We start from the raw sequence: 121,896 nt of genomic DNA, 5'->3' as shown, positions 1-121,896 counted from the left end.
TCTCCCCTGTACTACTGTAAAAGCTTCCTAATCATCCACTCTAATCTGCTCTTAGCCTCCTCCAATCCTTTTTTCTCATAATAGCCAAAATAATCTTATAAAATGCATACCTGATCATATAAGCTCTCTGTTTAAAACCCTTCAGTGACTCTTAGCTAAAGACTAAAATCCTTCACATGGCCAGGACCCTGCAGAATCTAGCAGCTATTTAATTGCATCTCATCTGATATCATGTTCCCTATCCCATCTGTGCTTCAGCACAACAGCCTTCTTCTAGCTTTCTCCTCCCACAGAGCCTTTGCATGTGCTGTTACCTTTGCTTGGAGCACCCCCACCCAATCAGCCACTTGGCTTCATTCACACTTACCATTCCTTCAGATCATAGCTCTCCCTAATGTGTCAGGTAGGATTTTCCCATTTTAATCTCTCACCATCACCATCATCATAATAGCTAATACTCAGACATGTTTACTGCAAATCAGGCACTGATCTAAGGGGCTCCACCAATAAGAATTCATTTATCACAAACTCCATTTAATGTATGTGGAGACTGAGTTATCAAACACTTTTATGTACCACAACTGTTATTTTCCTCATGTGCAAAATAGGATAATAATACTTTCTTCATAGGGTGGTTGAGAATATTAAATGAGTTAATAGCTGTGAAGAACTTGGAACAGAGCCAAGTGCTCAATAAATGTTAGCAATTGTTAGTATTGTTGTAATCTTCTATTTACTGCATGATTGTTTGATTAAAGTTTGCCTCTGTCCTACAAGTACTATGAACATTGGTCAGAGTCTTCTTTTTTGCTTACTATTATATCCCTTGTGTCTACCTAGGGCAATGGCGCATAGTAGGTACTCAATAAACATCTTTTTTTTTTTTTTGAGGAAGATTAACCGGGAGCTAACTTCTGCTGCCAATCCTCCTCTTTTTGCTGAGGAATACTGGCTCTGAGCTCACATCCATGCCCATCTTCTTCTACTTTATACGTGGGATGCCTACCACAGCATGGCTTTTGCCAAGTGGTGCCATGTCTGCACCTGGGATCCGGACCGGCAAAGCCTGGACTGCCAAAGCGGAACATGCGCACTTAACTGCTGTACCACCGGGCCAGCCCAATCAATAAACATTTCTTGAATGAATGAACAATTCATGTCCAACCGCACAGGACTGTTATAAAGCTAAAAAAAAATATATGTAAAGTACTTTTAGAAACTACACAGGGATATAGAAATGTTAAACATTTAAATGGTAAACTGCGATACTAACTGTAAGCATGGCAGGAATCCTAAGGAAAGGAAAATTAATGTTGCCTAGATTTATTGGAAAGGAGGTTCATGAAAGAAATGGACCTCAAAGTATGTATAGGATTTGGATGGATTAGGTGGAGCTCAAAGTATGTATAGGATTTGAGAGAGTAGTGTGAGCACAGAGGTATGTAGGGAAGAATGGGCCACCACCCTATTTGGTGGGTGTGTGGAGCTACAGGAAATCTACTTATAGATAAGGGGGAGACAAATCATGGAGGAACTTGACAGGCACATAAAGGAGTCTGGACCTGAAACAACAGAGAAAAGGGAGAGTTTTGAGCAAGGGCATTTCAGGAAGATTCTTTCACCCAATAACTCATGAGCCAGGAACTGTTCTTGATGCTATAGATTCAATGGTGATCAAAATAAACCATGACCAGGTGATTTCTGAGATCTCACAGGCTTTACCATTTTGTGATTTGAGCAATGATTATCTGCCGGCGAGCTCATAGATAGCTAGGTACGTCACCAGCTCCAACTTAAGTAGGATCTATAGTCAAGAATGCTGATTCTATTTACATTATGAGTTCATGTAGTTTGCTCAGAAGGAAGGAGGAACAAGTTTATAAACACATGCTGTGGTCAGTTCATTTTCCAGGAGGCTGTCCTCAATGACCACTGAAGCCATAAAAACAATTTAAATTTGACCTCTGTACCAAAGAATCTTTTTGTTTCTCCTTGGGCATATTTTACTTTGGGGAAGGGGCACTGCCCAATTTTATTTTGTAAATGATGTTGAGCACACTGAAGATGCTCAATAAACATTATATATTCATGGGACCATCTCTGGAAAAGAAATCTTGGCTATATGACTACATACCCAGTGCAATAAACAACAACTATTTTTAACAGTTTCTCATGCCACTCACCAGGAATTATCATGTGGAAGCCTAAAATTAAAAATAAGTAAAAACAGCTGGCTTATGATGATTTTGTCAAGGAAACTTCAAATATTCAAAACCCAGGTGATTGGCATAGACTAGTACAAAAAATATCACTGAGTAAATATTAAATGAATAATCCTGGCCACTGACAATTTCTGTCCAATTTGACTCCATAAAGTTTATTTCAAACTAGATTTCTTCATTTGTCATGAAGAATTATGCATGGCAAACTTGAACCAAATGTCTGGAAAGTAAGTTAGAACAGGATTTGAAACTTGTAGTAACAAATAATATTCCAACTTTAATTACTGAGTCAATTACTTTGCAGCCTGGGAATTTACTTCAAAACCTGTGGAAAACGCCACCTTTAAAAAAGGAATTAAAAATCAATTACAGAAGGAAATTTAGGAAATTCACAAATATGTGGAAATTAAACAATACACATTTAAATAACCAATTGGTCATGAAAGAAATCACAAGGGAAATTAGAAAAAAGCTTGAGATGAATGAAAACATACAACATACAAAAACGTATAGGAAGCACCTAAAACAGTGTTGAGAGAGAAATTAATAGCTGTAAACATCTATAACAAAAAGAAAGAAAGACCTCAAATCAGTAACCTAACCTTCCAGTTTAAGAAATTAGAAAAAATTCTTGGCAGGGAACATGATGTAGTCTATAAAGAAGGAGAAATATAATGATGTATACCTGAAATTTATATAACGTTATAAATCAGTTAACTTAGTTAAAAAAAAAAAAAAAGAAATTAGAAGAAGAGTAAACCCAAAGCAAACGGAAGGAAGTAATAAAGACTAGAGCAGAAATAAATGAAATAGAGAAGCAAAAAACAATAGAGAAAATAAACAAAACCAGAAGTTGGTTCTTTGAATATATCAACAATATCGACAAATCTTTAGCTAGACTGACCAAAAAAAGAGAAGACTCAAATTACTAAAATCAGGAATGAAAGAGGTGATATTACAGAAATACAAAGAATTATAAGGAAATACTATCAACAGGCTGATGAATTAGATAGCCTAGATGAATTCCTAGAAATACACAAACTACCAAAACTGAATCAAGAAGAAATAGAAAATCTGAATAGAATTATAACAAGAGATGGAATCAGTAATCAAAACCCTCCCACAAAGAAAAGTCCAGGCCAGATGACTTCTCTAGTGAATTCTACCAAATGTTTTAAAAAGAATTTACACTAATCCTTCACAAACTCTTCCAAAAAATACAGGATGGACTTCTCAACTCATTTTATGAGGCCAATGTTACCCTGATATCAAAATCAGACAAAGATATCACAAGAAAAGAAAACTAAAGACCAACATCTCTATGAATATAGTTATAGAAATCCTCAACAAAACACCAGCAAAGTGACTCCAGCAACATTTAAAAAGGATTAAACACCGTGACCAAGTAGGATTTATCTCAGGAATGTAAGATTGATTTAACATATGAAAATCAATCAACATAGTACAGCATTTTAATAGAATTAAGGACAAAAACTCTATTATCATTTCAATAGATAAAGAAAATCATCTGACAAAATCCAACACTCTTTCTAATAAAAACATTCTACAACCAGAAATCAAAAGGGACTTCTGCACCTGATAAGGGAATCACAAAAAACCCACAGCTAACATAATATTTAATGGCGACTAAAAGACTAAAAATTTTCCCTCTAATATCAGGAACAAGACAAGATGTTTGCTCCTACAAGTTCTATTTGACATTGTACTAGAGGTTCTAGCTAAGGCAATTAGGTAAGAAAAAGAAATAGAAAGCATCCAGATTGCAAAAGAAGAAGTAAAACTATTTCTATTAGGCTCTGAGAGGATCTTCTGTTAAAGATTGGCACCTGAGCTAACAACTGTTGTCAATCTTCTGTTTTTTTTCTGCTTTTTCTCCCCAAATCCCCCCATCACATAGTTGTATATTTTAGTTGTGGGTCCTTCTAGCTGTGGCACGTGGGGCACCGCCTCAACATGGCCTGATGAGCTGTGCCATGTCCATGCCCAGGATCTGAACCTGCAAAACCCTGGGCCAGCGAAGCGGAGCATGCGAACTTAACCAATCAGCCATGAGGCCGGCCTGAGAGGATCTTGTATATAGAAAACTTAAGAAACTCACAAAAAACTATTAGAGCTAATAAATAGATTAAGCAGGTTTGTAGGATTCAAGGCCAATATTAAAAAATCTATTGTATTTCTATATGCTAGCAATTCAATGGAGGAAAGAAGGGTCTTTTAAAAAAATGGTGCTGGGAAAATCAATAAAAAAAATGGCGCAGGGATGACTGGATGTACATATGCAAAAGAATAAAAAGCTGCACCCCTACACCTCACACTATGTACAAAAATTAACTCAAAATGGATCACGGACCTAAATGTAAGAGCTAAAATATAAAACTCTTAGAAGAATTAAAGGAGTAAATCTTTGTAACCTTGTTTCTCAGATATGACACCAAAAGCACAAATAACAAAAGAAAAAAAATGATAATTGGACCTTAACAGAATTTAAAACTTTTGTGCTTCAAAGGATACAACCAAGAAATGAAAAGACCCACAGAATGGGAAAAAATATTTGCAAATCATATATTTGATAAGGGACTTGTGTTAGAATATGTAAAGAATTCCTACAACTCAGCAATAAAAACACAAATAATTAAAAAATGGGCAAAGGATCTGAATACGCATTTCTCCAAAGAAGATATACAAATGGCCAATAAGCACATGAAAAGATGCTCAACATCAACAGCCATCAGGGAATTGCAAATCCAAACCATAATGAGAAACCACTTCACCCACTTGTATGGCTATAATAAAAAAGACAGACAATAACAGAGACTGGCAAGGAAACGGAAAAATTAGAACCCTCATACATTGCTGGTGGGAATGTAAAATGGTCAGCTGCTTTGGAAAACAATTTGGAAGTTCCTCACAAAGTACAACAGAGAGTTATCATATAATCTAACAATTCCACTACTAGGTGTATGTACAGTTCCCAAGAGAAATGAGAACATGTCCACACAAAAACTTGTACACAAATGTTAACAACAGCATTATAAATAATAGCCAAAAAATGGAAACAGCCCAAATGCCCATTAACTGATGAATAGATAAACAAAATGTTGTATATCCATACAAGGGAATATAATTTGGTCTAAAAAAAAGAATGGAGTTCTGATATAGGACACAACAAAGATGAACTTTGAAAACATTATGCTAAATGAAAGAAGACAGACACAAAGACCACATATTGTATGATTCCACTCATATGAAATATCCAGAATAGGCAAATCCATAGAGACAGTATATAGATTAGTGGTTGCCAGGGGCTAAGGGTAGCGAGGAATGGGGAGTGACTGCTAATGTGAATGGGGTTTCTCTTTGGGGTGATAAAATCTTCTGGAATTAGATAGCGATGATGGTTGTACCACTTTGAGAATATACTACAAGCCACTAAATTGTCAACTTTAAAAGCATGAATTTTATGGTATGTCAACTATGTCTGATAAAATTATTATTAAAAAAATGAAATGACGTGTCCTATAGATCTTGGCAGAAGAGTTTCTATTTAAATAGACGTTTCCTTTTTTTCCCCCAAAATTAAAATTGCTGTCATTTGAAATGGCCAATAAATAACTTATCCCTTAAAAGACATTACAGTTTAATTATACGTATATAATATGTATTATTTTTCTGAATTAATATCTCTTATCTATGAGTAACAGTTTATTTTAAAGTTGAAAATATTTTTAAGTGAAAGATTTCTGAGCATGTTAGTATTTGTATGTAGCTCTTAATATGCTAAAATTTAACGTAATTAGTAAATGTTTGAGAAGGGGCTTAGTAGTACCTTAGTTTTCTTTTTAAACAAACAATTCTAAATTTGAACATTTCGTTAGCATCTAGTCAGTTTTTAAAGAGTCCTTACTCTTTCTCCAACGATACTGGGGTCAAAGAGTAAATGAATTTCTGGGAACTCTACATTTGATCAGTATTCAACCCACAGTGGAGCAATTATGTAAGGGTACCCATAGTAGTTCAAGGGTTCCTAAATGAACGGTAATATACAGAAGTTTCTGGGCCTAGGAAAAAAAGGAATTTTTTTTACCCTTCTCCCTCTTCCTCTACACATTCTATGCAGAGGAAAGATTACTCAGGAGTCCAATTTTATTCACTATTTTTAAGCTAAGTACACTGGCCTTTTCACGATAAATACCTATTATTGGAAAGGCCATGGTCACTGAAGTTGATTAAAGATTTGTATTACATAGTTATGTACAATATTATTAGTTTGCAATAAAAGACACAAGGGACTATGTTAAATTCTTAACAAAAGCAAATAGATACCATAAAGCTTGATCTTCTGAAGTTGGGTTATACTACAGGTAGGGTCACCAGATTTAGCAAATAATAATACAGAATGCCCAATTCAATTTGAATTTCAGATAAACGAATAATTATTTTAGTATAAGTAAACCCAAAATATTACATGGGACATACTTATGCTAAAAAATTATTCATTGTTTATCTGATTCATATTGAACTGGGTGTCCTGCATTTTATCTGGCAACCCTAATGATGGAAATAAGAAGAGAGAGATTGTATCCACTGTCCTTACAAAGAGTAGCAGTAGGATATAAACAGTCTGAGTGGTCCTACATTTCTGTCCTGGCTGGTTACTGAACAGTTACAGAAGTTTCCAACAAAGTCCTAGAGTTGAGCTGGCTTGTGACCAGATCCTGGTCTATTTTTAGGTTGAGGTAAATGGGACAGTCATTCCAGGGATTGGGGAAAAGCCAGTCACATTTAAAGTTGTGGAGAAGAGGTATGTGCTTAAGACGGAGAAGAGGGTGTGTCTCTCCAGTCCCTAAATTCATTCAAGTATTCAACAAATGTTCCAGTGGCCACTAAGTGCCAGCATGTGCTGGCTCTGGACATATACCCATGAGCAGAAGAGACGTGGTCCTTCCTCTCAGAAAGCTTATAGCAGAGTGGGGGACTCTGATATAATCACAAAAATATGTTTAATTACACATTGTGATATTGCTATGAAGAAGAGATGTTGGGTGCTAAAAATCGTTAATCAAGCTGGTATACTACTACTGATCTTTACGGGGCTATTATAATGAATAAACACTATGAAGCATCCTGAGAATGAAACTTTTTAAAAGAAAGCACTACACATTTTCCTGTTTAGGGAAATATCCCATTGAAACCATAATTTCTGGAATTTGGGGGATTTCTGTTAAGTTCAGCAATATTTGCTATAATGTTGATTTTTAAATTAAACATTTACTTGCATATTTGTTATTAGTATGATTAATCTTGTCATTGTACAAAAAGTAGAAGTAGGTGATTGTGCTTGATGGATGTTCTCCACCTCCAGCCCACCTTTCATGGGGCTCTCCTCGACTGCCCACGTGCTATCTCTGATACAGAGGATGTAATTCCTGGTAAACTGAAAGGGCAAAAGTGACACCTGCCTATTGTAGCAGCTTATTACCATTTAATGACAGAGAATAGCTTCTAGGGAAAGCACTACAATACACTGACAAGGGGACTTTTTCCTGTATGTATCTGGTAGCATTCCAAAGCACTTAACATCCAGTCTCCTCGCTGGGGTCAACGCGGAGGCTCACAGCCCACCGCAGGGCGGCTACTTCTGGCCTGGAACACAGCTGCTGGTTAACAGCTGTACGGCCTCAGAGCTCCACACTCAAGACCTTGAAGAGGAGCTCACCGCACCCGATTAAATCACACGTATTGCTATTTTCGCACAACGCTTCTTGTGTCTTGCAAATGTGCCTGGAACTAATGGACAGAACTCAAGTCGGTTTTGGCAATTTTCTTCTCACTTCTTAACAATTCCTTTCTCCCTTTTTCCCCACATACCACTCTACTATCCACCAAGCGGAACAATTTAGACGTTTTTACGGAATGGCTGGAGGAAGGGCGAATTAGCTGAATGTGGGGGGAAGGGGAGTGTCAACAATTTATTTTGTGGGGAAGGACGGGTGCGCTAACACAATCCCCAAGCGACCTTACCCCACGTGTCCAGTCCTAACTCCCGGTTCCCTTCTCTTGGACAGGGCTCGGCGGCCCCAGGGTGAGGCGGACAGAGGGAGACCGGAGCCTCGGCCTCAGTCCTCCTTCCACCTCTCTGCCACCTCGGGCTGCATTTTCCCGGCCGACAGAAAGAGCGCGGAGCCGCCTTCGTCCGGGCGCCGGGCCTCCAGGCGGCGATGGGCCGCGGTCGCTCGGACTGTTACGCGCCCTCAACTTCACAGAGGGCGGCGCTCAGGGCGGGCAGCGCGGCCTCCGCCGGCGCCACCCGGGGCCTCGCGCGGGGAGGAGCTGCGGTGGGCACGCCGAGCCGCCGCCCGCGGTCTCCAGGCCAGCCGCCCGCGTTCTTCCGGCCCGCGTCCGCGGGGGAAGGGCCGCCGGCGCCCGCGTTCTCCCGGCGCCCGCGGCCGGCGGAAGGGCCGCGCAGCGCGGAAGCGCGGCCGCAGCTGAGGCTCAGCTGCTGGAGGCGGCGGCGAGGGCGAGGGAGGAGCCTTGGGGGAGGGGGGCCACCAGGAAGCCGCGGACGCCGCCGCGCGTCTGCACACCTCGCTCCGTCTGCCATGGCTGGTTAAAGAACCAGCCGGCTCGCAGCGCGGGGGGAGGGCCGGGGAGTGCGGCGGCCGCGCGGGAGGCCGAGGGAGGGGCGGCGGCGCGAGCGGCGGCGGCGGCGGTTCCAGCATGAAGAGGAGAGCTGGCCTGGGGGGCAGCATGAGGTCAGTGGTGGGCTTCTTGTCCCAGCGGGGCTTGCATGGGGACCCCCTGCTCACTCAGGACTTTCAGAGGAGACGCCTGCGGGGCTGCAGAAACCTCTACAAGAAGGACCTCCTCGGCCACTTCGGCTGTGTCAATGCCATTGAATTCTCCAACAATGGAGGCCAGTGGCTGGTCTCAGGTAAATCAACCCCCGTCCCCTCCCCGCGCCTCCCGGCCCCCTTCCCACCTCCCCTGTCGCCCTCCTCGCCCCCTCCTCCCGCCCTCAGTCCCCACCCCCTCCCTCCTCCACCCCCCCCTGCTGCGGGGGGAAGGTTTGGTGTCAAATTAAAACCATTGCAGGGGGAGGGAGGGGAGGGAGAGGATGTCTTCTATAAAAAAGACCTAAAATGGTTGACAGGTCCTTAATTCGCTTCATCCCAAGAGGAGAGTGACCTCTCCGGAGGACCGCCCTGGAAGTATGGGTTGGGGAGGGGGGCGAGGTTACCACTTGACAAAGTTTGATGGGAAACTCTTGCTCTGAGTACTTGAAAAGGTGCGGGGGGCATTTGGGGATTTTGAGAGGGAGGAGGCCGAGGCGCGCCGGGGGCAGGGGGGAGCCCGAGCCCCTGTCGCCGGCATCCTGGCGGAGGGGCCTGGGCGCCGGGCGGTGACAGGGCGGCCGCCGCAGGGCTCGGGGCTGCGACTCGGGGCCCGGCTGGGTCCGCCGAGGGGAGGTGACGGGCGGGCGGTCGAGGTTGGGCCTCCTGGGCGCGCTGGGGGCCCAGCTCCATCTCCTCCGTCCTGCGGGGGCCTCTTCCGCGTCTTGTTTTTCTCCTGGTTTCCAGAGTGCCCAGGGCCCGGGAGGCCAGGGGGCACCGGCCTGAACTTGAATGCGCAACTTGTGAGGCCGGGGGCGGCGGATGGGCGACCCCGGAGACTTGTTGGCCGGAGCCCCGCGCCCGCACGCCCTTTCCCCGCGGCTGCCGTTGCAGGTGGTCCCCGCTCCTCTTCCCCCCCGCCCAGCTGGGCTTGGTTGCCCCCGGCTCCCCCTCCGGTGTGGGGAAAGTGGCGAAATCGAGGCCGGGGCTCCGGCCGGGCGGTGTAGGCCTCGCTCTCCCGGGGCTCCTAGCGACAGGCAGCTGAATCGATAGCCTATTGCTCCCGGGGAGGCCCGGGCCCGGCGCGCCGCGGCGACAGCTGCCCGGGGGGGGGGGGGGGCGGCCGCGGGGGGCGCTCGCCGCCGCCGCCCTCCTCTCGGGGTCGCAGGCCCGAGGCAGGCGAGCGGGGATTGGGGTACGCTGGGGGCGGCTCCCCGAAACCCGGCCAAGGGGAGGAGGGCGACGACGGTGATCTGGCGTTCCCGCTCGCCTTCTGCCCTACCCGGTCCCTTTTCCTACATTGAGAGGAAGGGGGAGCCCAGCGCTGGACGTGGCGCCTCGCTTCACCCAGGCCGGTCCCCGAATGGGTTTCTAATTTACGTCAGTGGGCAGTTCTCCAGAAACTTCTGGGATCATGGCAAAGCATCCGTCTTCTTCGCGAGTAACAGTCGGAAGTGACACGGGGCGTGCAGTCCAATTTGGGGGTAGCAGAGATAAGACCTGTGTGATCATTCCGCGATAAACCTTCTGGGGTTTCTCCAGAACTGACTTGACTTTTCCACCCCAGATCGTTTTCTCTTTGACGAGGTAGATTTGGGCCCTAGATCATCCCCTGAAGAAACCTGATATTCCACTTCAAAGGCATACCCCAAACAAAAGCTTCCTTCCCCCACGATGCCCAAAATTCCTGAGGGCAAAAATGGGGGAAGATCTCTTTAAAGAACTCCCACCTTTTTCCCCTACTGCTGCTTCTGTTTTCGCAATACTTCTCCTTCCCAGAGTGATGTATTCCAACAGAGATGTTCCCAGACAAAAGTAAACCCACCCTACTGGGTGAGGGGATTTGGAGAGGACTCTTGTAGACTGAACTAATCATGTTAATTAAATCATAAGGGCAGTCATACATTGCTCAGTTTAACACACTTTTTTAAAATAACAGATTTATTAAGATATAATTCACATGCCATACAGTTCACCCATTTAAAGCTAGCACTTCTTTTAAAAGGTGCCTCCATTCTGTACCTATTATCCTTGTGCAGGGCCTTCCCCTGTGTCTTAAGTGAACCCTATTTTCTCTAGCCTTGGCCAGTTCGTTTCCCTTGGCTTAATTTTAGTCTCTAGAAGAGGGAGGCCTTTTCCACAGGGGAGGTTCTGGCAGGCTTCTGGTTCCCAGGCGTTCATTGCCTTCCTTTTCCAGGCCAGAGTCGCCCATCTCCATCAGTGCTTTCAGGGTTCCCACCTTAGTCCTTCTCCTTCTCCTCCTACTTCCTCTAGCTCAGTTCTTCCTGTTTCCCTTTTTATCTACTCTTGCCCTTGTTCCTCGTCCTTCCTGCAAGCTTTTCCACCCGCCTCTCCAGTTTAGCTCAGATAGACTTACCTTTGCTTATTTGTTCCCTAAACATCAAGTTTTGGTTAACAGCCTTTTTAGTTATTCACCTTCCACTGTGAGTACAATTTATGCTAACAGAAGTCCCCCCCCCCCCCCCCGCCCCCTTAGCCTCAGATACGGAAGCCCCTTCTGGGAGTCATAAATACATCTTAACTTGTTAAAGCTAATTAAATTTTGTTCTAGGAGGTCCTTCAATAATCTTCCCAAGTTTAAAACTATTTAAGGTGTCAGTGTTTACATTTTCGCTTATCTGTCGTTGTTCTTTAGCAGTTAACACCAGAGGGGAGAGGCACACAGTATTTTGAGGCTAATGTTATCTATCCCTCATGTTTCACAATAATGTGGTGGGAGGCCAGACTCTGGCTTGGTAATGAGATTACTTTTAAGGGTTTTGTTGTTCTTGTATCTTGTCTGGATTGGTTAAAGCCCTCAGAAAGTGGTGATTAAAATGATAGATTGTTCAGAGTTTGTTCACTGTTTTCATTTCCTAATTGTTTGGGCAGGCTCACATTTCTTGGACCTGACACATACTGTTTGAGAGAATTAACTTAGACCTAGGGCAAAATTATATTTGCATGATTCCTATGGCCTTTTAAATGCTATTTGTTAAGGATACATCATTGCTTTCTTTTTTTTTTTGGAGGAAGATTAGCCATGAGCTGACATCGGCAGCCAATCCTCCCTTTTTTGCTGAGGAAGATTGGCCCTGAGCTAACATCTGTGCCCATCTTCCTCTACTTTATATGTAGGATGCCTGTCACAGCATAGCTTGATGAGCCATGTCTTATGTCCCTGCCCAGGATCCAAACCTGTGAACCCCAGGCAGCCAGAGCAGAGTGCAGGAACTTAACCACTGTGCCACTGGACTGGCCCATATCATCATTGCTTTTTTGTTCTAACAGCTAGCCCCGAGGCCAGCCCGGTGGCGCAGCGGTTGAGTTTCCTCATTCCACTTAGGCAGCCCTGGGTTCGCGGGCCGGATCCTGGGCGCAGACCTACCCATTGCTTATCAAGCCATGCAGTGGCAGGCATCCCACATATAAAGTGGAGGAAGATGGGCACAGATGTTAGCTCAGGCACAGTCTTCCTCAGCAAAAAGAGGAGGATTGGCGGCAGATGTTAGCTCAGGACTAGTTTTCCTCAAAGAAGAAAAATAACAGCTAGCCCCTTTTCCAGGGCACAGTGAGGCCAGCAGGTATTGAGTAAACCAGAAAAAATCAGGAAGGAGAAAGGTGTTCTCTTGGTAACTGAGATCGTGACAGCAATGAGTGGGGGGGATGGTTTTTTGACATTTTAAAATATTAAGTATTTTAATCTAGAAAGTATTTTTCTTTGTTGTTGATCAGGGCATTACTGTGATATCATGTAAGGTGGTGTGATATAGCATACATTTTACCAAATCACTGCTGTGTGTGTGACCTTAGTCAAGTTGCTAAGCCTCTCTGAGTCTGTTTACTGATGTATTCACTGGGAGGACCAGCACCTATCTGAAGAGCTGTTGTGAGAACTACATTTGGCAAAGTTTAGGTTGGGAGCCAGAGTGCCAGGCCTCTCAAAGGAAGTACTGAGTTTGTTTTCTTTCCTCTTTGTACTTCTAACTCAACGTGTCATTATTAGCCGGTGTTTGTTCTTACAGTATAGGTAATAGACCTGTGCAAAGGGGACGGACAGGATAGTTTTGTGACATTTTGATGTGGTATGAGGAGGTATGAGGTGGTGTGGAAAGAGCCTGGGATAGGAGTTGGAGGCTCTACCAGTCACAAATTGTATAAATTTAGGTAAGTCTCTACATTCCTCATATGTAAAGTGGGGATAACAAATTGCCTTTACTAACTACCTAACAGGAGTGTAGTATTCAATAATAGGTTATGTGTGAAGGTACTTTGTAAACTGTGTGGGTTTGAATGAACATTACTTTTTCTATTTTATTCTATGTGAGGAAGATTGACCCTGTGCTAACATCTGTTGCCAATCTTCCTCTTTTTGCTTGAGGAGGATTGTTGCTGAGCTAACATCTGTGCCAGTCTTCCTCTATTTTGTGTGGGATGCCACCACAGTGTGGCTTGATGAGTGGCACTAGGTCCATGGCTGGGATCTGAACCTGTGAACCCCAGGCTACCGAAGCAGAGTGCACGAACTTAACTACCAGGCCACTGGACCAGCCCCAAACATTATATTTATAAAGAACTCCTTATGCTTGATGCTTGCAGTCTCTTAGAATCTTCCTGTGTGTTAGTTCTTAGAGGGGTTAGGAACAACACTGTATGTTGAAGTGCTACTTACAAGAGATCCTAACAACAGCAAGGAGGTTATGCTGGTACATGTATTTAGGGGATATCCTGGATTTACCTTTTAAATCTTTGGTGGCACCTAGTGTTTTAAATTGCCTCCATTGCCTCCTTTTGTGCTCCTTTCCCATGGAATGGAGTCCTTTATATGTTTGCTTGAAAGTCTTTTTCTTTTTGTCTTTGGGATGTTCATCTTCTGGGGCTCTGATTGGGAGACCATTCAGAATGTAGGTCTGTGTATATCTAACTTGGATTGTAACTCTGCCTTCTTATAGTTTGTAAACTGTTTGTGTAAACACAATCTTAGCAGTAAACAGAAATATCCAGATCTTGAGGGGTGAGAGTTGCTAAAAATATTATTTCCCCTGAATTGATATTTAAGGCATTGGAACCTGTAGAACTAGCAGATTAATAGCCCATAAGTATGAAGGTTTGAGTTGCAGGGAGAGATTATGATCTCTTTTTAATGCTTATGACTAAATGTAGGAAAAGCACCTTCAGAAGCTTTTCAAATAGCATCAGCAACTATACTGTTTCAGAGCGTTAATAAAGTAGGAGTTGTGAATAGGGAGAGGCCTTAATTACTTGGTCATAATGTTTATAACTGGGATAACTATTTAGTCCTATTTCTATTTCACATGGGTCTCTGACTTTACTGATCATTATAAGTATCCACAGTTACATAAGAGGGATTAAGAGCATGAACCCTGGAGTCAGGCTGCCTGGGGTGAATATCAACTCAACTACTTGCTAATTGGATTACCTTTGACAAGTCACTTACCTCTGTTTCCTTGTCCATATAATAAGGACAGTAATACCTCACAGGGTTGTGGTGAGGATTAAATGAAATAACACTTGAAAGTCCTTAGCACCAGGGCCTAGCCCATGCTGTTGCTCTGGTTGCTACTGCTGCTGCAACTGTTGTTGTTTAACTTGAGCCTCAAAAAAGCTTTTAGGGGATTGACACCTTCAACATCTAATATTGTTGTACATGGCACAGTACAAAGTGAAAAATTGAGAAATCGCTCAGTGAGGTGAACTGTTAAAAATGCTTTGTGAATACACTTGACCCCAGTTTTGTCATCAAAGCATATTTTTAAGCATCAACCAAAAGGCTATGATAATAACCATATGCTTAATTTGAACCCATTAATTAATGATCATCTCCTGTTGTCCAGTCACTGGTTATCTCACATTTTATGGAATCAGGTTTTTTGTAAATAAATTCATCTGAGAGCATATTATCTGCATGTGAAGTGTTTGGCTTTAGCCAGTTAAATAAAGTCTGACTTTATTAAAGCTTCTCATGTGTTGAATTAGGGTGAACTTCTTGGTCCAGTGTATCAGGAGTGTATCAGGTGAAGTATGGCCAGTGGTGGGGCAGATTTCTGTCTTTAAAATCTTTCATAGTGCATACATTTTGACAAGGTGATTAGGGAATTAGATTTTCCTGTGAGCTTTTCTATTCACTGATAATCCATTGCTGTGATGATAGGAAATTTTATCCTTAGATCTATTTATTAGTTCAACAAATAGTTTTTGAATGCATAGTATTCATAAGACAGGAGCTATGAGAATAACAGAGGTGATGAATCAGGTATAAATCATACTCTTGAGAAGCTTGCATTTTAGGAGCATTTACTTCTCATTTGTAACAGTGCATGACCCTTAATTTTTCCCCTCTGCTTTATGATATTTTAATAGATATTTGATTTTTCTCTCGTTTGCAGTACTTAATATAGCAAAAATCGTCTTGCCTATGAGCTTTAGTGGGAAAAAAAGAAGGCTCATAGAGATGGCCTTGGAGTACATTGCTATGATAAATTATAGAGGTCAGGTCATGAGGATAAGGTAACGTGGATATTTATAGATGCATGTTATTTTTCCCACTTCTTGGTCAGTTAGCTAATTGATATCTATCAAAGACGGGCAAAATTAGAATTACGCCAGCGTTTGTCACTTCTTTAAAATAACCTAAGGAGGTTCAACTGATGACCACTAGTCTCATTAGATATTATTAGCACATCAGAAAGTTGTCTTTGTGTTCAGTGTTGTTCAAAGAATCATCACTGGCTTGACTTAGCCAATGTGTGTTTTTTTTCTCCCCAAATCCCCCCCGGTAGATAGTTGTATACTTTTAGTTGTGGATCCTTCTAGTTGTGGCATGTGGGACACCACCTCAACATGGCCTGATGAGTGGTGCCATGTCCGCGCCCAGGATCCGAACTGGCGACACCCTGGGCCACTGAAGCGGAGTGCGCGAACTTGACCACTTGGCCACAGGGCTGGCCCCCTAAGCCAATATGTTTTTGATTACTAAGAGTTCTTAGAAGAGCCGTAGCCCTCAGTTATGTATCTTGGCTACCACACTGTAAGGTGTCAGCCCAGGTCCAAGTGTGTGCTCATTAGCTGATTATTGATAGATTTGCCTGTAAAGTACAGTTGAAATCATTTAGATCAAGGAAACTCTACTGACGAGTAAAACTTGAAACACAAATGGATATGCTTTCTGAATCCCGAGTTAAGAAATGGATGTATTTATTTTCTCATGCATTGAGTGTGGAGAAGAGCACTTCCATTGCTAATATACGGCCCTTAATTTTAATCTTTTTTTCTTTTTCATGGTTTCAGGAAAAAAGTAATTGCTTTTCCTGTTTTAGTCTGAATTTAGATACTCAAGGGTGGTACTAAAGCCTTTTAAGTTTAAAGGAACTAAAATCCTAATTCAAATCAAGATTATATAGGCTAAGAAGGAAACAATTCTATTTTCAATTTTTGGTGCCCTACATTATATTAAAAATATTTTCTCTTGGGGCCGGCCCCGTGGCCGAGTAGTTAAATTCCCACCCTCCGCTTCAGCCAGGGTTTCGCTGGTTGGGATCCTGGGCGCAGACATGACACCACCCGTCAGGCCATGCTGAGGCAGCATCCCACATGCCACAGCTAGAAGGACCCACAACCAAAATATACAGCTATGTACTGGGGGGATTTGAGGAGAAAAAAAAAGATTGGCAACAGTTGTTAGCTCAGGTGCCAATCTTTAAATTAAAAAAATATTCTCTTACAGTTAAAGAACTGAATACTAATCTGTTAGGAGTAACCCTTAGATTATCGTGAGAATGTGAAATTACATTTCTTTTCTACTTAATTCTCTGTCCTTTAAAGTTTTTGATTTTTGGTGATGAGGGTTAGGTAACCATTTGCCAAAGTGTGGGTATGTAAGCTAATTTTAGGTGATCTTTGAATGAATTTTTAAATTTTAATGGTTTGTACATTTATTTTTTTACATGTTAGAAAAGTCAAGCAGCATATATAAAATATTGTTTTTAAGGGATTTATTGCTTAAGGTGCAATAAATTTTAAAGAGTCAGTTTAAAGAAAAATAATGGCGAATGTGTTATGTGGATACGGAAAAAATCAAGAGGTGATCAAGATTGACTGAAGTTTGGGCAATATTGCATTAGGTAACCTTGTTTATATCTTCCTTCTCCCTCATCGAGTCAGAGAGTTGGAAAGATCTTTATTTTATGGAAAAGGAAGTGGAGAAGTAAAAAGGTGACTTCCAGAGCTGCCCCGTTAGTCTTTGGCAGCCGGGACTCTAAGGAGGGCTCATTGCTCCCCGGCAGGTGCTGTTTCTATGTAGCCTTTTTATATTTTTCTTTCCCTTTTCTTCTTATAGGATAGGCCACCTTTTCTGGCTCTCTTCTAAAGAATTGAAAGGTGATGTTAGCAATTTCTGAGCAAATGTACAACTCTAATTGCTCCTTTTAGATGATAAATTGTTATTCTGTGTTTTGTTGTAAATAAAGTTAACTTCTTCCACACAGGTATCTTATGTTTGTTTATTCGTTAAAAATATGTAATGAGAACACAGTATGTGTGCCTCTTTAATCTTAATAATAACTATAAGAATTATTTTTTAAACATTTATTAGCATGTAATGTGTGTCAAGCCCTCTGCTAAGCACTTAGTCTTATTTGTCAACTCGGAAAATAGCCAGTGTTACCTATAGTCTAGAAACACAAGGGGATTTAAAGGTTTTGTATTAATTGTCAAAACTGAGTGCTAAAGAATCAAGGAAGGACATTGATAAATGACTGCTGTGGGTTCTGTAATGCAGAGAACAGTTAGGGCATTAGTGGAAGAATAAATGTTAGAATTCATTGTTTCTGGTTAAAATCAAGTGAAATATAATTCTAAGGACGAAAAAAGATTTTTATTACCTTGGTCTTTGTAGAAAATTTCGTTCCAGTAGCTGCTTCCCAAGTTTTTGTTCTTTCAGCTTTAATATATATTTCTTACCACTGCCAACGTGTGTCCTAAAACTTAACTCTCATGATCTCACATCTCCTGCTGACCCTTCAGAAATCTACAGTGCTCCCCAGTGTCTACCAAATTAAGTAGGAATGCCTCACCTGACTTTCAACTGAGACACTGCTGTTTATAAAAACAAATATTTGACAGTAAAAATAGCTAATATTTGAGCATGTCATTCATTTATCAAATATTATTCGGGGGGGCATTTCATTGTGTGTCATATATGATCACATCTGATACTTAAAAGAATCGTTCCTAAGGTGTGGATGGTACTATTATCCTTATTTTATTTTTTTAAGATTTTATTTTTCCTTTTTCTCCCAAAGCCCCCCGATACATAGTTGTGTATTTTTAGTTGTGGGTCCTTCTAGTTGTGGCATGTGGGATGTCACCTCAGCATGGCCTCATGAGTGGTGCCATGTCTGCAACCAGGATCCGAACTGGTGAAACCCTGGGCTGCCGAAGCGGAGCGTGCGAACTTAACCACTTGGCCACAGGGCCGGCCCCTATTATCCTTATTTTAGATGTGAGGAAAGCGAGGCTTAGAGAAATTAAGTAACTTGTGAAAGCTCCCATAGTTTGTGGTGGAGCTGGATTTCCAGCCTGGGTCTGCATGAGACATGCTGCCAACTGCTCTGAAGTTTTTAGACTGTTACGTACGTTTTAAGAGGTTCTGACCTTTTTCCTACGTTCTCATTTCTTTTTTGTTTTTTTTTTAAAGATTTTATTTTTTTTCCTTTTTCTCCCCAAAGCCCCCCAGTACATAGTTGTATGTTCCTTGTTGTGGGTCCTTCTAGTTGTGGCATGTGGGATGCTGCCTCAGCGTGGTGTGATGAGCAGTGCCATGTCCGCGCCCAGGATTCGAACCAACGAAACACCGGGCCGCCTGCAGCAGAGCGCGCGAACTTAACCACTCGGCCACGGGGCCAGCCCCCCTACGTTCTCATTTCTTGATGCTATCACTCTGATAACTTTGCTAACTGCTTTTTTCCCCTTTGTGTATAAACAGAAGAAGTGGGGCTGAAGGGATGGGTCGTTGGGCTTGGAACCTCAAAGCACAGTTCTGGTCACAGCTATGGTACTCACCCCTCAAGCAGATTTAGCACCTTGGTGCTAGAAATCACTTCACTTGGGTTTTGGTCTTGGCAGTCATCTAAAGTCTTCTTCCCTACACTTTGGATGTGGATGTTCCTCGCTTGCTTACATAAACCGTGTGACTAACTTCACACTGGGCTAAACTCACCTACTTTAGTCTAATTAGGAGTAGGCATACTCTGGTTACAAAGTTGGTTCCGCTTCTCCATTAGCCCAAGTAAAAGTCAAGCAATATATACATATGTATTTACTGAGCCTGCAATTTGAGTTTGATATCTACCAAAAGCACGCTGATTGAGTACATTTGGCTGAATTTCAGACAACAGATATTCATAATAACACATGGGGAGAAAATATCTATGCCTGGAGCATAGACAAATAATGTGCTTCAGAATAAAGTGCTTTTTGGACAAAGGTTTAAACAATCTAAATGGGATTATTTGCCTGGAGAGCACTGGTAAGTCATTTGGAAGCACTTTTCCACAGATGCAGTATCATATAGGGAGGTATGCCTCCTAGGCCAGATGATAAGCCTGTTTAATCCTTAATGAATCTGAAGTATAGTGTTCTTGCAAATAAAATTTACATCTGTCACCAGCAGCTTCGCTCTGCTTCTGTGAAAAGGAAGGCATTTCATTTCCAAGGTTATTCACTGATTGGGTGAACAAGGAGGGCTGCTCTGTAGGTTCTGGTCTTGGATTCCACTGGTACTTCACATCAATTTTCCTAAGGGATTTGGGGAAAGACTTGACAACCATCATTTGTCACTTTAGTTGTCTGCTCTTCCCGTGCCTTCATGTTCACACTTTCTGGCCACCTTACTCACTCCTTGCACTTTGCAGTGTTGAATACCCGAAACTGTATCATGTACCTCTCAGGATATAGAGTTGATATGCATTTGAGATCAAGTCCATGTGCTCTGAGTACTATTTTCTTATTAGGGCCAATTTTAAAATGGAAGTTATATTCCAGAGAGCTGGGACATGTAGGAATCAAAGAGAAAGTGACATCTGAGGAAATTGACAGGTTTATAACAGATCCACATAGCGGAGAAGATGTTGGCAGAAAGGCTGATTCCCATCTTCCCTTTTGCCCCTCTTGGGGCTTTTGCCGGTTGATAAGGTAAGATAAGATTACCTTATATGGTTGATAAGGTAACTCTGTAGGTCCCTTGCCTGCCTTGCTTTCTGCTGGGGTCCTTTGTAACCAAGGTGAGTATATATCCTGGGTTTACTTAGGATTGTCTCAGTTTCCACATTGTCCCAGTACAATTATTAGCGATCCTTTCTTTCTTATAAAGGCCCTAGTTTGGATGATAAGTTATATGGCCATCTAGTCATAATCATCTGAGCTGTCTGGTTCTCAGGTAAAACCAAAGCCCCAGTCTCTTAACTCCTCCCCTTCGCCACTGAATGCCTTTGGTGGAAAAGCCTCCAAGCCCCATTCTCTCCATGTTGGGTCTCAGCTGCTGCTTTTAGGGTACTGGATTGAGCATGAGGGGCAGGGTGGTTGCTTAGTCATTTGTCCCCTCATCTTATTAGAAAGCAAAAAACAGGCCAAAACCATTAAGAAAGTGCTGGGGCCAGAGGTTAGTAAGTTACTCTTTCCTTTCTGTATACCTCTTCTTATAATTCTTGTTCTACTATTCACTTGTACATTCTTTTTTGTTTTTTTTTTTTTAAAGTCTTCTTACAGGTGGTTGTTTTTTGCCAAGTTGATTTTGGGGAGAGGCATTTTGGGGAGTGATTCTCCACTGAGTTGGGATCGTTTTCCTGAGGTATTTTAAACTAAAAGTGGATATGATATTGGTATTAAAACCATGCTATAGGCTTCGTTTTGTGGGATATCTGTCCAGCACCAGAGGACATCTGGAGTAAAAGTTGATCCCCTCAAGTGTGTAAATTGGCTCTGAGAAGGGTTTTCAGGAATTGTAGTTTTTCTGGTCGATAGCCAGTTGGCTCTAGATTGTCTTTCATGTTGTGGCATGTCATGAATAAAGAAGTTTAAGAGATCTGGGTTAGAGTCCTGATTTCATCCTTCTTACCTGTGATCTTATGCTACTGATGTTCTGTCTCTATAGAATCATAGAATTTTACTGCTGGAAAGGACTAATGATCATCTAATTGAAGCCTTTAATTTTATATATAAGGACACAAAGGAGCGAAGAGGTAAAGTGATTTGCCCAGTGGCTCACAAGTAGTAAGTGGTACAATCAGGATTAAAATCTGAGTCTTCTGACCTGGTCCCTCAGTAGGGAAAGTCAGGAAGTTCTGCATTTATAAAGGACTTACTCAAAGTGTTAAACTCTTTTAAGTGACTTACTCTGCCAGTACATTGTGACAGTTTCTTTGTCCCTGAACATGATTGTTCTGATTAAGTTGGTGGTCCCCTATTATTTTACAGATAAGTAAATAGAGATTTTCCAGGTTGGAGGCAGTGTCACTTGGGCTGTCTCCAGTTTTAATTCTTAGCCTACCTATCCTTCCTTACTTTGGAAAGTGTGTTTCCTTCTAAGAACATTACTCAGGAGGAGAAATTTTTTGCAATCCAGATGCCTGTTAAAATCTTGTTACACAACTTCCCTCATTCAGAATTTCCGTTCAAGTCTTGTATCTAAATTCCAGTTGTATCTCGTGTGTTACAGCTTAAGGCCAAGTAACTAATTGGAGCCTCTGAGGGTTGTTATGTTTCTTTTCTTAATAGATGTCTTAACTGTGTTTGATGGCCTGGTGCAGATGTCTTATCTTATCACTTGCTGCCATAGATGGCTGAAGCATGTGTTTTGCCTGAGACATACTGGCAAGAAGCAAGTGAAATTTGCATGGTTGGCACCCAGCTTCAAGCAGCCCTTGATTTAGCCTCAGAGTTGATATCTCTGTTTGTATCTGCTCATGGGTGGGTGTTGTATGCCTTCCTAGAAGAACTGAAAAAGCGTTGGGGCCTGCATTGGTTTAATCTTTTTAGAATTGCCCAAGAAGAGAAAAGAAAGCTTAATTATATTGTTAATGTTGCTTATGCAGGGAATTTTGCGAAAAAACTAAAAAAATAAGAAACTGCTCAGAGTGACTGAAGATCATCTGTAATATAAGCAGGAGAGCATGTTGTCCAGGTTAGTTCTCTATGGTAGAAGAAGTAGGACTGGGGCCGGCCTGCTGGCTGAGTGGTTAACTTTGTGTGTTCCGCTTTGGCAGCCCAGGGTTTCACTGGTTTGGATCCTGGGTGCAGACGTGGCACTGCTGATCAGGCCATGCTGAGGTGGCATCCCACACAGCATAACCAGAGGCACTCACAACTAAAATATACAACTGTGTACTGGGGGCTTTGAGGGGGTGGAGGGGGAAAGAAGATTGGCAAGATTGGCAACAGATGTTAGCTCAGGTGTCAATCTTAAAAGAAAAAGAAGAAGAAGTGGGACTGGACATGAAGACAATGTGTGGTCTAGGAGTACCTCACGATGCATCATCTACTATCTTAATAACTTCCCTGTAAATCCTTACTGTTGTTGATGCCCCGAGAATCTGTTTTTAGTGTTCCCCTAGTTCTGTTTTAGGAGCTTTTGTTCTTTCACGTTTCACTCATTCCACACTTTACTGTTGAGAATTTCCTATTGAATCATATAAGTCATCAGAATATGGCACTAAGACAGGCTTCCTACTTATTCATAAGTTTAAAAAATATCATGTGTTAATTATAGGAAATTTGGCAAGAAAGAAGTATCCTACCTACTCAGGATAACCATTTTTGACACATGGTGTCATAGTTTAGCCTTTTTTGTATGCATATGTACATTTTTAAAAATAAAATTGGAATTAGGCCATCTCTGCTGTTTTGTAACCTTTTTTCTTTATGTTAACATTTTTTCATATGTCATTGAATATTCTTCAAAGCAGGGTTTCTCAACCTCAACAGTTATTGACATTTTGGGATGGATATTTCTGTTATGGGCGCCTGTCCTATGCACTGAGCAGCATCCCTGGCCTCTAACCAGTTTATGTCAGTAGCATCTCCCCAATTGTGACAACCGAAAATATCTCCAGACATTGCCAGATGCTCCCTGGGGGGCAAAATCACCCTGGTTGAGAACCACTGTTCTGATGCAAAAATTCTCAAACTCTTCGGTCTCAAGACCTCTTTACATTCTTAAATATCATTGAAAATCTTACAGACCTTCAGTTTATGTGGGTCATATTCATTGATTATTTTTTGTATTAGAATTTAAAACAGAGAGAGTTTAAAAATTCATTTATTTAAGAATAGCAATAATAAACTTTATATTAACATAATATTTTAATGAAAAATAACCATATTTTCCAAAATAAAAAAAATAGAAGAGTAGCATTGTTAAAAATTTTTCCAAATCTCTTTAATGTCATAATAGATATTATGAACACATTTACATTTAATCTGTTGTGGAATATTGCTTTAGCTGACATATATGAAGAAAATTCAGAATTACACAGATATGTAATTAGAAAAGGAAAAGAGTATTTTAATGCCTTATCAGATAATTGTGTATATTCTTCTTTGATACTATATCAAAACTTGACAAGTGGAAGTTTCTTAAAGATTAGTTGCAATGTAGAATCCGAAAAAATATCAGAATTTTTCATAGTCTGTTACATTAAAATCCATTAGTCTCTGTTTAAAGCCTCCCCCGCCACGTTGCTGGTTTCTCTTGAAAAACTGGAATCAGGCAACTTGAGCCTGCATTCCCCAATGGCAGTAACTGGCTGGAGCTGAGTATACAATGGCTTGTCCTTTCAAAAGGGTTGTATATTCTCCAGTCTGCCATTTAATCTGGCAGGTTTTACTCTTTTGCTTTGCTGCCTGGCCCCGGTTGTATTTGAGGAGCTAGATTGTATTGTGGTAAGGAGCATAGTTTCTGGAGACAGATTACCTGGGTTCAGATCCCAACTCCTACTCTTGGTCACTGTGTACCTTCAGGTTACTTAGCTTTTCTGTAGTTTCATCTGGATAATAAGGATAGCAACAATATCTACTTCGTAGGATTATTAAAAGGATTAGAAGAGCCCCAAGCATTGTCTCATAACATCATACATTGATCATTTGGAAGATATTTGTTCACTGAGTTAGACATATTTTCTAAGTCTTGACACATTTCATTATGTAATATATTTCAAGAAATCATTTTTGTTAGTACCACCTCCAATCTCATCAGTAAAGTCTTTATTGGGAAGTGGTGGAGTTCACTGTGGTGAATGGTACAAGTTTTACAAAATTCTTGTTTTCTCTTGAGAGCTTAAATTTTATCATTGAGTACAAATAATGCCAGTTGTTTTCCTTGAAGTGACAGGCTCATCTTGTTCATTTTGGAGAAAATATCTGCCAAATACCCAACTCTGAATAACCATAGTTTGTCAATCATTTCAAGTAAAAATAAAATTCCATAAAAAAAGCAGCCACTTCAGCTCACAAAACAAACCATCGCACATGTGCTTTTCCAGAAAATAACCATTGTTCTTTGGTGTGCAGTGAAAGTGTTCTTCCCATTTCATCATACAGAAGATTACAGTGTGTTCTCTGGTTGAAATTTGATAGAATTATTTTTACTGCTTCATCAAGGACATTCCTAAGTGAAACTGACATTTGTTTTTTATTGTTAGTGGGTGACAGTTAAGGATATACTGATGACCTAGTAATAGTGTGGTATACTGCCTTGGTGAGTGCTGAGACACCAGTAGTCTTACAAACCACCATTGCTTTTACACCATCACTACAATGCCAACACAGTGAAAAAGCAAATAACACTGTAGTGTTGTTGTGAAAATAATTTTGACTTTGCAGACCTCCTGGGGTTCAGGGAACACACTTTGAGAACAACTTTTTTTTTTTTTTTTGAGGAAGATTAGTCCCGAGCTAACATCTGCTGGCAATCCTCCTCTTTTTGCTGAGGAAGACTGGCCCTGAGCTAACATCCATGCCCATCATCCTCTACTTTATATGTGAGACGCCTACCACAGCATGGCTTGTCAAACAGTGCCGTATCTGTACTCAGGATGGAACCAGCAAACCCTGGGCCGCCAAAGCGGAACATGCAAACTTAACTGCTGCCCCACTGGGCCAGCCCCGAGAACAACTGTTCTAAAGCACGATATTATGGCAGTATTGTATCCTGTCAAGCACCTATGTCAGAAATTTTTTTTTTTTTTTAATATTGGCAACTGAGCTAACATCTGTTGCCAATCTTCTTTTTTCTTCTTCTTCTTCTTCCCAAAGCCCCCCAGTACATAGTTGTATATTCTGGTTGTAGGTCCTTCTGGTTGTGCTATGTGGGATGCTGCCTCAGCATGGCCTGATGAGTGGTGCCATGTCTGTGCCCATGATCTGAACCAGCGAAAACCTGGGCCACCGCAGGTGCGCAAACCCACTCGGCCATAGGGCTGGCCCTGTATATCAGAATTTAAACCAGTTCCCTCCTTCTGTTTATTTTCTTCTTTTATGACAATTCTTGTAGCTAAACCTTTGTGAAAATTTATTTTTTTCCCCTAGAATGAAATCTTAGAAATGGGGCTCTGGGTCAAAGGGTATGAATTTTTTTTATATTTACAAAATACATTTGATATATATTTGCCCTCCAGCATGGGGCGGTTGAAGTGATTTATGCTTGTGCCAGTTCATTATGAGACTGCATCTTAGCTACTGTTCTCTATCCTGTCGTCTTTGCCAGTCAGTGTGTGAAAAATGGTATCATTTAAAAAACTTATTACTTCAATTCTCACATAATTGACTTTGATTATTAGGGAGGTTGAATATTTTATCTTAAGTTTTGGCCATTTTGTAGTCTTCCTTTAGGCCACTTACAATGCAACTGATTAGTTTGCAGCTTTCTTTGTTAAAATAGTCACATTCTCCTAATACCTTTCAAGATTAATCCCTAGGTGCTCTGCATTTGAGTATCAAACCTCAGTGTCAAATTTAGAGGTCCTCTGTTAAGGAGGCAGGTAGTAAAAGTGCTTGGTAAACTACTCTACATTTCAGAAGTTTGAGCCCCACCTTTTTGACTTTTGTCATATTGAAGGTTATCATCTGTGCTATTACTTAATATTTTTTCCTAAATTGACTCCTCGTAAAACAATACTTGAAAGGAAACTATATTACTGTCATGTCTGTCATGGGTTTTATGTCCTAGTTTTTTTTCCTAATACACATTAAAATACGTCATTGTTAAAATTATTACTCTTTGAAGTCACCCAGTGACCTCTGCTTACCACACTGTAGGAAGAGCCGTCTTGGATTTGAGTGCCGCTCTGCCACTAGCTGGTAGTGTCGGTGCTCTGGGATAGGTGAGTTTACCTCTCTGTGCCTCAGGTTCTTCACTGGCAAAGTAGGGGTGTTGGAGTGTCTTCCAGCTCTGTTCTGTGATTCTGGTATAAGATGTTTGTGGATTCCTGTCTCTATTTCTGCTCAGGAATTAGAGACATTGCCTAGGGATTGGTGTACTGGTTTAGGATTTAAAAACGCTGGCTCTGTTCAGCTGCACTGCTGCTAGTCATCTGATTTTAGAGGAACCATTTTATTTCCTGGGGTTCTAGCTGTCTGGTTCAGGGGTTGCTGCTACTTTACTTCCTCCTTCAAGTTAGGAGTCAAGGCTTCTATCATTGAGGCTAGCAACTGCCTCACTTTTCACATCTTCAAAATGGGGATAATGTTTCTGCCCTACCTACATAATTGGAGATGTGGAAAAATGAGTTAATAGGCAGATAAGTGGACTTAACTTTCAGAACAAGAGTGTGGGGTAAGGGCAGGGTATTAGCAGGAGTTAATGCCTGTCGATGTTATCCCTCCTGTGGCTACTTCTGTAGTGAAGAGTAAAATTCATAGGACACCACTTCTCCTTCTCTCTCCATACCTGCTTGCACTTGCCGTTTGATTTTTTTCTCTCTGATTTAGAAAGTGCCATTGGACTCCAGTTTTGTGACCTTGGGCAAATCATCCAACCTTAACTTATCCATGGGCCAAATGCAGCCTCCACCGAGGCCTGCATTCAGCATGCAAAAATCAAGTTGCTGACTTCTCTTGAAAAATTGGAAGGTCTAGCAACCTTGAGCCTGCATTCCTCTATGGCAGTAACTGGCTGGAGCTGAGTAGTGGCTTGTCTTTTAAAAAGGGTTGTATATTCTCCAGTCTGCCATATAATCTGGCAGGTTTCACTCATTTGCTTTGCTGCCTGGCCCCTGCTGTAATTGAGAGGCTGGACTGTATTGTGGTAAGGAACACAGTTTCTAGAGCCAGATTACCTGGATTCAGATCCCAACTCCCACTCTTGGTCACTGTGTACCTTCAGGTTATTTAGCTTTTCTGTAGTTTCTTCTGGATAATAAAGATAACAATACCTACTTCATAGGATTATTAAGAGGATTAGAAGAGCCACTACACATAAAACCCTTAGGCTGGTCCCTGGCCCAGAATAAATTTAGCTGATGTTAGCTATTGTTGTTGGAGTTCAAATACCATAATAATTAGCTAACGTTTATCTGGCTCGTGCTATGCATCAGGCATTGGGCCAAGTCCTTCACACAGATCTGTCTCATTAATCCAAACATAACACTATTAAATAGGTAGAATTATTTTCTCAATTTTGCAGATGAGGATACAATTTGAGAGATTAAGTAACCTGCCTAAGGCACACAGCTAGTAAGTGGTAGCGACGTGGAGAGTTGAACCCTGTGCACCTGTATCCTAAGCCTGTGGTTTTAATGCTGTGCTGTGCTGCCTTATGTTACATCCACCTCTGAAATAAGTGTCATTGCAGAAGTGGCAGGCTTAAGTAAATAGAGATTAGTGCTCTTAATTATTTTTATAAGTGATTTGAAGAAAGAATACATATAAATATCCCAAATTTATATAGGACATTAGTTCCTTCAGGTAATGAAATGCCAAACCCATGGGGATAAACTGCAAGCAACTCTTTTTGTGTGGGTGAAGTGAGCAGAAAAGTGGTAACTGAATTTCATAGTAGGTAAGCATAAAATAATACATAAAGAAAAATCATACACTATTTGTAGAGTCATGTGCTTCAAGATATTCAATAAGGACTTGAGAGTCATTTGGGACTATTATTTGAAAGTTAAAAAGGCTGGCAAACATTTCACACCTACTAGGATAACTTTTTTTTTTTGGTGAGGAAGATTGGCCCTGAGCGAACATCTGTTGCCAGTCTTCCTCTTTTTCCTTGAGGAAGATTGTCGCTGAGCTAACATCTGTGCCAGTCTTCCTCTGTGTTGCATGTGGGATGCTGCGACAGCATGGCTTGATGAGTGGTGTGCAAGTCCGTGCCCAGGATCTGAACCCATGACCCCTGGGCCGCTGAAGTGGAGTGCACAAACCCAACCACTATGCCACCAGGCCAGCCCCTAGGATAGCTTTTATTAAAAAAACCCAAACAAACAGAAAATAACAAGTGTTGGTAAGAATGTAGAGATATTGGAACCCTTGTGCCTTGTTGGTGAGAAATGTAGAATGGTACAGCCCCTGTGGAAAACAGTATGGCAGTTCCTCAGAAAATTAAACATAGAATTACCATAAGGTCCAGGAATTTTATTTCTGGGTGTATACCCAAAAGAATTGAAAGCAGAGATTCGAACAGATATTTGTATACCATATTCATAACAGCATTATTCACAATAGCCAAAAAAGTGAGAGAAACCGAAGTGTCCATCAACAGATGAATGGATAAACAAAGTGTGATACACACATGCAATAGAATATTATTCAGTCTTAAAAATGGAGATTCTGACGCATGCTACAACATGGATGAGCCTTGAAGACATTATGCTAAATGAAATAAATCAGTCCTAAAGGGACAAATATTGTATGAGTCTGTTTACATGAGGTACGTAGAGTAGTCAAATACGTAGCGACAGAAGTGTTGTGAACGATGGTTGCCAGGGGTGGAGAGGAGGCAAGAATGGAAAGGAGTTATTTAATGGGTACAGAATTTCATTTGGGGAAGATGAAAAGTTCTGGAGATGGATGGTGGTAATGGTTGCACAGCAGTGTGAAAATGTGAATGTACTTAATGCCACAAAACTCCTCACTTAAAAATGATTTTAAAAAAAGAAACAGCAAAATGCTAGGCATCTCTAGGGAAGAAAAGCTGGAGACAAATTGGAAAATGCTTTTCTGTCCTGTGGTATAATCCTTACCTCACAAGTAAAGATGTACGTAAATGAACTTCTATACAATTGTTGATTATTTTCAACTTTGAAAAAATAACAAAACAGACTTATTTTCCATTCACTGATGTAGCTCAGCTGTGTGGCCCACAGGCTCTGCCTCTGTCTCTCGGTGCTGCCTCTTAGAGCTCAGCAGAGGTGTGGTTGACACGAAAGGAGGTTTGGCTTCAGAGTGGCGATTATACACACTGAAAAGAAGGAATAAATAGGCTGAGAATGATTTTCCTTTAGTCTTTGCAAGTTAAAAAAACCAACAACAAAACTCCAGCAATATGAGTGTTAAATAAAATTACTATCCCCAAGAGGTAACCTCCATTAACCATTTTGCATCTGCTCTTCCATGTACAAATTTGTATATATTTTTGTTTTATTAAAATGTATCATGCTATTCATATTCCAAAACAAGAGTTTGAAAGATTAGGACAAATTCATGGAGGATACTTAGGAGAAACTAGGACACTTTGAGTGGTGTGTATACCTAACACATGACGCACCGGACTAAGTAATTTTATATATATTATCTCAGGACACAGAAATAGTGGTGTTTTCTTCATTTTACAGTCATAAAATTGAGGCTAGAGAAGTAGAACAGCTTCTCCAAGGACACATGGATGGTGAAACCGGGATTTGAATCCAGACCCTTTTATTCCAGCGCTGGCACTTCCTGTCCCTTCTGTAGCACCACCTTCACTGCCTATCAAAGAGGAAACCCGAAGCTCAGGATCTAATCCCATTGAGCCATTTTTTAAAAGAAAATAATCTTTTGAATAGTTAATACTGTCACTGACACTTCAGACACTTTCTGTCTTAGTGATTAGTGCATGTCAGTACATGTAGAGCTGCCTCATGCCCTTTTTTTTGGCTGCATAATACATGGTACATATATGAACAATAAACTTGTTTTGCATTTTTTCTTTGTGGTAAAATATACATAACACAGAATATACCTTTTTTTAATTGTTTTTAAGATTGGCACCTGAGCTAACAACTGTTGCCAATCTTTTTTTTCCTGCTTTTTCTCCCCAAAGCCCCCCAGGACATAGTTGTATATTTTAGTTGTGGGTCTTTCTGGTTGTGATATGTGGGATGCCGCTTCAGCATGGCCTGACGAGCAGTGCCATGTTCGCGCCCAGGATCCGAACCAGCGAAACCCTGGGCTGCCGAAGCAAAGTATGCGAACTTAACCACTCGGCCACGGGCCTGGCCCCAGAATTTACCATTTTAACCATTTTTAAGTGTATTGTTCAATAGCATTCACATTGTTGTGCAACCATTGCCACCACCCATCTCCAGAACTTTTTCATCTTGCAAAAATGAAACTCTGTCCCCATTAAACAACAACTCCTTGTGGCCTCCCCTCAGCCCCTGGCAGCCCCCATTCAACTTTCTGTCTCTATGAACCGGACCACTCCAGGTACCTCACATGAGTGGAATCATACAGTATTTGCCCTTTTGTGTTTGGTTTATTTCACTGAACAATAATTTTAACGACCTCTATTGATAGACATTTGAATGATTTAGTCTCTTTCTCTTCAAATAGTGTTGTGCTGCAGGAGCATTTGATCCTGAGTGCCAGAGTGTTGTCTCAGTCCTGTCCTGTGCTTGGCTGACTTTCTGAGGAAGCCTAAAACAAGTTCTTTCCTTCTGTGCCTCAGCTATTCCGGGCTATAAAATAAGAAGAATGTTAAATAATTACCTTTGTTATAGTATGGTGTGAAGTCCTACATAGTTTCTGCCTATAGCTCAGGACCCATTGGGAAAGAGTACTCTTTAAATATAACTTTTACAGAGCCACTGCCACAATGTAATTATAGTGCATTTTAGGATGAGTGAGTTTAGTGCAGAATTAAATCAACCGAAAATGACCAGCATCAGAGTAGCTATGTTCTTTTGGGGTTCTCACATGAATTGAAGCTAAGCAATTGTTTGTGAAGAAACCAAGCTTGGAAGGCCTGGCCTCTGCTTGTCCCTTGCCTGGCAGTGGTGCAGAGCAGAGAGGCCTCCCCTTTGTACGAGGTCCCTGAGGTGCCCCAGAGAGGCTGGGGCCAACATCCAATTGCCAGGCTCACAGAGCTGGATTACTTGCAGGTTGGACTGTCTTTCTGTGTGGAACTGTACAATAAATCTCTGCTTTTTTGAATTGACTAGAGAGCTTTTTTCACATTCTAAGTTGATTCATCCTGCTTCACCCACCCTCCTTTGCTTTTAGGGGTCAGAGATTTGGGCACAGCTGTTCTGCTCCCTCTACTGGCTTAAAAGCAGCCCAACAATTTCAGATTGTGCCTCAGTTTGCATTGTGTTTTTGCCAACACATGGTTGAAAAGTGTTGTCTTCGCACAAGGCTCTTAATACTTTGCTTAAGGAAATGTGTGTGGGGGTGCACCTTACATCTTCTGACACTAACCTTGAGGGCAAAGGAGAAGAAGCAAGTCATGCCATAGCGATAATTTGCCTCAGTGATTCCAGTCTCCCGTGTACTTGGGCTATCATCGTTATGTTAGGTACTAAGAACATGTCGTTTTAAGTGACCCCAAGGCACTCTACAAATAATCATGCGTTTCAAATTACTAAGTATTTATTTGGCAAAATTAAATCATCCCATAAATGCCTAGAATGAACATTAAAGATAATGTCATCTAGGTGGTGGGGGAAGACCCTTGGCTGAGAATGGTTATGACTTTGAATGCGTAGATATAGATATACTGTCTTTGTTTTTATTGAAACTTTTTTTTTAAGCTGCCCCTATTCAAGAGATATTGTGCTGCCTGGCGTAGGTCTTAGTGAATAAATATAGAGGTGCCCTCACTTGTTCTATTTCTTGGCTATGAGTATCCCAGCCCATCCTGGAGGGTCTGTTTTCTTTTTTCTTTTTCTATTGTGAACATTTAGAAAAATCCAAAATATTTTATTTTATGGAATTGTTCAAGCATACGCAAAAGTATGGTGTACACATCTACCACAGTTCTCAACATTTTATCAATCACCTATCGCCCCTACCTTTTCTTTTCCTGGAATAAGTTATTTTATTTCTTTATTTTTTATTGAGGTAAGTTGGGTTTATAACATTATATAAATTTCAAGTGTACATCGTTATATTTCGACTTCTGTATAGACTGTATTACGTTTACCACCAAAAGTCTAGTTGCTGTCTGTCAGCATACACATGTGCCCCTTTACCCCTTTCGCCCTCTCCCCCCTGGCCTTTCCCTCTGGTAACACCAATCTATTCTCTGTATCTGTGTTTGTTTTGTTTATTATCTTCCACATATGAGTGAAGTCATATGGTTTTTGTCTGTCTCCATCTGACTTATTTCGCTTAGCATAATACCCTCAAGTTCCATCCATGTTGTCGCAAATGGCAAGATTTAATCTTTTTATGGCTGAGTAGTATTCCATTATATATATCTGTGTGTGTGTGTGTATGTATATACATACACCACATCTTCTTTATCCATTCATCTGTTGATGGGCGCTTAGGTTGCTTCCACATCTTGGCTTTTGTGAATAATGCTGCACTGAACATGAGGGGTGCATATATCATTTCGAATTAGTGTTTTCATGTTCTTTGGGTAAATACCCAGATGTGGAATAGCTGGACCATATGGTAGTTCTATTTTCAATTTTTTGAGGAATCTCCATACTGTTTTCCACAGTGGCTATACCAATTTACTTTCCTACCAACAGTGTATGAGGGTTCCCTTTTCTCCACATACTCTTCCTGGAATATTTTAAAGGAAATTCGAGACATATACCATTTCACCTACTTCAGTATGCATCCCTAACTGATAAGGACTTTTTTCTTTTTTAACATGACCATAATGCCGTTAATATACCTAACAGATGTAACAATACTCCCTCAGTATCATGAAATATTTAAACATGAAGAAAAGTAGAGAAACATCACTTGGATTTGACAAAATGTTGACAGTTTGTTAAATTTGTTTCCCATCTATTTTTTAAAAAGAAACAAAATTTTACAGATACAATTGAAGTCTCCTTTTACTATATGTGCATTTATCCATAAATAATATATGGTATTGTTTTGTATATTTAAAAATGCATATTTAATGATATCCTTTACCTATCCTTCTGAAACTTGCTTTTATTACTTACTATTAGGTTTTCAAGATTTAGTTATGTTGGTACATGTATCTGTAGTTCATTTTAACTGCTGTATGATGTTCCATTGGGTTTAGATTTCATTTGTATTTGTATTCCAAGGGAATTTATCAATTTATACATTGATGGATATTTATATTGCCTACATTTTTTTCCTATTATGAACAGTGATGCGGTGAACATCTTGTACATTCCCTTGTGCCACTTTGTAAGAACATATCTAAATTATAATTTACATTTTCCTTGTTACTACCAAGGCTGAGATGATCTGTAATATCTGTTGGTTGTTTTGGTTTCCTCTTCTGTAAGTTGTCATATTTGCCTCTTTTCCTAGTGGTTTAAAAAATTCATTTGTAACAACTCTTTATATAGTCTAGAAATTAAACCATTATCAGTTTTGTGCACTGCTAGAATCTTTATAATTTCAGGCGATCCTTTCCTGGTTCCTGCCCCTGATCCCTCAGTTTACTCCAGTTAAGTCAGCTTCTCTTTTCATTCCTGTGCTCTCTTGTTTTATTCTTTTTTTTTTACAGATTTTATTTTTTTCCTTTTTCTCCCCAAAGCCCCCTGATACGTAGTTGTATATTCTTCGTTGTGGGTCCTTCTAGTTGTGGCATGTGGGACGCTGCCTCAGCGTGGTTTGATGAGCAGTGCCATGTCCGTGCCCAGGATTTGAACCAACGAAACACTGGGCCGCTTGCAGCGGAGCACGCGAACTTAACTGCTTGGCCACAGGGCCAGCCCCTCTTGTTTTATTCTTACCTGCACATTTTTTGAGTTAGGTTACCAAGGCGGAGAATCCCTTTAATAGTCCACTAGATGAATTTGCTTTGTCAGTTATGGTTCATTTTTTGTTCTTTAAGGCTAGCAATCTAGAGTAGTGGTTAAGAGTAGGGGCTATGGAATCTTAACTGCTTGCTTTTGAATCTTAGCTTAACCACTTTACTTACTGTGTGACCTTGGAAAGTTACTTAACTCTCTTATACTTGCCTTTATAATCTATAAAACCCGTGAGAGTAGAGCTATTATGATCCCCATTTTATGTTTGATGAATCTCAGGCACAGGGAGCTTAGATTAGAAGCATGAGTAAGTAGAAGAAAGATGTGGGCCTCTGTATCTTTTCTTTGTCTTTTTTCTTGGAAGATTTGCCCTGAGTTAACATCTGTTCCCAGTCTTCCTTTGCTTTTTTTTTTTCCTCACCAAAGCCCCAGTACATAGTTGTATATCCTAGTTCTTCTATGTGGGATGCCACCACAGCATGGCTTAATGAGCGATGTGTAGGTCTGCACCCAGGATCCGAACCTGTGAACCCTGGGCCGCCGAAACAGAGCATGGGAACTTACCTACTTGGCCACAGGGCTGGCCCCAGGGCCTCTCTATCTTTTAATTTTCCACTTTTGATAGAGACTTGGGTACAGAGAAATATTTCTCTAATATAAGAGACAAAGTAGCAAAAGCAGTGACAGGTCTCTGACCTGTGGCCTCAGTGCTGGGGAAAACAATAAGAGTAGAGACTATGGAGAACTAAAGTGCCCACAACCTGTCTAAATCTATTTTAGATGAAAAATCCCTTTGTGTCATTTTCATTAAAATCAACAAAAACACAAACCCTTGTTTTCATTGACCTTAACTTGATGTTTAACAAAGTGGTAAATTTGAAAGATATATAGAATTTAGATAACCATCCCAGGCCAGGGAACTCATAGTTGAAATAAGCAAATCATAAACACAGAACACTGAGGGACACACTTAAGGGATCAATCCAGTGGACAATGAAATACTTCAGAGGAACCTGATTTTGACCAACAATGGAAGAAAGAACGAACTCAGGAAACAAAGGAACTCAAGGAGCAAAGGCAACTTCTTTCTAGGGGAGGGAGAATAAGTATGTTTGGCTACTATATCTTCTATTAATTTTTTTTTTAATAAACAGATATATGTTTATGGCAAAAAAGTCAAGTAATACAGAAAGATACAAAGTAAAAATTGCAATGTAAAAGTTTCCCAACAAAAGAATTGAAAGCAGGAACTTGAACAGATACTTGTACAATTGTTCTTAGCAACATTATTCACAATAGCCAAAAGGTGGACACAACCCAAATGTCCATCATTGATGGGTGAATGGATAAACAAAATGTGGTGTGTGTGAGTGAGAATATGGTACACACACACACACACACAGAGTGAAATATTATTTAGCCTTAAAAAGGAATGAAATTCTAATACATGCTATAATATGGATGAACCTTGAAGACATTATTTTAAGTGAATAAGCCAGATACAAAGGGGCAAATATTATATGTTTCCACTTATATGAGGTACCTAGAGTAGTCAAATTCATAGAGGCAGAAAGGAGAATGGTGGTTACTAGGGGCTAGGGGAAGTTCTTGTTTGTTGGGTACAGAGTTTCAGTTTGGGATGATGGAAAAGTTCTGGAGATGGATAATGCTGATGGTTGCACAACAATGTGAATATACTTAATGCCACTGAATCGTACACTCAAAAATGGTTAAAATGGGGATCTGGCCCTGTGGCCTAGTGGTTGAGTTCTGCACGCTCCACTTTGGCAGCCTGGGTTTGGTTGCTGGGCACAGATCTACACCATTCATTGGCAGACATGCTGTGCTGGTGACCCACATACAAAATAGAGGAAGAGTGGCACAGGTGTTAGCTTGGGGCAAATCTTCCTCAGCAAAAAAAAAAAGAAAAAAAGTTTAAAATGGTAAATTTCATTTTATATATATTTTACCACACACACAGAAAAAATCTCCCAACAACCTTAGCCTAGAGATGGTGTCCACTATAAACAACTTATTTTATAGCCCCTGGATATTCAAATGCAAGTAAACATAGGTAAGTATAAACATATTCATTCAATGTCCATACTTTGGGTCTGGGAGCTCCACAGTGAACAAAATTGACAAGATTCCTGTTGTCATGGAGCTTTTAAAAAATTTGTTTTACACAAATGGTTGTTGGTACACATCTGTTTCACACCTTATTTTTCCCCTTAATAAAGACCTTTGGTCATCTTTCCGAGTTAGTTCTTATAGATTTATTAATTTTTTTTTTTTTCGTGAGAAAGATTCACTCTGAGCTAACATCTGTTGTCAATCTTCCTCTTTTTTTTTTGCTTGAGGAAGATTAGCCCTCAGCTAACATCTGTGCCTGTCTTCCTCTATTTTGTATGTGGGTTGCTGCCACAGCATGGCTTGACAAGTGGTCTAGCTCTGCACTCAGGGTCTGGGCTCACCAACCCCGGGCTGCCAAAGCAGAGTATGCCGGACTTAACTGCTACACCATGGGGCCAGCCCCATAGATTTATTGATTTAATGGCTGCATAGGATTCCCTAATATGGATGTACTATAATTTTTGGCTATTGTATTGAATGGAGGAGGGTTGGTAGAGATATAGAGCTTGCTATGGTTTGCTGCCCATGTTTGCTGCTGTTCTAACTTAAATTTTTATTAGGAAAGGAATGTATTTTAGGCTATTACAAAGCCAAAGAGTGCCAAATATATAAAGTAAAAGTAAAAACCCTCCAATTTATCCTTTACCTCTCTTTGAATCCGATTCCCTGGATGTAGTAACCACTATTAACAGTCTCTTTTCCATCCTTCCAGACATTTTTAAGGCATCTGCAAATATAAAGAATATGTAGAACAGATATGTTGTCATGCCCCAGGAGCTGGCTTATGCAGTGTAATATTACTCATTTAATTCAGACTATTGAGAATTATGCATAAGAAAGAGCTAGACTGAGCTTCATGAGAGCTGGGTTCTATCTAGATTCTGCTACTGTGACAGACAGTTCCTTAGATGTCATTTGTACAGTGTTCCATAGTTAATGAGATCACATCAAGGACAGTGCTTTGAAAACTAGTATGCTAGAAATATTCCTTTAGAGTTTTTTGGTTGCAAGCACTCGAAACCAACTCAAGTTCTGTTAGACAAAGTAGGGGGACATTAGTGGAAAGATTTTAGATAGCAAATGAAGAAATATTTAAACTGGGTCTCTGGAAAGACAGAACAAGGTGGCTTTGGGGGTGTCAGTGTTAGTGCTTATCCCTTTCCATTTCTGTATGTTTGTTCAAGATTTAATTCCTTGGCATAAGTGAATGGCTCAGAGGCCGTGTGTCTACTGATGGTTAAGGCAGTAGAATTCTGGGTTTATGTGCTCCACCAGAATCTCACAGAGTTGAGGAGATGCAGTTTGGGAAAGGATGGGATTCAATGCTGGCGAAACCAAGTGTCAGCCTTGAAATGTCAGCTGTTTTAACCCTAGATTCTTATGCCCCTCTCAAGGAGGAGATGATCGCCGGGTTCTGCTATGGCACATGGAACAAGCTATCCACTCCAGAGTCAAGCCCATACAGCTGAAAGGAGAGCATCATTCCAACATTTTTTGCCTGGCTTTCAACAGTGGGAACACCAAAGTATTCTCTGGAGGTGAGAAGAAGGGAGATTTCCACTTTGTGAAATTCACTGTGGCTGGGATTTTGGAGAAAGGAGTGCTAAATAACTCCTTATTTTTCTTAATTTCATTGAACTGTGGAATTACTGGTTTCCCATAGCTTGTCTTCTCTGCATTATTGTGGTTTAGACACATGTATTAGACTGATTTCTTTTTACCTTCCTTCCTCCTTTCCTTCCTTCCTCTCTCTCTTCCCTCCCTCCCTTCCTCCCTTTCTTTGTTTCTTTCCCTCTCTCTTTCTTTCTCACACTTTTCCTCTCTCTTTTGGTAGAAAACTTTTCACATTGCAATGTGGTACACAGAAACACACATACATATCTGAAATAGTGCTGAACCTTACTATATGTGGTACACTCTGATTTTTTTGTTTATTCTATTCGATTTCATTTTTAAAGATTCTGGTTGTGACTCAAATTGATCTTATGACCCATGGATGGCTCCTGTTTGAAAGCATTGTGTTAGGGTGCAATTGGAATGGCTTGTGCTCAAACCAACCTCTTAGTGATGGCTTTCATCAACTACACTCCTTTCTGACCACCAAATTTCTAGCCCTGATCTCTTCTGTGTTGTGGATTTCCCCACTGAATATCTACCTGTGTGTTCCTAAAGCAATTTAAATGCAGTAGGTCTAAAACCAATATTATTAGTCCTTCTCTTCTGCACAAAAATTTCCTCTTGTTCCCTGGATTCCCTGTCTCAGTCATTATCACCATTCATCCAATTATTTAAGTTATTAGGTTTAACTTTAAGAAACTACTGACACTGAAGCATTTTCAACTTACGAAAATGACAAGTTTTACTTGGTTCAGCCTAATAGAAATCTTGGTCATCCTCAAACCTGCCTTTCTTTCATTTACACATCTTGTTAGTCACCAACTAGACTTGAAAGCCTCTCATACTCATCCTTTAGTTTCTGTTCTCTTTCTACACCCCCTGCCCTGATTCAGGTCCACATCTTTGGCCTGGCTACTGCAGTGTCCTTCTGTGATTTCTGCTACCAGTCTCTAACCCTCCTTATAATTCATTGCTTATACAAGTTTTCTTTTAAAAATAAAGGTCCAACCATGTGAACCTTTGGCCCTGCAGTGTCCGCAGCATGAAGTCTAACCCTCAGTGTGTCAGTCTGGCCTCACCTCCCTCTCCTTACGTCTTGTGCCCTAGCCCTCTAATCCTCTTGCCATCTTAAGTGCCCTCGTGCCTTTTGTGCACGCTCTTCCTCGTGGGTCATGACTAATTGTCCAGTCCCCACCAGTTCCCCTAAGTCTTCCATTGGTAAAAGTTTTGAGTTTCTGTTCAAATGTCTCCTTCCCCGTAAAAACGTTCTCTCCTTCTGCCATGTACTTTCACCCTGTTCATGAAGGAAATAATTGCCCCTTTATCTATGTTCCCATTGTAGAGCACATCGCTACAAGATAACCTGTCTTGTCGTGATTAGTTGTTTGTGCGGTTGGATTGTGAGTTCCTCAGGGACCAAGCAGAACCTTTTTCTTCTCACATCCCCAGCACCCTGCACTGTGCCTGTTATCAAGAAGGCGTTAGTATGGGTTTGAGTTACTTGGTAGGCACCCACAATACAGTTACAGCCAGGGCTTTAAGATGACCTGGGCCACATCTTTACTGCTGTTGCTTTCTATTTAAGTGACTATTGGTTGCGCTTTCAGCATAGAGTGGGAAATTTTTTACTTTCTGTCTTTTCATAGTCAGCTTTTTAATTTTTGGCCATATAAACCATTTGAAGGCAGGACTACACATATCATAGACGTAATATTTTTAGATTCCTTGATGGAATAAAGAGAAATTCAAGAGAAAAAAGTTGTGGATAAAAACTTTCCTATCATTTAGAATTGCACAATCATCAAATTTTAACACTATAAGAGATCATAAGGCTAGGGATAGGGGCTGGCCCAGTGGTGTAGCAGTTAACTTGGCACACTCTGCTTCAGCGGCCCAGGGTTTGCCAGTTCCTATCCCGGGCGTGGACCTATGCACTGCTTGTCAAGCCATGCTGTGGCAGGTGTCTCACACAGAAAATAGAGGAAGATGTGCACAGATGTTAGCTCAGGGCCAATCTTCCTCAGCAAAAAGAGGAGGATTGGCACTGGATGCTCAGGGCTAATATTCCTAAAAAAAAAAAGGATGTGGTTAGTAGCAAACCTTTACTGAGAGCTTGTTAAGTGCTCAGCCCTATTCTGAATGCTTTTACAAATGTGTTGTTAGCTTCACAGTAACTCTATGCAGGAGGCACAATTATTATCCCTATTTTACAGATAAGGATATCTGTAAAACTGAGACACAGAAAAGTTACAGATTTTATTTCAGGTCTCACAGTTAATGAATCTTTTGCTTTAAAAAAAAAAAAAAAGCAAGTACTAGCTTGGCTGAATGAATTGATTTCCCATGATCATTTACTCTTTTCCTTAACAGCCACAGTTTTTTTTTACATCATCCACTGGATAATACATTTTAGAAATTGTACTGTGTTATACCTAGTTACTATTATGCTTTTTAAATTTCTCTATAAGAGTGACCTATCCTTCTTAAATTACTTTTATAAACTTTTTCGTATTAACACTCTTGATTTATATTAACATTGACTTTGTTCATATTTTCCCCGGAAACTTTAAAATACTAAATTTTATTGTGGACAGGGACCACTTTGCAGGAATTATCAAATATCTGCTTTTTCCTCTTACAGGAAATGATGAGCAAGTTATCCTCCATGATGTTGAAAGGTAAATAGATTGTTGGCATGTGAAAGTGACTGAGTCTGTTTTTCATATGAAGAGAAGCAAATATCTCTTTAGACCAAAATAGTTTTTTTTTTGAAGAAAATAAGATGAAACCAGCTGTTCCTTTTGAAAAAGATTCCTATAATATTTTTGAAATAAAATTTTGACTAAAAAAATGATTTGCAAAGTTGGTCTGAAGGTAAAGTTTTTTGTGAAAATTTAAAAGGAGAGGTTGGAAGAAAAGGAAATGTAATACTTAATGATAGCAATGAAAATAAATAGCTAATATTGTTGAGTTCTCACTATGTGCTAGGTACTGTTCCAAGTGCTTTGTGTGTATTAATTCATGTAACCTTCACAATAATTTTCTGAGGAGATACTCTTATCTCAATGACAGATGAGGAAATGGAGGCACAGAGATTTTAGGTAACTTAAGGTCAGGAGGTGCTACGATCTGAACTTAGGCAGCCTGCCCCCGGAACCATGCTCTTATTCACCATGCCAGACTGCCAGGAAATCCCTCTTCTACTACTGGCATCAGACCTGGCTGCTTTAAAGCTTTCCCTTGCTTTTTGGAAATCAAGCACCACCCCCCAATCTGTACACAAGCGGATGCGTTCGGTAGTAGGTGAAAACACAAAAACTCATCTGTTGAGTCACTTTTAAATAGTGCAAAAAGCAAACTTACCATGAAATCTATAAAAAGTCTCTTTAATAGTCCTTTGTTTTTTTTACCTAAAAGTTGAATATCTACATTTTTAGGAAATATAATATCCTTTGGGTTTAGCTAGTTGACATTCTCCTGGAAATGAAAGAGAACCCCACTCTAGGAAGCAGAGGGCTAGGACTCTGCCCTCCGTTTGCATGTATGTGTGTGCCTGTGTGCCTCTCTCTGCTCTCTGTCTCTCAGCAGCGAGACCTTGGATGTGTTTGCTCACGAAGATGCAGTATATGGCTTGTCGGTGAGCCCAGTGAATGACAATATTTTTGCCAGCTCCTCAGATGATGGCCGAGTTCTCATCTGGGACATCCGGGAGTCTCCGCATGGAGGTAGGGTCCCTGTACAAAAGGCTGTGGGATTGTGTTGAAGAGTTTGATGTCATGTTCTTGCTGATCCAATATATGACCTGAGTAAGCTGGGTGGGAGGGATGTAAAGGGAGAAGAAACTCTCACATGGGGACATAGATATGTGTCTCTGGATGTCCTGTCCTACCCCAAAGTAGTCAGAAGTGAAGCACCTTTGCCAGTCCTTCTCTAGACCCCTGTGAATCTCCACAAACCCTTGTACCTGTAGTAAACACCACAGTATCTTGGTGTTTAGTGGCCCCAAGGAATGGAAGATGTGCTGCCTCACTGTGGAGGGTAGCCACTGTGGGCCAGCTCTGTGTGTAGTGCTGACATGCACATATTCTTGGTTATTTACAGAGAATGGAGGTGTGTGTTAGGCACTTTCTTGCATCCTAGTTTCAGGCTTGTTTTCTGAAAGAACCACAGAACCTCATCTTAACTGTGTATAGAAACTTAAAATGATGGCAAATACACTTTGTTTAAGGGATGTTACTGGGTGAGGTCCCCCTCCAGATATGCTCTTTAAGTCTCTGAAGTGTAAAATGAAGAACTTGTTTTGTTGAATTTCTCTGAAGTTCTTCAGGAAATGCATCTTTTCAGCTCATTTCCTGCAAAGAGATTTCTCTCCGTCACTCTGCCTGTCTTCAAAGGCTCTTTCCTCCAGCATACCCTCAGTGCTACCCCCACCCCAACACTTGGTACAGCTTTGTCATGGTCATACCTGTGTTCATAGAGTTACTATCCTGCCTGGCTTGTCTGGTAGGATCTGGGTCTTTTTATTATTCTATATTCCAAGCATTTAATATGTGGGCTATGCTCATTACTGTGGTTCAAGCTGTAAGAGAAGCTTGTTCTTAAGGTCAGGCAGATAAGGTAGCTGCAAGCAGTGGCAGTGGGTGAGTCACCAGGTGCTTGGCAGGTGAAATTCTCCTTTGTCTGAACTGCCTGCTGGCTTAGACGACTAAGCGCCCCCTCTGCCCAGAGGCCTGTGAAGTGTCTGGGGAGCGCTTTCTGTCTGTTGCTTCTAAACAGCTTCCACAGGAGTTGGTCCTCCCAGGTAGCAAAGTGATTCCTTCCTCACCTGGAGCCAGCTAATATATGCAAAGGGCTGGAGGGTTTCTGGGTGAGGTTGATTAGGAGCTGGCTAGATGCAAGAGAAATTCAAGTATTAGATGGTTTTTGTTTGTTTGTTTTTTAGTATTCTAATACTGGAAGTGAAATCATAAAATTCTAGACTGAGGCCATTTTCTTTTCAGTTAGGGAGAATATGATCAGAAGGGAAAACTGCACTATTGTCTTGCCTTGTCTTCATTTTTTCCATTGTTTTGCTGTGTCTTTGTTAAGTCTTTATGTAGTTTTAAAACTTTTAATTTCTAAAACTAATACATTTGGATTAAGGTATAATAATCCTACCAGTAACTGGTTGTGAATTTTTTCACTTCATGTGAAATTCAGTTTTTCTTACTGTAAAACGACTTATCTTCCCATTTACAGTGACAATTTCTGTTTCCTCATGGGATCTGAATAGGTGCTATATAAATTTCTGAGTATTATTATAGCTTAAAGTTTGTTTAAATGTGTTCCAGTTGCTGTTTTCAGACTTTCTATGAGCAAAAAGTGTGTGCTAGGACTTGTGGGGACCTCGGGAGTAAGGGTGACTGCTGGGATGACATACTACCTTGGGGTTCCAGCCCATTGGGGTGGTTATTAAAAGGGGGCACTTCTACTTGCGTTTATACTTCTGCATGTCTCCCTGCCACTGGCCCAAAGGTTCCCAAGATGAACTGATCATAATTTCTCTCTTCACAGAGCCCTTCTGCCTGGCAAACTATCCATCAGCCTTTCACAGTGTCATGTTTAACCCTGTGGAGCCCCGGTTATTGGCCACAGCTAATTCAAAGGAAGGAGTGGGACTCTGGGATATTCGAAAACCTCAGAGGTGAGCCCCCCTTATTCATAAGGAGTTAAAACTTTTCTTTGCCTCAACTGTCAGGTAATATGATGAGCCAGCAAGGATTGTAAGAACCTGGTTAGCAGTTGATCTCAGTTGGACATCTCCTGGCATCTTCAGGTGCCTCTGAAGCCAGGGGGAGCCCTGTTCCCAAGGAACAGGCAGTGTGAGAAATCCATACTCCTTGTTGAGGAGGAGTCATAAATTGTAATCTGGACTCTAGATAGGGTCAGTTCTAGGAAACATGAAGCAGTGAGAGCCTCCCTCCAGTACCGCCTTGTGTCTTTAGGCCCAGCGTTCCCCAGATGCACGGGAGCTCCTGTGGGGGGATGGAGGGGGTGGGGGAGATTTGACAAACTCATGGCCTCTGAACCAGGGATTTTAACCCCAGGGGGGAAGGGGTCTCTAGATAGGCTTCAGGATAACTGTGAACCCCAAATTTGTATGGAAATTATATTGTGTATTCATCTAACTGCATTTTTCTGAGAACAGAGTTTGTTTGCTTTCTTTGGTTTCTCAGAAGGACCAGTGACTAAACAATAAAGATTAAGAGCCACTGAGTACACTAAGGACAGTCCTGAACCGATGGTATGAATCACTGGTGGGGCCATTGTAGGCATCATTAAGGGAAATGTGTGGATGGGGGCAGCTAGGGGACTCTTTCATGTCCCTTAAATCCTATGGGGGAGGGATGACCTTTTGTGGCACCTGTACATAAAGCTAGCGTTGCTTTATGAAAGACTTACATACATTGACAACTCCTCTGCAGATTCTACATGGAGGTAACTTCCCACTTTGTATGGCAATATTGCAGAAGAACATCATGAAGAGTAAGCGAGGTTATGATTTATTTCATGGGCCTCAGATGAAAGGGCAATAAAGTAGAGAGGATTATCTTCCTTGGTGGTTTCTAGTCCTAGCTGATTCTCTCCATGGGGCAGTCAGAGGGGTTGGAACCGTTGCAGCAGATCTGCACAGCCCAGAGGAGTGTCCCTGGTGTTGAGCAGGGCTCCTTCTGTAGGGCCGCGGAGATTTCTCCTACCCTCTCTATTGTTTCTGTACCTGGCTCTTGCTTTTCCATGCTGCTGAAACGCGTGTAGTGGCAGGACCCCTGTGGTGCCTTTGCACTGTGTGCTTAAGAAGGCTTGTTTGCTGCCAGGAAGACAGTCTGCTGTGTTCAGCTTTAGCATTCTCTGCCACTTCGGGCTCTTTAAGAACAACTGTTCTGCCTCATCCATATCACAAAAGGCAGGATTTGGACTAACTACGCCAGCTTTCTCCCAAACTTCTATCTCCCATACTTACAATTGTAATGAATAGCTGGCAACTGGAGTGGGGCTCTGAGCTATTCATCCCCAGAGGAAAGCTTGAGTAGTTCATGGTGTCAGCAGTGTCTTGAAAGAAGAGGGGGTTGAGTGTTTTAATTCTCTCACCGATTTCCCCTCAACCTCCTCCACCAGTTTCCTACTGTGCGTTGTGGACCCTCCTCCCCTTTTCACTTGTTTTATCACTAAACATGACTTCTTTCTTTTTAGAAAATTCAAAGTGAGATTATTGTTTTGTTTTTATAGTAACATTTGTTAGATTTAAGGTTACTATTCAGAGAAATATAATGAAAACAAAACAAAAAACCCATCGCTAGATTATCTGTCTACTTGTGATTTTTTGGTGTGGAAGAGTGGCCCTGAGCTAACATCTGTTGCCAATCCTCCTCTTTTTGCTTGAGGAAGATTGGCCCTGAGCTAACATTTGTGCCAATCTTCCTCTATTTTGTATATGGGACGCCGCCACAGTATGACTTGATGAGCGGTGTGTAGGTCCACGCCTGGGATCCAAACCTGCAAACCCTGGGCCACTGAAGTGGAGTGCAAGAACTTAACCACTATGCCACCAGGCTGGCCCCTACTTGTATGTTTTTAAAATATTTGTACATCAGTATAGATCTTCTCCTTCTCGTCTCTAGTCACTCTCTCTAAAGGTAACTACAGTGAACAGTTTCTCATATGTCTTTCCAGAAGATAATTTAGTGCATATACCAGCATGTATATGTATGCTTTATGAATTTTAGATTAAAGGAACAATAATACCCACTGTTCTTCACTTCTTTTTTCAATTAATAATATGTCTTGGAGCTTTTTTCATGTCAGCACTTACAGATCTAGCACAATCTTTTAATGGCTACAAGATATTCCATTTATTTGGTTTACTCAACAACCAGGACTTCTTATTTCCAGCATGGGCCATTGTAAACAATGCTGTGTTAAACGTGGTTACATGTCTGTCTTGGCTTACCTTTGCAGAAATATCTGTAGGGAGTTGCTGCATCAAAGGGTTTATGTTTTTACATTTTTGATAAAAATTGTCAGAATATCCTGCCACAACCAAAGCCTGTACTGATTTACAAACCTGCCAGCTAAACAGGAGACTCTGTGTTCCTCCAGACCCTCAGCAACACTTAGACTGTTACTAGTCTCTTGGGGGAAAATATTATGTTCTGTTTTGATTACTTCTTCAGTTGTGGGTGAGGTTATCTGGTTTCTTTGGTAACCTACAGTTTTCAAAAGCCCATATGGGAGAAAGTCATCTAATAAGGCTAATGGGCAATCTTGACTGATTTCCTTTCTTGGAATAAAAGGAGGAGCACAGTGCCCTGGGGACTAGGATGTTTTTACCTGTTTTTTCCAACTCTTCTAAGGCTCTGTGTGGTTTTATGGGTGTGAGGTAGAAAAGGGGCATGAAGTATTTTTGGGGTCTTGCTTTTCACGTCCACTGATGTTTTGGGATTAAATTACAGATCTTTTCTGTTTGGATTCTCTTGTGACAAGTTGGTGTGGGGGAGTATGACGGGGCCCTTTGTCTTTCCTATGCAGGGTTAATTATGCTGAGTTGCAATAGATGATTTGTCTCCTGAACACAGCTGCCTAGAAACTCTAGCCCAGATCTTGGGGCAGTTCTGAATCCTGAGACAACAAGCCTGGCACAGGATAGATCTATTTCAGGAATACTTAAAGTCTAGGGAAAGATTTTAGGGAATTTGTGAATCCCTTGTGATTGCAGGTAAAATTGTGGGTGTTTGCATGTCTAAGTGAGCACATGTGGTGATTTTTTTCTAGGGATGGGTGGAGAGCTTTTACTAGGTTCTCATAGAGACCCTTAACCCCCAAGAGGGTAAGACTCACATGGTGTTCTAAAGATTCTAGATTTAGAGCTTATTTTGGTTCCTTAGCAGGCTTATAAGTGACTTCCAGCTTATTATAGCTTAAGCATGTGAGTGAATTCTGGGCCTAGTGGGGAGACTTACTGGCCTCCTAGAAACAAATATAACTCCATGGAATAATAAGGGGGCCTCACAGTGAACCCATTCCTGGCTTAACCTATGGATTATTCCATGTGGGAATGGTTTCTCTGACCTATCCCAAGCCTAGGCTGTACTTCTCTACTTTAGCCTGGTAGCCCATAGGAGTGTGAGCAAAGTTGTTTGTCCCACTGCTGCCCTGAAAGAAGCTCATTAGGCTGGTAGAATAAAATGTCAGCTCTAGAAGGTACTTTAGGTATTGTCTGATCTGACTTCATCATTGTAGATTAAGAAACTATCCCAGCAAGGTAAGGGGAGGCAGAAGGACTTGATGATTTAGAGTGTAGGATCTGAAGCCATACATCCTGGGTACAAATCTAGACAGTACACTTTACTAGCCATATGATCTTGAGCAAATTACTTAACCTGTTAGTGCCTTATAATAATAAATAATAGCTAACATTTAATAAGCATTACTTGCCAGGCATAATGACGATTATATGAATAATTCGTTATTTAATCCTTATGACAGTCCTATGAAGTAGATTCTTATTTTGTTTGTAGGTGTGAGAACCAGGTTTCTTTCTTTCTTTTTTTTATATTTTATTTTTTTTGTTGTGGCAACATTGGTTTGTAACATTATATAAATTTCAGGTGTACATCATTATATTTTGATTCCTGTGTAGATTACATCATGTTTGCCACCCAAAGACTAATTACAGTCTATCACCCCATACGCATGTGCCTAATCACCCCTTTGGCCCTCCTCCCTCCCTCTTTCAAGACCCTCTGGTAACCACCAATCCAATCTCTGTCTCCATGTGGTTGTTTGCTGTTTTAATCTTCTATTTATGAATGAGATCACACGGTATTTGACTTTCTCCCTCTGACTTATTTCGCTTAGCATAATACCCTCAGGGTCCATCCATGTTATCACAAATGGCCAGCTCTCATCCTTTCTTATGACTGAGTAGTATTCCGTTGTATATATATACACATCATCTTTATCCATTCATCCCTTGATGGGCACCTAGGTTGCTTCCAAGTCTTGGCCATTGTGAATAATGCTGCAATGAACATAGGGGTGCATATGTCTTTAAGCATTCGTGTTTTCATGTTCTTTGGATAAATACCCAGCAGTGGAATACCTGGATCATATGGTAGTTCTAGTCTTTATTTTTTGAGGAATCTCCATACTGTTTTCTATAGTGGCTGCACTAGTTTGCACTCCCACCAGCAGTGTATGAAAGTTGCCTTTTTTCCATATCCTCTCTAACACTTATTATTTCCTGTCTTGTTAATTATAGCCCTTCTGACGGGCATGAGGTGATACTTCATTGTAGTTTTGATTTGCATTTCCCTGATAATTAGTGATGTTGAATATCTTTTCATGTGCCTGTTGGCTATCTGTACATCTTCTTTGGAGAAATGTCTGTTCAGATCTTTTGCCCATTTTTTAATTGGATAGTTAGTTTTTTTGTTGTTGAGATGTATGAGTTCTTTATACATTTTGGATATTAACTCCTTATCAGATGTATGGTTTGCAAATATCTTCTCCCGATTGTTAGGTTATCGTTTTGTTTGGTTGATGGTTTCCTTTGCTGTGCAGAAGCTTTTCTGTTTGATGGAGGCCCATTTGCTTATTTTTTCTGTTGTTTCCCTTGCCCCATCAGACATGGTACTTGAAAATATGCTGCTAAGATTTGATGTTGAAGAGCATACTGCCTCTGTTTTCTTCTAGAAGTTTCATGGTTTTGGGTCTTACATGCAAGTCATTAATCCATTTTGAGTTAATTTTTGTGTCTGGTGAACATAATGGTCTACTTTCTTTCTTTCGCATGTGGCTGTCCAGTTTTCCCAATGCCATTTATTGAAGAGTCTTTCCTTTCTCCATTGTATGTTCTTGGTTCCCTTGTCGAAAATTACCCTGTCCGTAGATGTGTGGGTTTATTTCTGGGCTCTCAGTTCTGTTCCATTGATCTGTGTGTCTGTTTTTGTGCCGGTACCATGCTGTTTTGATTACTAGGGCTTTGTTTATTTTGAAGTCAGGGAGTGTGATTCCTCCAGGTTTTTTCTTTTTTCTCAGGATTCCTTTGGCTATTTGGGGTCATTTGTTGTTCCCTATAAATTTTAGGATTCTTTGTTCTATTTCTGTGAAAAATGTCGTTTGAACTTTGATAGGGCTTGCATTGAATCTGTAGATTGCTTTAGGAAGTATGGACTTTTTAACTATGTTAATTTTTCCAATCCAAGAGCACAGAGTATCATCCATTTCTTTGTGTCTTCTAAAACACTGAAAACAATGTTTTGTAGTTTTCCGTGTACAGGTCTTTTACCTCTTTGGTTAAGTTTATTACTAGTTATTTTATTCTTTTTGTTGCAGTTGTAAATGGGACTGTATTCTTAATTTCTCATTCTGCAACTTCATTGTTAGTGTATAGAAATGCAACTGATTTTTGTATGTTGATTTTGTATCCTGCAGATTTACTGTATTCATTTATTATTTCTAAAAGTTTTTTCGTGGATTCTTTAGGGTTTTCTGTATATAAAATCATGTCATCTACAAATAGTGACAGTTTCCTTTCCAATCTGGATCCCTTTTATTTCTTTTTCTTGCCTGATTGCTCTGGCTAGGGCTTCCAATACCGTGTTAAACAAGAATGGTGAAAGTGGGCATCCTTGTCTGGTTTCTGTTCTTAGAGGGATAGTTTTCAGTATTCTCCACTGAGAATGATATTAGCTGTGGGTTTGTCATATATGGCCTTTATATGTTGAGGTACTTTCCTTCTATAGCCATTTTATTTGGGGTTTTTATCATAAATGGATGCTGTATCTTGTCATATGCTTTCTCTGTATCTTTTGAGACGATCATGTGATTTTTATTCTTCATTTTGTTAATGTGGTGTATCATGTTGATTGATTTGCACATGTAGAACCATCCCTACATCCCTGGAGTAAATCCTACTTGATCATGGTGTATGATCTTTTAAATGTATTATTATATTTGATTTGCTAGTATTTTGTTGAGGATTTTTGCATTGATGTTCATCAGTGATATTGGCCTGTAATTTCTTTTTCTGTGTGTTGTCCTTGTCTGATTTTGGTATCAGGGTAATGTTGGTTTTGTAGAATGAGTTAAAAAGCTTCTCCACCTCTTAAATTTTTTAAAATAGTTTGAGAAGGATAGATATTAAGTCTTCTTTGAATGTTTGGTAGAATTCACCAGGGAAGCTGTCTGGTCCTGGACTTTTATTTTTGGGGAGGTTTTTGATTACCGTTTTGCTCTCCTTACTGGTGATTGGTCTATTCAAATTGTCTATTTCTTCTTGATTCTGTTTGGAAGATTATATAATTCTAAGAATTTATCCATTTCTTCTAGGTTATCAAATTTGTTGGCATATAGCTGTTCATAGTATTCTCTTATAATCTTTTGTGTTTCTGAGGTGTCATAATTTCTCCTCATTTATTTCTGATTTTATTCATTTCAGTCTTCTCTCTCTTTTTCTTGGTGAGTCTAGCCAAAGGCTTGTCAGTTTTGTTTATCTTTTCAACAAACCAGCTCTTAGTTTCGTTGATTTTTTCTCTATTGTTTTTTTAGTCTCTATTTCATTTATTTCTGCTCTCATTTTTATTATTTCCTTCCTTCTACTGATTTTGGGCTTTATTTGTTGTTTTTCCAGTTGCTTTAGGTACACTGTTAGATTGTTTACTTGAGATTTTTCTTATTTGTTGAGGTAGGCATGTATTGCTATAAACTTCCCTTTTAAAACCACTTTTACTGTATCCCATAAATTTTGGCATGATGTATTTTCATTTGCATTTGTCTCCAGATATTTTTTGACTTGTCGTTTGATTCTTCATTGACCCAATTGTTCAGCAGCATGTTGTCTAATCTCCACATATTTGTGGCTTTTCCGATTTTCTTCCTGTAGTTGATTTCTAGTTTCATACCATTGTGGTCAGAAAAGATGCTTGGTATTATTTCAGTCTTCTTAAATTTATTGAGACTTGTTTTGTGGCCTAATATGTGATCTATCTTGGATAATGTTCCATGTACATTTGAAAATAATGTGTGGGGGCTGGCCCCATGGCCGAGTGGTTAAGTTCTCATGCTCCGCTTCGCCAGCCCAGGGTTTCGCTGGTTCAGATCCTGGGTGCGGACATGGCACCGCTCATCAGGCCATGCTGAGGTGGCGTCCCACATGCCACAACTAGAAGGACCCATAACTAAAATATAAACTATGTACTGGAGGGATTCGGGGAGAAAAAAAAGAAAAGAATGTATGTATTCTGCAGTTTTTAGCTGGAATATTCTGTATATATCTCCTAAGTCCAACTGGTCTAATGTGCCATTTAAGGCCAATGTTTCCTTATTGACCTTCTGTTTGGGTGATCTAGCCATTGGTGTAAGTGGAGTGTTAAAGTTCCCTACTATTATTGTGTTGCTGTCTATTTCTCCTTTTATGTCTGTTTATAATTGCTTTGTATATTTAAGTGCTCCTATGTTGGGTGCATAGATATTTACAAGTGTTATGTCCTCTTGTTGGATTGTTCCCTTTATCATTATGTAGTGCCCTTCTTTGTCTCTTGTTACAGTTTTTGTTTTAAAGTCTATTTTGTCTGATATGAGTATTGCTACCCCAGCTTTCTTTTCATTGCCATTTGCATGGCGTATCTTTTTCCATCCCTTCATTTTCAGTTTGTGAGTGTCTTTAGGTCTAAAGTGTGTCTCTTGTATGCAGCATATATATAGGTCTTGATTTTTTATTCCATTGGCCACTCTATGCCTTTTGATTGGAGCATTTAGTCCATTGATATTTAAAGTAGCTATTGATAAGAATGTACTTAATTGCCATTTTGTTACTTTTTTTCTGGGTGTTTTAGTACTTCTTCTCTGCTCCTTCTTCTCTTGCACTCTTCCCTTATAGTTTGATGACTTTCTTTAGTATTATGTCTGGGTTCCTTTCTCTTAATTTTTTGTGTGTTTATTATAGGTTTCTGGCTTGTGATTACCATGAGGTTCTTATATAATACCTTATGTATATAGCAATCTATATTAAGTTGATGGACTCTTTAGTTTGACCTCTTGCTAAAAACTCTACCCTTTTAATCTCTTCCTCCCAACATTTTATGTTTTTTATATCATATTGAACCTCTTTTTTCATGCAGGTATATCTGTTACCTTCTTATCATAGTAATAGATAATTTTAGTACTTTTGTCTTTTGACCTTCATATTAGCTTCATAGGTGGTTGATCAGCTACCTTTATTGTATATTTGCCTTTGCCAGTGATTTTATTGCTTTTTTTTCCCAATGATTTTCTTATTCCTATTTATGGTCTTCTCTTTTCCACTTAAATAAGTCCATTTAGCATTTCTTGTAAAGCTGATTTCTTGGTGATAAACTCCTTTAGTTTTTGCTTGTCTTGGAAACTCCTTGTCTTTCCGTCCATTCTGAATGATAACCTTGCTAGGTAGAGTATTCTTGGCTGTAGGTGTTTTCCTTTCAGGCCTTTAAATGTATTGTTCCACTCCCTTCTAACCTGTAAGGATTCCCCTGAGAAGTCAGCTGATAGCCTTATGGAGTTTCCTTTGTATGTAATCTGTTGCTCTTTTCATGTGGCTTTTAGAATTTCTCTTTATATTTAATTCTTGACATTTTATTTATAATGTGTCTTAATGTGGGCCCCTTTGGGTTTATCTTGTTTGGTGCTCTCTGTGCTTGCTGTACCTGCATGTCTATTTCCTTCCTTAGGTTAGGAAAGTTTTCAGCTGTTATTTCTTCAGATAGACTCTCTGTCCCTTGTTGTCAAGGTTCTTTTTATCCAGTTTTCAGTTTTCTTTTAGGGGTTATTGTTCCAAGAGTAGTTGTAAATTCATTGTGTCCACAGGAGGAGGTGAGTTCAGAGTCTTCCTATGCCACCATCTTGACACTGCAAAGCAGGTTCTATTATTCCTATTTTAATGATGAGAAAATCAAGGTACAGAGAAGTGAAATAACTTGTGTGTATGTGTGTATCATATTCCCCCACTCTGTTTTCTTAATCACTTAGGGTCCCTGTACATTCTAGTTTTCTTTCATCTATGCTTCCTTTATTTTATTGAGCTATTTGCTTAGAATTAGTGCACTTTACTGTATTATGTTACATCTTAAAGTACATTTCAAAAAAAATCCAAGGTCACTATTGTCTTCAAATGAGTACTTACCTTCTTTCCAGTGATTCCAATGATTATAACAATATCAACCAGCTCTTTAGGGAGCAGCTTGAAGGGGCAAAAGAGGGAGAAAGGAGAGTCAGGAGGACTCAGCAGTTTAGAAGGCTTTATAGAAAACTGCAAGAGAAAAACTGGGGATCGTTGGAATTTAGTTGTCAGAATGAATAGCTCTAATCGGGACATGCCATCTGGTTCGCCACTCCTTTCTCTCTCTCTTCTCCCATTCACTTGTCCTTACCATACATATACAATACCCAGGTGAGTGTTCCATCCACTAAAACCTGTAATAAAAGTTTTTTCTCCCTGAAACTGTATTCCTTTCTTAACTTGTTTTTATTAATGTCACCATCACCCTTATAATCAACCTCACTGATATCCTAGAGTCCCATTTGACTCTTCTGTCTTTCCATCCCTCTGCCATAACCAGCCTTGTTCTATGTTAGTGCCTGGCCTCTATTTTCAGTCTTACAGTCCCTGCCCCATTTCAGGCCTATACCACTCTTTCCATAAAGTATTGACAACCCTAGCTTCTTAACTAGCCTCTTGCTTCTGGCATATAGCACATATCCTTAAACATCGCTTTTGCCATTGTCCTACCCAGGAGCTTTATAGTGACTTCTCATTATCTTTGTTCATGGGCCCAGAACCTATGATGTGGGATGCTCCAAGAAAATGTTTTTTGGAATGAATGTATGACCTACTTTACTGGATAAAATAAAAATTCCGTAAGCAGGCAGTCTGCCTCTTCACTGGTGCCAGTGTCCCTTCTCCTCTTGTTTCCTCCTCCACATACAAACACACATAGAGGAAAATTTCTCCTTTTTTCTTTGTCTATTCCAGTCCTAGTTACCCTTCAAGGTCCAAGATCAAATTGTAGCTGATCAGGGAAAATGTCCCTGCTAGATCTCCCTGTTACATACTCTTATAGCTTCCTTTAGTTTGCTCAGTGTCCCCAGCGCCTAGCACAGTTTTGCACAGAGTATGTGTTGAACAGATGAAGTTGTCCCTTACTTCTGGAGTAAGGGATTGCTCTATTCGGAGCCTCTGTAAAGTCCTTATGGTCTGTGGCATTCATGTTGCCTGTCTCAGTCGCTGCTTTTGCCATATTTGCTTATCTTTTAATATGACTATGTCTTATCTTCAGCTAAACCAATATTATGTCTTTGATTTCCTTCCCAGTGCCCAGGAACTCCTTCTCAGAAAGGAGGCACTTGTCCTAATCTATACTATTACTTGTCGTGTTTTTCTGTGGATTTTTAGGGACAAAGCAATGTTTTATTTGTCTTTAATCTCTAGGGCCTAGCACAGTACTTAGAATAGTATGGAACCTCGGTAAATATTGAATGAATGCACAGTGTAATACTTATTCTAAAATAGTCTGTATTTTCAAAGCTAGCTTTCTATAATATTTTGTGGACCTCTTAATTCTCTGAGTGGAATGACATGGATCAAAATGCTGTCTCTGAGGAATAAACTTTTAGAAGAGGTTGTAAGGGTTCTTGCTGGGCTTTGAATGCTGGTCACAGTTATGTGGGGGAAGCAGGGATTCTGGTGAAGTTGTTTTCTAGCTTTTAGGCCACAAGGTGGAGCTCTAGAATCAGCCTTTTGTCCACTGGAAGATAGGGACCCTGGTATCCTAATCCAGTGATTCGCAAACTTCAGAGGGCGTCGCAATCACCTGGGGAGGTTGTTAAAGTCCTCCTTCCTGGAGCCCAGACCTGGAGATTGAATTGTGGATCTGGGGCGGGACCTGTGAATCTGCCATTTTTTAACAGGTATCTCAGGTGATTTAGCAACTTTGGTTATCCTGCAAGATGGAATCTGTGGTTATTCAGAGGTCCAAGTTGAATTTGATAGAGTGTTCATTCAGACCCAGGAACTTTGGGCATGGGCCAGAGCTTCCCTGGGTCCATTCCTTCTCACCAAGCAAAAATGCGCCTTTTATAACCAGAGACTCAGCTTCAGACCAGAGCATCTGGGGAATGTCTGGGAGTTCTGGAAACGTGTACCAGTTCGTAGCCTTCCTTTAATACTCCCAAGTCTTATTTTTCAGGAGGAGGTGATATCAAGTCCTTAAATCAAGTGGACTTTCTTTATTAAAATCAAATCTTGACTTTTTTCTTTTTAAAAGGCTTTTTATGGTAAAAAAAAATTTCACATATATATATATATGTGTGTGTGTGTGGGTATATATATATATATATATATATATAAGTAGAATAGTAAAATGAGCTTCATTATACCTGTCACACAGCTTCAATAATTAACCCATGGATAATCTTATTTTGTTGATTCCTTATCTGTGACTTCCCTTCCCAATTATTTTTAATCTTTTTTTTTCTTTTTTTTGAGGAAGATTAGCCCTGAGCTAACATCTGCTGCCAATCCTCCTCTTTTTTTTTGCTGAGGAAGACTGGCCCTGAGCTAACATCCGTGCTCATCTTCCTCTACTTTATATGTGGGACTCCTACCACAGCATGGCTTGACAAACAGTGCATATGTCCGCACCTGTGATTCGAACCGGTGAACCCCCAGCTGCCCAAGAGGAACGTGCAAACCTAACCACTGTGCCACTGGGCAGGACCCAAAATTAAACATGTCTTTCTTTCTTTTTTTCTTTTTAGAAAGATTAGCCCTGAGCTAAAATCTGCTGCCAATCCTCCTCTTTTTGCTGAGGAAGACTGGCCCTAAGCTAACATCCATGCCCATCTTCTTCTACTTTATATGTGGGACGCCTGCCACAGCATGGGTTGCCAAGCGGTGCCATGTCCGCACCCATGATCTGAGCCAGCAAACCTCAGGCCGCTGAATCGGAACATGAAAACTTAACGACTGTGTGCCCAGGCAGGCCCCTTATTTTTAATCAATTTTAATATAAAATTTTATCATTTCCTCTGTAAATACTTTAATATGTATCTCTGAAAGATAATTCTTTTTTTATAATTGAGGTAAAATTCACGTCACATAAAATTAACCATTTTAGGGAGCCTGGTCTGGTGGCATAGCAGTTAAGTTCACCTGCTCACCTGCTCCTCTTTGGCAGCCTGGGGTTCCCTGGTTTGGATCCCGGTGTGGACCCACACGCTGTTTATTAAGCCATGCTGTGGCAGGCATCCCACATATAAAGTAGAGGAAGATGGGCATGGATGTTAGCTCAGGGCCAATCTTTCTCAGCAAAAAGGAGGAAGATTGGTGGCGCGTGTTAGCTCAGGGCTAATCTTCCTCAAAAAAAAAATTTAACCTTTTTAAAGTGAAAGGTTCAGTGACATTTGGTACATTCCCAATGTTGTGCGATTACCACCCCTATCTAGTTCTAAAATATTTTCATCATCCCAATATAAAACCCATACACATTAAGCAGCTACTCCCCAAAATACTTCTCCCCTCCCCTAGCTCCTGGCTACCACCCATCTGCTTTCTGTCTCTATGGATTTACCTGTTCTGGATATTTCATGCTTCGTGTGACTTTTTGTCTGACTTTAGCATAATGTTTTCAAGATTCATCCACATTGTAGCATGTATCAGGACTTCCTTTCTTTCTATGGCTGAATAATATTCTATTGTATGCATAAACCACATTTTGTTTACTCAGCCATTGATGGACATTTGATTTGTTTCCACCCTTTAGCTATTATGAATAGTGCTTCTATTCACATTTTCGTGAATAAGTATTTGTTTGAGTACCTGTTTTCTGTTCTGTTCTTTCTTATACCTAGGAATGGAATTGCTGGGTCTTATGGTAATCATACGTTAAACTTTTTGAGGAACTGCCAAATTACTTTCCATGAAAAGATAATTCTTTTAAAAAATATAACTACAATATTATTATCACACCTAAAAAGTTAACAATAATTTTTAGTATCATTGTGCATTTAAATATTGTTTACATTTCCTTCATTGCCTCATGAATGGTACAGTTGGTTTTTATGAATCAGGATTTAAATAAAGTCCACAGAGAGTAATTGGTTGATATGGCTTCTAAGTTTCTTTTAATCTGTACTTGTGCCTCTCACTTTTTTTCCTTGCAATTTATTTGTTAAAGTAATTGGATTATTTATCTTATGGAATTTCTCACATTTTAGATTATACTGACTGCATTCTTATACTGTCATTTAGCATCTTCCCTCTGATCCCAGTTTTCCTCATAAATTAGTATTACATCTAGCTGCTTTTAACAGATTGAGGTTTGTTTATTTTTTGGTTACCAAAATATTTCATAGATGGTGTTATGTACATCCATAAGCTAAAATGTCAAGTTTTGTCTCTCCTTTTGTTTTAAAATGCATTGACCAACTTCTTAGTTTAGCTTTTTTTTTTTTTGAGGAAGATTAGCCCTGAGCTAACTGCTGCCAATCCTCCTCTTTTTGCTGAGGAAGACTGGCCCTGAGCTAACATCCGTGGCCATCTTCCTCTACTTTATATGTGGGACACCTGCCACAGCATGGCTTGCCAAGTGGGGCCGTGTCCACACCCGGGATCCGAACCGGCAAATCCCGGGCTGCCGAGGCAGAATGTGCGCACTTAAACACTGTGCCACCAGGCCAGCCCCAGTTTAGCTTTTTAAAGTACAAGTAATGCTGGCGAAGATGTGGAGAGACTGGATCACTCATACATTGCTGGGGAATATACAGTAGTATAGCCACTCTGGAAAATAGTTTGATAGTTCCTTTATAAATTAAAAATAAACTTACCATATGACCCAGCAATTGCACTCTTAGGCATTGATCCAAGAGAGATGAAAACTATTTTCGCACAGAAACTTGTACTTGAATGTTCATAGCAGCTTTATTGATGGTAGCCAACAGCTGGAAACTCCTGATATGTCTTTCAATGGGTGAATAGTTTTTAAAAAACTCTACATTTATACCATAGAATATTACTCAGTGATAAAAAGCAGTGAACTATTGATATGTGCAACAATTTGGACGAAGCTTAAGGGAATTATGCTCCTTGAAAAAGCCAATCTCAAAAGGATACATACTGCATGGTTCCTTTTACGTAACATTCACGAAATAATATAATTATAGAGATGGAAAACAGGTTAGTTGTTGCCAGATAGAGTAGAGGGAGCGGTTGTTGCTATAAAGGGTAGCATAAAGGAGTCTTGTGGTGATGGTAGAGATAAGTACCTTAATTGTTGTGGCCATTATACACATGATACAGTTGCATAGAACTACATACATACACACACACACAAATGAGTGCACATATAACTGACAAAATCTGAATAAGCTCTGTAGATTGTACCAATGTAAATTTCCTGGTTTTGATATTATACTATAGTTATACAAGATAGTAACATTGGGAGAGGCTGGGTAAGCGTGCAAAGGACTTTCCTGTGCATTTCTTTGCAACTTCTCTAAATCTATAATTATTTCAAAATAAAAAGTTGAAAAATACAAATAATTCCTGATAATGTTCTCCTTTTAAAATTCTCAATAAGGCTGAAGTCCCTTCTGACTACCTCTTCGAGTCCTGGTCTCCTGCCCCCTCCCCTGGGAGTAATGAGTGTTAGGAGTTTGTAGTATATGCTTCCAGAACCTTTTCTTTGCTTTTATATACTAATACATGTACCCATAGAAAATATATGGTGGTGTTTCTATATTCACGTGTGTTTTTCACACAAATGATGTACTACAACTTGACTTTTTCACTCATCAGTATGTGTTGAGAATTTATCCACATATTAACACATCCAGATTTATCTCATTTCTTTGCCAGTTACCACCCCCAGGTTACAGCAGGAGAAGCAGGCCAAGGAGCTCTCTCTTTCTGTGAAGGAGGCCCATTAACTGATCATTATGACTGTGGCCTGAGGGGCAGGCTTCTGATTAGTCACTCATCTTGGGCCTGACTGTTATCCTTTCCAGACATCTTGGAGGGTGGGTGCTCGTCTTCGTGCTCACTCTCTGCTGTGCTCCAGAGCATCAGTGTCTCCTGGCGAGGAGCTTTACATGTGCCTGGTGCCCTGGCTTCTGTGAGTAGAGCCCCAGTTTTTGCAGCTGCTGCCTAAGGGATCCCCTTGATTGCCTAGCTCTGGCGGCCCAGGGAGCTTGCATTCCTGGGTCCCGTGGGATGGTGGCAATCAAAGAGATAGTTCTTAGCAGGCTACCATCCCCAGTGCACTGTATAGACTGGACTGTGGCACACTCACCAGTCTTTCTGTGAAGGAGGCCTCTTTGCTTATCCTGGAGCTTTGGCCTGAGGGGCAAGCTTCAGATTTAGCAACCATTTAATGGCCTACGGAGCTTCTAGGATCATAGGCAGTGGATGCCATCTTGGCACTCCCCTGTGCCCTGTACTCCCCTGTGCCCTGCTCCAGCTCACCACTATCACCCAGAAAAGAGCTTAAACATTTGTCTGAAGCCCCAATTTCTGTGACTGCCACTCAGGAGACACCTCCAGATAGCCTGGCTCTGGTGGCCAACAGGGAATACACTTGCAGTCCCACAGGACTGTATATATTTGCATTCTTTTAAAAGCTGATGTCCAAGGGTCTCATTTCCAGACAGCCTGAATCTAGGTGCTGAGATCCTCCACTTTGGGATACTGACAGGTCTTGGCACATCCTCGACTACTGGGAGCTATTTAAAATATAATAGGCTGCTTAGATAAGCACAAAGCTTTGACAGATAACCGGGAGCTGAGGCAGGGTTGAACGACAAGGTTCATTTCTTAAATGAGGCCACTCCTTCAAGACTGGGAGAGGTGGTTGTTTCATCTACTGTATGGAAGCCAACACAGAGAGTCAAGCAAAATGAAAAAACAGAAATATGTTCCAAATAAAGGAGGAAGAAGAACCTCAGGAAAAAACCTTAATGAAACAGAGATAGGTAATCTACCTGATAAAGAATTCAAAGTAATGGTCATAAAGATGCTCGCTGAACTGGGGAGAAAAATGTATGAACACAGTAAGAACTTCAATAAAGACATGAAAAATATAAGAAAGTAACAAATAGAAGTCACAGAGCTGAAGAATATAATAACTAAACTGAAAAATACACTAGAGGAGTTCAACAGCAAACTAGATGAAGCAGAAGAAACAGTCAACTCAAAGACAAGGCAGTGGAACTCAGCCAATCAGAGAAGCAAAGAGAAAAGAATCAAACAAAATGAAGATAACCTAAAGGACTTATGGGACAACATCAAATGGACTAACATTCACATCATAGGGTTCCCAGAAAGGTAAGAGAAAAAGAAATCTTATTGGAAGAAATAATGGCTGTAAACTTCCCTAATCTGAGGAAGGAAACAGACATTCAGATCCAGGAAGCCCAAAGAGTTCCAAATAAGAGGAACCCAAAGAGACCCACATTAAGATACATTATAATTAAAATGTCAAAAGTTAGACTAGGAAGGAAACCATGAACAAAACGAAAAGACAACCCACCAACTTGGAGAAAATATTTGCAAATCCTATATCCGACAAGTGGTTAATTTCCAAAATGTATAAAGAACTCATACAACTCAACAAGAAAAAGACAAACAACCCAATCAGAAAATGGGCAAAAGATATGAACTGACAGTTTTCCAAAGAAGATATACAAAAGGCCAACAGGCATGTGAAAAGATGTTCAATGTCCCTAATTATTAGGGAACTGCAAATCAAAACTACAGTGAGATATTACCTCATACCTGTCAGAATGGCTATAATTAACAAGATGAGAAATAGTAAGTATTGGAGAGAATGTGGAGAAAAAGGAACCCTCATACACTGCTGGTGGGGTTGCAAACTGGTGTAGCCATAATGGAAAACAGTATGGAGATTTCTCAAAAGATTAAAAATAGAAATACCATATGATCCAGCTATTCCACTACTGGGTGTTTATCCAAAGAACATGAAATCAACAATATGAAGAGATGTATGCACCATTATGTTCACTGCAGCATTATTCACAATAGCCAAGATGTGGAAGCAACCCAAGTGCCCATCAACCGATGAATGGATAAAGAAAATGTGATATATATCTATGTGTGTATACACAGACACACACAATGGAATACTATTCAGTCATAAAAAAAGACAAAATTGTCCCATTTGCAACAAGATGGATGGACCTTGAGGGTATTATGTTAAGCGAAATAAGACAGAGAAAGACAACACTATATGATTTCACTCATATGTGGAAGATAAACAAACACATGAATAAGGAGAACAGCTTAGTGGTTACCAGAGGGGAAGGGGAAGGCAGGGTGGGCGAAAGGGGTAAGGGGGTGCATATGTATGGTGACAGATAAAAACTAGACTCTTGATGGTGAGCACTCTACAGTCTGCACAGAAACTGATATGTAGTAATGTACACCGGAAATCACATGATGTTATAAGCCAATATGACATGAATAAAATATAAAAAATTTTTCTTAAAACTTAAAGCTAAGGAGATGGGGCCGGCCCCATGGCCAAGTGGTTAAGTTCACATGCTCCGCTTCAGTGGCCCAGGGTTTTGCCAGTTCGGATCCTGGGTGGGGACATGGCGCCACTCATCAAGCCATGCTGAGGCGGCATCCCACATGCCACAATTAGAAGGACGCACAACTAAAAATATACAACTATGTAAAGGGGGGCTTTGGGGAGAAAAATGAAAAATAAAATCTTTTAAAAAACAAAATAAGGAAAGAATATTAAAAGCAGCAAGAGAAAAACAAGTTGTTATGTACAAAGGAACCGTCAAAAGACTAGGAGCAGATTTTTCAGCAGAAACTTTGCCAGCCAGAAGGAGTGGCATGATATATTTAAAGTGCTGAAAGAAGAAGGCTTCCAACCAAGAATACTTTACCTGGCAAAGTTATCACTCAGAAGATAAAGAGAGATAAAGAGTTTTCCAGATAAGCAAAAGCTAAAGGAGTTCATCACTACTAAACCAGCCTTACAAGAAATGTTAAAGGGACTTCTTTAAGCTGAAAAGAAAGAGGTTCTGATTAGTACAAGAACACATAGGAAAGTGTAAATCTCATTGGAAAGATAAATATATAGTAAAGGTAGTGGATTAATCTCTTATAAAGCTAGTATGAAGGTTAAAAGACAGAAGTAGGGAGCCAGCCTCATGGCCAAGTGGTTAAGTTGGCACACTCCGCTTCAGCGGCCCAGGGTTTTGCTGGTTCGTATCCTGGGCACCCAAATGGCACCGCTCATCAAGCCATGCTGAGGCAGCATCCCACGTACCACAACTAGAAGGACCCACAACTGAAAATACACAACTATGTTCCAGGGGGCTTTGGGGAGAAAAAGGGAAAATAAAATCTTAAAAAAAAAAGTAGTAAAAATAACTGATTGCAGCAATTAGTTAAGGGATACACAAGATAAAAAGATGTAGAATGTTACATCAAAAACGTATGACATGGGGAGAGAGTAATGTTGAGCTTTACAATGGGATCAAACTTAAGTTGCTATCAACTTAAAATAGACTATTATAGATATAAGTTATTAATGGATAGACCTCATGGTAATCTCAAAGCAAAAATTTATAGTAAATACAGGAAAGATAAAGAAAAGGGAATATAAGCTTACCACTAAAGAAAGTCGTTAAGCCACAAAGGAAGAGAGCAAGAGAAGAAGGAAGGAACAGAGAGGAACTACAGAAACATCCAGAAAACAATTAACAAAATGGCAATAAGTGCATACTTATCAATAATTAACTTAAATGTAAATGGACTAAATTCTCCAGTCAAAAGACATAGAGTGGCTGAATGGATGAAAAAACAAGACCTGTCTGTATGCTGCCTAGAAGAGACTTCAGATGTGAGAACATGTACAGACTGAGAGTTAAGGAATAGAAAAATATAGTCCATGAAAATGGAAACCAAATGAAAACTGCACTAGCTATACTTGTATCAAACAAAATAGGACATCTGAGAGATCCACACAGCCACACATTTGAAGGAGGGGGTACTGGATCCCTTGGGAAGCAGTGGAAGGAGGTGAGCAGATCTCCTTCCCATCCCCAGCAGCAGTGATCTAGGGCATGGAACCTCACACAATGGCTGATGTGCAACTCTGAGAGGAGACGTAGGAATAGGCAGCCCTCTGTGGGAGTGCTCTTGCTCTCAGAGTTGCTTACCAGCCTGCAAGAACACTCCACACCAAGGTGCTCAGACACTGCGTAGGTGCCCCCACCAAGCTGAGTAGCCCAGGCAAGCCACCAGTGAGGGTAGAGTAAAAGCATGCACGGGAAAGAAAGCACCCCTCCCCCCGCCACCTAGCACACCAACTCAGGCAGTTGGCTGGGGCAGGGGATCTGCACCAGATCACCTGCGGTTGCATGTGTGAAGCAGTGGCAGCCAGCGGGCAAACACAGAGAGCCATACTGGGACAACTTCCAACAGATGGGCAGAACTGCCAGTGGACACAGTGGGCTTTGAAAACACAGCTCCTGTCCCACTCAGTGGAGGCAGGTGGAAACTGCAACCAGATGCTACCACTGTGCACTGCCAAAGGTCCACTCCATCAAATACCATGAAGAAATATATTAATACTCCAGACCAGAAGAAAAATGCCAACTGTCCAGAAACCAGTCCTGAAGTCACAGAAATTTGCAATCTAAATGACAGAGAATTCAGAATAGTTATTATAAAGAAACTCAATGAGTTACAAGAAAACTCAAAAAGACAGTTCAATGAACTCAAGAATAAAATTAATGAGCAGAGAGAATTCTTCACAAAAGAGATTGGAACTCAAATATTGGATTATAGATATTTCAGAGGGAGAAGGGGGGAAGAAATGAGTAGAGAACTTATTTAAACAAATAATAGCTGAGAACATCCCAAACCTGGGGAAGGAACTGGAATTACATGTAAATGAAGCCGATAGAACTCCTAATTACATCAGTGTAAAAAGACCTTCTCCAAGGCATATATTAGTAAAACTGGCAAGAGTAAATTATAAAGAAAAAATATTAAGGGCAGCAAGGCAGAAGAAAATAACCTACAAAGGAACCCCTGTTAGTCTGTCAGTGGACTTCTCAGCAGGAACCTTATAGGCTAGGAGAGAGTGGAATGATATTTTCATAAGACTGAAAGACAAAAACTTTCACCCAAGAATGCTCAATCCAGCAAAACTATCCTTCAGATTTGGTGGAGAAATAAAAACTCCAAAACCAAAGCTGAGGGAATTCATCACCACAAGACCTCCTACACAAGAAATGATCAAGAAGGACCTCATACCTGAAAAGAAAAGGTTGCGGCCAACCCCATGGCTTAGTGATTAAGGTCGGTGCACTCTACTTCCGTGGCCTGGGTTCGATTCCCAGGCACAGACCTACACTACTTGTAGGTGGGCATGCTGTTGTGGTGACCCACATACAAAACAGAGGAAGGTTGGCACAGATGTTAGCTCAGGGCAAATCTTCCTCAAGCAAAAAAAGGAAGATTTGCAACAGATGTTAGCTCAGGGTGAAGCTTCCTCAGAAAGAAAAAGAAAAAGAAAAGGCTTATAAAGCCTTGAGCAAGGAGATAAATAAGCAGAGAAAATCAGGAAATTACTGCTCTCTATAAGAACAGGTTAGCAAACAATTATAATATTTAAGACAAGGGGAAGGAAAGCATCAAAAATAACCATAATCACTTCATTTTAATCACAAACTCACAACACAAAACAGAATAAATTGTGACAATAATAACTTAGATGGGGAAGAGGAAAGGGACGGAAACTGCTTAGGCTAAAGAGAAAAGAAGCTATCAGAAGATGGACTATCTCATCTATGAGATCTTTTATACAAACCTCACAGTAACCACTAAATAAGTCAGAACAGAGACATAAATGATAAAGAGAAAACCGTCATAGAAAATCACCAAACTGAAATGGCAGTCAGAAATACAAGGGACAGGAAACAAGGGAAATATAGAACAACTGGAAAACAAGAGATAAAATGTCAGTATTAAGCCCTCATATATCAGTAACCACTCTAAATGCAAATGGATTGAATTCTCCAATCAAAAGACACAGAGTGGTGTGATGGATTAAAAAACAAGACCCAACAACATGCTGCCTCCAGGAAACACATCTCATCTCTAAAGACAAAAACAGGCTCAGAGTGAAGGGGTAGAAAATAATACTCCAAGCTAATGGCAAACAGAAGAAAGCAGATGTTGCCATACTTGTATCAGACAAAGTGGACTTCAAGATAAAACAGGTAAAGAGAGACAAAGAGGAGCAGTATGTAGTGATAAAAGGGACATTCCACCAAGAGGACATAACACTTAGGAATATATATGTACCTAACCCAGGAGCGCCAAAGTATATAAAGCAATTGCTAACAGACATCAAGAGAGAAATTGACAGCAACACAGAGGGGACCTCAATACCATACTTACATCAATGGATAGATCGTCCAGACAGAAAGTCAACAAGGAAACAGTGGCCTTAAATGAAATGCCAGACCAGATGGACCTTATAGATGTATCTATAAGATTCCATTCAAAAACAGCAGAATACACATTCTTCTCAAGTGAACATGGAACATTCTCAAAGACAGACCATATGTTGGGAAACAAAGCAAGCCTCAATGAATTGAAGAAGATTGAAATCATATCAACCATCTTTTCAAACCACAAATGCTATGAAACTAGAAATCAACTATAAGAAAAAAGCTGGGAAAGTCACAAATATGTGGAGACTAAACCAACATGCTACTAAACAATGTATCAATGAAGAAATCAAAGGAGAATTAAAAAAATATCTGGAGACAAATGAAAATAAAAATACATCATACCCACTCTTATGGGATGCAGCGAAAGCAGTTAGTTGTAAGAGGGAAATTCATAGCAATACAGGCCCACCTTAACAAATAGGAAAAATTTCAAATAAGTGATCTTAAACTACTCCTAACAGAACTAGAAAGAGAAGAACAAGTGAGACCCAAAGTTAGAAGAAGGAAGGAAATAATAAAAATTAGAGCAGAAATAAATGAAATTGACACCAAAAAGCAGTAGAAAGGATCAATGAAACTAAGAGCTGTTTTTTTTAATAAGATAAAGTTGACAAACCCTTAGCAAGGCTAACTAAGAAAAAGAGAAGACTCAAATAAATGAAATTGGAAATGAAAGGCGAGAAATTACAACGGATACCACAGAAATATGAAGCATTATAAGAGAATACTATGACAAACTATATGCCAACAGATCAGACAACCTGGAAGAAATGGATAAATTCTTCGACTCATACGACCTCCCAAAAGTGAATCAAGAAGAAACAGCAAATATGAATAGACCAATCACAAGTAAAGAGATTGAAACAGTAATCAAAATCTTCCCACGAATCAAAGGTCTGGCACCAGATGTCTGCTCAGGAGAATTCTACCAAACATTCAAAGAAGATTTAATACCCATCCTTCTCAAACTATTTGAAAAAATTGAAGATTGACCACTTCTTAATTCATTCTATGAGGCGACTATCACCCTGATCCCAAAGCCAGACAAGGACAGCACAAGGAAGGAAAATTACAGGCCAAGATCACTGATGAACATAGGTGCAAAAATCCTCAACAAAAGACTAGCAAAGCAGATACAGCAAGACCTTTAAAGTATCATGCATCATCAAGCGAGATTTATATCACAGACGCAGGCATGGTTCAACATCCATAAATCAATCAATGTGATATACCACATTAACAAAATGAGGAATAAAAATCACATGAACATCTCAAATAGATGCAGAGAAAGCATTTGACAGGATCCAACATCCATTTATGATAAAAACTCTCAATAAAATGGATATAGAAGGAAAGTAGCTCAATATAATAAAGGCCGTATATGACAGACCCACAAGCCAACATCACATATAATGGTGAAAAACTGAAAGCCATCCTTTTGAGAACAGGAACAAGACAAGGGTGCCCACTCTTGCCACTATTATTCAACATATTACTGGAGCTATTGGCCAGAGCAATTAGGCAATGAAAAGAAATAAAATGTATCCAAATTGGTAAGGAAGAAGTGAAATTCTCCCTGTTTGTGGACAACATGATCTTATATATAGAAAACCCTAGGGGGCGGCCCTGAGACCGAGTGGTTAAGTTTGTGCCTTCCACTTCGGTGGCCCAGGGTTTTGCCAGTTCAGATCCTGGGTGTGGACATGGCACCACTCATCAAGCCATGCTGAGGTGGCGTCCCACGTGCCGCAACTAGGAGGACCCACAGCTAAAAATATAGAACTATGTACTGGGGGGCTTTGGGGAGAAAAAGAAAAAGTAAAATCTTTAAAAAGAAAACCCTAAAGAATCCATCAGAAGACTATTAGAAATAATCAACAACTACAGCAGAGTTACAGGGTACAAAATCAACTTACAAAAATCAGTTGCATTTCTGTACACTAATAACAAACTAACAGAAAGACAACTCAGGAATACAATCCCATTTACAATCACAACAAAAAGAATAAAGTATCCAGAAATAAATTTAACCAAGGAGGTGAAAGACCTATACAATGACTACTGTAACACAATATTGAAAGAAATCGATGATGACATAAAGAAATGGAAAGATATTCCATGTACATGGATTGGAAGAGTAAACATATTTAAAATGTCCATATTACCTAAAGCAATCAACAGATTGAATGCAGTCCCACTCGGAATCCCAATGATATTCTTTATGAAAATAGAACCAAGAATCCTAAAATTTATGTGGAACAACAAAAGACCCTGAATGGCTAAAGCAGTCCTGAGAAAAAAGAACAAAGCTGGAGACATCACAATCCCTGACTTCAACATATACTGCAAAACTATAGTAATCAAAACAGCATGGTACTGGCACAAAAACAGATACATAGATCAATGCAACAGAATTGGAAGCCCAGAAATAAAACTACATATCTATGGACAGCTAATCTTTGACAAAGGAGACAAGAGCATACAACGGAGAAAGGAAAGTCTCTTCAATAAATGGTGTTGGGAAAACTGGACAGCCACATGCAAAAGAATGAAAGGGGACCATTATGTTATACCATACACAAAAATTAATTCAAAATAGATTAAAGACTTGAAGGTAAGACTTGAAACCATGAATCTCTTAGAAGAAAATATGAACAGAACACTCTTTGACATTGGTCTTAGCAGCATCTTTTCAAATACTATGTCTACTCAGGCAAGGAAAACAAAAGAAAAAATAAACAAATGGGACTATATCACGCTAAAGAGCTTCTGCAAGACAAAGGAAACCAGGAAGAAAACAAAAAGACAACCCACCAACTGGGAGAAAATATTTGCAAATCATATATCCGACAAGGGGTTAATCTCCAAAATATATAAAGAACTCACACAACTCAACAACAACAACAACAACAAAACAACCTGATCAAAAAATGGACAGAGGATATGAACAGACATGTTTCCAAAGTAGATATACAGATGGCCAAGAGGCACATGAAAAGATGTTCAACATCACTAATCATTAGGGAAATGCAAATCAAAACTACAATGAGATATCACCTTACACCCATTGGAATGGCTATAATCATCAAGACAAAAAGTAATAAATGTTGGAGAAGATGTGGAGAAAATGGAACCCTCATACATTGCTGGTGGGAATACAAACTGGTGCAGCCACTATGGAAAACAGCATGGAGATTTCTCAAATAATTAAAAGTAGAAATACCATACAACCCAGCTATCTCACTACTGGGTATTTATCCAAAGAACTTGAAATCAACAATGCAAAGAGACTTATGCACCCCTATGTTCATTGTAGCATTAGTCACAATAGCCAGACAGGAAGCAACCCAAGTGCCCATGAACTGATGATTGGGTAAAGATGTGGTATATATACAATGGAATAGTGCTCAGCCTTCAAAAAAGACAAAATTTTCCCATTTGCAGCAACATGAATGGACCTTGAGGGTATTATGTTAAGTGAAATAAGCCAGACAGAGAAAGGCAAACACCCCATGATTTCACTCACATGAGGAGGATAAACATGTGGACAAAAAGAACAGATTAGTGGTTACCAGAGGGGAAGAGATTTAGGGGCTGGGCAAAAGAGGTAAATGGTCACATATGTATGGTGACTCATAAATAATGTAGACCTGAAATTTCACAATGTTATAAACCATTATGACCTCAATAAAGTAAAATAAATTCCAATGGCATTTTTCACAGAAATAGAACAAATAATCTTAAAATTTTATGGAACCTTAAAAGACCCTGGATAGCCAAAGAAATCTTGAGAAAGAAGAACGAAGCTGGAGTCATCATGCTCCCAGATTTCAAATTACATTACAACGCTATGTTAATTAAAACAGTGTGGTATTAGCATAAAAACAGATACGTAGTTCAATGGAACAGAATGGAGAGCCTAAAATTAAACCCACACATATATGGTCAGTTAATTTACCACAGAGGAGCCAAGAATATACAATGGGCTAAGCACAGTCTTTTCTACACATGGTGTTGGGAAATTGGTTAGCCACATGCAAAGCAATGGAACTGGACCACTATCTTACACCATACACAAAAAATAACTCAGAATGGATTAGAGACTTGAACGTAAGATCTGAAATCATAAAACTCCTAGAAGAAAGCAAAGATAATAAGCTTCTTGACATAGGTCTTGGCAATGATTTTTTTAATCTGACACCAAAAGCATCAAAAGCAAAATCAACAAGTGGGAGTATATCAAACTGAAAAGCTTCTGTACAGCAGCACAATGAAAAGGCAACCTTCTGAATGGGAGAAAATATTCGCAAGTCATATATCCGATAAGGGGGTAATATCCAAAACATATGAAGAACTCGTAAGACTCAGTAGCAAAAAAAAATCCAATTAGAAAATGAGCAGAAGATCTGAATAGACATTTTTCTAAAGAAGACTCAGAGATGGCCAATAGGTACATGAATAGGTGCTCTACCTCATTAATGATCGGGAAATGCAAATCCAAACCACAATAAGATATCACCTCACACCTGTTAGAATGGCTATTATCAAAAAGACTAGAAATAAGTTTTGGCGAGAATGTGGAGAAAAGGGAACCTTTATGCACTGTTGATGGGAATGTAAATTGGTGCAGCCACAATGGAAAACAGTATGGAGTTTCCTCTAAAAACTGAACTACCATATGATCCAGTTATTCCGCTTCTGGGTATTTAGATAAAGAAAACAAAAACACTAATTTGAAAAGATATATACCCCCATGTTCGTTACAGCATTATATGCAATAGCTAAGATATGGAAACAATGTTAAGTGTCCGTCAGTGGATGAATACATGAAGAATTATAGACAATGGAGTATTAATCAAATTCAAAAAATTCAAAGAAGAATGAAATTTTGCCATTTATGACAACGTGAATGGACCTCAAGGGCATTATGCTAAGTGAAATAAGTCAGACAGGGGCCGGCCCAGTGGCACAGCGGTTAAGTTCGCATGTTCCGCTTTGGTGGTCCAGCGTTCACCGGTTCGGATCCCGGGTGCGGATGTGGCACTGCTTGGCAAGCCATGCTGTGGTAGGTGTCCCACATATAAAGTAGAGGAAGATGGGCACAGATGTTAGCTCAGGGCTAATCTTTCTCTGCAAAAGAAGAGGATTGGCAGCAGATGTTCGCTAAGGGCTAATCTTCCTCTAAAAAACAAAAATGTCAGAGAAAAACAAATACCATGTGATCTCTCTTATATGTTGCATCTAAAAACAAGCAAAATCCACAAAAACTAAGCTCATAGATACAGAGAACAGATTGGTGATTGTCAGAAGCTGTGGGACAGCCTGGGGGATGGGGTGAGGGGAGGTAGGAGAAATGGCTAAGCTGTACTTGTTTTTTGTTTTAGTTTAAATAAATTGAATTTTTTTAAAAAAGAAAATTTCCAAGACTTTTGCCCTTTTTAGTTCTCCTTAAAGCAAGATTCTTGAAAATGTCACTCAAAAAAAAAATTTGAGTCAACTCTGACTCCCTCTGTTAAGAATCAGCTTAGATTTTTCTTCTAGGAAGTCTTTTGTGACCACACCCACTCTTGTCTCCCCAGTGGAGTGTAGATATTATTCCTGTGTCTCTGACAGCTTATGTTCCCCTTACTACAACACCTGTCCCTCTTTAATCCTTGAGGGTGTCTTCATCTTATTTCATCTTTGAATTCATGTGACTAACACAGTGCCTAGGATAGTTAGCAGATACACAATAAATGTTTATTCAATAAATGCATGCATGAACAAATGAGTTACTGAACTACAGGGAAGGGTGTGAAGTGAATGACTTAGACAAGTCCTTTTAGCCCTAATGCATTGTCATCTGATACTGTTGTTTTTTGCTGAGTGGAATAATCCATCTCTATCCACAGTGTATTCTGTGAAATCTTGTTGAACTAAGAAGCAGAAAAAAACTTGCTGCTCCTATTTCTGCTGCTTATCTATTGTGCCCTCAGGGCCTTGGTCTCCTCCAGTATAAAATAAGAACAATATACCCCCACTGTCTACCTTACAGGATTATTATAAGGATTAGATGATACAACATACACGCAAACATTTTAGAAATTAAATTTAGTGAAGAACTTGTCAATTCTTCAGGGGCATCTATTGTGATATAATTCCTTCAGTGAATTCTTCATGGTTTGAACTTTTTGTTTTGTGATCACAGCTTTGACTTCTTTATTTGTTGTGAGTCACATATTTTAGATAGTGACTTCTTAGTACACTCTCAGTAATCTTGGCTTCATTTACCTTTGAATTTACCAATGTATGGAAGACTTTCTAAGAACATTGCTATTGTGTCTGGATTCTACATAAAATACTTTGTGTTTTGAATCTGTTTTTTATTCCAGTAATACAACTTTGCCATTTATTTATGGATGCTTTGGAAGTGGGACAGTGGATCTACAGAAAGAAATGAAATTGAGTGTAGTTTCAGACCTAACTTGGTGACTGTCCAATGCTAACCAAGGGTGGCCTGTTCAGTACTTAGAAACTTACCAAAGGAAGGACATTATTTGCCCTCTCAAGAAGGATGGTGAGAGACACTGAAATTTTCAGAGTTCTTTGAAAATTTTTGTCTGATTCTCATTATATGAATTTAAAGTAATGATTTAATTTCAGATTTAGCGTCTGCGCCAGAATCCTGTGGGGCCAGCGTATTATTTGAAATTTCCATTACAAAGCTCTTTAAATTCTTTATTCTCATACTTTTCTCAAAGCTATCTTCTGTGATCTCCTAGTTAAAGAGGGAGTATGTGTGAGATGGCATTTTACAATAATGTATTTTCTTCTGATTACAGGAGAAGTTCATGTTCATTGTAGAAAAACTTGGAAAATGAAAGAAAGGTATAAAAAAATAAGAATTACCTAAATTCTGTAGTCTAATATATCTTCTTGTTTGTCTCAGTACATCCATCAGTCCAAGTGTTTATCACTCTCTGTTTTTAAATATAATTGGGTAGGGCATGTATTCAAAACCTGTGGAATTCACTGGTCACTTTCTGAAACCTGATAGGTGAGTTTTCTTTTTTTTAACTTACAATTGACTTTTAAAATTTAATTATTAATTTTCCTTTTGAACTTTTATTCTACAAATATCAGAAACTTGCCTTAAAGTATAAGATATAATTAAGAACCTGTTTATCTGATAAACTCTTCCTTCTTGTTGGCTGCTTATTATCAGGTAGATGAATTTAATGCACCTGAAGGATGTGTGGTGGTGTCACATGAAGAGGGGGAGATCTGTGTGGTCATTGGCCAATCATTTTACTTTCTGGGCCATGATTCTTTGTCTGTGAAAGAGAACTTTGACTCAGATGATCTCCAAGCCCCCTGCTATTTCTAATTTTATGCTGCTCTGGCGCTTTCCACTCAAGATTAGGTTTTGTGGGCATACAACTGTCAGGAGTCATGTGAACCTTGGTGGAGCCTGTTTTTTTTATGGTCTAAGTCAGGGTTTTTCAAACTGCTGCTCATGATTCATTAGATCATTCATTCATTCAACAGCTTTTTATTGAATGCCTATTATGTGTCTGGCAGTATTTAAACACTTGGGATACACAAGGTAAAGATATAAAAGCTAATAGTGTAGAGGGAAGGAACAAATAAGAAACAAAATAAATATGTGAAAATATATGGTCTGTAAGATGGTGATTCATTTACTAGTGAAAAATAAAGCAGACAAAGCAGACAGGGAGAATTGGGGAAGTTGCGTTTTTGCATAGGGTGTCAGGAAAGGCCTAACTGAGGAGGATATCTGAATGAAGAGGTAAGTGCGTGAACCATGTTCATATCTGGGCAGGAGCATTCTGGGTGCAGGACTGCAAATGCAAAGGCCTGAAGCGGAAGTGTAACTGGTGTGTTGTAGGAACAGTAAGAGGGCACCATGTGGTTGAACTAGTAGGGTAAGAAGAGTGCTAGGAGGGGAGTCAGGATCATAAGGGATGAGAGGAGCGAGGGGTTGTCTAGGGCATTGTTGGCATTGTAAGGAATTTGGGTTTTACTCTGGTTAAAGTGGGGAGCCACTGGAGGATTTTCAGCAAAGGAGTGATGTGAGCATCCCTCCAGCTGTTTTGTTCAGGATGAACTGAAGCATGGGCCAAGAGTGGAAGAAGGAGACAAGGTAGGAAGCTCTTTCAGTAATCCAGTGGGTTGTGAAATCAATTGAGCTGGTTACAAGTACTTATTAAATAAAAAATATAGAACAGACGAGCCAGCCCGGTGGCATAGTGGTTAAGTTGGCACACTCCGCTTCGGTGGCCTGTGGTTTGCAGGTTCAGGTCCTGGATGTGGACCTGTCCCTCATCAATCCATGCTGTGGCGATGTCCCACATACAAAACAGAGGAAGACTGGCAAGGTATTAGCTCAGTGACAATATTCCTCCATCAAAAAGAGGAAGATTAGGGGCTGTTCCGGTGGCACAGCAGTTAATAACACACATTCCACTTTGACGGCCCATAGTTCACTGGTTCAGATCCTGGGTGCGGACATGGCACCACTTGGCAAGCCATGCTGTGGTAGGTGTCCCGCATATAAAAAAGTAGAGGAAGATGGGTACGGATGTTAGCTCAGGGCCAGTCTTCCTGAGCAAAAAGAGGATTCCAGCACTTAGCTCAGGGCTAATCTTCCTCAAAAAAAGAAAAAAAAGAGGAAGATTGGCAACAGATGTTAGCTCAGGGCCAATCTTCCTTATGACGAGAAAAAAGAAAAACATATAGAATAGAAAACCCTGTGTTGCATATAGTAGGCGGTAAGTATTGTTTAATGAATTTATGCTAAATAAATGTGGGTGTACTGGGATGCAGTATAAAATTACTTATTACTATTAAAAAGTTTGAAGGCCATTATTCTAAGATATTTATATTACTGGAACTAGAGGTGACTTTGGGTTTTGGACACATTCTCAGGGAGTGGCTCCGGCATGAAACAGGCTGTCTTCCTATAACCGTGTTTCATCAGTCAGCAGTTTGGCCTTCTTTCCCTTTCCTTTATGTTCCTCTCTTCTCTTATTTCCAACTGTTTGCGAAGAGTTCTTAACAGGAGGTACTAAATTGTGATTTTTGTTTTCAGACCCTCTTCTGCTTAGGTTTTTTTTCCTAAAGATCCTTTGTCTTTTTCCTCTTTAACATTCCTCTGGCTTTGTGGCCTTGTGCCCTGTCAGTCAGTGCGCCCACCCCGGGTTCTTCTCCTGCCATCAGGGACTGCCCGTTTACCTGCATATATTCCCACCTACTCCTGCACTGTTACTGTTGCTGTAGCAACTGTCATCTCGATCTCCCTCCTTCCTCTTGCTTTTTTCTTCCTCCTGCCAACCACTATTCATTAAACTCTCCCTTCTCAGTTTTACACACTGTGAGGTCAAGGCTGATCCTTGTAATCACAACTGTCAGAAGGTAGGACCAGGAATAGTGTTAAGATGAAGATTAAATGGCTGCTTACGAAACCCTTCTCTATTTTCCGCAGCTTGGGGTGACGGGGGATTTGAATAAGCCAGGCCGTTTGATGAACTGACATGACTAAATGTTGAGTCCCTAATTCTGTGGAAGAGTCATGAGTATCCTAGAACAAATCTGTTATGGCATTGCCGCCTCATTCATTTTGAGACCTGGGTTGGTTCTCTGTGACTCTGGGAATGGCTGGGCCAAAGGCAGAAACGTGGGCTCTGGATCATTTCAGCTCTGGGCCTGTCCCTGTTCTGGAAAGTGATGATTAGAAGCACTTTAAAGCCTACCATCCATGTTTGCCATTTGATTGTCTAGAGATCTCTTTATCCTAAATTTAGTCAAGCCCTTCTGCCGACTTCAGTCAATCTTAAATTTCTGGATATTCAAAAAGGGAAGGAAATTTTACTACATACACTGAACCTGCATCTATATTTCAAGCCAGAGAGGCTTGGTGGTGAATAATGTTCTGAGGCAAATAAGTTTGTTTAGTCACAGAGCACAGTGTGTCTTTCTCAAGCTGTTGTCCAACAGTTTTGGTTTACTCTAGAGAAGTCTCAATCTTGGAACTGAGGATTGTAGTAGAAAAAAACAAAAGAGAAAGCCCAGGTTCTTCCCCTTCCAACTCACATAAACGAAATGGTTAAGGGATTATTGGGACCCTGAACACACTTGAATGGAACTGGTATGGGCTATTACTCCCTGAACTTGTTCACTTTTTAACTAATTCTAGTGTCCTCTAGGATTTGTCATATTCTGTGGATTGAGTTATAGGAAGTACAAAATGTCCCATATTTCTTATGGATCATCCTGTGCTAAAGCAGAAACTGGAGGGGAAAGATTTTCCCCTACCTAAAGGACTTTGGTTTGCCTCTCTGGTTGTACGATACCAGCTCTGATGTCTGTGATTTGGAATAGCAGTGCCTTGACTCCAGGCATTTCACAGGTTTTAGGAAACTTTCACGTAGAAACTATGAGTAAATTCATGCCAGTGGGCTTTGGAAAACCTTGTTGGTACCATCAGAGGAATTACTTAATCATGGATTTGTGGAAATCTAGGTTCATAGAGCCTGATCTTGGAATCTTTATCAATGCTGTGTCTCATGCTAGACGTGATACTGCTACTTTCCCTGGAAACAGCCTCAGCTTATTTCTCTTCTGTTTCGAGGCCTTAGCCTTGGCCAAATACTTGTAAAAATATTCTGTTTACCTCACCAGAGCAATGAAGAAGTCCAGTTGCGTATTTTTCAAGGGGCCCAAAAAAAACCAAAAAACCAGGAGACCACACTAGTGAGCAATATTTTCCTAATGTTCTGAGGTTCTCTTGCTTTTCTTCCTGGATCTTTTACATGCTGACCCTTGGATCACCTCCTGCCCCATTCTTGTTGCATTTTATGACAGATTCTTGGTTGAAGATAGGTTGGGAATAGATTTATTGTTTTTTTTTAAATAGGAATATTTTGATTTGAAGTCATTTTAACTTGTTGCTAGTCATTTCAAGATATTGCTCAGGTCATTTGGGTGTGTAATGGTAGTCTCTTTTCTCTAGAGGAGTGGAGATAGTGGCATCTCTGTTATCAAGATCAGAGTCCAGAAAGTAAGTCAAGATTGGGGCATTCTTGTGTACGGGTACCCTCAGTTCTCCAAAAGGAAACGAGAAACTTCTCCTTCAGGGAATGTGTTGAAAACAGGAAAAAACACTTCAGGCATTGTTGGTGGAGTGGAACTCTGACCTCAAAAGGAATTGGAGTCCTTTCTGCTAATAGAAATGGGGCTGTCAAAAGTGCCATATTGCGTGGTTGACTTTTCATTGAATCTCTGGCAATTTACTTTCTCTCTACCTTGTTTCTACCCCCTACCTACCATCCATCTCTTCTCCCAAAATTCCAAAATGAAACTATGATTCTCAAAGTGTAGTTTGAAATTCAGATTCCTGGGCCCTCTTCCGAAGTTGAATTAGAATATCTAGGGGTAGATCCTGAGAATCTACATTTTTTAAAAGTCCCAGATAATTTCTCATGCACATTACACCAGGAATCATAAACTACAGGATCTTTGTCATTATCTTTATAAATTGACTGTGAGCGCAAACTGCTTCTAAGCCTTTTCTTCCTGATGAACCAGTTATCTTTACCATTCTCATCAGGAGGAGCCTGCTGCAGAACCCCCGCTGAGAAATTACTGTTAACATAGCTCACTTTCTGGATTTCAGGTGTCTTTCCATCCCCCTGTTAGGAATTGAATGTTGCACCCAAACATGAAGTATTCAGTTTTAGTAGCTGCTGCTCTTTAGATGGCACCCCTAAACACTCTAGGAGCCGAATTCCTATGTATCTACCCTCTCTGTGTGAGAGATAGGAGTTCCCAGCGTGGAAGCATAGGTGAGAGAGAAGTTAGAAACAGACTCCTGTAGAGGGGCCAGATTGCAAACATAGATCAAGGAGCTTGGGGTGGGAATGGGATGGGCCTGGATGCCTGTCCTGGGCAGTCTTCTACAGGCCTGACTAGAATGGGCAGAGGAGGTTCCTGTTAACAGATAGAAAGGGTATTTGCCAGAGGCCCCAGCTTTCCTGTCAGGGATGCCTGAGCTGATGCAAACCCCTGCTGCTATGGCTGGTGGGGCTGGCCAAGTTTCTTTTTGCTGAGTCTTGTTTGCACCCCCAACTCCTCTTCAGTCCTACAGATGCTGGTTTATTTGCTCACTCCATGCTGGTCTTGGATTGAAAGCCTCTCATTGTTTTTGAGCTCAGTGTTTAGATAACACCACATGCCTGTGGCAGCTAGGGCACCCTGTAAAGGAAATGCCTGGGCTCTAACAGCCCCGGCATTCATTCTCTGTATGTGAGTGGATGTGGCCTGTGTTTAGGACCATTATAAGAACATTTCTCTGCAGGGATTATTACTTGGGGGCCTTCAGGTGTCCCAGGCTTCTCCTTGATGTTTAGAGTTCTAGGGACCGTTTTCTAGGTCTCTTCTTCCTTCCATTCCAATCATAAGAAGATTAAAGTCTGTTTTGCCCAAGCCTTATTTCCACACACAGCTGCTGTACCAGAGCATTCTTCCCTGTGGTGAGAAGACTGCTTTGCAGGGCACAGGACCGACTGGCTAGTGGTGGTGCAGACTGTTTTTATGACCAGGCCAGATTGGCAGCTGCCTTTGCACTGTGGTTTCAGGGGTTCCTTTTCCTATAGGGTATCTCCTTTCTTGTCTCCTTAATCTTGCCCATCACTCTCTTGCTAAAAAAAAAAAAGGAAGAAAATATTATCTTCATTCAATATTAAATCTCTTCTGATAGCATATAGTTCTTTAAGTTTTCACTTAGTAAAATACCATTAAAACTTCTTTCTTAAAAGTTATTCGGGGGCTGGCCCGGTGGCCAAGTGGTTAAGTCTGCACACTCTGCTTCAGCAGCCCAGGGTTCGGATCCTGGGCGCGGACATGGTACCACTCATTAGGGCATGTTGAGGTGGCGTCCCACATGCCACAACTAGAAAGACCCACAACTAAGATATACAACTATGTACTGGGGGGGTTGGGGGAGAAAAAAAGCAGGAAAAAAAAAAAAGAAGATTGGCAACAGTTGTTAGCTCAGGTGCCAATCTAAAAAAAAAAAAAAGTTATTCAAATAAATCTGCTAGGCTGTAATTTAGGTATCTCAAGCCCCTTTCCAGTTCTGCAATTCCCTATAATTTATAAACTTTTTTATAGTTTGTCGTAAACAGAAGCAATGTCTGTGTGAAGCAGAGCAAGTGGTACTCATTTCTGCAGCATCCCTGATGCATATACCTAACCTTACTTTCCTACCAGTAATTCAGTGCTCCAAGAATTGAAGAAAGAAAAGTTGGTTGTGACACGGACAGTCAGCATTCATTCCTCCATAATAAACTAGTGTCCGGGTAATCATGGGTACTGACTACTAGAAAGATAAAGCACACACAGATACACACAGACACACCCCCACACACGCCGTTTCTTGCTTAGTACTATATAATTGGTTAATGTTCATGGCCATCCTAGTTCACTGTAAAATGGACATATCTTCTGAGTCATCAAAAGAAATTATTTAGAACCATACTATGTGACTTTTTATTAAATGTTATGAACATTATGAAACTACGGAAGAGTATTAGGCAACCAGAGTATACCACTCCCTAGTAAAGCTGGATAAATGGAATCACATATATTAACCAAAGTATTTTCAAAACTAAATATAAACTTGTTGGGAATTGTAAAGGGAAACAAGTCATCTTGCCTTTCCAATTGTTGTAACTACTTGCTCTGCATTTAATTTATTTTTTTATTTATTTATATTTTTTTAAAGATTGGCACCTGAGCTAACAACTGTTGCCAATCTTTTTTTTTTTTTTTGGTTTTTCTCCCCCAAACCACCCCCAGTACATAGTTGTACGTTTTAGTTGTAGGTCCTTCTAGTTGTGGCATGTGGGATGCTGCCTCAGCGTGGCCCGATGAGCAGTGCCATGTCCGTGCCCAGGATCCGAATGAGCAAAACCCTGGGCCGCCAAAGCAGAGTGTGCAAACTTAACCACTCGGCCACAAGGCCGGCCCCTGCATTTAATTTAAAATTTTTCTTTAATATTTACTCTCAAGTCATGCTGTAGGGAATATAAAACTTCTGTAAACAGATTAAAAATTCAAAAATAAATGCCTAAATAATTAAGTGATTATTATTGAAAAAATATCCAGAATAAACAATAACGTATCTGTTTTTCTTGCTAATGGTTCTTGTAATTCTAAAATAAAGGATAAATACACCCCTTAAATGCCATCCAGGATTAGCCAGTGGCAGTGGACACAACTCACTTCCTACAATCTTGACAAGTATCTATTTGATTATGCAGTTAGCTGGGGTAAATGAAATAAGCAATCGTTTTAATATGTCTCTTCTTTCAATATGCTTGTGTTATCTTTTTCCCATAAATTTACTGGTAATTCACCTTTTGTGGATTGAAAAGGGGAATCGACAGGTTAAATAACTTGCTTTAATATAATCAAGGAGCTGTCCTGTCCTCATTATTACCTTCTAGCCCACTGCATAGAAATACCTGTATGCCGAAATTCAGGTGTACAAGCATCACAGGATGCTCTGGGCACATGTTGGGGAGAAATAAATGTGGTGTATTTTGTAGACTCTTGTCCAACCTCCCTCATGCCTGATTCCTGTGCTTTCTGCCTTCCAGTTCTCTCCTGCGCTATGGTGGCAACCTATCCCTTCAAAGTGCTATGAGTGTGCGATTCAACAGCAATGGGACCCAGCTCCTGGCCCTGAGGCGTCGCCTGCCCCCTGTGCTCTATGACATCCACTCCCGCCTGCCTGTGTTTCAGTTTGACAATCAGGGTTACTTCAACTCTTGCACCATGAAAAGCTGCTGTTTTGCAGGAGATCGTGACCAGGTAAGTGCCTTCTGCCTCCTGCATCCCACACTCATGCTCCTCTTGGATTGCTGTTTCTGTACTGGTCTTTATTTCGCTTTAGCATCAAGTCAGGTGGAAACAATTGAGAGGAACAATGAGTGTGTGGGGACGTTCTGGCTTAATAGTGAGTTTCCTCATCAGAACTGCCATTGGGTAATATGAGGCACTCACCGTAAACCAAGGCTGGGCAGAATATGGTTCTGAGCAACCTAGCTCTGCCAAGTTTGTGAACAGATTTTAAGATTCTGAGAATGTATCACTTCAAAAGAAAGGAGGAGGTCCATGGAAAATTAGCCTGCCAAAAAAAGATAGACCTTTTTTTGTATCAGTAAAACACAATGATGAATGAAACAAACTAAGTACCCTCCAAGAGACATAGATCCTGAATAGCCCCTTAGGATGGCATTTTTTTCTTGGATGAAATGGGCTGAGCAGCTTTGTTTGAGAGGAAGCCAGATGCTGACTCTTTTCCTTTTTATTGCCAGCATCACAACTGAGCAGGAGAGCCCAAGCTGTGAGTTTCCAGCCTTTTCATACTCTCTCTGGGAATCGAGATACTGATGTTGACTTAGAGCTGGCAATTTTAAAACATGCTTAGCATTCTTGCACCTGTCTGTCTTGGCCATAGAATTTCTGAAGAGGATGTCAGTGAGTGGATCACTTGGACTGGTCTGAGGCTGGTCTGAGTAATGAAGCTGACTAAAGACAAATATAAAGAAAGATTGATCAAAGAAACAGGTTTTTTTCCTTTTCAAACACAACAAATCTTATTGCTCCTTCACGTCTAGATTGGAAAAAACAGAAACCTTAGTCTCTGGTTAATGCTTAGTGTTCTCTTTAGGTCCATCAACTATGTCAAATTTTGACGTATATTCACACATGCTGTACTCCACCTCTTTAGAGTTATTTGTGGGCAAGTTTCATAAAAGAAATAGCTCTTTGAGAACCTGTGAAGACCCTGCTTTTCAAGGCAATAGCTAGGATTTTTCTCCTTTAACTGCTAGAGGTTGCTAGAGGTTCTTCGACATCATGGCTTTAGGATTAGTATACAGGCGTACCTTGTTTTATTGCATTTCACAGATATTGTGCTCTTTAAAAATTGAAGGTTTGTGGCAACTCTGCATTAAACAAGTCTATCAGCGCCATTTTTCCATCAGCATTTGCTCACTTCATGTTTCTGTGTCACATTTTGTAATTTTCACAATATTTCAACCTTTTTCATTATTATTATATTTGTTATGGGGATCTGTGATCAGTGCTCTTTCATGTCAGTATTGTAATTGTTTTGGGGTATCTTGAACTGTGCCTATGTAAGATGGCAAACATAATAAATGTTGTGTGTGCTCCACCAACCAGCCATTGCTCTGTCTCTCTCCCTCTCCTCAGGCCTCCCTATTCCCCAAGACACAAAAATATTGAAATTAGGCCAACTAATAACCCTACAATGACCTGTAAGTGTTCAGGTGAAGGGAAGAGTGGCACATCTCTCACTTAAATCAAAAGTTAGAACGATTAAGCTCAGTGAGGAAGGCAGGTCAAAAGATAGGCTGAAAGCTAGGCCTCTTGTGCCAGTTAGTCAAGTTGTGAATGCAAAGGAAAAGTTCTTAAAAGAAGTTAAAAGTACTCCAGTGAACACATGAATGATAAGAAAGTGAAACAGCCTTCTTGCTGATGTGGAGGAAGTTTTAATGGTCTGAATAGAAGATCAAACCAGCCACAACATTCCCTTAAGCTAAAGCCTAATCCACAGCAAGGCCCTCACTCTCTTCAATTCTCTGAAGGCTGAGAGGGGTGAGGATGCTGCAGAAGAAAAGTTTGAAACCAGCAGAGGTTGGCTCATGAGGTTTAAGGAAAGAAGCTGTATCCATGACATAAAAGTGCAGGTGAAGCAGCAGATGCTGGTGTGGAAGCTGCAGCAAGTTCTCCAGAAGATTGAGCTAAGATCATTAAGGAAGGTGGCTACACTAACCAACAGATTTTCAGTGTAGACGAAACAATCTTATATTGGAAGACGTTGCCGTCTAGGAATTTCATAGCTAGAGAAGTAAAGTCACTGCCTGGCTTTAAAGCTTCAAAGGACAGGCTAACTCTCTTGTTAGTGGCTAATGCAGCTGGTAACCTTAGGTTGAAGCCAATGCTCATTTACCATTCTGAATAGCTTAGGGTCTTTAAGAATTATGCTAAATGTATTCTGCCTGTGCTCTATAAATGGAACAATAAAGCTTTGCTGACAGCATAGGTTTACAGCATGGTTTACTGAATATTTTAAGTCCACTGTTGAGACTTATCTCAGAAAAAAAGATTCCTTTCAAAATATTACTGTTCATTGACAATGTACTGGTCACCCAAGAGCTTTCATGGAGACTTTCAATGAGATTAGTGTTGTTTTCATGCTTGCTAACATAATATCAATTCTGCAACCAGTGGATCAAGGAGTAATTTCGACATTTAAGTTATAGTATTTAAGAAATATGTTTTATAAGGCTACAGCTGCCATAGATAGTGATTCCTCTGATAGATCCGGCAAAGTAAATTGAAAACCTTCTGTGGGCTGGCCCCGTGGCCAAGTGGTTAAGTTTGCGCACTCCACTGCAGGCGGCCCAGTATTTCGTTGGTTCCAATCCTGGGTGCGGACATGGCACTGCTCATCAGACCACCTGAGGCAGCGTCCCACGTGCCACAACTAGAAGGACCCACAACAAAGAATATACAACTATGTACCAGGGGGCTTAGGGGAGAAAAAAGGAAAAAAATAAAATCTTTAAAAAAAAAAAGAAAACCTTCTGGAAAGGATTCACCCTGCTAGATACCATTAAGAACATTTGTGATTTCATGAGAAGAGGTCAAAATATCAGTGTTAAGAGGAGTTTGGAAGAAGTTGCTTCCAATCCTCATGGATTTTGAGGGGTTCAAGACCTCAGTAGAGGAAGTAACTGCAGATGTGGTAGAAATAGCAAGAGAACTGAAGATGTGACTGAATTGCTGCAATCTCGTGATAAAACTTTAACAGATAAGGAGTTGCTTCTTATGTGTGAGCAAAGAAACTGGTTTCTTGAGACAGAATCTACTCCTGGTGAAGATGCTGTGAAAATTGTTGAAATGACAACAAAGGATTTAGAATACTGCATAAACTTAGTTAATAAAGCAGTGGCAGGGTCTGAGAGGATTGACTCCAATTTTCTTTTTTTCCTTTGGAAGATTCACCCCGAGCTAACATCTGTGCCAATCTTCCTCTATTTTGTATGTGGGTCACTGCCACAGCATGGCCGCCAACAAGTGGTGTAGGTCCCTACCCAGGAACCAAACATGGACCACTGAAGCAGAGCATGCCAAACTTCACCACTAGGCCTTGGGGCCAGCCTCAATTGATTCCAATTTTGAAAGAAGGTCTCCTGTAGATAAAATGTTATCCAACAGTATCACATGCTAGAGAAATCATTTGTGAAATGAAGAGTCAATGGATGCCGGAAACTTCATTGTTGTCTTATTTTAAGAAACTCCCATAGTCACCCCAACCTTCAGCAACCCCCACCCTCATCAATCAGCGGCCATCACATTCAGGCAAGACCCTCCACCAGCAAAAATGTTATGGCTCACTGAAGGCTCAGATGATGGTTAGCATTTTTTAGCAATGATGTATTTTTTGATTAAGGTATGTACATTGGTTTTTTAAACATAATGCTGTTGCACACTTAACAGACTACAGTATGGTCTAAACATAAATTTTATATGCACTGGGAAACAAAAGAATTCATGTAATTCACTTTATTACAATATTCACTTTATTGTGGTGGTCTGGAACCAAATCTGCAACATCTCTGAGGTATGCCTGCATGTAGTAAGACAATAATAAATGCTTGTTGAATTGAGTTGAACGTTAAAGAAATTGAGAATATCTTTTAAGTTGTCCAGGCTAGGGATTTCTCCTTTTATTAATAGAGAATATTTATCCAAATTGAGAAGGTATATTCAATTTGGAGTCCTAGGGCCTACTTAGCTGCCATCCATGCTTTGAATCACCAGGTGGCCTCAGTTATATAAGCGATGTCTCCTTGGAGAGGCCAAAATGCCTGAATGACTTAGATTTTACAGGCAATTTATTGCGTGGGTGAGAACAAATGATTTTTAGAGATGATTGGAGTCACAATAGAGCAGATAATTGTGTACTCTGCAGAATGGTTGATTTAGTTTCATTTAGCTGTGGAAATGACACTCGAGCCCCTCCCACCCTCACTTTTTTCCTTTTTTCCTTTCTTCTTTGCTTTTGTTGATTTTCTGTTTTCTGTCACCCTCTATGCATGTGATCCTTATTTCATTGAACAATAAAGAGTAGGCACTAAATGTAATGGTTTATTAGGCTATATTACCAGAGACACAGGGGCTGAAGGAGAGATAAAAGAGGTAAAAGAAAATGAATGTTGTTTTCTTTCTGTTCCTGTATTAGCAGCCAGAATCTGTCTGCATGGAGTCCTTAAAAGACTCAGAACAAAGACCTCTAGCCAATATGTAGAGCACCTGGACCATGGTTTCTCAACCTCGGCACTATCAGTATTTTGGTCAAATAACTCTTTGTTGTGTGGGGCTGTCCTGTGTGTTACAGGATGGTTAGTAGCACCCCTGGTCTCTCCCTGCTAGAGGCCAGAAATATCTCCCCTAGCCGTCCGTCCCCCAGACAACCAAAAATGTCTCCAGATATTGCCACATGTCCCCTAGGGGGTACATTGCCCCTGGCTGAGAACCTCTGACCTAGATTATAATTACCCATTTTGCCCAGATACATTGAGACAGGTGTTGCCACAGGCAGAGCCACACAAGGTGTTTTGTGATGGTCCTCGTTATGTTCAATGACAGGATGTAGTTGTTTTGCCTTTCTAGTTATATATAATGATAAAAACATTGAGTGGTTTTTGATTTTCTCACTCCAGATTTGACTGATTTATTATTTGTGGCTTTTGGCCTAAGGGAAGAGCTTATGGGGTACTACATGCGCTCTGACAAACTAGACTGCTTTTTGGTTGGGGTAAATGGTTGTGCATGGCTGAAGGAGGATGTGAAGTCGTTGACTCTAACTTTGAATCTGTTTCAGAGTTAAAGTCTTTAAAGTTTATTGATATTCACCCTATAGATTATCAGAAGTGTTTAACCTAGGCAATAGGAAATAGAGATTTATGTTTGGCTGTTTTTTTCACTCCTTGGGGAATAAGAAATGTAGCTAATTCATCTTTGTCTTGTTTCCAATGCCTGACACACAGAACACAATAAATATTTATTGAAGTGAATCTTGAGTACTTTGGTCAATATGTGGTGTTTAGCTTTCTGGGCCTAAGGCTTCTCTAACTGTAAATCAGGATTGATAAGTACCATTTTCCCTGCTCAACTTCCAGGGGCTTTAGGAGGATGAATTAAATAATAGATTTTCAGTGAAACTAATCTGCTGAGCTTATACTTTTTAAGTGGCACAGGAGGCCAAACTTACTGTCTCATTCCTGGAATATGTCTCTCAAAGGTGATTTATAGGCTCTGACTTTCCACACTCAGGGCGAAGGCAGCAGCTGCCACGGTTACAGTATGATCTGCAGGACTGACATGTATATTCTTTGACTAGTCCAGACAGGATCTTTTTTGCTGCTTTCAAATTCCAAAGCCTACCCTTTCCTTATATTGGTCTTTATAGTTGATCTTGCTCTTGTATACTTTGAGAACACCCACAGCCCGAGGCTCTGTGCTCTGGAACTCTTCATTTAGTCATGGGCTGGATAACCATCCCAGAGAATAATCTGAGAATTTCCATAATAGGAATGAGTGTGGTCAAGAAAGGCAGTAAGTTACTTATCTATCTGAAACAGTCTTCTGGCTTTTAATTGCAATGAGATCACTCAGTCCACACAAATGGACCCAGATATTATGTCAGAGAGCTTGTACTTCTTATTAGACTGTCCTAGATTCACTAATTCTTTAGCCTCAAAATGAAATTAATATTTCAAGAAACTAAGCTCAAGGAATAAAGTGTGAAATAGGCTGAACCTACTTTGTGTCTCCCCCCATGCTCATTCTCATTGCCACCATTGTAGATGAATTTTAATTATAGAGCTGTTAGAGATCATTTTGTACAAACCCTCCTTTTACAGATGAGAAAACAGGCTCAGAGAGGTTAGATACACAAGACATATACAAATTTGTAGCTGAGCTAGGATTAGAGCCCAGATTTTTGAGCTCTTAGTAGAGACTCCTTTTCACCATACAAAAAGGTCACAACTTAATGCCAACAGAAGCAAGGCAAGCAGCAAATAAGTGAATTGGGCTAGAAGTAAACCATGTGGAGTGGCGGAGATTGTGGCCAACTAGAGAGCCCACCTCAACCAAGTCTAAATGAATCCCATCTAAATGAAGCTTTGACTCAGCTTCAGCCGTTGTTGCCCTGAGGGTGTCTGGTTTTTTTCCAGGGAATCCAGAAATAAAGATTTTTATGTAGAGTCTCCTGATTTTTATGTATTGCAACAATTTCATACTTCGTTGTATGGATAGAACAAATCTGTGCACCATACCTATTCTGCTCTAGAGCCCCCAATTTGAAACCTCTGTGCTTCAGCAGGATGTTTTTCTCTCGTCTTTAGTTTTGTGGTCTGTCACTAATTCACAGGTGGGTGGAGACAAGTTCTTTTTGCCGTCTCCTACTGAGCCCTTCCTAACTTCATGCTTTTTTCCCCTCCATCTTTTAAAATAAGAAAGCAGGTATTTACTGAGCATCTACTGTGTGCCAGATGCTATGGTAGACCATTCACATGCCTGCTAGATAGCACCCTCTTTGAGATTCTCATTCAAAACCCTGTATACAATCTGTCTTCCCCACTTTGGGCTAAAAATACATGGTTTGTTTATTTCTAGTATAATCTTTTAATTATTCAAGTTTAATAACTTCTGTCATCAGATAAAGTGACATAAGATTGGCTGGGCATCAGCAGAAACAATTAGCCCCAAATAAAGCCTTGAACTTTTTTTTTTTAAACCAGCCCACCTTCTAGTCTTGTAGTGTAGTGAGGAATCTTGCAGTAAAACAGCATTCTTTCCCGTGGAGGTTACCTGAACCCAAGGGTTCTCCTCCTTCCTTTCGTATCATACTTGGATTTTTTCTAGTTGTTTTTCATTTTCTCCCTGAAGCCTGACTGGGTACATTCTGTCTCCCAAGCTTCACACTCCCCTCTGTATACTCAGTGAGCCAGTCTCTTAACAGGGTTAAAAAAGAAGGCCAATTGTCCACCTGCTAGTTTTTCTGGCACTCACTATAAGACAGCACTCGGTTTTGTTCCCTTTCTTGTGCAATGCCTTAAACGGCTCTTGCCCTAGATTGTGAGAGTCCAGCAGAGCAGCTCAGCCTTCTGGGAAGTCTTTCAGGCTACCAGGTATGTGTGACCTGGAAATGGACAGTATAATCTTCTCTTGCTTTAGTCTCTTCTAACACCTGACCTAATAGTCCCTACATCTTGCTGAAAGTGGGATGGGCAAGGAAGGAGAAAGTGTAATAAAATTTCCTTGAAAGGCTGAGCGCTGGAGTGGCTGAGTCCTGGGATCACTTACACAGGTCTTTCTTTTGAACTTGATAGATGGCAAGGCCCCCAAAACTATGTTAATTAAATCATCCTATCTCATTCCCTGGAGAAAAGTGCTGACTTGTACCCCGTGAATCTAACAAAACGGCCTTGAATGCCTGGCCTCAGACATTACATCACCACTCAACCTTTCTGTGTTGACAATATATGGGTATAGCAGAGGTGCAGGAATTCACTACTAACTGCGCTCCAGGCCAGTGAAGCACCCCATAAAGTTATAACTTGGGTTTTTTTAATAACTCAGTGCATTCCTGATTAAGCTCACTTGGGGACCTGGCATGCCATATGTTCTCCTTCATCTGAAATAATGGCACACTTTAACAGGGGGAGATTCAACTCTAGTGTTCCATCCGTGCTTTGTGACTTTGGGCTAATTTTTTCTTCTTCTCCTTGCCTTTATTTTATATCATATATTTTTAGCCCTTTATCTGCTAAAGCACTTTCATTTCGTATTAATCCTCCCAGTAACCTTTGGGTGTAGTTGGACAGGTTTCATTCCCACATGAAACTGAGGCCTAGAGCAGTTTGAAACGGTAGATCTAATCCATAGCAGAACCAGGCCTAGACTCAGTCTCTTGCCTGTGATTGTACCTTCTTCTTTGTAGGCATGCTGCCAATGGTGTTATACAGATCGAGTGGTGATAGCATTTTCCATGGGCTGACGAGGAAGAGCTGATACAGAAGGTTGTGGCAGAGGAATTCCTTGTTGTATATATTATGTAGGTGAATATTTTAGGAGACTTTTTATTTTGTAAAGAGAAGATAGTGTGAAAATATCTTGTTTGTTAAATCAGCCATTTGTAACTCTTTTTGAGTCCTAAACCTCTTTGTAAGTCTAAATGCTATGAACACTCATTTCAGAAAAATGTACATATGCATATAGTTTTGCATATAAAATTAAGGAATTTATGGAATTCCTGACCCTAGAGGTTCAGGTGTTAGCAATCCTGGATTAAGATTTTACCCACAGATTAGATCATCTTTTAGTCCATTTACTGATGCAGTTTTAGAACTTGGAAAGCTTAAAAGATTTTGGAGTATATGCAGGCTTGCTAGATATGATCTTGTTTGTCATTCTTCAGCTGAAAAAGAACACCAGGTGACCTGCTTTCTTCTTAGGAACAAATGGAATTGATATGATCTGGTGATACAACATGACAATTCTCCTTTAATGTATAGCTCATGGCTAGGAGTCTGGGCTCCACTGGGAAATCCCTGGTAGATGTTAACGAAGGGAACAGAGTATAACCTTTCCTGCTCCCCCTGCCCCGTCCTCCTTAGAGATTTTATTTTCAGTAGCTTTGCTTGTTTTTCGGGTGTCTTCAAAAAAGGAAAAAGGAAAGTAATATTCCTTCCTCTCAGTGGTTGGAGACCTTTGCTTGAATGAAGATACAAACACTCATATGCAGACTGGAATGAGTGATGCATCTCCCCACTTCCCAGTCCCCACACAGAAAAACTGAGGCCCACTGAGGAGAGATTCATTGCTGAAGGCCATTTGGTTGATAGCCCCTCCTCTTGCTCAGGTTTCCAAAAGAATTTTGCCAAATAAAGATTCATCTTTAAGTAATGCAGGCTACTTTGTTTTACAAGCAGCTGTTGGAGATTTAGAGCATTTTTTTATTTCTTCCCTACTGATTATTTGACTATTATTGGCTGCCTTTATGGAACATTTCTTTATTAATAGAATTTTTCCTATTCAGAACTTATAAAGGTTAGTTATTTTAGTAAACCAAAGAATTCCAGGAGCCTAATAGAGCTGAAATGGCAGATGGTCCAAAGAAGCAAGGATCATGTAACTTCACATGCAAAAAATAGTGTTGATCTTATGGGTATGCCTATTTGTGTGCTTTTATTGGGAGCCAATGGAATTCTATTTTCTCCAACCACAGATAAGTTAAAATAAATCTATGGCTTTGACCACTTCCAAAGAAAAATTTCCCTGATTTCTTTGAGTGATATTTGTGGCAGGCACTGGGTATAAATGATATGATCAAAGGTATATTATATACCAACTGGAAAATCTTGTTGTGGAAATAGTTTTCTAGAGAGCACATCACAGAATTGTTCAATCACATTTTTTTTCTTTCCTGACAAAAAGACAGGGAGAAATAGAGCTGTGTTTGATTTAAATGTTACATAGCAGTCTCTCTGCTGTTACTGATCGAGGCTAGAGAGCCATCTGGTTTTTCTGTCCTAGTCAATACAGTTAATTAGACAGTCATGCCATTTACTGGAGAATAATTAATCAATTACTGTGGAAGGAGCCTTGGAGAGAGCTGTGTAAGTTGATCAGTACTCAGTGAATAGTAACTGATTGATATGTTTCCTTCTCCATCAACAGATGGGGAATATCAAATGCTATGCAAACATGCACACACGCACACACACACACTTAATGCATACACATCCACACACACATATACATAATACATATACATATACTTAGAGAGAAAAATTGAGCAGAAAGACATTTCTCTGTTAGCAAAAGGCCTATTAAGACATATTCTGGTTTATTTTTTGGAATATATCAGATGGATGGCCTGTCCCTCCTCCTTTCTAGAACTTTTTCCTTTTAATGTGGATTTTGAGTGGAGGGGCATTTTTTGTTGATATCTGTATTTATAAACCCAATGAGGTCTTAGAATATAGTTAGTAGAGAGTTGTCTGTATTCTAAATTTGTCCCTTTTTTGGTTTGTTTAACCATTGAGGTTTAAATAAAGGTGTTAGGGAGGGGAGAATAGTTGCTTTGCTTGAAGATGGCTAATAAGTTGGGGTTATTTTTTTTCCAGTAAGCTTCTATTTAGTAAGCAGTTTTGCTCTGGCAGGGCACGTTTACATCCTTCTTTGAGACTTCAATTTATTAAGAATTTCTTGTGAGTTGGATGACTCTACAGAGATGGTCTGTATATTTAGAGGCATGGGCTTCTCTGGGTATTTAGCTAGCAAATTGCCTTTGCAAATGGAAAAAGGTCTTTCTTGAGAGCATGTGTAATTTGAGAATGCTAAGAGATGAAGAAAGGGTCAGGAGTTCTTGGAGGGGGCGCTGGGCCTTACAGCAGTCTAGCAGAGAGAGTAGGGAGTAATATGGGAGTGACTATTTTCTATAAAGGTTAATGGATTGACCAAGAGGACATGTGGGCAAATGAGACAGTGACAGAATGCTAATGTTATCTTTTTTTGAGTTTGTTATTGGTGATGGTTCTTTCTTGAAATCTGTTGAGAGGAGCCGTTGTCACTCTGTCCCTGTGCTTGAACAAATTAATATCTCCACAGTGACAATGGATTAGATAAAAGGATTAGATAAAATGCACTGGCCTCAGGTTAACTCTACTTAAAATGACTGGGCTGTAAATAGGCCGCCCTCTTGGACTACAGAATGAATGAACTGTGAGATGGGTCAGAGTGTAGCCAAGCTTTTAACTTTTATGGCCAACTGGGAAGGATTATGCCTGATGTGGATGCACACAACAACTTATGCTCATTTTTGCACTGGTATCACCCATCTTACAAAGCCAAATTAAAATTAGGTATGACTTTCATTCTCGATCTAAAGTAGCCTGTGGGTTTCCCACCTCCCTCTTCCAACCCAGAGCATTTTGAGAAATGGGACTTCTATTGCCTAGATAATGGACTACCTAAAACATCTCTTCTCTTTCTTTGGAGTCCTGCCCTATTCATTTCAGTTAGGATACAAGGTACAAGACTCATATGAAGTGAGTTTTTAATTTGTCATTTACCCCTCACTGTTTAGAATGAGGTCAAAGAAAAGACCTACAAGAAGGTTGTGAATTCTTCATATTCGTGGCCCCACTTGGCCACAAACTTAATATTGAACTGAACCTCTTAATATTAAGTTTGTGTGCTTGATGTGTCATCTCTGAGACATCAGTGCTTAGAGATGGAAAAAGGTTTATTTGAATTGACCAAAATGAGAAGGCCAGAGGATAGGTTCTCTCAAATCTGCCTTCACAAGAGAAGAAAGCAGGGGTTTTTATAGAGCTAAGGGGCTTGGTAGGAGGAGTTTCGGAGAAAACAAGGGGGAAATCCATCTCTCTTTCACTCCAGATAAGTCCCTGGGCAATCTGACTTCTGGGAGTCAGCAGCTGGGGGCTGGTTATCTGGTGATTGTAACTGCCTTGAAGGCATTCTTTTTCTTCTTCAAAACAAGCTCTTAAATCCTTGTGACCCTTGGGTCACCCCTCAGGTTAAACAAGAAAACAGCAAAGTAACAAGATTAACTTCTTTTCATCTGTGTTTATGTTGGGAACAAGGTTGAAAGGTAATCATGTTTTTATTGAATATTTACAGTAACCCTCAGGTACCTGGCTTCAATATCATCTTATTTAGTTTTTGGTTTTCTAAAACTGAACAGTAATCTTTAGGTTTTTTCATGGTGATGTTTTAATGTGAATGTTGGTTATGAAGTCCAACATCACAAAAGGGCTCAGTAATGTTAAACATACAAATCTTTGGCAACCATTTTTTCTATTATGTTTCTATGGTTTACATGTTTATAAAGTGTTATCTGCTCCTGAATCTGTCTCTTATCTGGGCCAGAAGCCCTTTACTCCAGGTGAGCTTCACATTCAACACCAGATTGCCTGGGTAAGAATGTGCAGATATTATTTGAAATTAGAAATCAAGATGAAAAGGAAAAGAAAGAGAGAAAAAGCTACACCTCCAATTTCTCCACTTGAGGTGAAATTCAATTTTCTGGTTAACTCAAATAATTATTATGTTTTGTAAATTTGCATATAATTATGCACTTTAGGTTTCCTTTGGTAGTAATTAGTGTTGGCACTATTTGGTCTTTGTTTTCTTGCTCTGCACAGCAAATATTTAAATATTTGTGAGACGACTGATCAAGACTTGCACTGCCCTGTTTGTCCTCCTGAGCACTAACCATTAGCAGGGCCTCACTCGGAGGCTCCAACCCAGGTCTGGGAGGAAATAAACCCTTCCAGGACAGCTTTAGAAGAGAGGAATCTTTCCAACTGCACTGATGTTGTTAAATGTATCTGCACTCTGCCCACTTGAAATAATCTCTATTTCCGAAAGCATTAAAAAAAAGAAAGACAGACCAAAGAGCTCTTTTAGCTACCTTATATTTTAAAATAACCCACAATTCTGTCCCCTCTCCTGGAATAGTCTTCTCCCAGATATCCTTATAACTTGCTTCCTCATTTCCTTCAGGGCTCTGCTCAAAATGCCATGTTATCAGAGAGGCCTTCTGTGACCACCTTATATAAAACGGAAACTAACCACCCCCAGCACTCCCTGTGTGCCCTAACTTGCTATTTAACTTTTCTCTATAACACCACCACTGGACACATTACATAACTTTTTATCTTTTTTTTCCTTTGCCCACTCTCACATTATATATGCATACAATTCTTTTCCTCCTCCCACCCAATAAATTATAAGCTTCATGAAGATAGGGACAGGGTCTTTTTTGATCAGTTCCGTATTCCTTTCCCTGGAACAGTGCCCAACACATAGTAGACATTCAATAAATATTTGTTTAATGAATAAAGGGATGAACTCATTTTTTATTTCAGTCTCCCACAGTCAGCAGTATCCTAGGCAGCCAACTTTTAATGCTGGAAGGGGCCCAGCAGACAACTATGAAATACTATAAATGAATTCCTCAGGGCAGTTGTGTGATTCCACTGTGTGTGAACACTCAAACAGTCTGACTAGACGGCAGTGGGTCACGACCCCTCCTTGGAAATCCTCCTGAGCGGTTCCCTTGTGGTGGTTCCAAGAGGAAGAGAGGGTCAGGAGTTGCCCTTATCCCTGAGAGGAAGCCGGTACATTGTGCGCATTCTCTGCTTGTTTTAGGAGCTGTCATATTAAATCCAAGAGGCCTTAACTCTGTGGGAGTTTTCTTCCTTCTCAGGCAGCCTCTGACTCAGCATTCTGTCCGGGAGTCCCCTTTTACCTTTTCATGGCTTTCCCTGATGAATAGTTGAGCAAATAGAAAAGCACTGATCCTTCACAATGAAATAGTAAAACTTATAAGCCCAGCCTTGGCTGACTCTTTTTTAATATTTATTTCATGTTTGTTTAGTTTGGGGAAGGTGTGGGGGCACAGGGTAGCAGGTATTCTATATGAAGCTTTGTAGCCTCTTTTAAACGTAGAGCATGAAATGATGAGACGTTGAGTAATAAACATGTTATATATCATATATATATAAAATTATTAATGGACAGTTCTTTTATGTTCTGTCCCCCTCATCCCGTGTGTCTTAATTTGGGTTCAAGTTTCAGGTTTAAGCAGTTTATTTGGAAATGCAGGAAATAGTAGAAGAGTGGAGAAGTGAGATAGGGAAAGGAAGGGTGATTTCGTGAGCCAACTACAACAGCAGGTGATGGAAGTTTGACCCTGAGGGGAAAGGGTATAGAACACACACTTCAGAGTTATTCCACTGGGGACAAGGCAGCTGGGATGTTGATATAGCAGCTCACTTCAGTCTTTGGTTGGGCCTGCTTCCGAGGGGTGTTCGTTCCTTAAAGCAGCCTGCAGCCTCCTAGGCTTTGCAGAAGCTGCCCAGCAAAGAGATATGGATACTGGCCATTGGAGATCAGGTCAAACATGCAAATAGGAGCAGGGAATCAAGGAGTGAGCTACGCCTTGCTTCCCGTTTCTGTTAAAACAGTAGACTACATGAGCTCCATAGCTGCATCTTTGCCCGTTCCTTTCACCTTTTTCACCACATCTTTACCCGGGACTAGCACAGTCTCAAATCTGTCTTGCCTTGCCTCTTTTGTGAATCACCAGGCACCTTATTTCTCATAGTGGTGCCTAGTGATTTCTACTTCATGGCATGGTAGTTGTGTACCTACTCGTATATTTTCCACTAGATTTAAGCTCCTTGGGAGCCCAGATATTACCTTACATATCTTTGTAAGCACCAGAGTGCTCGGTTGGTCTATAATGGATTAATCTTTCCCCCTAACTAGTAGGTGGTTTTCCCAAACAAGCTGTGAGAAGAAAGCCCAACTTCCTAACTTCAACCAGGATAGCGGTTACTGTGGGACCATAAACTACGGGAGTTATGGCATGGACCCTAAAGTCAGGGCAATGAGGATTTGTCTTTCCCTTTTTAAGTGTACAATTTCATGGTATTAAGTACATTCACATTGTTGGGTAACCATCCCCACCCATCTCCAGAAGTTTTTCAGCTTGCAAAACTGAAACTCTGTCCCCATTAAACACTAACTTGCCTCCTTCCCCTACCCCTACCCCTTGGCAGCCACCATTCTACTTTCTGTCTCTATAAATTTGATTACTCTAGGAACCTCATAAGTGGAATCATACAGTATTTGTCTTTTTGTGATTGGCTTATTTAACTTAGCATAATGTTCAAGGTTCATCCATGTTGTAGTGTGTGTTAGAATTTTCTTTCTTTTTAAGGCTGAATAATATTCTATTTTCTGCCTATACCACATTTTGTTTATATGTTTATCTGTTGATGGACACTTGGGTTGCTTCCACCTTTTGGCTATTGTGAAAAATGCTTCTATGAACATAGGTGTACAAATATGTCTTAGAGATCCTGTATTCAGTTCTTTCAAATATATACCCGGAAGTGGAATTGATGGATTATACGGTAATTTTTTTTTTAAGATTTTATTTTTCCTTTTTCTCCCCAAAGCCCCCCAGGTACATAGTTATATATTTTTAGTTGTGGGTCCTTCTAGTTGTGGCATGTGGGATGCCACCTCAACATGGCCTGATGAGCGGTGCCATGTCTGCACCCAGGGTCCGAACTGGCGAAACCCTGGGCTGCCAAAGTGGAGTGCGTGAACTTAACCACTTGGCCACAGGGCCAGCCCCAATGGTAATTTTATTTTTAATTTTTTGAGGAACGGTTTTCTGATTTTTTGATTGTAGCCATCCTGATGATGAGTGTGAGGTGGTATCTCATTGTGGTTTTGATATGCATTTCTCTAATGATTAGTAATGTCGAGCATCTTTTCATGTGCTTACTGGCCATTTGTATATGGCCATTGTATATTTCTTCTTTGGAGAAATGTCTATTCAAGTCCTTTGCCTATTTATTTAATTGAGTTGTTTGGGTTTTTTACTGTTGTTAAGGAAACTTTTTAATTGAAGTGTAACAGGATTAGTCTTTGAGTTTCCTTGCCTTGAGCATATTTGTGTGGTGACTTGTCAAGTAACCATGGGCCAGCAGTTTAGGGACTTTCAGCTCTGATCTGCCTTCCACCATTCCTTCACATAGTAATCATAGAATCTTAGAATTAAATGAGCCTCAGAAATTGTCTTAATCCGTCCTGGCTGCTATAACAAAATACCACAGACTGGGTGGCTTATGAACAACAATAATTTCTTTCTTCCAGTTCTGGAGGCTGGAAGTTTAAGATCATGGTGACAGCCTGGATGGGTTCTGGTGAAGCCCTCTTCTGGGTTGCGGACTGCCAATTTCTCACTGTTTTCCTCACATGGTGGAAAGGGGCTGGTGAGCTTTATTGGGGTCTGTTTTATAAGAGTGCTAATCCCATTCATGAGGGCTGCACTTTTATGACCTAATCACCTCCCATAGGCCCCACCTTCTGATACCATCACATTGGGCATTAGGATTTCAATGTGTGAATTTGGGGGAGACAAAACATTTGCAGAGAGCAACCAGATGAGGAAACTGAACCCACTTCTTTTTCCATTATGCCCTGGGCCAAATCACCTAGCCCCTGTGGATAGCATTTTCTTTATCTTTAAATACGCCTTTCTTTGCCTCCTTTCTCAAGTTTCTACAAGTCTTTTAAAGACTAGTAAATTGAGTTTTAATGATGCAGAGTATTTAGAAAGTATTTGTCAGGCAAGAGGTTGTGTATATGTTGGACGTACACTTTTTGGAGTTGTTCACAGTGTCATTTTTAAGTGAGAAGTTTTCTTTAGAAAATTGTAGGCCTTTCTTTTTCTGTGGAAATAAGCAGATGGGGCCAAAAGGCAGGAAGTAATGCTGACCTCAACTTAAAGTAAAACACTTTTGTTAATCTTTGAAAGTAAAGGAGCTCTAAGAATTGGTCACTGCTTGCTGTTAGATAATGTTAGACAATGCTTTTATGAGTCCTAATTAGAACAGATCCGGCTTAGTGTCCTATCTTTTTGAGATCAAATAGTATGAAGCTGCCACGTAAAAGGGGATTGTTTATGCCCCTGGCACTAACTTGGGGGTGGGTTGGCAATGGCTTCCTGCTCAAAGATGTCAGCTGATGGCAGGAAAGTTCAGGATTCTTGGCCTTGCATAAAAGATTTCTGGGGAGCTTCTACAATTTTTTTCAGCATTAAATTTTTTTTTGAAAAATTGTGGTAAAATATACGTAACATAAAACTTGCCATTATTACCAGTTTTTTTAAGTGTACAGTTCTTTGGCATTAAGTACATTCGCATTGTTGTGTAATCATCACTACCATCCATCTTCAGACTTTTTCATCTTCCCAAATTAAAAGTCCATACCCATTAGACAGGAGCTCCCCATTCTTCTCTCCACTCAGTTCTTGGCAACTACCATTTTACTTTCTGTCTCTCTGAATTTGACTACTGTAGTACCTCATATTAGTAGAATCATACAACATTTGTCTTTTTTTGTGTGACTGGCTTATTTCACTTAGCATACTGTCTTCAACATTCACCCATTTTGTAGCATGTGTCAGAATTTCCTTAATATTCCATTTTATGTGTACACCACATTTTGTTTATTTATCCATTGATGGACATTTGGGTTGTTTCCACCTTTTGGCTATTGTGAGCATTCTTTTATGAACATTGGTGTACAGATATCTTGAGTCCCTGCTTCCAATTCTTTGATATATACCTAGGAATGGAATTGCTGGGTCATATGGTAGTTCTTTTAACTTTTTGAGGAACCTGCATTTTATGTTCACAGTGGCTGCACGATTTTATGTTCCCACTAGAAATACACGAGGGTTCCGATTTTCCCACATCCTTGCCAACACTTGTTTTCTGTTTTTTTTGGGTAATATCCATCCTAATGGGTGTGAAGTGGTATCTCATTGTGGTTTTGATTTTTATTTCCCTAATGATTAGTGATGTTGAGCATCTTTTCGTGTGTTTATTGGCCATTTGTATATTTTCTTTGGAGAAATGTCTGTTCAAGTCCTTTGCCCATTTTTGAATTGTGTTGTTTGTTGCTGAGTTTTAGCCAACAAGCCTTTTGCTTTGCAGATACTTTTAAGGAGCTGTTTGCTGTGTGGTCCCTTATGAATATGCATCAATTTCTCTTGTTTATTTAAAAAAAAATCTTTCTCGTATGGATAGATAGGGAGATAAATATATTATCAAGTAATGAATATATAAGTAATAAATATATATTTTTTGTCCCAACAGTATATCCTTTCAGGCTCTGATGACTTCAACCTGTACATGTGGAGAATTCCTGCAGATCCAGAAGCAGGTGAGAATATCCCTGGTATGAACCTGCTGTTCCTGTTGGCTATATGACTTTGGCATGCCGTGCCCTGAAAGGACAGATCTGTAGCAATAGAGGAAGATATTTCTCTTTTAACATCATAAGAAGTTTATCAAAAAAAATGACCAAAGCAAATTTTAAAATAAAAATTAGAAGCCAGGGGCCGGCCCCATGGCCGAGTGGTTAAGTTCGCGCACACTGCTTCAGTGGCCCAGTGTTTTGCCTGTTCAGATCCTGGGCGCGGACATGGCACTGCTCATCAGGCCATGCTGGGGAGGCGTTCCCACATGCCACAACTAGAAGGACCCACAGCTAAAAATGCACAACTATGTACCGAGGGGCTTTCGGGAGAAAAAGGAAAAATAAAATCTTTTAACAACGACAGCAACAAAAAAAATTAGAAGCCAGATTTAACTGTAACCTTCATCCGTAGCCTTATCTGACATAACGATGCTCAGATTTTTTCCTCCTAAGTACTTTCTTTAGACTTTATAGATCTGCTTTATGTCCATTTTCTTCTCTCCTATTTCATACCTGGAATATTTTTATCTTGCTTTTACATGCTTTTCCCTTATTATCCATCTGCACATTCCTGCTTATTACTCTACAAATAGTTGTTAGGGCCTCTTCCTTTCCTTTGGCCTTCCTGGTGTTGTTAACTAAAGGGAAACTTTCTTTGTTGACAGGTACACTCCCTGGGGTTTGGCTGACCCCAGACGTCCATAAGTTAGGAAGAAATGTTCCTGCGTTTGCTCTAGATGTGTTTGGAAAAAAGCCTGCAGCTTTCCATAAATTTGGATCTAAGCCATCTGAGCTTTCAAACAGCATGGCTCATCCTTCGTTCTTGATAATAGTGTCCTCACATGCTCAGTTGAGTGTTAAACTGGTTACTTCCTGCTGGTAGAAAAATGTCTATTTTTTATTCTCAGGACAGCTCAATATAGCCATCTGCTCTGGGTGAACATGGCATCAAAATGGAAAATGGCGTTAGAAAAGTGACAGAGGACTATGCCAAGTGTATTACACAAATTGTGTCTAGTGCTTGGAGTTAGGGAAGTTGTTGGCTTGCCTGTTCCTAAGTTAACAATACTGTTACCAAACATGTGCCTTTCAAAACTTGTTGAGGCCCACTTTTGGCGTAATTATCCTATTGCTGTGGTCTGGTTACTGAACAAGTTGCAAAAGGCCTTTCTCCCCTTCTGGAATTTGGAAAGCGTGAGTGAAGCAGCTTACCCTTGAAGCACAACCAGCTGGGACAGCAGCAGTCTCCCTGAACCAACAGCGATGTGCCGGCACTAGAGGGAGTTCTCTGTTAAGTCTCCCACCCGCGTGAGTCCTAGATTGATAGCTAAAAAATGATCTTTGGACTTAATTGTATCTTTTGCCTGATCTTGAAAAGTTTTTAATTGTTAAGTCAATGTGACTTTTAAAATAGAAAGTGGATAATCCCCCTTCCCCCAGGACTCTTCTCTGGAATCTTTTTCATGTTTGTGTAGAGAGAGAAGGGGGAGGAATTAGCAGTAGTAGTGTACATTTTTTCCTCTCCCTGCTGATTTCTGTATTCACTTAGGGTATGGGCCACTGTTAGGCTGACTGTACGAGTAGATGCTTATATAATGGGCTGGGAGCAACCTGATAACTGATGGAGGGTTCCACTATTAAAACTGGGAAATGGATAGCCAGACTTTCCAAGAATTGTATAGGTACAGCTGGTTTAAAGGAATCCATTTCTAGATTCTCAAATTCCATGAGTGTTCTTTCATAAAATCGGTATTCCTAAGAAGGTTCCCATTCTCCTTTCCCACCTCCCCTTTTCCCTTTATCCTTCTTCCACTTTACAAAAAAAATCAGAAAACCAAAAATACTCTATAAGTTTCTGACCGTTTGAACCTTAGCATGGTGCATTGCCCTGAGGAGTAAAATCCTTCAGGGTGCCAAAAAAGTCTGAAGCTCCTGTAATCATATGGTATAACCTGACCCCCCCCCATCTTGTTATGCACTTACAATAAATAGCTTCTTTTTATATTTAAGAGGTTGTTATAAAACATTAGAAGTATATTTTTTTCTGGGCTGTTTCCTCCATTACAGCCAGACCATTCCCTGGACAATTGGTCCAGCCTTGCCTATCAGTGCCCCTCAGTTGTGTTCCAGTAATGCTTGTAATGGTAACTCCAATCAAACACAAAAATTTTTAACACTTAGAGCCTTATGGTCACAGTAAATAAGGAAAATTTTAAATTTGTATTTATATTTTTGTTGGTGAAACTATGATAGAATTTTCATAAAAATATATTAGGTTGAAATTTTGGGGAGATAGGTGAAATGGAAATATTATTTCAAGGGGAAAAAGGAATGATGTAAAATTTCTATTACAAAAGAAACTTGTTAGACTTCAGATTCCAAATAAGATGCACTAGGTAGCTCCCACTGCAATAACAACAAAAATCAAAAATACAAAAGCTGTATTTTTAAAGATGTCAGAGAGCTGTGGCAACAAAGTGTGCTAGAACTAAAGTTCTGGAGAAGGAAGAGCCCTTCCTAGCTGAGCAAAAGACACTGGCCACTTTCTTTCCTAGGGCCATGTGTGCACAGGCTGCAGATCAGGCAGCTGTGGACAGACTCTGCTAGGGTCAAAATAAATCAGTTTTCAATGGCCACGTGTGTTAGTATGACAGATTGGATCTAGACATACCCCAAACCATGGCCAGTCTTCCTATAGGACATTTGCTGAGTGCTGGGGTTGCACTGGGAAAGGCAGAATGAAATTCTCACAGTAATACAGTGCTTAGGAGATAAGGTCCCTTTCGTGGAATGCTCCGCAGGGCATTTGCCAGATTTTGAACCTGCATGGGAAAGGAAGATAAAGAGCTAAGCTCAAAACCTCCAAAGGACAGAACTTTCAGAGCAGAGAACAGAGACTTGCCAGACTCTCCATCAAAAGCCCAAGAGGGCCACACTCGAGGATGGGCTGAACCCCAGAAAGGCTGAGTGAAATATCCTGCGATTTCCTGGTACTTAGGACACAAACTCCTATTAGAGGAAGACACCTGCAACAAGCACATTACAGGTCTTGCCTTTGAGACATTTGAAACCAGCAGACTTATTCCAACTAAAGCAGCAACACAGCCCTGATCTAGTTCCTCCTGATTGGATTGTGAGTGATCAGCCCCTTACCTCATTTTCTCAAGAGTGGAATTGGAAATGCCAGATGGAGGAAATCTGCTTTAGTCTCTGTATTAGTCTGCTAGGGCTGCCATAACAAAATCCCACAGACTGGGTGATTTAAACAGCAGAAATACATTTTCTCACCTTTCTGGAGGCAAGAAGTCCAAGATCAAGGTGCTGGCAAGTTTGATTGCTCCTGCGGCCTCTTTCCTTGCCTTGCAGATGACTGCCTTCTCATTACATTCTCATATGGCCTTTTCTCTCTGCACATGCATCCCTGCTGTCCCTTCCTCTTCTTATGAGGACACCAGTCTTATTGGATTAGAGTCCTACCCTTATGACTTCATTTAACCTTAATTATCTCCTTAAAGGCCCTGTCTCCAAATACAGTCACATTGGAGGTTACGGCCTCAGCATATGAATTTGGGTGAAACACATTTCAGTACATAACAGTCTCTGTGTTATGTTTGTTTTATATTCAATGTCCAGCATACAATAAAAAATTATGAGGTATGAAAATGTAGCCAGTAATTGGGAGGGAAAAAAACAATAGAAGCCAACCCACAATATTATCCAGATATTGAAGTTAACACACAGGGACTTTAAACATTATAAATATGATAAAGAAAATAGAAGAGAAGATGGACAAAATGGATAAAAAGATGGGGAATTTCAACAGGGAATTGGAATCTATTTAGAGAAAAATAATGTGACATTCTAAAATTGAAAAATATATCTAAAACTAAGAATTTATTGTATGGGTTTAACCTACAGAGGACAGGCTTGGTGAATAGAAGACAGGTCAATAAAAGATATCCAAACCGAAGGAGAATGAGAAATGAGAATGGAAGGAGAGAGGAGAGAGGGTAAGAGACAAGTGGAACACAGATAATCTAACATATGTGAAGGATCAGAGAGAGAAAATGAGGCAGAGGCATTAGGTGAAGAGAGAACAGTTGAAAGAATTTTCCAAAACAAATGAAATATACCAACTCTCAGATTCAAGAAACTCAGTAACCACAAGCAGGATAAATACAACATACCTAGGTACATCACAAGTCAAACAATTGAAAACAAAAGATAATGAGAAAAAGCCCAAAGGCAGCCTCAGAAAATGGACAAATTACCTATTAATAAGCAACAATAAGATTGATGGCCAAATTATGGAATCTAGAATATAATAGAATGGTATGTGTGCAGTGCTTAAAGAATTAAAACCTGCCAACCTAGAATTCTATATCCAGGGAAAATATCCTTCGAAAATGTAGGTAAGGGGCCGGCCCTATGGCCGAGTGGCTAAGTTTGCGTGCTCTGCTTTGGCTGCCCAGGGTTTCACCAGTTCGGATCCTGGGTGCGGACATGGCACTGCTCATCAGGCCACGTTGAGGTGGCGTCCCACATGCCACAACTAGAAGGACCCACAACTGAAAAAATATACAGCTTTGTAGTAGGGGGATTTGGGGAGAAAAAGCAGAAAAAAAAAAAGATTGGCAACAGTTGTTAGCTCAGGTGCCAATCTTAAAAAAAAAAAAAGTAGGTAAAATAAAGACATTTTTTAAAAAGAAATTGTGGAATTTTAATATAACCACTTAGTTCTCAGTGAATGCATCTAAATATTGTGCAACAGCTGCTAACGTCACAAAAAAAAAAGGCAATTAGACATTATGTGCTTCCTGATGGAAAAATAACACTACCTGTAGTCTTGCAAAACAAAACAACCCTGTTTTTGTAGGCCACAGAACCCATGATCTCCTCATACTTAGAGTTGGCTAGAAGCCACACGGTTTCCACATGGGCTGTGGTTGGTCCTGGATCCCCATCCTTTACTGGTGCTTGGGTTTCTTTGTACACAAGGACAGGACCTTATGATTATCTCTCTCGTTGGATTCACTAACTGGTAGTTGAAGGGTTTGTTTTGTCTGTGTTACCCTTCAACATTACATCAGCAACCTGTCACAGTAAGTCTGTCCCTTCAATCATCATCTGGCTCTGCATGTGACTAAAGCACCTTTTTGGATTATGTTTAGCAAACCTTGGCTCATTTGGGATTCAGCCTTCCTGCCACTATTCTGACGATCCATCCACATTCTTTTCATTTTTCTTGTTCATATGTCTTTCCTTTTTCTTTCTATTCCTCCTTCATATTCTTTTTTCATTCCTTTTACTATTTTTATAATTCAGTACTTCTTATGAAATAATACAGGTACATAATTTTAAATCAAACAATATTACAAAGATTTTTTTTTTAAATGCAACAGTTCCTTTCTCTTCATATAACATACACAATATCTTTGAATTTTCAATTTTGGACATTCTCTGTTGACTTTATACTGTTGAAAGGAGCCAGTTTCTCAGAATAGGAATCTTTGATCTCCTATTGGGGGGTATTTGCCTGGGAGTTGAACTATGGTTCTAAGAGCCAAATGGGGGAATAGTGCTGTGGATCTAATATCTATACACAGGTTTTTGTTTAATCCCACCCCCAGCTGTGTCTGGTGTCCCCAGTCCAAAACTTCTTTAGGTCAACTCCGGCTGGCAACCCTCAGGCCTCTGCTTGTGTGGGGAAGGGGCAGTTTCCTGGTCGTGTGTGCTCAGGGGAGGTGTATGATGGCGTAACTGCTCCTTATACAGGCTTTCAGCTAATTCTGATTTCGACTTTACCCTTCAACCTGTCCTCAGGGATACTTAGCCCTTCTCATTTTTATATGGAACCTTCATATTTTTAAATGTTGGCAATTAATTCATAGTTTAAAAATAATATTCAGGGGCTGGCCCCGTGGCCGAGCGGTTAAGTTCGCGCGCTCCGCTGCAGGCGGCCCAGTGTTTCGTTGGTTCGAATCCTGGGCGCGGACATGACACTGCTCATCAAACCACGCTGAGGCAGCGTCCCACATGCCACAACTAGAAGGACCCACAACAAAGAATATACAACTATGTACTGGGGGGCTTTGGGGAGAAAAAGGAAAAAATAAAATTAAAAAAAAAAAATAATAATAATAATATTCAGCAAGGTTCAGCAAGCCAAACGTAACATATGAGGGGCTAGATGCGGCCCGTGGGTTCCAGCTTTGAATGCTTAGATGACAGAAAGCCCGTCAGGAAATTCCTAATCTAATCTACTGCCTCTTTGACTTAAACAATATGGAAGGAGGCTGAGCTCGCTCTCTCTGCAAGCCAGTTAACCTAAGATACTAAGGCAGGCTAATTCAGGGAAGCTGGCCTGCTGTTATGTGCCTTAATGGCATAATCAGATGACAAGCAGTCAGCATTTATCGAATGCCTGCTGTGTGCTTCACAGTACGTGCTAAATGCTGAGAGAACTAGATGGAGAGCAGTCCTTAGTGTGAGCCAAAAGCAAGGGCATCTTTTTTTCCCCAGTCTCCTATTCAGAAAGACTGATAGTCACTGGGGAAATTTTTTTGCTACACAAACTCCAAAGGGATGAAATTTATTTATTATATAAACAGTACTAACTTCACAAATTGGCTAAGTAATTTGCATAGGGCTTCCTAGTGAGCTGAGGAAATCATTTCAAGATGTAAGATGTAATTCCACCGTAAAACTTGCTACCTGGCAAGATTAGGCTCCATTTTTCAGTTAATGTTAAATAGTAACTCATTTCTAAAAATCTCTTTAAAAATTAGAGGAAGGAATAGAACTGGGAATTGTGCTGTAGCAAAGAAAAAGCTCATCAGAATATGTTTTACACCTTGGAAGTACATAGGAAGAGCATCTGTTTTTATATGATAATTCTGAAGATAAAATAAACAGACTGGCAGTTATGTATAGAGCTGATGTGGTGTGTTGGAAGGAGCATTAGGTTTAAAATCATACCTAGATTCAAGTTCAGTGCAGCCACTAACTATAGCTGACTGAGTGATTCTGGGCGGGTTATGTAACAGCAATTGTCTGAGCCTCCGTTTCTGCTGTAAGATGGCCCCCTCCCCACCGCCTCGAATCATGAGATGATTCAACAGTCTTGGTAACTTTCTGAAAACTCTGTGCTTTCAAATGTAAGACATTTTTATTGCTGTTTATAATAAGATCAGTGCCCATAGATCCATATTTCCAAAGCATTTGTTCCCTAGTACCTTAGGTGTGGAAGTAATGGATTTGGTAACGTGTGGCAGAGGTGGGTGTCTCTGGAAAATATTCATATTGCCTTCTCCTTCCCTTTCCCCTAATTCTTGTTGGAAAGGGCTTTAGGGTTTTCATAGATAGAGTTGCTTCTCCTGAGAGATGCTTCTACACTGAGACCTTACTATTTATGGAAAGAAGCGTAATGTAATAGAGTTGGAAGGCCTGGGTTTAAATTCCTGATCCATTCATCTTCTAGTTGGAGGCTTTGGAAGAATTGTTTTGCCAAACTTCTGTTTCTTTATCTGTAAAATAAGAATATTAACAATGCATACAATAATAACAATAGGTAATAATAACTACCTTGAGAGAGATTGTATGAGGGTGCTCAGTAGTTATTCAGTGATTGTTACTTCTCATTAAAGCTTTCTCTCTCTGTCTCTTTTTTTTTTTCTCTTGATGAGGAAGATTCACCCTGAGCTAACATCCATGCCAATCTTCCTCTATCTTTTTTTAGTATGTGGGCCGCCAGTACAGCATGGCTGCTAACAGAGTGGTGTCAGTCCATGCCCAGGAACCAAACTGGGCCACTGAAGTGGAGTGTGCCAAACTTAACCACCAGGCCACTGGTGCTGGCCCACATCAGCAGTTTAAGAGCAGGGAAGTTATATGACAAATTTTTCCCTGAATGGAGGGGAAAAACATGCAATTTCACTGCCAAGTCACTGCAGCCACCCCCACTGCCAGTAGGACAAGGAAATAGGCTGGAAACAGCTATAAATGCATTTTCATGGGTCTGCATATATGTGCATGCTCTGTCTCTCCTTCTTTTTCTAGGCATGCATTCACTCTCAGGGAGTTAGCCCTGAACATGTGCTTTTTTCTCCCATATCATTGGAAGAACAACTGTTTTTAATTGGTCACAAGTAGTTGGTTGCAAACACATGTGAAGTACAGATGATGAAAGAACTTAGTATAACTGATTTTTTTGTGCAGTTAAGCATTACTGTCTGTGGAGCTCTTTGAGCTTTACTGACAGCACTGGCTGTCCCATCTGGCTTTTCTTAACTCTTAAGTGGTTCTCTGATCCCCAGGAGGTAGCCAGTGCTCTCTGTATTGTCAGTACCCTGATTGTACTTCTCTTTATGGTTTGAAACTTGGAAACCCTGGGAATGTTCACTCGGGCCTTTTGGAATTGCTAAGACATTGTTTAGACAACTCTTTTAGATATAGCAAGGAAAAGAAGTAACCCCTTGCCCCACATAGCAGTAAACTCCTTGTTCTACCGGTAGAGTCAAGAATGAAATAGATTCATTGCCTCAACAGGTCCAAACCTCATTTTGGGAGATAATAGCTTTAAACTTCTCCTTCAAGCCTTGTTCCAGAGAAAATGATGAGGGGATTTACTTCAGTTTATTTACTTATTGAGTATCCTTAGATAAGACATTGTGCAAAACCATATGGGTGATTGAAAGATAAACACTTTCTTGCTCTCAGAGAACTTCCAGTCTAAGAGGGATGAGGGTATGTGTGTGCGTGCACGCTAAATTTAAAAGTGGGTTCCAACGCCCGTAAAACATAACTAAGGAGGGCTTGAAGAGATTTGGGGGATCAGCTAAGTTTTCATGGAATTAGCATTTCGGAGAACAATGAGGGTTAAGTAGAGTTTTAGCCCCTTTATTTCTCTGCTTTTACTATAGTAAAAACTTTATAAAAGAAATATCCAAATTTGACAGCAGGAAGATGGAGAAAGAGAAACAGTTGGATAATCCACATGTTGGATGATGGAGCCTACTAATGGAGATTGGCTTTTTTCCTGCATGGTTATATTCCACAGTCTGATCCACTCACATCTTTTCATTCATTCATCAAATATTTATTGAAAACCTACTATGTGGTGGGCACTAGAGGCTTGTGATACATCAGAGAAACAAAAGAACCCTGCCATCATGGAGCTTTCTTCCTAGCAGGGGAAACAGGCAGTGCACAATGGACACAATAAATTATGTAGTATGTTTAAGAAGTTAGAGCTGCTATGGGAAAAGAAAAGGTAGAGCAGAATAAGGGGGATAGGGAGTGGGATTGGGGGGTTTAGGGGAGTGCAATTTTGGATAGGATGTGCATTATAGGCCTCATTGAGAAGGTCACATTTGAGCAAAACTTCAAAGTGGTGAGGGAGTTAGCCATGCAGAAATCTAGGAGAAGAGCATTTTAGGTAGAACCAGAATGAAGGTTCTCAAGTGAGAATGTGCCTGGTGTGTTTGAGAAACAGCAAGGAAATCACTATGTTGAAGGAGAGTGAGACAGGGGGAGAATAGTACGGGTTGAAGTGGGGTACGGGCCTGTCCAGTCTTATAGGCTCTTACAGTGAGGGAAATGAGGAGCCAGCAGAGAATTCTGAGCAGAGGAGTAACATGATCTGACTTGTTTTAACAGCATCAGTCTGGCTGCTAAGTTGAGGATAGATGGTGTGAGTGGGGCTGCCAAGGACAGAAATGAGGAGAACTAGTAGGAATCTCACATAGTACAGGTGAGTGGTGATCGTGGCTTGAAGCAAGATAATAGGGCTTGGGTCTACATATATTTTGAATGTAAAACCATCAGGATTTCCTAATATATTAGATTGGGAAAGAGGGGGAGCAGGTAGAGTTTGCGATGTCTCTTAAACCTCCAGGTAGAGATGTTGAATAACAGTTTGGATTTGGAGGTATGGAGGTCTGGAGTTAAAGAGAAAGGTCTGAAACAGATAAAAATGTGCGTTTTGGTAGCGTATAGGTAGTATTTAAAGCCACAAGACTGGATGATATCACCAAGTAAGTGAGTATAGCTAGTCAAGAGAAGGGGACCAGGGACTGAGCCGTAAGACCTTCCAGTGTTAAGAAGTCAGGGAGAGGAACCAAAAAAGAAATTAAGGAGTGATCAGCGAGGTAACAGGATCACCAAGAGAGGGTGATCCTAGGAAGGCAGTGAAGAAAGTGTGTCAAAGGGGAGGGAACAATGTTGAATTTTCCTGATAAGTCAAATAAGATGAGTAGGATGAAGATTGAATTAACCATTGAATTCTTTGGTGAATGTCATCAAGCCCAGATATTTTTGTTTAGGCAAGGAGTAGGTAATTACAGATATTTGATGTCCATTGTATTATTTGAATAACCACTGTTACCTGATTTTGCAACTTCTCCCCCTACAAAGAAGTACCACCCCTTTATGTATTTACTCACCATTCTTGCCGTATTAGTACATTCTGCAGGATTTTGTTTGATACCCTAATCTAGAGCTACTGGATAAAGTTCTCCCATGAAATGCTGAAAGTATTTCCTATACCATAATCTGTCTTTTTTACCCAGTATTGAGGGTTTTTATACCACTCTTAACAGTGTTCTCCACTAATTTCAATTTTTTTTAATTTTTTTTTTTTTGAGGAAGATTAGCCCTGAGCTAACTACTGCCCATCCTTCTCTTTTTGCTGAGGAAGACTGGCCCTGAGCTAACATCCATGCCCTTCTTCCTCTTAATTTCAGTTTTAACAATCACTTGTTAAGTCCTCCTTATATGCCCAACTCTGTTCTCGCTATCTTGGATGTCTCGACATCTAAATCTTGGAAGATCAAGGATATTTACCCTCTTCATGAGGGCCAGTACTCTGTTGCTTGGAAATGCAAATTTATCTCCTGCTGTCTTAATTTCTTAAATTGTCTTCCATCAGCCCTTTCCAGTCATCTAGTCCCTATTCCTACTTCCTTCTCCCTAATCTCAGTGTTATCCACTGGTTCTCCTACCCATTCTCACAAGAGTGTTTGTCCTACCCATGGGTTAATGGGTTACTAGGAAGGGGAGAAAAATCCAAAGACTCTAACAAGAAAATATTGGTATTTTATCCAGGTTTATTTGTGATTTATTTTAGTACAAAAATACTCAAATGTCCTGTTCTATAGCCCCAAGTTGAGGACCACTTCCCAGCATAATTCATAAGTTACTACTGTTAGACCAAGGCATCAAGAAATCTTGACCAGGTTGCTTTTAGCTTTTGAGTTGAAAGCATAGTCATTCTTGGAGGACTTTGTGGAAGCAAATGAAATTGACAAGAAACAGAAGTATCTGAAGTTGACGAGAAATGGGAGTGGTGTCCTGACCTTTGAGAGGCCAGAGGGGACAAATCTCTGGCTGAATGTTGTATAAAGAGGAGCATAGGTAGGAAGGGGAGGGAAATGAGGACGTATACACTTAGCCGCTTGTCTTCTCTGCAGGAACATTTGGCCTGGGCATTTTGGAAAGGTCTTTATCAGAGTTCTGAGCAGGGTGTTTTCTCTGAGCCCCATGTGTTTCCTGGGATCCTAGAATCCCCCTAAGATAGTGAGTGAGTCACTGATGCTGGAGTCTTATGAGATGGCCCACTCGTTTTCTTTTCTGAGGTTTTTCAGTAGAATAGATAAGGTGATTTATAGCCTTCCCCACCTCCCTAACATCCCTTCTGAATCAGAGAAAAATGGGATATGGGAACTTTGGCCTTGACTTATAAAAGAAATCTACAAAGTGGTAGCAACATGTTTGGCTGAGCCAGCCAGAGCAGATGGCCCAAAGAAATGACCGTTAGTCTGTACAGAACTATATAAACAAATGACAGCTCAAGGATGAGTAAAGTGCTTTTTCCTGGGTATGTGCTATTTTATTCATTGGTACCCAGTATTAGTGATTAGGTTGTGAGTCAGGTCAATAACCTGGGGTGAGGTTGGTCCTCAACATGCCCTCACCCACCGTCCTAGAGATGACCCTGAAGGGAGTTTATGCAGTTCTTGGAAAACATATTCCCTGCCTAACTTCTTCCAACTTGATCCAGCTTTTGATGGGCAGGGTCTGGCTAGGTAATGGAGGAGAGGAGACCCCAAGTTCTTACTGATATTAGCATCTTGACTTTAGCCCTTTCAGACTAAATAAATCCATATCTGATTTATACAGATCTCCAGGACTGATAATTTATTCTCTAACAATCATTGTATCTAAACTGTATAGTAGCTGCTGTACTGAATCATTTGGAAGCTGGAAACCAGGAAAGGGACTAAAAAGAACCTCTCTGAAGCCCATTCATTGCTATGATTCTGTGTACACAGCCTTGGTTACCTCAAACAAATGGCAGCAAATAATTCTTCCTGTACCTCTTTTCACCATCCATCTCTTGGCTCTGTTGACTTCCTCTTCTTTTTCAGATGTCCTAGGTACCTGTTTGGGTGGGAAGAACACCTTGTATTAAAATTGCTGCCAAGAAGAGAAACCAGATGAGGTCACAGTGCATGAAAGAGCAATAAAAACAGTTTTTCCATGGTCTGAATTTTCAAGCATTGATACCCTTCAGTTATTCTTTAGGTCTCAAAGTTATGGTAGTTGTATTCCAAGTAGCCTTCAACAGAAAGATTAGTTTAGTTGATAAACTTTAGTTCTATGGTAGATGATTCTTTAAGACATGAGACCCTCTATCTTTCCTCCTTCGGTGGTACTTATTCTAGAATTGCCCTCTTCTGAAACACTGTCCGTTCAACAAGTGCTTACTGAGCACCTACTTGAGTTCAGACCTTGCCCCCCAGGTTCTAGGTATGCAGGAGATCCAGTTCTACTCTCATGCACTATTCACTGTTGGCAATGTGATGAGATGTTCTGTGGTCATACTATAGAACTTGCACTCAGGATACCATTGGGTAGAGTCTCCTCTTTCTCCCTTTTTTCAATTTAAGACTTAAAAAGGAAATCAACCTATATAATAACTGTGAGAAAGATTTAGAAATCAGTTACGAGCTTCTGGCTCCATCCCTATTCAAACCGTTTCGTCTCTTAAAGGCCACTGATATGGTGGAAAGGATATTAGGCATTACAGCCAAACAGACTCTGGTTCAAATCCTGGCTCAGCCAGTTACTAGCTCTATGACTTGGAAGAAGTCACTTAAATTCTCTGAGTCACTTATGTTCATTTTCTTGGAGGCAGTAGAATTAAACAAGAGACTGGCACTAGGTGTAACCTGAAGTTTCTTTGCTAGTGACCAGTCCACTGGGGATATAGGTAGAAGTAGGGTGTTGGAAGTGTGGAATTCAGAAGAGACCCATAAGCAGGAATGCTGCTTGTTGAATCAACCTTATATAGAAAAGAAGTAGACCCAAAGGAACTCCTTGGGGGTGGTGAGATCCCTATTTTGAGACAACTGTTTTAGATTCCCATGTATCTCTTTTCCTTAATTCTCTCAAATTTATTTTTATTTTGACCAGTCTCAGGTTACCTTTCCCTCCTCCCCCTCCCCCCTAGGAACTCACTGCACTCAGGGTGCCTAGGGTTCCCAAGTGGCATCCTACCTTGGTGCCTAACCTTTCCTGATCCTTTTTCTCCATAAAAACACACTAGTTCTATATCCTAATCACTCTCTTTTCCTTTATGGTTTATTAGCAAACTTGATGATACTGGGCTGAGATATGAATAGCTTTAAATGTATTATCCATCCTGGATAATTCAAATATTAATAATGTCAAATATGGGAAAAAATTTAGGCAAAGGATGTTTTTGTCACCCACCAAGTAGAGTAAGCACCTAGTGCTAGCCAAGTTGGCACCACCAAGGAGCAGATCGGTAGTCTGAAATCTCTTGCTGTCATAGAAAAGATATATACATGGCAATAAAGAGGGATCTCTTCCGTGAGGCAAAAGAGGAGTTGTGTCAGGAGGCCAAAAGCAGAAGACACCTTCTCCAGAACCAGATTATTTCTGGAGAAGGGATGTTGTTCTAGTCATTTTCTCTCCAGACACTGAGATGAGAAATGTTTGGAATGAATGTTTGGACAAGGTGGAATTAGGAGTGGGGTGGAGGCATGTGGAGCTGAAACTGTGCCTGATTATACTTTGTGCCCTAGGGGTGCAGTGCTCCTGGTAGAGACTAAGAAGGTATTCATTGCTTAAGTAGATGAGCGTTCATTTGTTTGTGTCTGAATGCATCGCATTTTGCCAGTTGGCCAGGAACACTGGTTGGCCTATGTGTACCGAGCTGTTGATGGTTGCTCAGAAGCAACCTTGTTCAGGCCTTGGGTACATGTGTTCTGTGTGGGTGTGATACCCTTGTCAGTGAAGCTAAACCTTTGAGATTATCCCAAGTTTATAAATGATATCTTCATCTATGTTATAAGTTCCGGGCCTCTGGGATTTTTCTCAGTCATTGAAGAAGAAAGCCTAAAGGAGGTCTTTAAAATACAGCTTTCTGTCAGTGGCCTCTAGATTTTAATCCATACACGGTATCTCTAAGGCCTGCTCTCTAATTCAGATTCTCACTACTTGGGCTCTGCTTATTCTGAAAGTGACCCAAATCTCCTTCCTTTATCCTTAGTTCTTCCTGCTATCAGGGTGAAAAAAGGATTTCTCCATTATTTTCCCAGTGGTTTTTGTATGTTTGTTTTGTTTGCTGTCTTCATCAGAAATTAAGGGCAAATGGATCAGACATGTTTTTTGTGCATTTAAGTAATTATGTGCTTCTGGTTCTGCATGTCCCTGGCTCAGCTGCCTGACTGGCCTCTTCTAAGGTAACACTTGGATTCTATCTTGGATATCAAAAACAAGAAATGTTTTAAGTGGCTGTGGCTTCATTGACAATGGATTTGCAGTGGGTGGGCGTGGGCAATGCTTAAAGGCTAAATAAAGGCTCTTGGTAAGAGCACATATGCTGAGAGATATTTCATCTTCCCTCTTTCCATAGCAACTTTATCAGTAAGATTAAGCATTAGGCTGGTGGTATAGTTAAAAAATCTCGGCTCCAGTTCAGAGCTGTTTGTCTGCCATTACTGGAACCTATTTGCATCCATCCGTTTCATCATTTGATTTTTGTTTCCTTCTGTCTTCCCAGGTGGCATTGGTAGGGTGGTCAACGGAGCCTTCATGGTGCTGAAAGGGCATCGGTCTATTGTTAACCAGGTCCGATTTAACCCCCACACCTACATGATCTGCTCTTCTGGTGTAGAAAAGATTATCAAGGTGAGGCACCTTCCCCTTCTGTCCTTTCAGAGAAATTACTGCAATTCATAATTGGAAGAAACTAGAACAATGTATGTAGGACCTCATATCTAAACATACTAAAAGTCTATCAGAATTCTCAGTTATTTTGATATATTACAGATTGTTGAAAAATTGAAATTAAAAAGAGTGGTTTAAACCCTCCTTTCAGGACCTTTTTAAAAAATAGTCACTAGGCTTTGAAACTAGACACTACTTGTATGCCACTACATTTCCACTGGCCTTTGATCTTGAGACTGATGAATTCTGCTTTCTAAACCTCATCTGGAGATTGGGAAGCCACCATCACCTCAGTGACTCAGTATGCACTTTGCATTAATTGCTGTCCTCGTATGGCACAGATAACTAAGTGACTGTCAGAACCATAGCTCAGTCATCTCAGGGCATATCAAAACCACTACCTGTGGTTGTGGTTGAGGCCAAACACTTGCATCAACTGCACTTTGACTGAAGGAACTTAACCCTACCAAGGAGTACTTTTAGAGCCTGCAACTGAGAGACCCAGCCTGGCCTGTATCCATGAAAGGATGGCCCACTGCCCATCACTCACATTCGGTTGCTAGTAACGCTTCTCCATATCTGAGAAAATGAAGGTTTTGGAGCAAATGATATAGTCTTAAGGACCCTGTGATGACTGTTAAGTAAGGATAGATGATATGCCTCCCCAAAAGTTAGAACTCCTCTTTTTTTTCCTAAAATGTCATTGAAAACCTGAGGGAGGTTTCAGGAAAAAAAAGTAAAAATTGGTTTGTGATGATTTGGTAGTGTTCATTTTCTTTTGTTCTTTTTAAAAAAAAAAAAAAACTGTCCAGAGTTAAACCAAGTTGTATGTGAGGCAGGGGAAGCTATCAGAAATAGAATGTTGGAGTATGGATCAATATTTTTATTTGTCCTTATTCCAGCTTCCTTTATTTGGGTTTTGTTGGTCTTGTGGATTAGGGCTGACTCACAGTTGCACGCATTTCCCCATAGGCCTAGAACAGGACTTCTAGACCATTTTTACTTTTTCTTTTTACAGATGATGAGATTTAAATTATAAATTAACTGTCTGGGGTTAATTATACAGCTAATGAGCAGTAAAGCTAAGATGGAGCCCTGTTCTTGTTCTTTCGGCGTGCTGCCACACTCAGCATGCTAGTGGGAAAGCACAGGCAGCTGATGCCCTGCTGGATTTGATCATCTTAGTAGTCCTTCGCTGTCTCTCGCATTGCTTTCCCTTCTCCTTTGGCCTATGACTAATGGGTTGGCACAGGACCATGTACTCTCTAGGCCTGTTGATGTCATTCTCTTTCTCAGAGAGCTCTGCTTGGGCATCTCCTTTAGAAGAGAGATTCCTGCTTGGCCATGCACCCTGGGATGCTTCTGTGCTGAGTCTCCCCAATTACTGTTGAGTCAATTGGCATTCTTACCCTAAAGGTCATAGGTTGGAAACTAGCCAAGTTCTCAGAGGAGAAAAAGAAGGAAATGCTTTCTCAGTGAGATTATTCAGACTGAACTATGGAGCTCACTGCTTCCAGCTGCCAATGGGGTCTGAATCTTGCCCCACCAGGAGGTATATTTAGCCATGTGAAACCTTAAGTCAGTACAGTTAGTACCCTTGAGTAACTCTTTGAGTCTGTCTCCCACCTGTCAAGTGAGGGTACTAACAGTGACTTGCCACTCTTGTAAATTACCTTGTGAATTACCTGTGCCTGACGATTTCTGACTACTTTAATAAATGTCCCTTTCCCAGGCCAGCCCTATGGCATAGTGGTTGAGTTCACACACTCCGCTTTGGCAGCCCAGGTTCACATGTTTGGATCCTGGGAATAGACCTACACCACTCATCAGCCATGCTGTGGCAGCCACCCACATACAAAATAGAGAAAGACTAGCATGGAAGTTAGCTCCAGATGAATCTTCCTCAACAGCACAACAACAAAAGTCACTTTCCTGCTTGCTATTTCTGAGAGATCAATGGCTCAAAGAACGTCATCCCACCATGTTCTAGTCCAGCCTGAGACCTGCTTTTCTCTCTCTTTCTCCACTTCACTTCACCTTCTCCCTGTCTTGTCCTTTACTACTGCCTTTCTAGCCCAGAGGAGAAGAGCCCGTTGTCAAGCCCAGCCTCTTCTCGCTCATAACAGGTCTTCTATCCCCCTGAATACCCACACATAGCAAGAGGGGGTTCATTTTGAAGTTAAATGTAAGGCAGGGCAAGATGGAGCAAATGGCTAACATTTTTGTCAAAGACCAATATTCATGTATTCACCCCATGTTTGTGATATACGTATTGTGTGCCATTTGTGCTAGGTCCTATGAGGAGCACAAAGGTAAAAAAAGGTGAGGCAGGTCCCCCTAGGAATTGATGACCCCTTAGGAGAGACAAGAAATAAAGATAATGAAAAGTGTAATAGGTACACAAGAGATATAAACAGAGTGCTATGGGAGGAGGGAGAGATTTTTTCCCATCTGGGGTAATCTCAGTCTAGGTAGTATTTGAACTAGACTTTGAAGAATGAAGACTGCAAGAGGAAGGTGAGGGGTAAGATAGGAAGAACATTCTAAGTAGAGGGAATGGAATTTATTTCATTGAATCAACAAATATTTATTGATCACCTACTGTGTTCCAGGCATTATGCTTATGAATGAATGCTCAGAAGCAGTAGAGTGTCGGACCCATTCCAAAAAACGGTGGACAAAGTGAAGAACACAAGAAGGGAGGACTGAGTTATAAGGCTGGGAAGATAGTCTGGAGGTGGGCTCACTGGGTCTTGGAACAAATGAGTGTGGAGAGCTCTTGAATTGCAATTTAGGTCCCTATCTGTGTAGTTTTCCTCGGAGACAGACAAATTGCTAGATTTAGTATAATAGCACAAAGAGAGGAGAGGGCTTGGAGCTGCCGCATCAAGCATGCCATGGTCACTGAGTAGATCAGAACACTTGTTACTTCATTGCTTTCCGTTTTGATGATGTTGGGATGAGACTTGAACTGCATCTTTTTCCTCGGCAGCCTCTTGAGCTAAACTTTTCACTGGGCTTGGAGAGAGCTGCTCCTCCCTCCTCCTCTTCTCACGAACCTTGGCCATGAGGAGGCAGTCTCACCACATTCACATGTGACAGGAAGCTGTGTTTTCACTGCTTCACTTCTGAGGTTTGACTTGCAGTGTAAAGAAATAAACAATTTCACAAATGTTTGAAATTGATATTTTAAGCATGAGGACCAAGATAATATGGAAGGTCACTTGTGGTGTTGAAGAGTCCCTTTGAGGATGGCTCCAAAACTTCCTGGTTGAGGTATTCAGTTGCCAAATGAAAGAGAAAGCACTACATTTTTTGGTGCTTTGGTATAGGTTATAGCGTTTCATCCTTCTCATTTCTACAGATGAGAAAAGAAGCTTTTAAGGGTGAAGTCATTTGCCCAGGGCCATGTGAAGTAGTGGAGCTGGGCTTTCTTACCTGTTCTGCCTGCTCCCACAGTTCTGTGCTACGAGTCCCTTGAGGACTGAGGACCAGCTGTCTGGGATGGGGATTTTGTTCTGCTCCAAATCTTAAGATTCACTGTTTAGATGAGGGAGCTGAGCTTCACCCACAGTCACCAGCCAACTAGGAGCTTAGTGGGAACCCACACTCAAGTCTCCTGCCTCCTGATCCAGCATTTTGTTCCATTACTCCAAGCTTCAGGAATGAAAGTCTACCTCAGCTTAACACATTCCAGAGCCCAAATAACAGCTGACTTTCAGTGTTATGATTTTCATTCCTGAAGTGAAGACATAGGGGACTGGGCAGTAGAGTAGAACCTGGAAACTGGCTTGTTGGATAGTTGGACTAGCATCTCACCATTAATATTTTGTACTTCTGTTAACGAATTCTCAGTTTCTGTGAAGTACATATGGATTTATCTTCATATTAGACAACATGGTTAGTAACCTTTTACCATATTTAAATTAAGGAAATGAGAGATTTGGCCCAGAATATAGAATAAGACTCAGAAAGATCCTAAGGGCTTTGCCTTTTAGATCCCTCAGTTTCCTTTCTAAGCCACTGAACTTTTATTCCCTCAGACATCTAATTGCAGAGAGAGTCGGTTATAGCTGGAGCCCATTGCTGAAGGCCATATCTAAATGTTTCTCAAACATTGAGTGTCAAAAAGAATTTGAGACTCTCTTCAGGCAAATCTTTTCTTTTCTGCTGACTATACTCCAGTGTTTTTTAAAAGTTGATCCCCCCACTTACTCACCCCTGCAGGGCATGTTGAAAGTGCAGAGCCCTGGGACCTACCCATGACTTATTGAATCAGAATCTCTAAGGGTGGGGCTCAGGAGTCAACGTTGTAATTATTCTTCAGGTGATTCTTAGGCACTCCACAGTGTGAGAATCATGGCCTTAAAACTCCCCTGGGTGAGATTATGAAGCTGGAGAGGGGAGAACAGCTGAGGAGTTGTGGGCAGGGAACAAAGTCAAAGGAGGACTAAATCTGAGTTGGGAATTGGTGAAGAGAGCTAACCCAGAAGGTTTTTTTCAGCCCCTCTTGAACTGGGGATCCTCCAAAGAGATGCTGCCTCCCAGGAGTTCCAAGTAAAACACGGAGGGAATAGGCCTCAGGAAAGTGCTCACAAGCAGGCAAGTTTGTCCTTGGATAGCTTTGGGGAAACAAAGCCATTGTCTTGATAGAGGGTAGGGAATGAGGACCCACTGTTTTCTGGGTTGGATGCCATCTAAAGATAGACATTAGCCTGTCAGGCAAGAAGATTGCCTGGAATTTCATCTGAGTTGCCATGACTACCGGCTGATGTAACCCAGCTTCTCTGCGGACCAGTCTGGCAGTCAGGTGAAGCTAATTGTTCTCATTTGCAGTGACAGCTTAACTACCTTGAACTTGATTTTTGCATAACTTATTCAACTTGTAAAGCTGGGCCTTTGTGTTCAGACAGACCTGAGTTTGAATCCTAGTTCTGCCACCCTTTAGCTATGAGCCCATGTCTCTGACCATGAAGCAGAGGGGTGTTAAGGGATGGGGTCACAGTCTTGTGGGGTGTGTCCTACCTATTCCTGCAACTAACAGAAGAGTTGAGGGGCAAGCCAGCATTTCCCTGGTTAAGAGAACCGAGTTTCCTGGGAAACTGATGCCAGAGGGAACTGCAGTGTAGGCAGTCGGCTATTCTTATCCAGCTCCAGTAAGCAATTCCCATTAGTTAAAAACAGAAATGTTGCAGTTGGGGAGAAGTGGAGTTATAAGCTGAAATATCGACTGTTGCAGAGTACTGACTGCTGGGTCTGTTTTCGCTTTGGATAAGTGGTACCTCTCTGCACAGGTTTAGTCTTCTGAGAGTTTTGAACACATTGGCCAATCTTCAAGTCATCCCCTATCCTCTGAGATTATGAAGGGAGTTATTGTAATTTCCAAGCTACTAATAGAGGAAGCTGAAGGGGAGAGGGGTTGTGGGGGAGATTGTGTGTGATTATCCTGGGCCTAGAAACAGGACTTAGGTCTCCTGACATGAGGCTAATCCTGTGTCCTAGACCAAGCTTTTTCCCACATCTGACTCCAGAACCCTTGATTTTTGTATGTGGCCCACAAAATCCAGTCTAGTAAAGACTTGTATTTATTTACAGTTGGTTAGCAAGTCCTGGCTAAATGACAGGGAGGGTCTGGGAAAGCTCTGCCTGGGTGTTCTGTATCGCCACCAGCTTTAGAATACTTTCCAGTCAGCCCTTCTTGGGTTTGTTTCTCCTCTGCAGATCTGGAGCCCGTACAAGCAGCCAGGTTGTACCGGAGACCTGGACGGTCGGATTGAGGATGATTCCCGCTGCCTCTATACGCACGAAGAGTACATCAGCCTTGTGCTGAACAGTGGGAGTGGCCTGTCGCATGACTATGCCAACCAGTCTGTGCAGGAAGACCCCCGGATGATGGCCTTCTTTGACTCTCTGGTGCGCCGTGAGATCGAGGGCTGGAGCTCTGACTCAGACAGCGACCTCAGCGAGAGCACCATCCTCCAGCTGCATGCAGGGGTCAGCGAGCGCTCAGGATACACCGACTCAGAGTCCTCGGCCTCGCTGCCCCGCTCTCCTCCACCCACAGTGGACGAGTCTGCCGACAGCGCCTTCCACCTGGGGCCTCTGCGGGTCACCAACACAAATGCAGTGGCGTCAACCCCGCCACCGCCTACATGTGAAGATGCAGCCTCTCGTCAGCAGCGCCTGTCTGCTCTGCGCCGCTACCAGGACAAACGCCTCCTGGCCCTTTCCAACGAGTCCGATTCTGAAGAGAATGCCTGTGAGGTTGAACTGGACACAGATCTCTTCCCCCGGCCACGGTCTCCCAGCCCTGAGGATGAGTCCAGCAGCTCCAGCAGCTCCAGTAGCTCCGAGGACGAGGAGGAGCTGAATGAACGTAGAGCATCCACCCGGCAGCGGAATGCCATGCGGCGCCGACAGAAGATGCCCCGAGAAGAGAGGCCCAGTGCCCCGACCAAGACTGCCAACACCTACATTGGAGAAGACAATTATGATTACCCCCAGATCAAAGTGGATGACCTCTCCTCCTCCCCCAACTCCTCCCCGGAGCGGAGCACTTCCACTCTGGAGATTCAGCCAAGCCGGGCATCACCAACTTCTGATATAGAGTCTGTTGAGCGAAAGATTTATAAGGCTTACAAGTGGCTTCGCTACTCCTATATCTCCTACTCCAATAACAAAGACGGAGAGAGCTCCCTCATGTCTGGGGAGGCAGATGAAGGGAGAGCGGGAACCAGCCACAAGGACAACCCAGCCCCTTCTTCTAGTAAGGAAGCCTGTCTGAACATGGCCATGGCCCAGAGGAACCAGGACCTGCCCCCTGAGGGCCGCAGCAAGGACACTTTTAAAGAAGGGACTTCTGCCAGAAATCCCAGCAATGGCCCAGGCCATGAGCACAGCAGCCACCCTTGGGCAGAGGCACCAGAGGACACCTCTCAGGACACCAACAATGGTAGCTCTGTAGAACACTCTTTTGAAACGAAGAAGCTTAATGGAAAGGCCCTGAGCAAGGCCCTGAGCAGCCGGGCTGAGGAGCCACCCTCTCCTCCTGTCCCCAAGGCGTCTGGCTCCACTCTCAGCAGCGGGTCTGGCAACTGTCCCAGGACCCAGTCTGATGATGGTGAGGAGAGGAGCCTCGAAACCATCTGTGCCAACCACAACAATGGACGCTTACACCCCCGCCCCCCTCACCTCCACAACAATGGGCAGAACTTTGGGGAGCTGGAGGCAGTGGCCTGCTCTTCCCCGGGACATTCGGACACTGACCGTGATAACTTGTCCCTGGCAGGGACACTACTACACAAAGATTGTTGTGGGTCTGAAATGGCCTGTGAAACCCCCAGTGCTGGAACGAGAGAGGACCCCACTGACCCCCCAGACACAGACAGCAGCAGGGCTGTTCATGGCCATAGTGGCCTCAAAAGGCACCGAGTTGAATTGGAAGATACAGATTCAGAGAATTCCTCCTCAGAGAAGAAATTAAAAACATGATAAATACAAAGGGAAAGCAAAAAGCTACAAAAAGTAGCTTTACAAAAAAAAATTTTAAATCTTGTTTAGTGAACACAAAGGAAAGGAAAAAAGTATTAAAGACACATAAAACCAGGTCCTGAAATTTTGTGTCTGATGCTGCTCCCTTCTATTCAACAATGGGTCTGATGTTTAGCTGGCCATTGGCTTGTGCTGTGTTAAGAAAGGGAAAAAAATCCAAGTGACTCCTTTCTAGTAAGACTTGAGCATAGTGTATCTGTGCAGATTCTGTTAAAGTAAATCCTTATCGAGACGTTTGACTTATTCTTGTGTGTTTGCACTGGCACGTGTGAGCTCATTGTCTCAGACTTTTCTTTCAGTTCTCCATCAGAAAGGATCTATGGATCTCTATTTTTTGCCATCTCACCTTGTTTACATGGCATAGGTGTTCTGGTCTTAACACGGAGTGCCTGCTAAGTCAGGTTGTGCTGCCAGTGAGTAATGGATTTATGCTGAAAGAGTGGAGAAGAGAATGGAAGCAGGCCTTCAGCCCATTGGCTGTGCTGGAAAGGAAAGCATGGTTCCTTTCTTAAAGAAATCTTCCATGTTTTC

The 121,896-nt window shown here is 40.6% G+C and overlaps 1 protein-coding gene across 3 annotated transcripts; it reads left to right on the top strand.

The window, feature by feature from the left end:
- The first annotated feature begins 8,753 nt into the window (after positions 1–8,753).
- LOC124230890 (DDB1- and CUL4-associated factor 5) lies at positions 8,754–121,419 on the top strand. 3 transcript variants are annotated; one of them, XM_046647376.1, is made up of 9 exons: positions 8,754–9,174; positions 37,785–37,928; positions 40,649–40,685; positions 41,596–41,732; positions 43,561–43,690; positions 80,238–80,451; positions 98,457–98,523; positions 113,648–113,775; positions 119,536–121,419. In XM_046647376.1, exons 1-9 carry the CDS (start codon positions 8,961–8,963, stop codon positions 121,303–121,305), a joined length of 2,841 nt encoding a protein of 946 aa, XP_046503332.1. In that variant the 5' UTR covers positions 8,754–8,960; the 3' UTR covers positions 121,306–121,419. The 3 variants fall into 3 exon arrangements, with proteins under 3 accessions (XP_046503332.1, XP_046503333.1, XP_046503331.1); XM_046647377.1 differs by having other exon boundaries at positions 8,755–8,995; positions 41,593–41,732; XM_046647375.1 differs by having other exon boundaries at positions 8,755–9,174; positions 41,593–41,732.
- The last annotated feature ends 477 nt before the right edge of the window (positions 121,420–121,896 follow it).

Source organism: Equus quagga, chromosome 20, assembly GCF_021613505.1.
Source record: "Equus quagga isolate Etosha38 chromosome 20, UCLA_HA_Equagga_1.0, whole genome shotgun sequence".
Classification (NCBI taxonomy): domain Eukaryota; kingdom Metazoa; phylum Chordata; class Mammalia; order Perissodactyla; family Equidae; genus Equus; species Equus quagga.
Note: the sequence above shows the minus strand (reverse complement) of the source record. Positions and strands in the feature narration are given on the sequence as shown.

Bases quoted from the DNA above. Each gene is read 5' to 3' on its own strand.
- LOC124230890 (XM_046647375.1), top strand. From the start codon at position 8,961: ATGAAGAGGAGAGCTGGCCTGGGGGGCAGCATGAGGTCAGTGGTGGGC. The intron at 43,691-80,237 runs GTGAGCCCCCCT...TCTGCCTTCCAG, and splicing joins GATATTCGAAAACCTCAGAG to TTCTCTCCTGCGCTATGGTG. The intron at 113,776-119,535 runs GTGAGGCACCTT...TCTCCTCTGCAG, and splicing joins GTGTAGAAAAGATTATCAAG to ATCTGGAGCCCGTACAAGCA.